Source organism: Vipera berus (assembly GCF_964194415.1).
Source record: "Vipera berus genome assembly, chromosome: 2".
Taxonomy (NCBI): domain Eukaryota; kingdom Metazoa; phylum Chordata; class Lepidosauria; order Squamata; family Viperidae; genus Vipera; species Vipera berus.
The window spans coordinates 170683363-170827541 of NC_138203.1; the positions used below are offsets into that span (position 1 = coordinate 170683363).

General features: G+C 39.6%; 2 protein-coding genes and 1 long non-coding RNA gene across 9 annotated transcripts in view; all 3 read right to left on the reverse strand.

The window, feature by feature from the left end:
- Positions 1 to 33594: 33594 nt before the first annotated feature.
- LOC308661854 lies at positions 33595 to 42883 on the reverse strand. The gene is made up of 3 exons (XR_014025028.1): positions 42820 to 42883; positions 40402 to 40544; positions 33595 to 33653 (listed from the first exon to the last, which is right to left on the reverse strand). It is a non-coding gene; the product is annotated as an uncharacterized lncRNA (long non-coding RNA).
- Positions 42884 to 52952: 10069 nt separating this feature from the next.
- On the reverse strand, positions 52953 to 97916 carry EXOC7 (exocyst complex component 7). 7 transcript variants are annotated; one of them, XM_081320953.1, is made up of 22 exons: positions 97749 to 97916; positions 95348 to 95413; positions 94773 to 94957; positions 92110 to 92215; positions 90339 to 90561; positions 86687 to 86740; positions 83300 to 83449; positions 82412 to 82579; positions 75635 to 75727; positions 72520 to 72665; positions 72283 to 72435; positions 70352 to 70450; positions 69720 to 69782; positions 63880 to 63946; positions 62483 to 62521; positions 61056 to 61121; positions 60130 to 60250; positions 57945 to 58040; positions 55608 to 55671; positions 54156 to 54197; positions 53902 to 54035; positions 52953 to 53202 (listed from the first exon to the last, which is right to left on the reverse strand). In XM_081320953.1, the coding sequence occupies exons 1-22, from the start codon at positions 97806 to 97808 to the stop codon at positions 53100 to 53102; spliced, it is 2298 nt and encodes a 765-aa protein (XP_081177079.1). In that variant the 5' UTR covers positions 97809 to 97916; the 3' UTR covers positions 52953 to 53099. The 7 variants fall into 7 exon arrangements, with proteins under 7 accessions (XP_081177079.1, XP_081177078.1, XP_081177074.1 ...); XM_081320952.1 differs by lacking the exons at positions 62483 to 62521; positions 83300 to 83449; positions 86687 to 86740 and adding an exon at positions 74923 to 74991; XM_081320948.1 differs by lacking the exons at positions 62483 to 62521; positions 75635 to 75727; positions 83300 to 83449; positions 86687 to 86740 and adding an exon at positions 74923 to 74991.
- A 40318-nt stretch (positions 97917 to 138234) lies between these two features.
- The window catches only part of FOXJ1 (forkhead box J1), a gene marked incomplete at both ends in the record, with an annotated part of 10611 nt that continues 4666 nt past the window's right edge, over positions 138235 to 144179 (reverse strand). The window contains one exon of the mRNA XM_081321628.1: positions 138235 to 139053. Within this exon, the coding sequence (XP_081177754.1) occupies positions 138235 to 139053 (819 nt within the window). The remainder of the gene's footprint in view (positions 139054 to 144179) is intronic.

Genomic DNA, 144179 nt, shown 5'->3' on the forward strand with positions numbered 1-144179 from the left:
TAACACCTCTACTCCGCGAGCTGCATTGGCTTCCGGTTGCCCTCCGGGTGAAATTCAAGGTGCTGGTTATTACCTATAAAGCCCTACATGGCCTGGGTCCGGGCTATTTGAGGGAACACCTGCTGCCGGCATCAAACGCCCTTCGCCCAGTGCGCTCCCACAGGGAGGGTCTGCTCAGGGTGCCGCCGGTGAGAGATTGCCGGCGGGTGACACCCAGGGATAGGGCCTTCTCTGTGGGAGCGCCTGCCCTCTGGAACCAGCTGCCGGTGGAGCTGAGGACTGCCCCCGACCTCCGATCATTCCGCCGGGGCCTGAAGACCTGGCTCTTTGAGCTCTCAGGCCCAGGCTGAGGAGAAATTTTTAATTCGGGTTTTAATGTATACAGGGTAATTTAATATCTTTTAATTGGTTTTTTTAACTTTTGTATGGTGGATTTTTAATTCCCTGTAAACCGCCCTGAGTCCTCAGGGAATAGGGCGGTATATAAATGCAAATAAATAAATAAATAAATAAATAAAAACATATAGGGAACGGTTGCTGGAATTGGGTATGTCTAGTTTAATGAAGAGAAGGACGAGGGGTGACATGATAGCAGTGTTCCAATATCTCAGGGGCTGCCACAAAGGAGAGGGAGTCAAGCTATTCTCCAAAGCACCCAAAGTCAGGGCAAGAAACAGGGTGGAAACTAGTGAAGGAGAGAAGCAACCTAGAACTAAGGACAAACTTCCTGACAGTTAGAACAATTAACCAGTGGAACAACCTGCCTCCAGAAGTTGTGGATGCTACAACACTGGAAGTTTTTAAGAAGAGACTGGACAGCCATTGATATAGGGTTTCCTGCCTGAGCAGGGGGTTGGACTAGATGACCTCCAAGGTCCCTTCCAACTTTTTTTATTTTTATATAATAATAATAATAATAATAATAATAATAATAATAATAATAATAATAATAATAATAATAATAATAATAATAATAATAATAATAATAATTTCTTTGCACTCTTATTTTTACATAAATAAAAGGCAACAAACCTGTCTCCTGGGGATGGGAGTGGGGGCCTGATTCTCTTAGTGCCAGGTGTAGAAGCTGTTACTATAGAATGCCATTTTTATCACATTTTTTTCTTTGTACTTGCAAATAAGGGCTTGAATTATAAGTGTTCTATCTCTCACATATATTGGGTTTAAATGAGAGAGTGCCATATCCCTGGATTGTAAGTGATGGCAGGGGAAACGTGTATAAATTCCACAGAAATCAACCACCTCACTCTTTGGGTTCATCCCTGAAGCTAGGGGATTAAAAAAAAAGTAAAGGAGCAAAGTGTTGCAAATGTATTTCTGATAATTTTTCTACTTTTCAGGCTATGTACTTCAGTCTGTCAGAAGCTTTTAACCTTGGTGTTCTCCAAATAAATTTTCTCTATTTAGAACTGTTATTTATGAGATTTATAGAAGCTTTAGCTTAAGAAATTAATGTAAACATCCTACAGCTTATTTTCTATCTTGGATATTATTTTGGCAGGAAAAAGGGTACAACAATAATATCAACATATTAAAAAGGCAAGCTGAACACCAACAATCCAAGCATTCCCTTGCCCCAAAAGTGGACAATTGGTTAACACAAAGATGTTTAAAGATTATTCCTCGCAGTAGTACAGCTATAGCATTATAGATTTTTATAATATAGCAGAAGGCCATCACCAGTGGAACATGGTAGGTTCCCTAACTATGGATTCCTAGAACTTACATACAGCTATAGAGAAATCCCCCATTTTTTTCCTATAATTTTAGTAGGAATTATAGGCTAGCTTCTATTTACAATAGGCGGTCTTTAGGTATACTACATTCAATAAGAATGTAAAGATTGTAGCCAGTACCTTGAGTTGAATTTAATTGAAAGTTAGGGAAGGCAATGCAACTTGTTCTCAGTAGCACTCCTTGACGAGATCAGAGACAAAAGCCTCAGCAACTTTTCTCCCAAGCCGTTTCATAAACCTGTCGCAAAAAATTCAGTCCAGATTGCAGCAGGTTGGCAATGAGACCAGGCTGCTCACTCTGGACCATGAACTCCCATAAGAACTGACTGGGTTTTCCTTCTTCACGCCCTTCTCATCCAAACAGGGAGGGCCAGTGTGATTAAGTCTCTCAATGCCTACTTTTTTCTTTTAGGAACTGTTCCTTCCTTCCTAGTCCTTCTTCATTCCCTTTGCTTTCCCCATGTTTGCACACATGGCTGCCCTCATGTTCCCTTCCCACATTCTCTGCTTTGACACTGGCACACATCCTTTCTTCTTCCTTCCCCCCCCCCCCGCCATTATGTTTCCTTATCTTGGCCAGCTATCAGAGAACACAGCAATCCCGCAGCCCAGAATTTAGTGGCTGCCCAGGCAGTGACTAGCTGCTGTAGGTGAGTGGGGCACGGCATTCACTGCCGCCAATCAGAGCTGGGGCTGCTCCTAGAATGGAACAAAGCATTGGAGACCATCTGCTCTGAAGGGTGTGGGATGACCCAGGTCAAAAAGAAAAAACAAAACAGTTGTTTTCAATTGAAACTAGAAAACACAGGTGCAGGATGTATTTGCAATGGGCTGGAAGATAATGCCACCTGTTATGTACTGGGCTTGTTGGTACCTCACCATCTGGACCCCTATCTTACAAAGTGGGATTGGAGGGAGGGCGACTGGTCAGAAGACACATTGACCAACTTAGGAAGAGGTTCCCAAAATGGTCACTAAGTGAGGTCTATGGCACAAGTCCCTCCCGAAGTCCTCAGGCTGGCACCCAAGCCAGCCCACACCAGAACCACCAGGGTTTTCCTCTCTCAGTGGAACTTGATTCCGAGGAGGAACATGGCAGCTCAGAAGTGCAACATGGGACTCCTGACCAGGTGAACCAGCCGAATCTCAGTGACCGCTGTGCCTATGCTGCAAAACAGTCTGACTCTGGGGTGGGCCAACCTGGAGAGGCCAGCCAGAGCATTCCCATTCCCCTGGACAACGGAGCACAAGGGGAAATGGGTCTACCCAGCCCACTGGGTAAGCTGGTGGACCACAAAGTGACTGGAACTCCACGGCATTCCTCCAGACCTCGCAAACCCCCAGCATATCTTACGGACTATATTGTAAAATAAAGTGATGTGTAATGCTATGACATTGTACCACTACCTACAGAAATTGGGGGTAAATTGTAACTGCTGTCTAGCATGTTCACTGAGACGTTGTTTTATCTCTTTGTAGAGGTTGCCTACCCCTGGCATAGGGCCAGGTTACTTTTGAAAGTGGCTACGACCCATCAGGCAGGCAGGGAAGATAGGTTGCTCACTTTGCCTTTGTCAACCATATTTTACAAGGTTAATTATTCTTTCCTCCTAAAAAAAAACATAATTTTAAACATTTTTTAATTGAACATACACCCACATATGTATGTATATGTGTGTGTGTAATCTGTATGTATGTATGTAAGGGACGCGGTGGCTCAGTGGGTTAGGACGCTGAGCTTGTCGATCAGAAGGTCGGCAGTTTGGCGGGTCGAATCCTGAGTGCCGTGTAGCAGAGTGAGCGCCTGTTACACGTCCCAGCTTCTGCCAAACTAGCAGTTCGAAAGCACGTAAAAATGCAAGTAGAAAAATAGGGACCACTACGGTGGGAAGGTAACAGCGTTCCGTGCGCCTTTGGCGTCTAGTCATGCCAGCCACATGACCACGGAGACGTCCTCGGACAAACGCTGGCTCTTCGGCTTTGAAACGGAGATGAGCACCGGCCCCTAGAGTCGGAAACGACTAGCACGCATGTGCAGGGGAACCTTTACCTTTACCTTTAGTTATTCTGCATTGACCAGCTATTTCACCCGTTGTTTAATCTCATTGTAGTCCATACTACAAGGCACGTCTGTAAAGGTTGCATAATGTCATTCTAACTGCTTTGGCTTAACAAGCATTATTATTAGTATTTAGTATTTTGGTTGTGGGGGTGATTCATAAGCCTTGACTGTTGTCAAGTTAATAAGGGTATTATAGCCTGATCTTAGGGGGGAGGGGTGTTATGTACTGGGCTTGTTGGTACCTCACCACGTGAGTTGCTGGAGAACTAATGGTTCTCCAGCAACCCAGACAGGACGTCTCCGGTCCTGCAATTGGTCAACTTTGGGCAGTAAGCATGGGTTCAATCCAATTGGCTGTTTCCAGAGGGTCTGGCTATATATTGTGGTGGGATGCACTCAAGTTCTCAGTACAGTTCCAGCTTAATAAAAGAATGAGTTCTCTGTACTCAGCTGTGTGTCTTCGTTCCTGCTCATCAAAGCCCACAACATAATACTACCCATTCCTGCACTTAGGAAGCACTGGTTGGCCCACACTTGTGATGGGCCCAACAGATAGTGCAGATCTTTATGGATTGCAAGTGGTGGCAGGATTAACTACCAAATAGCCATTGCAAGGTGAGACAGCATGGGCAAGATGTGTAAATTCCACAGAAACCAGTGTAGGAAGATCTAGACACACTGTCCCTTTCCCCTACCCCACTTCTCACTCTTTGGGTTCATCCTTGTAACTATACTGATTTATATTTTTTTAAAGTAAAGTGGCAAGGAGATACAAATGTGTTTCTGATAATTTGGATGGTTCACACTGGTGCTGGGCCCAATATACAATGCAGATTTTTGCCATCTGTCAAGGGGATCGTGGTCTCATTTAGCTTGCTCCCTTCCCCCATGTGAATCAGAGATAGATTGACTCATAAACCATGGCAGAAAGAAGGAAATTGGGGGCTAGTTGTGACTTCACAGAAAATACATCAATTTAGAATCAAGGTCCTGATGGCAAGAAAGCATGCTCAACAGGACCCAAAGCCCAAGTTGTATTAAGTGGGTGCAACACAGAAGCCAAGGCTATTGATTAAAGTCCTTTAAGGTTTAAATAAAAAGGAATCAGCAGCCAACAGAAAGTCTGAGGTAAATTGGTGACAAGTGGGCCCTGTACTGATTCTTAGTATCCAGGGAAACAACTACCTTAAAGAGAGTGCTAGCTTCAGAGCAGCGTCTATAAAGGTATTTTAAAATAGATTTCTCTTTTGCTGTTACCACCTGCTTTCCTGCTGTCTCTTTCTTGCCATCATCACCCTTGAATTGCATACAGTCCTCTCTTACTATTAACATTTTTTTTATCTCATTTCTCCCTCACAAATGGCACTTCCCAGCATGCATAGCAAAGGGACATAATCCATATTTTGGCAACAACTGCCAACCTTTGCATAAAATCTGCATATTTGTATAACAGAACTAGGCTAGAAGATCACATATCTTATATACTGAGCACACGTGCAGTTGTCCTAATTTTTCTAACTGAACATAACCCACCATAATTATGATTCAAGACAAGGCAATACAACTACATTTCATAAACACATCCTCCTCATCTGCATATGTTAGCCACACAGTACATTCATAGACATTTATCGTTAAACCATGCAGTCAATTGTTCATGCAAGAAACATTATTTATCTATTTTTTATAGTTGCTTATCTCAACAGAGGAAACTCTGAGTGGCAACAACTGTGCTGTCAATTAGTGTTGCACAAGAAGATTTCCAATGATCTTTGGAAATTGTTGGAACATTTTTCCTCCCTAGGGTATAGATGGAAATACCACAAGTTATGGCCAGGTTTCTGTGATATCCATGTGTATTCTTGTTATTTTGTTCATAGCACAGTCAGCCAGATGTTCAGACTGGATTTGACATTTTTATGCAGCTATTAAGTACTTCCCAAGGATCTGGGATAGACAGATGTTGATGTTTTGTGGTGTTACAGATATTGTCAAATGTTTTAAACTGTTCTGAGTAAAGCTGACTTTTGCAACTGACTGATGGTGAATTTGTCAGTGCTGATCATGTTCAAGTAGTGCTCCAGTTGTTTTGGTTATTATTATTATCATTTAAATTCATTGTAGCCATCCCACTCCACAAGACTCTGGGAGGCTTACAACTTTCAACATACAATTAAAAATATAACAAAAGAGCATAACAAAGGATAGACCTCTGAAGAGAAACAACCATTGTTGTGTAGCCGGTTCTTTGCAGTCAATAAGCAACACGGAAGGTTGCAAACAGGAACATGCTTTATTAAGGTGAACAGGAACAGAACTGAAACAGAGGCTGCTGCGCAGCTACTTATACAGTCGGCCACTAGGTGGCAGCCAATAGGTTTAAAGGAACCCATTCCTGCCCCAAATCATCCAATGATCTTCTTGGAGACAACAAGTCTGGCTTAGTCAGTGATCGTTACACAGATACACCATTGAGCAACCTTAAGCAGCATTCAAACAGACACGTGAATCAGTTCAAGTAAAAATCCCAATACATTACAACCATAGCGATAAAAACATGCCAGGGGCTTCACTAACACATTGAACCCAGACCTGGGAATGGATCCAGGTCTTAAACCTTCTGGAATTCCATAGACTAGGTGCCAGTCATATCTTGTGGTGAAGGGGAAATGCTGTAGTAGCTACAACAGAGGAGCCAAGATTCCTTGCTTCCACAAGATGGTTATATTTAATTGAGAGAACCTTTAGTGCACCTATGTGGGATTCAGAGACCAGTCAACGCAGGGTGTCCCAAATATGTCTGTCTGCCTATGCAGAGTTTATTGTATTTATACAGTTTTAACAAGCAGGAAATTATGCACAGCAAAAGCATTGTTTATTGGTGTACTCCCTAGTCAATCTTAGAGAACATCCGAAACATCCAAGCCAGGGCAGAGTCTCTCTTATCTAGCTAGTTCTTTGCAGTCCTTGGCAAGGCTAATTGGAATGACCTCATAGACATGTGGATAACAAGATACTAAGGCAGGCAGTTTTCTGCCCACGGTCCTTTCATATCCTTGACCTCCATCTCACTCTTTTCTTTTTAGTTTGCCAAGGACTTGCAAAAAGGGTTAATGGATGAGTCATAATCAGGAGAGAAATATCCTTGCAATTACTTATACAAGGCATATACCTGACTTTGAGGCAGTGTGGGTTTAGGGCAAAATGCTGTGATACGTACTGTATATTGCAAAAGGAAGGGAGACACTGAACAAAGCAGCATCCACCAATCAAAATAGCACAAATAATGACTAAATAGCGTAGGATATTCCCCAATAAATTTGTGGGTAGCCAGGTCCAAAGGCTCTCCCACTAAGATTTTAAAGGGTCAATTTTCAAATCAGAGGCCAAATTGTGTAAAATATTGAGCTGGTGTTGTATGGTTCATGATTCATCTGAAAGATTGAAACAACACATTCCTTCAAAACTTTCACAATCCCAAATGCTGACATAGAAGCAAATAATCAATAGCAGCATGATTTTGCAAAATACCTTTACGCAAAGCTTGCAGCTCATAGTTGATTGCTGAAATAGCTATAGAAGTAGCATTAATTGTTTTTGTCAAATTACACGCAACAGCGTTAATGTTAAGATGAGCGCGAGCAGCAAGCGCTGGCACACCCAGTATAGATATAGCCAAAGCTACATATTCTGCTTTATTAAGTAAAGCTGGTTCAGAATCACAGGTGCTATCTAGTGTGACTCCTCGTCGAAAACGATTTGAGTGAATTTGCTGTTTGGAAAGCAAAACAGGAATCAACCGGCTGAGACAACACTGTGCTTCACTAATATTAGCAGGAATGTAATTAAAAGTTTCTTGACCACATGTAAAAAACCATCCTTGCAGGAGCCAAACATGAGCAAAATTAAAGGAAGTTTCCTCAAAAGCTGTACAATTTAAAACAGGTGAACTAATATGAAAACAGTGAGGTTTTTTACTTGAAGATGTACAATTAACTATTTTAGCGCATGTTATATTCTCAGGGATTGCTACTATCGGGGTGTGCAAAGCAATTACATCAGGGGGTAAATCATAGGCAGTCAACCCCCAACTAGATATAGTCCCATAGTTAAAGTTTTTATACAATAGAAATTTGCTCAAGCCAGTAAAGTTTTGAATTACTGCAGGAGTACAGATGGATTAGACATGTAGAAAGCAAATTTTCCATGTCATACGATTCAGATAAACAAAAGACTTCATTTTGTGTGATGTTAGCTAGCTGCACCCATAGGTTTTGCTTCATTCGCTGCTCAAGTGAATGTTTGGGTGAGATGACAGCTGCTGACACTAAAGGGCAACAATTAATAATCAAGCATAAACAAATAATGGCTAAGAAATTGACAGTTAAAACTGCAAAAATGGCAGCGCATAAATTCTCGGGGGTTTGATCTCCCCGCGTTACTGGATGGCTGGTCTGGCAAGATCGTATTGACCGCTGTGCCGTCTGTAAAGTCATTTTGGCCATTTCTGGAACCAGATTGGGGGACTGGTGCCACGACATCCTTAGCTGGGCGGATGCAATGTGCTGGAATCCACAAAGGTCCTGTAGGAGCAAGCACAGCAGCGTATCCTTGTCCCCAAGTAATTAGAGGGACTGGCCCTAACCATGTTTTGTCTGGCAATGTCCGATAATATACTAGAGGGGGAGGCAAACTTGTTTTCTGTTGAAAATGTCTCTGATAAGCGGTCGAATTATGAATAGAGACATTCAACTGATTTAAGGTAAATAAAACTTTTTTAACTTGTGTTACCCATGACAAATTGGGCACCCGAGATCCCTCCTTTTTTATTTGTTTGTGAAAACAGTCCTTAAAGGACCAATTAGCATGTTCCATGATGGCTTGACCTGTGGAATTGTACGGTAAGCCATGAGTAAGAACAATATTCCAGGTTGTACAAAATTGCAAAAAGGCTGATGAAGAATAGGCCGGGCTGTTATCAGTTTTTAAAGAGGAGGGTTTGCCCAAGGCTGTAATGGCTGAAAAAAGATGAGAAATAACATGATTAGCCGTTTCCCCTCATTGAGGTGTGGCCCAAATTGCTCCTGAATAGGTATCAATAGATAAGTGAATATACTTCCAGGGAGCCAAGGATGAAACATGAGTGACATCCATTTGCCATAGTTGATTAGAGGCAAAACCACGGGGATTAACTCCCGTGTCCCCCGAGGGGGATGCCCCAGAACATTGGGGACAGTATGAAACAATTTGCTTGGCTTGGTCAAGTGGAATATGGCAAGCTTGTGCCAGCCCCCTGGCATTTTGATGAAAAAAAGAGTGACTGAAGAAAGGATCTGAAAACAAAGTAGGTAAAACATGAACAGCAGTATCGGCACAACTATTGCCTTCAGAAAGAGGTCCAGGAAGAGACGAGTGACTGCGTATGTGAGAAACAAAATATAAATGCTTTCTGTCTTGTAGTAATTGCTGTAAAGTTAAAAACAGAGCCATGAGATTGGAGTCAATCCTGGGTGTGATGTAAGCACCTGGAAGATTAAAAATAAGTTGACACACATAATGAGAATCAGAGATTAAATTAAAAGGATGTTGAGAAAAAGTATGAAAAGCTAAAATAGTCAAAATATTTTAAAAAGAATTGTCCAACAAGTACTGTCTCCTCCTTCCAGGAAAAGAAAAAAACTGCAAGCTGAAACTGCAAGAGTGGGTATTAAATTTCACATCCACCCTCCCTTTCTCAGACCAGAATTCTAAGCAGAGAGAAAAAAAACAGTTAAAACAACCAGCCCCCCCTTCTTCTGTCCCTCTCTCTCATTCTTCACACACACATTTACACATCAGCGTAAACAATTTCACATACAAAAATTTCATTTCATACTTTCTCCAGGCAAACCAATCACTATTATTATAATTTCAGGGAGCTGTTTACAAGCCAATGAGCTCCTTGTTCCAAATCTTTGTTTGTTTGTTTGTTTTTAAATAAGGCCTTTTTGTTTATTGTTATCAGAGGGGATTTAGATCCTCTTCCAAGTCTTGGAATAACACAGAACAACATAGACAGATGTATATACACAGATACTAGTAAAACAACATTCATTTAGTCCAGACTATTATAATATGTAATATGTCTGTGTGACTATCAAGAAGTTATTGTAGATTGTGTTTCATTTCATCTCCTTTTATTTATGTGGAGCTCAGGACTGCCCCTGACCTACGTTCATTCTGCCGGGACCTGAAGGCCTGGCTCTTTGAGCTCTCTGACCCAGGCTGAGAATTTTAACTAGGGTTTTATTTTCAGGAATAATTTAATCTTTTAATTGTCTTTTAACTTTGTATTTTATATTGGTGTGATTTTAAAATGCCCTGTAAACCGCCCTGAGTCCTTCGGGAAAGGGCGGTATATAAATCTAATAAATAAATAAATAAATAAATAAATAAATAAATAAATAAATAAATAAATAAATAAATAAATATGGCATGTCCTGCAAAAAGCAAGAAAAATCAGGAGGTGATTCCAACCAAACATGGTTTTATAGGGCCCTTTAACCATCTCCCATTTTTCTCACCATTCCAAGTCCAAGCTTAATGTTCCAAATGTACAGATATAAGTATATAACAAAACAAAACACACATCAATTTGGAGTTTGAGGCCAAAACAAGCTTCCCCTTTTAATTAAAAGAAGGGGAACATTTATGGTTACTTACAATTTATCCCACCAAAAGACAGTGGGAAGACTAAAAGAAATATTGAACCTGGGGTTTTTTGCAGGTGTGAAGTGGGAGGTGTCCTCACCTCTGACAAAAGAATCAAATAGTCCAAAGAGCCAGATTAAAAGAAAAAGACAGAAAAAAACTTGCTTTTGGTTTCAACCTCTGATAGAAAGGGCTGCGAGATGTTGCAGACATGCCCCCCCCGATTTTGACATTCCCTTTTAAAATGACCAGGTTTTCCACAGTTATAACACTTTCCTTGAGGCTTGCTGCCTTGTGATAAAGTGGCTGCCAATAAATTGGTTTGATAAAAGGCTGTTCCTATATCCTGTAATCTGTTAACAAAATCAGGATACGGCTCAGTAGACTTCTGCCTGATGTTAGAGAAGGTTTGATGAGGTTTGCCAGAAACAGCTACTTTTCCAAATGCTTGGTAAGAACCTTGTAAAGTAGCAGCTGGTAAAACCATCTGAACATCAACTGGAACAAAGGGACCAGACCCGTCAGCAATTTCTTCTACATTCCCCACCACTTTTGCTAATTGTTCCTCTAAATTTGCTTCATGGGGGTATACAATAACTGTGAAGAAGCAGAAGAATTAACCTCTTCATGAGGAGCTGAAGGTTCAATTAAAGATAACTTTGGAGGAAAAATTTTTATTTGATCATAATTAGGTGGAGGTGTTGTGATCAATTGCTGTCCTGCCAAAGCATCAAAGCCGAATTTTTCCACTGCTTGACGGCATTGAAGCCATAGATGTAATATCTCAACTGGAGCCTGGGGTTCAAGATGTAAAGTATACCCTATCTTTACCCAGTCCTGTAAACGGAGCGTCCCATGCTCCAGATACCAAGGACAATGTTTCCCTATCTGTCCTATGAGCTTCTTTATCTCTGCCACAGTTGCTTTAAGCCCTGACTTTTATAACAGGAAGGTAAGTTCCTCTACATGCTGCTGCTGCTGTGCTGCTGAGATAGATTGCAACCCATACTTACCTCTGAGAGGTCCCATAGGACAAAGGTGCACCTTGGGGTCTATTCCAGACGAAGGTAAATATGTTGAAAGTTGCTCCCCCGGAGGGAGGTCCCTATTGATTTGTTTTTAAAGATTTATTGTCCCTGTTCAGGGCGCCAAATGTGGGATTCAGAGACCAGTCAACGCAGGGTGTCCCAAATATGTCTGTCTGCCTATGCAGAGTTTATTGTATTTATACAGTTTTAACAAGCAGGAAATTACGCACAGCAAAAGCATTGTTTATTGGTATACTCCCTAGTCAATCTTAGAGAACATCCGAAACATCCAAGCCAGGGCACAGTCTCTCTTATCTAGCTAGTTCTTTGCAGTCCTTGGCAAGGCTAATTGGAATGACCTCATAGACATGTGGATAACAAGTTACGAAGGCAGGCAGTTTTCTGCCCACGGTCCTTTCATATCCTTGACCTCCATCTCTACACACCTACTCTACCTGGACATACTGTGTAGGTACAAACAATGGAAATGGGTGACCCCATAGATAAGTTGGCCATACACCATGAAGAATTTTATAGGTGATGACCAGCACCTTGAATTGCAGCCAAAAGCTGATTGGCAATCAATGAAATCCATATAGCAGCAATAATATAAAATGTAATAGAATATGTAATAGAAAATGAAGCAGCTAAGGTACTCTGGGACTTTAGAATTAAAACAGACAAGTAGCTGCCACATAACACATCTGCCTTAACAATTGTTGATAAGAATGACAAAAATGTCTCGATAGTGGATGTTGCAATACCTGGAGATAGCAGGATAGAAGAGAAAGAACTGGAGAAAATCACAAAATGCAAAGAGCTGCAGATAGAAGTAGAATCTGGCAAAAGAAAGCAAAGATAATACCAATAGTAATAGGCACCTTGGGTGCAATTCCAAAACATCTGGTGCACCACTTGAATACCACCGGCATTGACAAAATCACTGTCAGTCAATTGCAAAAGGCAGCTTTAGAAGTCATAGAATAGCTTTCATCCTGCAACAATATTTTTAACACCTTCAAACAACTGCCTATCCCAGATTCTTGGGAAGGACTTGATAAATGGATAAAAATGCCAAATCCAGTCTGAACATCTGGCTGAATGTCAGACCAACTATAATACAAGAAAAAACTAAATTGTGACAAGCACAATGTCAAATCACTTTTAAAAGCAAGAATAATATACTATTAGTTCACTAGTAAAAAAAGAAAACCTAGTGAACTTAGCTAAAGTAATCAAAAGCAAATTTCTTTCATATTAGACATGGCAGAAAGAAGACCAGGGTTGCTTCTGAAAAGCCTGCCATAATACAAAAGCTTTCATTTTTCTGGCAAAAGAAAGAATCTGTCAAATATCAGCAGGAGAGCATTTTGAAATGGTAGCCGCCACCACCAAAATCACCCTGAATAACAGTGAGAGAAGTCTTTCACATTGATCTTGATGGCAAAAGGCTTGAAAAAGAAGATTGCTAAGAATGATGCGGAGCTGTAACAGCCTTACCATAATTTCACTGCCAACTTTATTTTATTATACCTTTATTCAACTATTTTTTTGCAGAACTAGCTCCCATCAATTACCGGGAATGGGGGGAACTGTGCTTTTAGCCTGGCAAAAAAGAGTAGAAGTGCAAGGGGGATGGGGCTGGGGTGGGGGGGAAGCTAGACAATCAGCTTGACACAGTCAAAACAAAGTTGTAACTAACAGTTTGCATCTAGCTGAACAAGACTCAGGAGTTCTGCTTGGGAACAAATGCTGGAACTCAACTAGTAGTTCCACTAATTGAACTAGTAGAGGAACAAGTCAACTGAGCTCCTTTGGACTCAACTAACTCCTCCTGAGTTCTAGTTTGCCTCCCTTGGGGCAGGCACAATGACCAGACATACATTTAAGTGCCAGCAAAACAGAGATAGAGACTATCAGGAGAGGTTTACACCAATAAATATTTTTATGGAAATTTACTGTAATCGCCTGGCAGTGTTTAGCAATAAGACAAAGGAAACATGATCTCTTCTATCACATAGTTGATTTACTACTGTTGACTAGTCTTTCTTATCTCAGTAATGAAAAACAAAGAGACAGCTGTGGCAAAAAGATGGAGTCAGATATCAAGGTTGTCATTAATTTTTCACAATGCCAAGCCACATGTCCAAGGTAGCACTCTAGGCTATTTCAAGGAGAATTTCTTTCTGAAGTTGTATATTTCCCTTTCTCTCTGGTAGAACCTTCAACAGTTCCAGATGTTTCTGACAAGCAAATCACGATAAGCATATGCAGCTCTTAGTAGTAGCCTTCTTTCCTGGCAACTTCCAGAGAATCAGCTTAACTAAGGATTAGTATTTTTATATATTAGCCAAACCATCCACATTATATCTACTTCCATGGTGGCTATAATTCATTCCTATTGTAGAGACTAGATTCATCATTGAGGTTGTAATTCAAGGCACCCAAGTGACCTGAAGTAGTTTTTGATCTTTTTCACAGCAGTCATTAAGCAAATGCAGAAGTCATTAAGTGAACCCTATGGTCATTTGGTGGAGCCATTCATTTGAATGGCTGTTTTTTTGCCAGAAAATAGCATGTGACCACAGAACATTACAACTAGTCATAAAACTGACTGCCCAAAATGCAATTATGTGACTGGGGGTGGGGCACTGACAATTTATGACTGCTGAGGTAACTTTACAGAGCATAAAGTCCCCATTCCATGGCCATTGTAGCTTTCGAACAGTTCTAAAATGACTGGTTGTTAAGTGAGGACTACCTGTATTAACTTCTCTTTCTTTTGCCAATAAATTCTTCAGTTCATTTAAAAGATCCTGACAGGTTAATCCTGTGGAATCCACATATTCCTACTAATATTAACCGTATACTAATGAAAGAGAAACCAGTCTCATTATGGAGAGAGGTAGAGGGTTGGAGCCATCAAGTGTGTCTTTCAGTCTATGTGTCAGGACCCACCTCAATCCACATCTTAGGAAATAAGAACTCTTGGATGCAAGTTTAGTCCAAAAGGAAAATGTTTACTAGGATGGAATCGATTGTGGGAATACAAGACGGAATCTGAGAAAAGTTACATTTCAATCCTATATAAACCATTCCCATTCCAGCCCCTCCCCTCATCCATTTGGTCAGGCTGTCGTCAGTTGCTAGGTGTCAGGTCCTTCCATGGGAAAGGGAACTCTCCTTGGTTTTATGGTTATTGCTTTCCTTTTCAGTTGTAAATGAAGATACAATCCAGACCTGTCTGTCCCCCCTCCCTTCCCCAGTAAAACATCCTCTGTTGTTTGAAAATCGCTTTAGTAACCATCCTCTCCCCCCCCCTCGGAGAGATGGCAGAATCCCCAGAAATAGCACGTTGTTCTACCTATACAATTATGAAATGTGATATAAATGGATTCTGACATTCGGCTCTCCTTTCAGAAAAAAGATGAGTCCATCTGTGGGGAAAGAAAACATATAAATGTTAGCCTGGTTTGTTTGGATATTCTGTATGAAACCTCTTAAGCAACTTAGGTGCTTTAACATGGAGTTTGTTAACCCACTCATTTTCTGAGGAGGGGAGGTGTTTCCATGCCACTAAATATTGTATCGTTCCATGGTGTTTTCTGGAATCTAAGATTTCTTTCACTTCAAAATGTTGTTCTCCTTCCACCATGATGGGGGGTGGTGGTGGTGGGATTTTTTCTCGTAGTGGTGATTGTTGTTCTCTCTTTAATAGACTGCAGTGGAAGGTTGGGTGTATTCGTCTAAGATTTTTGGGTAGTTCTAATTCAACTGTTACTGGGTTTATGATTCTTTTAATTGGAAAAGGTCCAATATATTTTGGTCCTAGTTTTTTACAGGGTTGGAGTGATTTCAGGTATTTTGTGGATAAATATACCATCTCTCCTACCCTAAATGGTGTGGGATCGGTTCTTTTTTTGTCTGCCTGTGTCTTGTATGCTTTTCTGGCATCTTCCAACGCTTTCCTAACGATTGGCCATGTATTTTGTAATTGAGCAATCCATTCCTTCAGATCAGGGATAACCGGTTCTTTTGGGGTTAGTTCTGGTATTGGGTTAAAACTCTGGCCTGTAGCTACTTGAAAAGGAGTGTAACCTGTGCTTGAGTGGACTGCATTATTATATGCTACTTCTGCAAAAGGCAGTAGGTCCGTCCAGTCGGACTGCTGAAAATTAATATAGCATCTCAGATATTGTTCAAGTATATTATTAAGTCTTTCAGAAGCTCCGTCTGTCTGAGGATAGTGACTAGATGACAGTCCTTGGGTGGTTCCTAAGAGGGATAAAAATTCTTTCCAAAATGCCGACGTAAATTGCACCCCTCTGTCAGATATGATGCGTTGTGGTACCCCATGCAATCTGTAAATATGCTGTACAAAAAGTTTTGCTAATGCTTTTGCAGTCGGGATTTTTTGGCAAGGTATGAAATGTACTTGCTTAGAGAACAGATCTGTGACAGTCCAGACTACGGTGTTTCCATTACTTTCTGGCAGTTCTACGATAAAATCCATGGCTATTTCTTTCCATGGGGCTGAGGGGTTTGCCACCGGTTGTAACAGACCTGGCGGTTTCCCTTGCAGTCTTTTGGCCATCGCGCAAATTTGACAGCTACCCACATAGCTTTCTATGTCCTTTTTCATAGATGGCCACCAAAATTGCCTTTTAGTTAAGTGTAAGGTTTTTACAAAGCCAAAGTGTCCTGCTGATTTTGTATCATGGCACAGTTGCATGAAATTGATTCTCTGTGTGGCAGGTATATATAGCTTCTCCCCCACCCATGGCAGTCCATCTTTAATTGTGCACACATGTTTATTTTTCTGGAACCATTCATCACTTTCCAAAGATTTCCTGAATTCTATTCCAGTTTGGCTATCTACCTTCGGCTTCATTTTTTCTTGTGCCCTGGTGGTGACTGGTGCTGCCAGTTGTTGTTCCGGTACAAGTGGTTTAAAGTCAGTAACTCTTGTGCTGTTATATTGGGGCATGCGGGATAATGCATCTGCCAGGAAGTTCTTTCCCCCCGGTAAGTGTTTGAGAGTGAAATTGAATCGGTGAAAATGTTGGGACCAGCGGGCTTGCTTAGGAGTGAGCTTCCTGGGCGTTTTTAGTGCTTCCAAATTTTTGTGGTCTGTCCAGACCTGGAAAGGTATTTTATTTCCTTCTAAAAATTGGCGCCATGTTAGTAATGCCCACCTCAACGAGAATGCCTCTTTTTCCCATATTGGCCAGCGTTGTTCTGTTTCTGTGAGTTTTCTGGATGTGTATGCGCATGGTTGCAATGTCCCCCCATCATTTTCTTGTAATAGTACGGCTCCTACCACTACATCACTCGCATCTGCCTGTATTACAAAAGGTTTGTCGGGATCTGGGTGTTTTAGGACAGGTTCAGCAGAAAAAAGTCTCTTTAGCCTCTCAAATGCTGCTTGACATTACATTGACCATTTCAGAGGCTGGCTGGGTTTCACGGGTGACCCCCCCTTCGTTTTCAACAAATTTGTGAGGGGCATGGCTATTTGGCCAAATGCGGGGATGAATTGGCGGTAGAAGTTTGCAAACCCCAGGAAACTTTGCAATTGCTTCCGTGTGCGGGGGGGTGCCCACTCTAGTTCTGCCCTGACCTTCTCAGGGTCCATTTCGATGCCCTCTGGAGATATGCGATATCCCAGGTAGTCGATTTTTTTCCTGATGGAATTCACACTTCGATAATTTAGCATATAAGTGGGCAGCTCGCAACTTCTTCAGGACTGCTCTGACTAGTTTGATATGTTCCTCTTTGGTTTCTGTGAAGATAAGGATGTCATCGAGGTAAACCAGGACCCCCTTATATAGGTGCTCTCTCAGCACGTCATTAATTAATTGCATAAAGACTGCGGGGGCCCCTTGCAGTCCGAATGGCAATACTTTGAATTGATAGCACCCCATTGGGCAGTTGAATGCAGTCTTCCATTCGTCTCCTTCCTTAATCCTAATACGGTAGTATGCTTCCCTCAGGTCTAGTTTGGTAAAAATCTTTCCTTTCAATAGGTGGGATAACATATCCTTCATTAGGGGAAGGGGGTACAGATTACATTCACTAATTGTGTTCAAATTTCTATAGTCCACAACCAAACGAAAGGACCCATCCTTCTTCTCCCTGAACAGAACCGGGGCGGCCACTTTGGGTTTGGCAGGCTCAATAAATCCTCTTTCTAAGTTTTTCTTTATGAATCTCTCCATTTCTGCCATTTCCCTTGGGCTCATGGCATACATCCTGGGTTTTGGGAGTTTTGCCCCAGGTTTGAATTCTATGGTGCAGTCTGTGGGGCGGTGGGGGGGGAAGCTCATCTGCTCTTTCCTCACTGAAAACCTCAGTCAGGTCCCTGTATTCCACCGGTATCTCTGGTAATCCCTTCTCTTTCCCCACTGCTGCTGTCTCCTCCCTCTGGGTTGGGGGGGTGCTTTTGGAGTCTAAGTTCTTCTGCCCCCCCTTTGGGAAGTTGAGTTCTGCTGTCCTCCAGTTTATCCCGGGGTTCCATTTCTTCAGCCATTCCAGTCCTAGGATCATTGGGCATTCCATGCCTGGGGCCACTATAAACGTTATGTCCTCCTCATGGGGCCCCAGTGATAGGTGGATTGGTAAAGTGGCTAGGGTGGCTGGTCCTCCCCCTGCTATTGTCCCATCTAATTGACTAAAATAGATTGGTTGTTTTAGCCTCCTCACTGGGATGCTCAATCTCTCCACCAGCGTTGGGCTGATAAGGCAGCGGATGCACCCAGAGTCTATCAGAGCTTTTATTTTGGCTGCTTCAGGCATAGGGGAAGCTAATATAGTCACTGTCTTAAGTATGGGTGGAAGGGGTCCACTTACCAATGGTTCTCCCTCTGAGCTGTCTTCTGAGTTGTCCACCGTCCCTGCGGTGCAGGCCGGAGTCCAGTCCCAGTTCCTGGCAGGAATTGTGGACTCTACAGCCTCTGTCCCCTTCATGGAAGATTCTTTTGTGTTGCCTTGGGGCTTCCCCGGCTTCTTGGAGGATGATGCCTCTGGTTTTCGTGGGGGGGCTTTTGAACGACATTCTGCAGCACGGTGGCCCTCTCTCCCGCAGTTGAAGCAACTTGTTGATTTTTTGGCTGTGGCTGGTGGTTTTTCCCCCTCGCGTGTTTGCTCGGGTGGCAGGCGGCCCCATGGTTTTCCTCTGCGGTGTCTCTTCAGTAGGTCTATTTCCACTTCCTCCGCCAGGATGTACCAGTCGTCGAGGTGGGGTGGGTCTCCTCAAGGCAGGCAAGCATCATACAGGTCGTAGTTCAGACCGTCTTTGAAGTGGCTAAGGAGGATGTCTTCTGGCCAGTTCAGCTTGCTGGCAATGGCTCGGAATTCTTGGGTATAATCAGCCACTGCTCGCCTGCCCTGCCTCACCGTTTTGATTCTCTCCCGGGCCTTATGGTCAGCCAAAGGATCCTCAAACCGTCGCCTCAAAGATGACATGAATCGGTTGAAGTCGTTGAGTTCTGGGGCGTTGGAGTCATGCAAGTTCACCACCCAGTCTGCAGCCGTCCCGTCCAGGGCAGATTGCACAATTCGGATGCGTGTTTTGTCACTGGGGATGTCCCGTCCGTACTCTTCCATGTAGCTGAGGACTTGGGTTAGGAAAAATCCCAGTCATGATGGCTCCCCCTTGAATTTGACTTCCAGGGGTGGGAGTCTTTGGCTGGAGCGTTGTCTGCGCCGTGGCCGGTATCGCTCCTCATCCTGGTCCCCATCTGTGGTTCTGGGGGGGGTGGGTACTGCTGAGGCAGCAATTCCTGTTCCATTGGATGGCCCCGGGGTTTCAGGTGTTGGATCCCCTCCGTTACCTTTCCAGTTGCGTCCCCAGGCGCTGCCTCGGTTGTGATTTTCAGCTCTCTCCTCCCTCAGTGAACTCAGGGTTGCTTTCATCAGATCAATGGCCTTTTCCAGGATCCGCTCCTCCTCGCTGGCGTGCAGGGAACTCTCCATCTCTTGCCTCCATTCCGGTTGGTGGTTACTACGCCTCAGGGTCGTTTCTCCCGAAGCCTTTTCCCACTCACTTTTCCTTCCAACGCCCATCGACCACCGGGGTTTTCGGTCGTACTGCTCCACCGCTTCTTCCCCAGGGGAATATGCTGCTTCAGCTTCCCATTGTCTCTGGGATTCCATTTGGGGGGAAGACTCCCCCTCCATGGGGCTTCCCTCCTCTCTTGCTTCGTCGCCAGACATTTTATTTGTTGCAAAGTCCCCCGGTAAGGTTTTCCCTTCCAGGTTGACTCTTAAAGCAGATTCCGTCTACTGTCAGGACCCACCTCAATCCACATCTTAGGAAATAAGAACTCTTGGATGCAAGTTTAGTCCAAAAGGAAAATGTTTACTAGGATGGAATCGATTGTGGGAATACGAGACGGAATCTGAGAAAAGTTACATTTCAATCCTATATAAACCATTCCCATTCCAGCCCCTCCCCTCATCCATTTGGTCAGGCTGTCGTCAGTTGCTAGGTGTCAGGTCCTTCCATGGGAAAGGGAACTCTCCTTGGTTTTATGGTTATTGCTTTCCTTTTCAGTTGTAAATGAAGATACAATCCAGACCTGTCTGTCCCCCCTCCCTTCCCCAGTAAAACATCCCCTGTTGTTTGAAAATCGCTTTAGTAACCATCCTCTCCCCCCCCCCTCGGAGAGATGGCAGAATCCCCAGAAATAGCACGTTGTTCTACCTATACAATTATGAAATGTGATATAAATGGATTCTGACACTATGGCTGATGACCAACAAAAGTCAGAGTAGCAGTTTAGCTCTGCAGTTTTAAGGCCATGGGCAGGTGAAGGTCACTGCAACCAGTTTTGGTCACCACGATGTAAAAAAGATCTCAAGACTCTAGAAAGAGTACAGAGAAGAGCAACAAAGATGATTGGGGGAGTGGAGGCTGAAACATATAGGGAACGGTTGCTGGAATTGGGTATGTGTAGTTTAACAAAGAGAAGGGCGAGGGGTGACATGATAGCAGTGTTCCAATATCTCAGGGGCTGCCACAAAGAAGAGGGAGTCAAGCTATTCTCCAAGGGCACCTGAAAGCAGGACAAGAAGCAACGGATGGAAACTAATCAAGGAGAGAAGCAACCTAGAACTAAGGAGAAACTTCCTGACAGTTAGAACAACTAACCAGTGGAACAACCTGCCTCCAGAAGTGGTGAATGATCCAACACTGGAAGTTTTTAAGAAGAGACTGGCCAGCCACTTGTCTGAAATGGTATAGGGTTTCCTGCCTGAGCAGGGGGTTGGACTAGATGACCTCCAAGGTCCCAACATTATTATTATTATTATTATTATTATTATTATTATTATTATTATTATTATTATTATTAGTATTAGTATTAGTATTAGTATTGATGAGGAGGTTCAGAGAAAGAAAGCTAACTCCTTTTTTGATCAAAAAAGAATTGTTTGTACTTAGAAGGATTTGGCAAATCCCAGGGCTCTTGGCTTGACTGGGAAGTTGAAGGGCAATGGCAAGCAAACTATGAGGACAAGTCCACATAATCACCAGGAGCTGCAGTCTATTAGGATAGAAATGGGAACTGAGGGGAAAAATGCATTTTCCTTTCTCCTGCTGGCTTTTGCCTTCCTCTCATTGCAACAAGCAGCTCCTACAGATTCCTTTTTCTGTTAGGAAAGTAGCAGGAGGCTGGAAGGTTTAAGATGCATCTCATTCAAAGCCCTCCCCATCCTGGTCCTTTGCCTCCCCATCCTGGTCCTTTGCCTGCCCTCTCACAGTTTTTCCATTTTATGCGTCTCTATTCCTGTTCTATCTAGTATCAGAAAAGAGAACCAAACAAGAGCCATAGGAATGCAAATAAAAGCCACTATGCAATTATTTTAAATAAAATAAAGCAGATAATTGGCTGTATTTCTCTATAGTAACTATTCTAAAGCTGTATTTTTATATTCAGCTTTCTACATTTCTATAATTTTGAGTTCTACTTTGGCAAACTAGAAGTGAGTGTATGTGTGCGTATTTCCATCTATCTGTAGATACAACTCTGGAGATTATACATATACATAAACACACATACACACACACACACACACACACAAAATCATTTTCAGTGCTCCCAGTAGGAATGAATAACCCTTTTAGAGTTATAACCTGGTAGAAATAGCTCAAAATGAGCCACTATTATTAATACATGGAAAACAATTCTCAAATATTTTGAGAAGCTCTATTCTCTCTCTCTCTCTCTCTCTCTCTCTCTCTCTCTCTCTCTCTCTCTCTCTCTCTCTCTCTCTCTCTCTCTCTCTCTCTCTCTCTCTCTCTCTCTCTCTCTCTCTCTCTCTCTCTCTCTCTCTCTCTCTCTCTGCTAAATAGCTGTATTTATGCTTAAAAAGCTCATTTTCTAGAAGCAGGAGGAGGGGACTGACTCCTTACTCTTGAAAGGCCCTCCAAATCTTCAAGATGCTTTTGTCAACAAATGTAGATTTGTTAATCTGATTGTTTCAATAAAAAGCAAATTGTAGATTATCTTGGCTGTCTACTGCAATGGCATTCATTTGCTAATTACACAGCAAGATTAACCTACACAATAAGAATTTCATTAGATGGAAATACAAGCATTGGGTTTATATTTGTGCTTATTGTGGGAGTTGCACAACACTGATGTGCACTGTTGAAGAGATTTATCAAATTATACAGACTTTGTTTCTTAAAAAGCAGAAGATGCATTTCATTGTGAAACACCACCTTTTTAAAACCCACATTGGAATTTCCCAATCTGAAATGGCACTTATGTCTTCTTGGCATCCATTAACTATATCCCACCTTAGCTAATGTTGAAAAGTTGAGAAGAGATCAGTGTGCTTAACAGTAGAATAAGGGACTATGCTGGGTTGAAAGTTATGGTGAGAATTTTTAAAAAAAAAATTATAGAAGAAGGCAATCATTTCCATACTGTTGACATAAAAATAGCATGGACATCTCCATGAAGTTAGAATTTGTGTTTGATTTGAAAGAAGCATCATTTTATTGAAGTCAGAAGTAGCCTTTGGTGATGAAGAGGGGAGAAGCAGCTTTCTTCAGGTTGTCCATGCAAACAAACCCCTATCCATAGATGCTGGTAGAGGAGAAGTTACTGGTTCTAAGGAACAAAAAGTTTGAAACAAGAGTGAAATATGCCTCAGTGACAAATAGGGGGTAAAGATAAATGATCAAACTTGAAGGTAAGCATTCTGAAATTTCAATAAATTTATCATGTTTGTTGTAATACCAGAATGTGAATATGTTCCTAGATGCTCCTATGCAAAGAATGAAGAAATTTGGTAAGTTTGAAGATACTTTTCTGAGCAGAACATAGACCTTAGAGAGTTAAAGCAGTCTAGAACAAACCAATTCTAAAATACAGTAGTCATTCTTGTAGCCTGTCATTTTGAAATCCAGATTTAGAGCAGATTCAGTCTTGTACGGTAACACTTATTCCTCTTCCATAATACTTTTTTTAAATAAATTCTATCTATAATGGCACTTCTGCCTCTATCCTTCAGTATCTCAAATGTTAAAATATTTTTTTTGCCTTATTCTGTATTAGTAGGTCCTATTTAAGTGTTTTTCTTTTTTTAATTGTAATCTTAGTTTCTTTTGGTTCCATCTAATGTCTATCCTTCAAAGTCATTTTTTTAAAAAAGAATTGAAAACATTTTCCCATGGGAAGGATTCTTACAATTAATTTCAAAATCTTATTTCAAATCCTTCTGGATCCTTAGTCCATTTATAGCTTTCCAAAATCAACATTTTTAATCATGCTTTTGATGTTTATTCCAAAAAGAACATCTTTAAATAAATATTTAAATCTGTATTTAAAATTTTTTCACTAAGGATTGAAGAAAACACATCCAGTGCTCTAAAACCTACCATTACAAAAGTTCTTAACAACTAAAAAGTAATTAACAATTTCCAAAAGCGATTAAGAAATGAGACTCTTCAAACTTTTTGTCCATACAAGCTACATTGTGGCTGTGAGCTTAGTTGAACTGTCTCGACTTCCAGCTGCTCACCTCACAAGCCAACTGCAAAATCGTTATTCCTGCAGTTTACTCATGAAAAACAGATGCCCAGAGTACTTGTTGATGATCTTGCAATCTTTCCTTTTTTTCTGGAGAGATTTTTAATGACCAGAAGTCACCATCTGTCTATCAGTATGACTGTAATGTCATCCCCGCTCCTTCAGAGACATCTACTTCACTGTGAATCCTCACTAGAAGTCAAGTTTTGCCCTCTTTTGAAAAAGAGCCATCTGTTTCCATATACTACAGCCTGCCTGGATCAGTTGTTTGGATTTTCTCCTGGAACTGTCTTCATTCCCAAGTTGGAAAAAAGATGTTAAAGTCTTGGCTGAGGTAAAACAGTTGGCTTTCAGCCCTAAATGAGGTTGTCATCTATTATTTGTAGGGCAACCATATCTAGGCAGAGAAAATGTTGGCATTAAAAAGTTCTAATATTCTGAATCACTAACAGTCATCCAGATTTTTGCAGCCCAGATATGGTTACAGTATATATTTAATTTGTCTTCTGACATCCAATTTTGTTGGCTGTGTTGACAGCAAGTAAAAAATGTAAAGGCATGAACTGAGCATAATGTCCTTTTGCGGATACAATAAAGAAGGGGGTTTAAAAGAAGAAGGAAACACCCATAACAAGGTGTTATGAATAAATGAATATTCATTCATCTATGAAATACTTAAGATGAGGAGCAAACCAAAATATTTAATATTTCATATATAATAAGTGCATTTCTAATAAGCCTCTCTTTACTGACCTTCTGCCATCACACAGTTCTTGGACCCAAGCAGCCTCACTGTGTCTAGACCAGAAAACAGAACTATCTAAGGCTATTCATTCAAATCCAGGAATGATTAGTGTCTGAACCTAGGATACAGTTAAGTACTGAGAAACAGTAATTTGTGACACTGGAAATACATTAACCAGCATAAGCTCTTTCCATATTTTCATCCTCTAAGGAAAATGAATATGTTTCCCAGAGCTCAGCTGTTTCTTAGGATAAACAGTTTCAGCTAATCTGGGGAGAAATAGGGACAATGGATACCAAGCCATCACAAAACAACAGCATTGAAATGCAGCTCACCAACCCAGCCATCAATGCTCTCTCCATTGCTTAATATCCAATTACAGGTGGTGGAGAATCAAGCTGCACAGGCTCACTGCCAAATTACTATGCCTTCCCCCTTGGAGTTTAATAGGCATACTTTTCTCTTGAACACAGAGCAAAATACTAGGATTAAACGAGGATCACTGGCCCACCTGCTGCTTCCTGCTATACCTTTCGTCCTGAATTGTAGGAAAATCATTTTTTTTCCTGATGCATTCACAGATAGGGTCTTTGTCCACTGCTTTCTGCACTGGGGCTTTGCTCAGAACTGTCTAGAGCAAGTGTGAAAACCTGGGGGGAGGGCTCCCCTTGTTTTAGACATCAGTTTCCATCTGCTGCAGCCAAGAGGGCAAGTGAGTGTGGGAACATCAATCAATCAATCAATCAATCAATCAATCAATCAATCAATTTTAAAAACCTATAGCCATCAAATTATCTCTCACTCTGGCAATGTAAAATAATTTTTATATAGTAAAAGGTTTATTTTGGTTATTCATAAGTTTGGTTCCTGGTGATCAAAATGTTCCTGTCCAAAAGCGTGTACGTTTTATGTTCAGTTCTGTATTATAATTTGTTTAGGGTTCTGCATAACAGAAATGCAATCTCAATGTGTTTAAAAAAGGAGACATTGAACAAGTTTTGCCCCCTTTTGCCTAGAGCCCTTGGCTTTACACTACCTCATTCTAATTTTATGTTTTAGGCTGGATTTAGATTAGAAGACAATATGGTAACAGTCACTCAGTTTTAGGCTTATGATGAATATACTAGTTTATTCTTATACTATGGTCCTGTGTAAGTTTCAAAGCATGTCTCTCAAGAACAACTTTGTCTCCCAATGAGATGGTGGCAGTGTTGTCTAGTAAAAGCAATTTTAAAAGACACTTTTTATATTACAAGTTATATTTTAGATCTGCATTTTGGGCTGGAAGATTAATAAAATCACACAATCAGGTTTCTACATAAAAGTTGCCAAGTTGATATAGATCAGAGTTCCCCAAAGTGAAAATTGAATGGGACTTTCCATTATTGTTGCTTGTTGTAATTGCTGTTATTCATTGTATTCCTAGATAAAGTACTGTAGTATTTATTAATTAACTTCATATAATAAATGTTTGGGAGCCGATGAACCATCTGAAACTTCCCAAGGTAGTCAGTGAGCTGAAAAGTTTGATGTAGATTGATAATTCCCCATGCATTAAAATTTTATACTTTTACAACTGGGACTGCCGAGCTATTGGAGATATTTTTCAGAAAAAATCCCTTTCTGAATGTGTTAAGTCATCATATCCTATTTTGAATTGCTATCTTGAGTACCTGACAGAATAGAAAACTGGATTAGAAAGGAATCCTAAAGAAATAAGATTAGCTAGATGGATGATAGATGAGGTGTGTGTGTGTGTGTGTGTGTGTGTGAGAGAGAGAGAGAGAGAGAGAGAGAGAGAGAGAGAGAGAGAGAGAGAGAGAGAGAGAGAGAGAGAGAGAGAGAGAGAGAGAGAGAGAGAGAGAGAGAGAGAGAGAGAATCTGGATATCTTTAAGACTATTCTGGAAAAGGGAACCCTTTAAATAGTGGGTATCTGGCAATCCAAAATCCTTTTCCTCCCATAATTTTTTAAAAGAAGCTGAATTCTCTAAAACTGAGCCAAACTTATTGAAATAAGCCTGTCTATAATGAACGAGGTTAATGCATTGCTCTCTGCTTAACTTTGCACTGAGTGCTAATGTTCAGGTCATTCCCATCATACTGCTTCATTTGGGGACAGGAAATGCCATAGAAAACTCAAAAAAGGATCAATAAAGTAATAAGCAAAAAGGTAGGAGGTAAGACAGTAGTTGTCAAAGTGGTGGTAATTATCCCAAGGAGTACTTTGGGCATATCCTGGCAGTAATGGAGCAATTTGTAATTGCTTGTTTGTGAGGCAAGGACCCAGTTTGGATCTGTTGCTGCCAAGACATCTGTATAACACAGGAGTCTGATTTTTTTTATTTTTTGCTTTATTTGTTTGTTTGTTTTTGGTGGTGTAATAACATTATTCAAAATTGGGCTAAGAATAACTTAGGTAATAGGGAAAAAAGGAAATTAACACAATGCTAATGATTATTTTTTAAAAAGTGGTGACCTTTAATGGATCTATGTTGACTGTTTCGAGTCTTATCAAATCCTAACCTTCACTAAATTTCAAGTCACAAAGAGCTATAATTAAATGTCTATTCAGGAGAAAAATTATTTCTTCTTGGAAGAAAGAAAGATTCTCAATAATTTGGTTGTTTAGATTAAAAGCCTCCCTTCTCTATGGCAGACACATGATGATAAAATAAGGGAAGTTGCATTGCACATGGCTTCTAAGAAAATGTCCATCCCAGGTCATTTCCTCAGGATTGTTTCCAATCAATGCCAACCCCTCACTGTGGATAACAACATCAAAATGATTTATGGACGGTTCTTCAACAACTGTTTTGCCCTTAACGTGGTGAGCTGTATCTCTTTATATTTTGCCCCATCAAAACTTCTTTTCAATGAAGTTTAGATCTTGATTAATCAGAAAATGAGCTATCCAAGGAACTTTCTGCTCTTCCTGCACAGATTGTTCTCTTGTTTGTCCAGATAATCAATTCCAGCAAAAGTATTTGTAAAAGGACTGAGAAATAGACAAGGGGTGGTGGTGGTGGTGAGTTTTGACAAAAAGAAAATAAAGTGTTATAGTTTCTTTATATACCTATATCTGTAGAATGCCCATCCTTGTAATGAAACAATTATTCACCTTGTTATGTACTGGGCTCTTGTGATACACCACGTGGGTTGCTGGAGCAGCTAACAGCTGTCCAGCAACCCAGACTACCAGTCTCCTGTGCTGCAATTGGCTATCCCCAGGCAGCAATGGTTGATTCAAACCTATTGGCTGCCACCTAGGGGCTAGACTATATATTGCGGCTGGTTGCAGCCTTTGCCTCAGTGCAGTTCCAGCAAATAATAAACAATGAGTTATCCTGTACTCGTCATCATTCCTGCACCAAAGAACCTGCTATTTAACACACCACATCAATGCATTCTATTTCATATTCCATAAAGAAAGGTTGCTATCAAGCATACAAGGAGGTTGCATTCAGGAAGATCAACATAGTGTTCGGGAACATAAATATAATTGCCAGGCTTGCAAATGGATGAACTCTTGCTTCTACCTTTGATCTTAATTCCATTTGTTCATGATGGATGGAGAGAACTAAATTAGCTCTAAGTGGTAATGACTGCAGGAGAAATAGAAATCTCACAGAGAATGGCTATAATTCCAGCACTGTTATAGCAACCCAAGTAAACTATTGTAAACTTTTTTCATGTTGTTAATTAAAAAAACAGGCCACGAACAGACATATCAATTGATACGGAGAAAGCCAGAAAGGACTTCTTTGGAGAAGGCAAACTATTTAGATCAGGTGTGTCAAACTGCCGGCCCATGGGCTGGTTGCATCATATGGAGGCCATGCCCACAATGCAAAAAAAAAGTCACAATACGTTGCGACGTGTCACGTGACATGGCAAGTTTGACACCCATGATTTAGATGTTCTCCTGCTTGCAGGTGATGATTTAATACAAATACATGAACTCTGCTTTGTGTCTCTCCTAAATAATTAGAAAGGCATCTGATGAAACCTTGAACAGTGAGAAATATAATAGCATCATAGGTTATTTGGAAGCATTCTTTCTTTTAAGTGTCCAGACCTAAATAACAGTAGGCCAGCTTGCAGTGAAATTTGTTCCATTTAGACTGCAAACTATCATTGGCCTCCTGTGACAAAGAAAGCAGCAGAATATCCTGCCAATTATTTCCCAGTGACATGAGACACAGTACCACATCTTTGAGTTATATTCAGTATAATGAGTAGTACTAACTTGTTAGTGCTTGGCTTGTACTAAGCTCTTTGCAGGACACATTCCCTGTGCTCGAGTTTGGACATCATCAGTCAAGGCTGAGATGATCTGGGCTGTGTGCAAAGCCAATATATGATAGTTTTTAGAATATCAGACCAGACTAGGGAAAGATTGAGTTCAGTTCATCCATATTATTCCTTTGGTGATTTTAGGGCCATTAATCTCAGGGTTGTTGTGAAAATGGGTGGGTGAGAATTATCTTTACCGCCTTGAACTTTTTGGAAGTAAACCTGGAGATACAAATATAACTTAGCACAGTGAATGTAAACATAGTAGTCTTCTGTTTAAAAGAACAATCCTGTGATTAATCAGAATAACAGGTGTCAACAGCCTTCCTAAATGGAAATTATTTTCTTAGCAAGAATTTGCTAGTTCTGGGTCTTCATCCTGTGTTATAATGCTGCTGTTGCTTTTGTTGCTATTATTAATATTTATGAGTGTTAGATTTGTTTGATTTTGAATCACTTTGACTTTTTGAAAAACAGTTAGAAATATTGTACATTAAAAAAAAGAAAAGAAACAAACCGATTAAGTATTTTGATGGTCCAGTTACTTCTCACTAGAATCCTTTTGCTTTGACTAAACAAATTATATATATGTGTGTGTGTGTGTGTGTGTGTGTGTGTTTTCTGAGGTTTTTGTTTTCTGAGGTTTTCGCGGGTGTTTGTATGTGGATCTTTGGTCATTCGGGTTTTTTCCCACGAAGAATTGAAGGTGTAGGAGCAACGTTTCGACGGAATCCCATCCGTCATCCTCAGGTTGGTGGCTTCAGCTTCCTTCTTCTGGGAGAAGCATATATATATATATGTTTTCTGAGGTTTTCGCCTCAGACTTCATTTTTAAAACAATAACATGAGGCTTATTTGGTTAGTGTTGCTGAGAATTCAAATCATGAGGGGGGTGTTGCAGTAAACAAACATGGATTCATCCATTGTCTTTTTCATAATAAATAACCAATGTGGCAGCTGTTGGTATAAAAAAACAACAACCAGGGTATTGGATAGATTTGGAATCCACCCTTGAAAGGGCACCCCTGGCAGACTATATAGGTAATTTTCTCAATGTCTCTTCATTCAACTGTTAGCTGCCCATCTGTCCACACCGAATAGTGGCATCTTTTCCAGGTAGGTTTGGTCAGTCAATATTGATTCCAAGTTATCCTTGGTGGCTCCTAGCTGTGAAATTCCACATGTACAGAATGCGACAGCTTTTGTTGTCTATATAACAAGGCAATAAAAAGTTACAAAAATGAGCATAAAGGCTGTGCAGGGGCCTGAAATTAAGGAGAAACTTCCGAACAGCGAGAACAATCAACCAGTGGAACAGCTTGCCTTCAGAAGTTGTGAGTGCTTCACTGGAGGTTTTAAAGAAAAGACTGGACAGCCACCTACCTGAAACGGTATAGAGTCTTTTGCTTGAGCAGGGGGTTGGACTAGAAGACCTCCAAGGTCCCTTCCAGCTCTATTCTGACTGATTGATAGCCTGTCCGAATGACAGAAGTTTGTACTGGGCCTGAGGATGGTCCGTAAGAAGTTAACTAAAAAACAGATATAAATAACAAAAACCTATCTAGAGGGTGGTGTGGAGAAAGTACTTTGCAATGTGAAAATAGATTTTAAAAATTACCTGTTTATTTTTATGTAAAGTGGTTAAATTTGAAATGTTTTCCACACACTTAGGAAGTGCCCTTTGCTATGGGTAGAAAGGCTTGGAACAGATTAAGCATTTGATTACGCTATATTCTTATGAGATCGTTTATATCTCAAGTTTTATTTTATAGAGAAAGTCGAAGTGAAAATTCTACAGTTGCTTACTGTGCTTTCCAATGTATTGATACAACATCTATGTTTTATTCACCTTTTTTCCTTTTTAAAAAATTCTTTTCAGAGGTGTTTGTAGCTAATTATTAGGTGCTTTATTTGACTGCTAAATTATTTTTTGCTGTAAGCATTCTTGATGACTTACTGCATACTTTTAAAGTATTTCATTCTTCTTCAGAAACTATTTTGTATTACTAATTTAAGATTTAAAATTGGTCATGTAGTATGAAATGGAACTTTTTTAGTAGAAAGGCAATTATTAGATTATCACCGCCTTACCAAAAAGAACAGAATAAATTGTAAAACTAATCTGTGAATCTTCATATTACTGGTACATTTAGCAATATACTTATTTTCTACCATCAGTAAAAATCAGTTTGCAAGATTATCTTAGGCCAATTGCATATATGGGTATAATATGGATATTATAATCATATTATTATGTTTATTATGTATAGCATGCCTTTACATACTAGGAATGCCATAGAGAAGGATAACCCAAATTTCCTGAAAGATCTGTGAATTCATACTAATTTTACAACATCCATTCCTAACCTGGTGCTTTCAAGGTGTACTGGAATACAATTCTCATAATCCTGAATGAAATCAGTAACATTTTTACATCAAGATCTGGAATTACATTAAAGCCTGTTCTCCTGGCAAAAAGAAATGAAGGGAGCAAGAAACAACATGACTTATCTTTTCCTGTTGCTAGGTAGGGTATATCTTTCCTTATTTTGAGAATAATAGGTGTTTGATTTCTTGTCCATTTATATAACTTATAGGAATGTGCAAAATTTAACTTTGGAATTGTCAATAAAAATGATCTCATTTGGACCTAGAGAATACATGCAAGTAAAAGGAAATGTGGAGGAGATTCTAAAGAAACCTCAAAGTTGTACATACAATTACTTGTGGTTTGAAGAATTGGAATCAGCATTTATTCTTTCTCTTGATGAAGAATTAATGAGGTCACGGGGGAAAAAAGAATATCTCTGATGGGAATGAAACCCCTACTGGATCCTAAACATAGTTCATTTGATGTCACAGATGGTTCTGATAATCAAGGTAGAGAGAAAGAGCTCACATGCCTTACCCTCCTTTATAGCAGTTGACCAGAATGTATGTTTATTACTGCCTTTTTAATTTATAATTAATTCAAGGTGGCAGTCATACTTAATTCTCCTCCCTCCTCCCTATTTTCCCCACAGATACAATACTGTGTGGTAGATTGGGCTGAGAGAGAGTGACTGGCCCAAAGTTATCTAGATCAGCAGTTCCCAACCTTTTGGCACCAGGGATCAGTTTCATAGAAGACCATTTTTCCATGGACCGGGGTGGTGGTGGAATGATTTCGGTTTCACTCACTTGCCCCTTGTTCATCTCCAGCTGTGCGGCCATGGTTCCTAAAAGGCCCTGGACTGGGACCGGTCTGTAGCCTGGGGGTTGAGGACCCCTGACCTAGATGACTGTCATGCCTCAGGTAGGAATAGAATTCACAGTATCTTGGTTTCTAGCCTGATGCATTAACCACTAGACCAGGGGTAGGCAACCTCGGCTCTTTTATGACTCATGGACTTCAACTCCCAGAATTCCTGAGCCAGTCAAGCTAGCTCAGGAATTCTGGGAGTTGAAGTCCATGAGTCATAAAAGAGCCGAGGTGGCCTACCCCTGCACTAGACCAAACTGGCTCTTGAATTTTATTTAGGTATTAAGATGACCATCCTCCTCCACCATACTTGGTTTAGAGATGGGATTTAATGAGAACTAAACATGAAAGTCTTTCTCAGTTTCAACACGACTGTTGGTATTGGTTTGAATTGCAGTATACTGTATGGACCTTTGATCTAAAATGGACACTTTGTGCTTTGCTTATAGCAGCCTCAGTTCAGATAACCTGGCAAGATTCCCCTGCCTCTTTGGAAGAAAAACTATTTAAATCACTATTTGGTACAAATGCTGTATATCAGATCCACAGAAATGGAAATGGGCCCCTTCTAGTGAATATCACAGTGGTGGTGTCCAATGTGCTAAATGTGGTATGTTATCGTAAAATTTAAATGTTTGTAAATTGTCATTAACTAAGCAATCTGCTCCAAAAGAAATAGGGGCAAGATTACTATAGGTTTAAATTGCTCCTAGTTCCAATGGGGAATTAAAGAGTGTTTTGTCTGCGTCTCTCCCTCTCCCTTCCTCCCTCCCCCCCCTGTATATCTGTCTCTCTGTGTGTCTCTCTGTGTGTGTCTGTATCTCTCATTCTCAAACTTTCTCTCTCTGACAGCTAAAGCATTATGAGAGACTACCAGCTCATTGATTTCCTAAATCTCATCCATGTAATACTTTTATTGATCTCTGAGATTATTAGCCCAATTAACTTGGTGATGTCAATATTATAACTTGCAAAGAGCATAAATATATCATCAATGGAAGGCTTTACTGCCTTCAAGCTGGCTGGTAGGTATTGAGTTTGCACTTTGTTCCCAGTTCCCTGGAGTTTCTCTGCTCCCTCAACTGTGAAGTCAAATAAGCCCTTCATCCCACTCTACAAAGAGATAGGTTAATGCCATGTCCCTTCCTGCATTCCTTACATTTTGCAATATTAGTTTCATAGTGAGATATGACCTGTGAGAATTGGTGGCAAGGAATATGTTTGGAAGAAATATAAATGAACAACTTGAACACATGTATTAGCTGCAGAAGTGCAGCTGAGGTTCCCCAAAACCTAATAATGCCAGTAATTTCACAGATTTCAAAGGAAAATGGCTTTTCTTGCTTTGAGCAGTTGCTGAGGGAAGGAAGCAGCCACACAGGCAATGAACTCTGGTTCACACACATTGTGAATAAATAAGACCTTCTGCTGGCTGAATAAAAACCATGTCTGAACAACCCAATACCTTGGCCAATATTTTTTTTAAAAAAAATAGCTTTTTTTTCTTTTTGGAACCATAGTCTTTGAAAATTATTCCATTCCATTCTGTTTCATTCCATTCAATTCCATTTTGAATTTTATTATGGATTTTCCAAAAGAAAATGCAATGTGTTTGTATAAACAAATGGAAGTAAAATGACCATGGATTATTCTTCCAATAGGACATCTTGAAATACACCATCACATCTGTTCTGGTTGTGAATCAGGTAAAGCTTATTTCTTTGTAATCAAGGCATCATCATCATTGTCGTCATCATCGTCATTGTAGTAATAGTAGTAGTAATACAAGGAAGGTCTAAAGCAGAGTGTGCAGCATGAAAATCCAAAATTTGTTTAAAAACCATAAAATGTTGTTGTGAAATTGTTAATTTTAATATGACAGAAAGGAAAAATTACACCATGCATGATAAACTATATTCATGTCAATTTCATTTAGATTACACCCACTCCTCATTTAGCAACTGTTCCATCCTCACAATTAGTTCATTAAGTGAAATGGTCACTATGTGAACCCATGACTGAGAGGGGAGAGAGTCACTGTGAAGATCCCTGGTTGCTGCTGTCTCATTCAGATACAGTTTTCTAGTACAGTTATGCCGGTGTTGCTTTTACTACAGCATGCATTGTTGTCAAACACACAAAATTTGATCATAAGTGCACACATTGGTTGCCCAATCTATTTTTCATTATCGTTGTATTTGCAAATGGTTGCTAATCAAGATAGTTTCTAAATGAGGAGTGGATGCAAAGTGAAACAGTTTTTTGTCCTGACTCCACCCACTTCTTTATTTTGGAATCAGTCACTTTTGTGTCCAGTCCTTGGCACAGTGCTCACAAGCCACAGGCAACCGTGAACTTGAAAATGTTGTACAAGTGTGCTTTGAACAAAAGATAATCCTACTTCTCTTTTCTTGCATCGTGGTAAATGTGCAAATCACTAATTGCAATGGAATGTAAGATATAATCAAAAGAGTAAATGAAGATGTACAAACCGTTTGGGATAAATTTTATATGTATCTAATAATAAGTACCAAGAGCACATTTTCTTGCAGTGTACAGTTTTTAGCCCAAAATTACTTCACATTATTCAGAAAAATGCATAATTTGAAAAGTAACTACATTCTAATTTATGTAGTCTGGACAGTGTAGCCTGGAAAATGTGAATTAAATGTTTGGGTTTTTAAATTATTTATTTATTTTTGGTGCACTCCATGCATTTTTTTCCAGCATCCATTTCTAGGTGAATTCATTCCTATCTAACCATCAGATAGTCAACTTTCTTAAAAATCTCATCTTCAAACAGCTTGTGTAGATAACCCTTATTGTCATTTGTTACTGTGGGCACAATGGCACACATTAAAAATGAAATTTAGTTGCTTGCTCTCAAAGTGTACACATACATAACACACATTTAAACATACTATATACAACATATATATAGACCTACACCTTTACATATAAGTAACATATACATATTAATCACTGTCCATCTTGAATATATAATGGAATAAGGAAGCTTTAGAGTTCACAAGGTTAATACTGTACAAGGTTAATACTGTATTAAAAATGCTGGCGACTTTCCTTCAGAGTATATTGAAAACAATTTGGTTCAATAATAATTTATTTTCCCCTGGGGTATTCTAGGAGCTGTATTTTGGGCAGAGAAAATGGGCAGAAAACTCATTACAGAAAACTCTTAGGTCCACAAATCACTAGCCTTGGGAAATGGGAGAAGTAACCATGGCAACTGAGCTTGCCTAAGATTCTTAGGCAATATCTATCATGCATTTAGACTTCTGCTCAACTTTTTCTTCTCTTAACACTAACTTCATCCTAACACCCTTGAAAAGATTGTCCATGACTGTTTATCCATCATACATACTAAAATATGAATAGAGAGCGCTCATTGCCCATGCAAACTGATCCCCATTTGTACCTTCAACCTTAATCCTAATTATGGGCCTAACTTCAACATAATGGCTACAAAGTGATTTTCCTAATGTCTGCAGGGTGGCCAAGCTGGAAAAGGGTGGCTTAAATTTTAACATCATCAATGCTGGGAATGGGAAATGTGAGAATGAAGACTAACATTTTCTCTTAATCAATCTTTCAGTCATGGTATAATGAAAGGCTGGCTTGGGATGAGCAGGAATTCCCCTTCAGCACCATCACTGTCCCTTGGAATTCAGTCTGGACTCCATCCTATACAGTTCAAGAAGCGTAAGTAGCATTAAAATAACAGTGTCCATAATAAGACACTGTTATGTATTGAGATAAGTTGCTTGTAAACTGTGTGCAACGGTTAACAGCCGTTACAGTTAAACTCCAGACAGCTTGTCTCCAGAGTCGTTACTTTGCATTTTACCATTTAATCTCATTGGCTACCGACTAGCGGCAGACTGGATAAATAGAAGCTAAGCAGCAGTTGGAGCTGCTTCTGTTGTTACTGAATAAACGTGTTGCTGTTTCACCATTCTGCCTCGTCAATGTCTCACTGAACCGAGAACATAACAGACACATTGGAATAATATACCATAGTAGGATGACTTAGACAAGAGACACATCTATTTCAACACTCAACCTGTAAAAGAGCCAGCTGATGATACTGCAGCTAATAGTAAGCATTTGATCACAAGAACCATGTGTCTAATGTTTTAGTAAAGTTGACCTCATCCAATCCAATCTCACCTTTATATTTGGATAGGATATTATACATCGTCACTTTCTCTCTTAACTTTTGAATGCATATTTACAAGAATCACTGAGAGACAAAATAAATAAACTAAGTGTAGGGAAGAAAGGACTTTAGAGTGTAATGAGCACGATCATTTTTATTATACTTTATTAAAACTGAATGTTGGATTTAGTTGGGACTAAATCTAGCTCACATTTGAATCTGCCAGTAGCCTCCATTGCATGAAACTCCATATATGGCTCATAAAGGAAACCACAACTATAGGGGCACAATCTGGCACATGTTTCCTGAAGACTAAAATCAGGAATCTATTCAATATTACCACTCAGCTGTCATTTGCAATAAAGGATGGTGCTTCCTACTGTATATAGGTCTCTTTCAGGATTAAAATGTATTAAGAAGATTTTGAACAGCCCTGTGGGATGCCTCTGGATCAGAAGGGTACTCTATATCAATTCCTACTAACACAGCTTCCCCCTTTTCAAAATAACAGTGGATTATGCAAGATTTAAATAACTTGTAATTCTTTGTAACTGTTCTTGGCAGAGAAATACATAGCATGGACAGAACAGCCTATGACCAAATTACCTTAGAGCTTATTCCAGTACCAATATACACTCCTTTCAGTTACATAGAATCTTCGGACACATTCATGGGGTATAATTTTCTGGGAAGCAACACAGAGGTAGAGGTAGTCCTCAGATTATGACCAATTGTTCAGAGACTATTCAGATTTATAACAGTGCTGAATAAGGGGGACTTATGATGGCTCCTCAGAATTCTGGACATTGTAGTGTCCCTGCAGTCATCTGCTTGAGATTTCTGATGTTTCCTGCCAGGTTCCCACAAGCAATGGGGAAGCTGGTAGGAAGTCAGAAGTCATGATCATTTGAGTTCTTTGTTCAATGACCCATGTGGTCCTTGTTTAATAATCATATCTAAGTGGCACAGTCACACGATGCTGCAATTTATGACCTCTTTGCTTAACAGAGTTTCTGGTCCCAACTGCTGTTGTAACCTGAGGATTATCTGTAGATTGCCATTGGTTTATTTCATTATATTTTTTTCAACTGCCCAATTTGGCTTAACCCTAGGATTTCCCGATGATCTCAGTATTAGAATCAGCCAGAACGGGCAAAGTACAAATGAACTTCATTTTATTTATTTATATCCTGTCATAATCATTTTTATAAATCACTCAAGGCAATGAACACACAAAATAATCCTTCCTTTTCCTATTTTCCCCACAGCAACAATCCTGTGAAGTTGGTTGGACTAAGAGAGAATGATTGGCCCAAAGCCAGAGAGTTTTCACGGCTAAAGCAGGATTAATAATAATAATAATAATAATAATAATAATAATAATAATAATAATAATAATAATAATAAGTTGGAAGGGACCTTGGAGGTCATCTAGTCCAACCCCCTGCTAAGGCAGGAAACCCTATACCATTTCAGACAAATGGCTGTCCAGTCTCTTCTTAAAAACTTCCAGTGTTGGAGCATTCACCACTTCTGGAGGCAGGTTGTTCCACTGGTTAATTGTTCTAACTGTCAGGAAGTTTCTCCTTAGTTCTAGGTTGCTTCTCTCCTTGACTGGTTTCCATCCGTTGCTTCTTGTCCTGCCTTCAGGTGCTTTGGAGAATAGCTTGACTCCCTCTTCTCTGTGGTAGCCCCCGAGATATTGGAACACTGCTATCATGTCACCCCTCACCCTTCTCTTCATTCAACTACACATACCCAATTCCAGCAACCGTTCCCTATATGTTTTAGCCTCCAGTCCGGACTCCAGATTAGAACTCCTGGTCTCCAGATTTCTACTCTGGTACCCTAACCACTAGACCAAACTGGTTTCTATAAGTCACATAATCCCAACCTTTCTATAATAAACAATGGAAGTTTGAGAATTTTAATGAGAAAATAAGTGCACGTTTTCTCATTTGAAAGTGAAAAAATGTTTCTTAACATTTTAGAGGACCACAAAATTGTGAAAAGGAACATTAGCTTTTGCTCCTGTCATGTTTCTTTAAAGGTTTGATGTAACATGGAGAGTAGAATCCCCTAATGTGGTTCTTCACAGTGATGGGAAAACAGAATTTCAACTTGCTCTTCGCATTGACAGCAACTGCAACTTTGACCTCTTCTATTACCCATTAGATAGCAGCCAATGCTTTTTGAGCTTTTTCTCACTGAACAGCAAAGGTAGGCAAAAGTCCTCATACATAAATAACAGAAGGAAATTGGTTGGCATGCACTGTACAGAATTCCATTCAAACCTCAAGTCAAATGGTTTATTCTTAAATTAATTTTGGATATATTTAGCAAAGTCCTTTACAGACTGCATGTTTTATTCCTGCTGGCACTGCACATTAAAGCTTTTAGGGATGATTGTTGTTGATTTAGGTGAATGTGATATGGCTGGTTGTGAAGGCACAATGTACCCCTATGGATAACATTGATAGGATTATTCATGATATGACCTGCTTAATATTGCCAATTGCCACTGAGTATAAAAACAGGGGATGATAAACATTCCTTTGCACAGTTTCCACATTAAAGCATATAATTTTAATAAGCAATATTAAAGTAATATTTATTTATGCAAAAATCTGAATATATAAGCCAGTGAATGAAAACCATCTGACATTGTCCACTTAGCCACACTGTCAACATCATTACATGGAGATGCTGTACAAAATGTCCAGTTCACCTTATCTGTTTATGCACAATCTCCACTGACAGGATATTGAGCACAAGGTTTATACAGGTAGTCCTTGACTTACAACAGTTTGTTTAGCAATTGTTTGAAGTTACAACAGCACTGAAAAAAGTGACTTATGACCGTTTTTCACAATTATGACCATTTCAGCACCCCTAGGGTCACATGATCAAAATTCAGCTGCTTGTCAACCGATTCATATTTATGACAGCTGCAGTGTCCCAGGGTCATGCGATCCCGTTTTGTGACTTTCTGACAAACAAAGTCAATGGGGAAGCCAGATTCGCTTAACAACTGTGTAACTAATTTAACAACTGGAGCGATTCACTTAACAAATGCGGCAAGAAAATTTGCAAAATGGGCCAAAATGCATTTAACAAATTTCTCACTTAGCAACATAAATTCTGGGCTCAGTTGTGGTCGTAAGTTGAGGACTACCTGTATTCAGGCAAGAAGATAGCTAGAAAGAGTTGAATCGTTCTACCTATAATATTTGGAACTTACTCAGCTCATCTATATATCTGTTCTTAATGAAAGGAAGAAAAAACAGACAGAAAAAGGTATCAGAAAAAACTTTTAGGGAAGAAGTTGGCACCAGCATAGCTGGCTGAGGAATTCTGGGAGCTGAAGTCCACAAGTCTTAAAGTTGTCAATGTTGCAGACTGTTGACTTAGTAGATACTATATCAGCTTTTTACTTACAATGAATAAGATTGTGATTTCTTCAAATTCTTTTAAATTATTCTTTCAAGTCAGTGAGCTGGAATTCAGCACCTCCATTGCAAATGAAATTCTGAATTTAAACCGTGAATATCTCATCACAAATGTGAACATTACAAGCCGAAGAAATATGGCAAAGCCTTATTTTGTGGTCATGGTAAGAATAATCACTTGCATTGTAATTTTTTAAAAGTACCTTGGTGGCATCTCAGTTAGGATCTCTTTCTTCTAGCTGATTGGACTGATGATGCGTATAGGGGTTCTATTTGCCTTTGAAATGGATAATAACAATGGGAATATTTCTTGGGAGTCTCCCTCCCTCCCACCCTCATAAAAATAGAAACACTATAGTTGGGTGGGTACATTTCATACAAAACCATAATCCATGATTTACAACCATAGTGGCTGAATTCGCATGCTGTGTTTAACCAAAGCAAACAAAGCACATTTAGGCTTAGCACTGTGCTTTATCAATGCCCCACAAATGAACTTTTGGTGTAACTTGAATTATTTCTTCCTTTTACCCTGACGTCTGGCTTCTTTTTCAGATAAATCTAAAAAATACAGGAATACGAGTCTTCCTTTCCTCAATATTGCCAAGCCTTGCAGTTGAGATAGCGGATCTCTGTGGCTTCTTCATCCGTCTCCAAGACAGACTGTCATACATGATCACTTTGCTTCTGGCATATCTAGTCTTCTATTCTTCTTTCATTGGTTCCCTACCAGAATCATCTTCCTGTAATCCTCTGCTCAGTAAGTTGTATGAGCAGAAAAGATTGTCAAGTAACAAGCCAAAACCATCCACCCAAATATGTCAAACAGAAAGTTTTGTCCACTTTGTCTAGTTAGATTAAAATGACATCCAGACAATATATTCATCTAAAGATAAGATTAATGATAACAGCAATACCTTTTTAGGGAAGGTGATAAAAAGGTGGTTGCTTGGCAGCTTCAGGAGGGCCTGGATGAAATGGATTATCTGGATCCCTTTCAGTCAGGATTCAGGCCCGGTTATGGGATGGAAACAGCATTGGTCGCGCTTGTTGAAGATTTCTGGCAAGAGCAGAATGCAAGAAGTGCAATCATCCTTTCTCTCCTTGACCTCTCAGCAGCCTTCGATACTGTTCACCATGATATCCTTTTGGCCCACTATGGGGTCTGGGGCTGGCCTTCACAGCCTGCACTGGGGTGGCTCTTTTATCCAAGGCTGGTCCCAATCAGTGTTAATAGGGATTGGGAGACCCAGCCCAAGACCGTTTTTCTGTGGTGTGCCACAGGGCTTGGTATTCTCTCCACTCCTTTTTAACATCTACATGAAGCTGCTGGGTGACATCATCTATCCCCGTGGGTTGAGGTATCATCAGTACACAGATGATATTCAACGTTTGTCTCCATCCCTGGTGAGCCAAGTGTTGCTGTCGTTTGCCCTCTCACGGTACTTGGAGGCTGTGGGAGCCTGGATTGGGGTGAACCCTTGGAAGACTAAATGGCTGTGGGTGCATGGAGTGTCAAGATCCAGGATTTTGACATCTTCAGTTCTGGAAGGGATGTCACTACCCCAGACAAACGCGGTATGCAACTTGGGGGAAACTCTTGCTTGAAGAGCAGGTGGGAGTCTCAGCTAGAAGAGCTTTTGCACAACTTTGGGTTGTGTGACACTTATAGCCTTTCCTGTATCAGGAGTTTCAGGAGTGATTCAAGTCCTGGTCATCTCCTGCTTGGACTACTGCAATGTGCTCTCCATGGGGCTGCCCTTCAGAAGCTTCAATTGGTGCAGAATGTGGCAGCACGGGACCCCTAGAATGGCTCATGTTATATCACTGTTCTGCGAGCTGCACTGGCTGCCAGTTTGCTTCTAGGTGCAAGTCAAGTTATTGATTATTATCTATAAAGCCCTGCATGGCAAGGGTCAAGGTTATTTGAGGAACCATCTTGCCCCTATGGGACAGGCCTGCCCCACCCAGCCCCATGCTGCGGATACTGTCAGTCAAAGAATCCCAACTGGTGGGGTCCAAGAGAAGAGCTTTCTCTGCTGTGGTCCTGGCCCTTTGGAACATCTTGCCCTCTGAAGTGAAATTGTCTCCCACCCTCCTGACCTTCCGCAAGAGCCTGAAGACCTCACTCGGCCAATTGGATTGGTGCCTCAATGGGGAAGTATCACACTGGAGGTGGTTGATCGACTAATACCATTCCCACCTTCGCCCGCAGTACATTCTGCTCCTTTCCTCACCATTCTTTAATTTTACTTATAATTTGTATTTTACTATGATTTTACACATTTGTATACAGATATTCATGGTTTTATTTTGATGTTGTAAGCTGCCCAGAGTCACCTTGCAGTGAGATGAATGGCAAACAAATTTCATAAATAAATAACTCTTACTGTTCACCACACTTAACTGTAGTGTAGATCTCAAGGAACCCTTAACTGAACCCTAACATTCATCCTAATCTGAATTTATATATTGGTACTAACCTAATTTCAGCACACACTTCTCACAGTAACATAAAGCAAAGGCCGAGAGGACCCATCGGTAATGCCTTTAACTTCTTCCTTCTTCCAATAATGTCTTAGGTTATTACTACACTGGCCTTCTCATATTAGTATTCCTTAGCACAACTGAAACTATCTTGGTGCAGAAGCTGGTCACTGGTCATGCAAATCTTTGTTTGAATTATGGATTTAAAGCAAAAAAGAAGGCACCTTCTACAGCATCAAATTACCAATTAGAAGATACAAAGGATCCTAAGACAAAAGGCAAGTTACAAGGGGAAAAAACTGTAACATTTCATAAAAAAGGTGATGAGGAAGCTTCAGCATAATGACATAAATCTTGGCTGTAATGAAAACCCGTGGGAGATTAGTCTACCATCAAAAGACTTTTTAAAACCTGAAAGTTACCAAGTGTTTTTAGGCTATTTTAATTATTTAAACTAAGAATAATTATTTTAATATTTGGTGCTTTAAAATTGAGCCATGAAGCTGTAGTTGGAATAATAGGGCAGCAATAGATAGTCCATTCCTTTCCCTCAGACTTCGCTATGATGATACAAGGCAGGGTGCACCAATAAATGTAAAGATAGTAACTATCAGGGCTTTTTTCTCATAGAACACTCAGAACGGAGTTCCGGCACCATTTTTTGGATGGAACCTTGTAGGGTAGGCAAAGCGGGTTGTATGACATGTGTGGGTTCCGGCACCTTTTTCTTTTACAAAAAAAGCACTGGTAACTCTAGCAGCTTATTCCCAGCCAGAATACTGTATTCTTTAAACTTCAAAATAAGTGGGAGAGTCACCCTAAGAAACAGCAAACAAAAGAAATCTCACCAAGTGGATAACTCCTAGACCAAGAATTTTGCAAAACCAACTCTTCTTTTATTTTTGTTCATTGGACCCAAATGTCTTAGCTTTCAGATCTAAATATTAGAAATGACATACAATGCAATGAAATATATGCAACATGTGTTTTAATCCTGTTCATCAAGGAGCAGTGGAATATTCTCTCATGATAGTTCAAAATACTTCAAGTAAGTTTTGACTGGATTTCAAATTCTGCTTCTTCTATTTTGACTTGGCCAACCACAAATTCACCTGGTACCTTTTTCTCTTTTGACCAACAGGCTGTGGAACCGATGAAGAGTCACCACAACTCAAACCTGTTTCTAGCACTTTGGACAGCCTCTTCTGCTTCATCTTCTTAGGCCTGGTTCTTCTGTTTCATCTCCTGTTAGCAGGACTCTGGTACCTATCGAAATGTGCACCCAAGAGGCCTCTTGGAGAAAGTTATCTAGATGGAATCAAGTGGGACCATGGAGAATAACATGCCCTTTATGCTAAATATCCAGCTGAAATGTTATATATCTACATGTACACAATTTGCTTGTTTTACATAAAAATAGCTTTTACTTTCCAATAGCTCACATCTGGTATACTTTACAAGTTACTGCTAATTATTTAAACCAATTTAATAGATATCTAGTACGCCAGTAATACTAGTAATATCTCCAAAGCACTTTTGCTGCATCAAATCATCTTCAATCTAGTTTTCAAGTTAAAGCTAGATTGCTTTATGAACTAGTTACATTGTTCTATTTTGATGTGATGAGGCCATTCTTCTCTACCAGCGTGGAACTGGTGTCCTGGTCATGTCTGTTTAAGAGCAAATGTTTCTCATATTTTTCTCTCACCAATATGTTAAATAATTTCTCTTCCCTCTGTTCCAAACTATTTGGAGACTAGGAGGTAGCTTTTTATTCATTTCATAGTTATTATTTTTTATAGAGTGTTGATTTGATGCTTAATTGTAGCTTTAACTTGTAAATTTTTAAAGAATTTTCTATAGGAACATAAAGTGTTAATGTTGTACATAAATGCTTCCAGCCATTATATCATCATTTATTTATTATTATTATTAACTGGTCAGAATCATTGGGAGTTGGGTGGCATATGAATATAATATTATGGTTTGTTGCATAGTCAACCAGATGTTCAGATTGAATTTGGCATGTTTTTCCATCTATCAAATCTTTCCCTTACATACATGGGGAATGCTTCTGTATCTTCTGCTAGTAGATTTATTTACATCTAGGTGATATTAGAAGCTATTAAAAATTGTAAAAAAAAAGACTAGGTTGGTGTAAGGAATACAATGTTGACTTTAGGAATCAGCCATTCGTGTCCTTTTTTTTCACAGAGAAACCTTTCATGCCAAAGCAAGAAACTTTTTAAAAATTTAATGCAAAACTAGCTCTCCAGAGGCCATGATCATTTTGCTTAAAGGATCCAAACACTATTTTGTACCCAGAGTAAACTGCTTGGGCAGTTTGTATTACCATATTTGAAAATAACGAGCAAACAACACTACAAATCTATTTCAACACTACAAATCTATTTCTGGCTTCTAAATTATAGTTAGATTAAATTCCATGTACTATATTTACTTTTGTCTTCTTTCCACCTATTTTTTTAAATAAAAGGTCAGTGCTAATATATTAAAAGAAAGAGAAAAAAAGAATACCCGTGGTAACTTTTATTGACTCAGGTAATGAATCAATAAAGGGATTATGGGCATACAATTTGATCAGCATTCACCTGTCCAAAAGGATATTCAAAGCTATGATTCAGGAGTTGGCTGGAATAAATATATAAAGCAAAGCATAAAGCTAGAGGTCGTATACAGGTTGAAAGCTAGAACTACTGTATAACAAGTCTCAATTATCTGCAAGGTCTATATAGATGTTAATTTACTGCACTCGTTGACTTTAGCAAAATTGTCTGAGTCAATAAATTGGGTTTGTCATGTCACAGAGGACTTAATATGATTGTTTCTATGGAGGGTCTATACAACAGAATTTATTTTTACTTCAGCTTTCAGTCATTCTTTGTTGAGTATAGCAAAGATGAGGAGGAAATGTATCAGCAGGCCTACAGCATCACATTTACAAATAGAAATAAAGATAATGAGAGAGACAGGATATTCTCATTAAGAAATAAAGATGAAGTTTTTCCAAAAAAACTGAAAATGGGAGAGTTCATCCATGTATCTTACCAAGAAATGTAGATAAGGCAAGTTTGAAAAGTCAGCACACTCTGTTACATAGTCATGCATTCCAAATCCATTGGCGGTGTCCATTTCACTCTACGAATTCAAGGACACGCAACCCTAACAGTAAGTGGGTTTTCCCGTCAATGGGATTTTCCCATGTATTTCACCAGGAAACGTAGATAAGGAAGGCTTTAAAAAAATGCACACCCCTAACTATTCCCATGGGCTCTGAATCTTTTGGTGGTTTCCATGACACTCTACAAATTAACAGAGACCTAACCCTATGTGGGTTTTTCCCGCCAAAGGGATTTTCCATGTATTTCACCAAGAAAAGTAGATAAAGCAGGCTTAGAAAGAATGGGCCCTCCTAAAAATACTCATGCATTTCACTCCTCGAATTCACAGAGACCTAACCCTAACCCTAAGTGGGTTTTTTTCCCGCCAATGGGATTTTCCCATGTATTTCACCAGGAAACATAGATAAGTCAGGATCAGAAAGTATGTGCCCACTTAAACGTACCCATGCACTCCAAATCTATTGGTGTTGTCCATTTTGATCTTTGAATTCACGGAGAAATAACCTTAAACCCTAATTGGGTTTTCCCGCCACTGGGATTTCCCCATATATTTTGCCAGGAAATGTACATAAGGCAGGCATGGAAACTATGTACATATCTAAACATACTTATGTGCTCTGAATCCATTGGTGGTCTCCATTTCATTATACAAATTCACAGAGACCTAACCCTAAGTGGGTTTTCCTCTAAATGGGATTTTCCCATGTATTTCACCAGGAAATGTACATAAGGTAGGCTTGGAAAGTGTGTGCCCTCCTAAACATACCAATGCACTCTGAATCCATTGCTGCTGTCCATTTCACTCTATGAATTCAAGGAAACCTAACCCTAACCCTAAGTGGGTTTTCCTGTCAATGGGATTTTCTGAAGAATTTCATCAGGACATGTAGATAAGGCAGACTCAGAAAGTATGCACCCACCTAACCATACCCATGAGCTCTGAAACCATTGGTGGTGTCCCCTTCGCTCTATGAATTCACACAGACATAACCCTGACCCTAAAAGGGTTTTCCTGCCAAAGGGATTTTCCCATGTATTTCACCAGAAAATGTAGATAAGGCAGGCTCAGAAAGTGTGCTCCCTCCAAAACATATTGATGTAGTGTCCATTTCACTCTACGAACTCAAGGAGACCTAACCCTAACCTAAGTGGGTTTTCCCGCCAATGGGATTTTCCCATGTATTTTACCAGGAAACATAGATAAGGCAGCCTCGGAAAACATGCACCCTCCTAAACATACCTATGCACTTTGAATCCATTGGTGGTGTCCATTTTGCTCTATGAATTCACAGAAACCTAACCCTAACCCTAAGTGGGTTTTCCCGCCAATGTGATTTTCCCATGTATTTCACCAGGAAACATAGATAAGGCTGACATAGAAGAGATGCACTCTCCTAACCATTCCTTTGGGCTCCGAATCCCTGGGCAGTATCCATTTCCCTCTATGAACTCACTGAGAGGTAACCCTAACGCTAAGTGGGTTTTCCCACCAATGGATTTTACCCATGTATTTTACCAGGAAATGTAGTCAAGTCAGGCTAAAAAGAAATGTACACTCCTAACCATTGCCCTGCACTCCGAATCCATTGGTGATGTCCATTTTGCTCTAAAAATTCAAGGAGACCTAACCCTAACCCTAAGTGGGTTTTCCCGCCAATGCGATTTTTCCATGTACTTCACCAGGAAACATAGAAAAGTCAGGCTAACAAGAAATTCATGTTCCTAACCATTGCCCTGTGCTCCGAATCGATTGGTGGTGTCCATTTGGCTCTGTGAATTCACAGAAACCTAACCCTAAACCTAAGTGGGTTTTCCCACCAATGGGATTTTCCCATGTATTTCTCCAAGAAATATAAATCAGGCTGACATTAAAGAGATGCAGGCTCCTAACCATTGCCCTGTGCTCCGAATCCATTGGCGGTATCCATTTTACTCTACGAACTCACTGAGAGGTAACCCTAACCCTCAGTGGGTTTTTCCACCAATGGGATTTACCCATGTATTTTACCAGGAAATATAGTCAAGTCAGGCTAAAAAGAAATGCACGCTCCTAACCATTGCCCTGACTTGACTATGTTTCCTGGTAAAATACATGGGTAAATCCCATTGGTGGGAAAACCCACTTAGGGTTAGGGTTAGGTCTCCTTGAATTCATAGTGAAATGGATACCACCAATGGATTCAGAGCCCAAGGGAATGATTAGGAGAGTGCATGTCTTTTATGTCAGCCTTATCTATGTTTCCTGGTGAAATACAGGGGAAAATCGTATTGGCGGGAAAACCTACTTAGGGTTACGGTTAAGTCTCCTTGAATTCATAGAGTGAAATGGACACGACCAATGGATTCGGAGTGCAGGGCAATGGTTAGGAGTGTGCATTTCTTTTTCGTCTGAGTTGACTACGTTTCCTGGTAAAATACATGGGTAAATCCCATTGGCGGGAAAACCCACTTAGAGTTAGGGTTAGGTCTCCTTGAATTTGTAGAGCAAAATGGACACCATCAACGGATTCGGAGCACAGGGCAATGGTTAGAAGCGTGCATCTGTTTAATGTCAGCCTTATCTATCTTTCCTGGAGAAATACCTGGGAAAATCACATTGGTGGGAAAACCCACGTAGGTTTAGGGTTAGGTCATGGGTTGGCAACCTGTGGCTCCAGAGCCGCATGTGGCTCTTTGAGCCTTGTACTGCAGCTCCCAGTCCTCCTCCGCACTTATTCTTCCCTTCTCTCTCTCTCTCTCTCTCTCTCTCTCTCTCTCTCTCTCTCCCTCTCTCTCTCTGTGTGTGTGTGTGCGTGTGTATGTGTGTAAAAAAGAGAGTGGCCTTATGCTGTTCTCCGACAAGCTGACAAGCTTATTTGGCGGGGCTCCTGCCTTTGCTGCGTCTCCGCAGGAAGCAGCAGAAAGCAGCAGCTCTCTCTCTCTCTTTCTCTTTCTCTCTCTCTCTCTCTCTCTCTCTCACACACACACACACACACAGAGTGGGGGAAGAGGACTGGCAGACCAAGGGCAGGAGAGAGCCACCCCAATAAGAATGTGTGTCAGCTTATTGGAGAAAAGCGTGAAGCCAGCTTGCCAGGTGAGCAGAAGATCGGAGGGAGGGGGGGAGGGAGAGAGAGGGAGAGGGGGAGGGAGGGGAGAGAGAGAGAACTCATGCACAGCAGCCTCTATTTCTTTTAAATTAAACTCTTCAATCAAGCTCCCCCCCCCCGTGCGCGGGTTTTGCGGCTTCGTGTTTTCTTTTCAGTGGGAAACGGGTCCAAGTGGCTCTTTAAAGTTGCCAACACCTGGGTTAGGTTTCTGTGAATTCAGAGCCAAATGGACACCACCAATCGATTCCGAGCATATGGCATCGCTTAGGAACATGAATTTCTTTTTAGCCTGACTTTTCTGTTTCCTGGTGAAATACATGGAAAAATCGCATTGACGGGAAAACCCACTTAGGCTTAGGGTTACCTCTTGGTGAGTTCATTGAGTGAAATGTATACCACCAACGGATTTGGAGCCCAAAGGAATGGTTAGGAGATTGCATCTCTTTTATGTCAGCCTTATCTACTGTATGTTTCCAGGTGAAATACATGGGAAAATCCCATTGGCGAGAAAACTGACAGGGTTGTTAGGTCTTGTTGAATTTGTAGAGCAAAATGGAGATGAAAAAACAGATGCGGATCCAATGGGTATGAATAGGAGAGTGCAATCTTTTTGATGCTGCCGTTTGTTCATTTCTTGGTGAAATATATGGTTAGGAGAGTGCACTTTTTAAAACTTCCCTTATCTATGATTCCTGGTGATATATATGGGAAAATCCCATTGGTGGAAAAAGCCACTGAGGGTTAGTGTTAGGTTTCTTTGAATTTGTAGAGCAAAATGGACAACACCAATCGATTTGGAGCTCATGCATATGTTTAGGAGGGCACATACTTTCCAAGCCTACCTTATCTAGGTTTTTTGGTGAAATACATTGGATAATCCTATTTGCAGGAAAACCCACTTAGGGTTAGGGTTACATCTCCATGAGTTCATAGAGCAAAGTGAATACCACCAACAAATTCAGAGTCCATTGGAAAGGTTAGGAGCGTGCATTTCTTTTAAGCCCACCTTATCTACCTTTCCTGGTAATATAAATGGGAAAATCCCATTGAGGGGAAAGCCCACTTAAAGTTAGGGTTCTTTGAATTTGTAGAGCGAAATGGACACCACCAAGAGATTTGGAGTGCATGGGTATGCTTAGGAGGTCACTCAATCTTTGAGCCTGCCTTTTCTGCTTTTCCTGATAAAATACATGGGAAAATCTCATTGGGGGACAAAACTGCATAGGGTTAGGGGTACATCTCCATGAATTCAGAGTGCAAAATGTACCTTGTCAACAGATTCAGAGCGCATGGTTATGCTTAGGAGGGTACTGACTTTTTGAGCCTGCTTTAACTGCATTTCCTGGTAAAATACATTGGGAAAAACACTTGGAGGAAAAACTTTAGGGTTAGGGTTATGTCACCATGAGTTTGGAAAGCAAAATGGACCTCACTATTGGACTTGGAGGCATGGATATGCTCAGGAGGGCCCTGACTTTTCGAACTTCCCTTATCTACATTTCCTGGGAAAATACATGGGAACATCCCATTGGCGGTAAATCCCCTTAGGGTTAGCGTTAGATCTCCATGAATTCAAAGACCAATCTGGAGATTGTCAACAGATTTGGAGCGCATGGATATGCTTAGGGCACTCACTTTTTGATCGTGCCTTATATATATTTCCTGGTAAATACATGGGAACATCCCATTGGTGGCAAATCCCCTTAGGGTTAGATCTCCATGCATTCAAAGACCAATATGGAGATTGTCAACAGATTTGGAGCGCATGGGTATGCTTAGGGCACTCACTTTTTGACTGTGCCTTATATATATTTCCTGGTAAATACATGGGAAAATTCTATTGGTGTAAATCCATTTACACCAGATTGAGGACCCAGATTGTTGGGGGCAATAAGCTGACTCTGTAATAATGCCGCTTTTGGGGGGGGGCAAAAGCCCTAATAAGCAGGCATATACATAGAATGAAGGCTATTGCTAAGCACATTGGTTTGTGCTTAAATTGTAAGCCGCCCTGAGTCTTCGGAGAAGGGCGGGATATAAATGGGATTAAAAAAAATAATAATTTAGGGTTAGGATTAGATCTCCGTGAATTCAGAGACCAAAATGGACATCGTCAATGGATTTGGGGCTCATGGGTATGCTTAGGAGGGCACTCACTTTTCAGTTCTGCTGAGGAGTGGAGCTGCATTTCCAAGCATCAGAAAATGGGGGGAAAAGAACTGACAGAAAAGAGCTTGAAACAAGAAAGATATAGGAATAAGAAGAGTGAATTGATAGATTAGGACAATAAATAAAAATAGTTACAAAGTAGGGCTGAAACTAGTAAAAATGAAGTAACAATATTAGTGAACCAGAGATAGACAATAAAAACTAGAAGTCATGTGTTAGAACTTAAAAGACCAAAGAAATAACTATAAAAAAGAAGCTAGACTAGAAATAAATAGATCTTAGAACAGACATGTCAAGCTCGTGACGTCACATGACGTCACACAACGTATCGGGACAGTTTTGCCATTGCCGGCAATGGGGTGGGCGCGGCTTCTGGATGACCTGTCTGGCCCGCGGGCCAGCAGTTTGACACCCCTGTCTTAGAAGATTGAAATAGCCTATAGAAATGATAGACGGAGGATAATTATATTAATCGTAAATTAGAAAGTGTTAGGTTGTATTTCTTTTGTAGCAAAAGCTTTTTTAATAAAACCCTTTTCCAACTGGAATTGACACGAGTGAATGCTGCTTTGGATCTGGACCATCCCTGGACCTTAGATGTGAATTGGCTGCTTACTTGTTTCTGAGCCTGCAGCCAATCAGAACTTGTTCTTCCTTGACAACAGATTAACACAGAAACATTTCAACCAATTAGTCTTCATTCTGGACCATTAAATGCACACACCTTCAGTAATATGAGTGCTTGTGGTGATGATAAATCAAGAAAACTTCTTAAGCTGTAATTTATTTGGCCCCTTTATCATATCTAGCCACTACAATAGAACAGGTAACACAGACACCCCTGCAGTGACACTTGCTACTATGACAATGGGATTTCTCAAGAAACAAAAGAAAACTTCTTTGACCAAGAACGTTTACGATTTATCAGAATAGTATTAGATAATGGCACCATGTGCTTGGTGACTGATTTACTTTGATCTGTGAATCATCTCTACCCCTCTCTGGAAATGGCCCTACATATAACTAATATAGCACTTGAATGCAGGGATATATTTGCAAGAAGTGGAGATAACTGGGAGCAATTCCAGATGGTGTTTTTAAAGCCTATTTTGTGAGAAAATTCTGGGTATCTGAAAGAGCCCAATTACAGTTTATGGAGATTATCATCAAGGGAGATTAATGTCACAAGGTAGGATAAAAATGGTTCAATTGATTTGTACTGTTTGAACCTTCTGTGTCCTGTAGGAAATAAAAGAATGTGACATTCTTTACTTAAATTCAGGTTATAAGATGACTTTACTGTTAGAAATCCCCTTCAATCTGAGTAGTGTTCATTGATGCCATTTGGAGAAATCAATTGACTGGATTGTTCTTCTAAAAGCAGGTTTTCAGAATCCAGCATGATTCTATACATTCCCCATACTTATATGCAGTGCTTTTTTTGTAAAAGAAAAAGGTGCCGGAACTCATACATGTCATACAACCTGCCTTGCCTACCCTACAAGGTTCTATCCAAAAAAGGTGCCGGAACTCCGTTCTGAGCGTTCTATGAGAAAAAAAGCCCTGCTTATATGAGCTTGCCACTTGAAGATATATTTCCATTTTCAATGAGAACACTCCACATTATAGGAAATATCTAGGAAACATTTTATCTCTTCAATGAATGCTATTAAATAACCTAACATAATATTTATTTTTGAATCTCTTGAACATCTGGGAATGGAGAACTTTAAAAGGAGTACTGTTGACTCTGTTATCTCCTATTCCTTGGATCAAGGAGTTTCAATCAAACCAGAAACACATATAGTTTCCCTATAAAGATACTAAAATATATAATAATATAAATTACTATTTAGAGCTGTTGGTTCCAGTTTATGGCATATTTACAGCAAGCATTTTTATGAGCACTTAGTGGTCTGAGCAATCATATATCTTGAGTCCAAGCCATATAAAACTTCACATGAATAAAGAGCAGATCAGAGAAAAGCCAATTGATGATGCTACCTAGTTTGGGTATTGAAACATCTGCAAGAAAACAACCAGGCTCAGAGAGCACCAAAAACCCCTCATAAATTGTTCCATTTCAATGACATACTGTATAAGCCACACACTTTCCAGTAATGTGTTATTTTCTGATAGGAAATCTTCCAACAGGGCTACAAGAAAGTTTATAAACTTTCAAATCTTGCTTTAGTTAAAAACATGTACGTAGCTGACCAAATTAAGTTGACTTTCATTTCTTACTCTAGTGATGGGATGTTTAAATTTTTTTTGTAACTGCCCCCAAAAGCAGATGGAAAACCCATTTCCCCCTTCTTTTTTTCTTATTTGCCTTCAACAAAATCCATCTCATTTTTGCATCTTCAGCATGGCAACCAAAATGGAGTTCTGCCCTCTCCTTCCTTTCCATGTGTATTCCAAACGTCACAAAATGTAAAAAAATTGCTACTAAGTGTTTCTTGGCTTTTCCTTCTTGAACTTGAACAATTACCATTCATCTGAATCAGAAATGGAGGAAAGCTTTACAGCCTGTCTCTACATTAAAAATGGGAGAAATAAAGAAAGACACAGAGACCTGAAGGAATTAGTCTTCCTATAATCTCCAAAGAGCACATACAAACCACAAATCATGTTCTTAGAAGTTTATACATTTGATAAATATAAGTTTAATCCATGGCTTTCACAATAAAAGAAGACTAGAAAATCACCAATGTGCAAACGAGCAGATCAGGCTGATGTGTCAAAGAGCTTTTCAATCATCTCACCAACTTGCTCAACTCTGTATTTAATGTATTTTTCAGGATTCTTGGTAAAGGGTACACTACCATACCTGTCAGGCAAAAAGCAAAGATAATATGGTGTAAGCAAGGAGAATATTCTTCAATCTCCAGTTGCCCCTCCCTTCTTCATTAGCCAACAGAACACCACCCATTTTCCCTATCCTGTTTCCCTCCAGAAGAGTCTTCAGCCAGTAAGGGCCAAAGGAGATTATGGGAACTAGATTCTGAGGGCAGGGGGGAAGGCTGATTGAAATTAGTGGCCTTCTTAATTCTGGCACATCAGACTTCATGCGCTCAAAACCATCATGCTCAGATATCAGAAGACATCTGGAGAAACAAAGGACATTGTTTACAAAAATGTAAGGGATACCCCCTAAAGTTTCTTCAGTCTGAGTTAAACATGCTCGACAGGTATATAATACTGACTTAGAACAGGTCAAAAACAACCCATAAAGTGGGAGAAGGAGAAGGAATAGCTGGAATCATAAGCAGCAGCACTTTGCATGCTGCATGCTGTAAAGTTCAGTCAGTTACTCTGTCCAGCCAATCCATGCAATGCAAAGCCTATGGGCCATAAAAAAAACACACAAGCCTTGTATTTTGTGAGCACTGGGGGCAACATTATAACTTCACACCCATAGCATTCCGGTTCTCCGGTCTTCTTAAAACACCAGAAGTGGCTTCAGGGATAGGATTAGGAAGCAGCATCCTGCCAAGCCAGAACTCTCCCCAAACAGACAAAGAGTCACCTGTTAAGGAAGGTGGCATATGTCTCTTCCACAATGGATTTTTGGGCCTGCCGAATATTGTCCCTCTGTTCTGTGTCAGGAATGGCCCACGCCTTCTGGATTTTACACAGCTCTTCCAGGCCATCATTGAAACCCTTTCCCATAGAAAAGATTGTATTAAGAAGGCACAGTATCTAGAACTGAATCGCAAAGAACAAACAAAAAGGCATGCAGGTAAGAGAGAAAAAGCTGCAAAGTCTTTGCAAGTCTATTACCTTGAAACGCTCCTTGATCACTTGCCTCTCCTTGTCTTTTAGCTGCAAACAATTAACGAAAAACGAAAGTTAGCGGTGGTGTTCAAATTGCTTCTTGACTTTTTTTTTTGAGAGCGCTTACCTCGGTGCTAGGCTCCATACAATCCTGGATTTAGGGATCAGAGTACAAGGGTCTTATTATCTATCTACAAGCGTTTTAACCGGGCCGGTTTGCCCTCACAGACTAATTATGGAACAGACAAGAACAGTCGTGCAAAAAAGAACTCCCTCGCAGATACTTCAGCCTCAGTTCTTAACAGGGGCACTGAGACAGAGCGCCGCCAAGGGAAAACTCCAGTGCCCTTTCAGGCAATTATTAAGCACATCTTGATTCTAGCTGATACAGATTCATAACCACAACTGGGAACAGAATTTCCACGGCTAGACGAGGTGGTTGTTAAGTGAGTCAGTCTTGTCAATAAGCTGACTTTGTAATAATGCCGCTTGGGGGGGGGGGAGGCCGAAAGCCCTAATTTTATTTTATTTTATTTATTTTAATTCCATTTTATATCCCGCCCTTCTCCGAAGACTCAGGGCGGCTTTACAAACTTAGCAGTAAGCAGGCATATACATAGAATGAAGGCTACTGCTAAGCACATTTGATTTGTGCTTAGATTGTAAGCCGCCCTGAGTCTTCGGAGAAGGGCGGGATATAAATGGGATTAAAATAAAAATAAAATTGTCTTTTCCTTCCTTTTTTTTAACTAGGGTTGCTAATCAAATCACTGCAGTTGTCAAGCGAATCACGTGGTTGTTAAGGAAGTCCGGCTTCCCCCATTGACTTGGCTTGTCAGAAACAGGCTGGGAAGGTCACAAATGATGATCACAGAACCCTGGGAAAGCCAAGCCGGCTTCTGACAAGCAAGGATTCAATTGACGACACACGATTCACTTAACGACTGCAGCGATCCGCTTAACAAATGTGGCAGAAAGGTCGTAAAAATGGGGCAAAACTCTCTTAAAAGCTGCCTTGCTTAGCAATGGAAATTTCGAAGCCACATCCTCCATTTAAAACACTAAAATACACAAAAATAAGAGTAGAATAAAATGCAGCCAGAGAGGCAGGGGAAGAACGCGAAGCACGATGAAGAATTTTTAAAACTATTCTTAATAGTTGGGCTAAAATATGATTCCCAGCAAAGATGATGTTATCCCTAGCAATAAAAATCCCATTAGCGTTGGACTTACATAAACTGTTTTTATTGCAGGGTAGGGTGGAAATGGGGAAGGGATCGTTTTTGCCACAACTACCTCCCAAAGAGAAACTGCTCTCTCTTTTCAGGTATGGTACACCAGCAGTGCTTTCCACTGATATTTGAAGAACAAAAGAAGCACGTTTTAAGCAATTAGACACATATATACTGCACTTTCCAAATTTTCCAATTCGTAAAACTTAATTTAAACTATTCTCACCTTGACTCCAGGTTGGAAGACAGGTAGGTTTTTATCCGAGATATAATCTGTTACTTTTAACCAGCTGGAATAGATTTACAGAAGATTCAGTCAAAGTAGATGTGATTCCAAAGGCATCAAATAAATATGCAAATGAGAAATAACTTTGTGGTATGTTCCATTATTTGATTAGGAGACTCAAATGAGCTAGACCTCCCTCACTCTCCAGGCATCTCCCATGCAGGTAGACAGGAGTGAACGGAAGCTTCATCTTAGCTTTCGTTAAGCCATGGCTGACGTGGCAGTGTAGATGAACACAAAGGCTAAAAGCTAGCCTTTGCCATTTCAAATCCTTAAAACTAAAATAATTTGGGGTTCAAATTATCCTGTGTACTAATTTGTCGGTATCTCAGAAGTGGATGCGGTAAGCTAAGACATGAACAGGTGAAGGTAATCATTCATGAATATGCTTATATATATCTGGGTAGTCACACGCATTCTGGTGCGAGAGAAATTCCCCGAGGATGGGCTCCAGTATGAGTTTGAAAGTTTCAAAGACTAAATTTCTGGTCCCGGTGACTGATCCAGATCGGATCCTGCAACAGAATCCATTATTTGGGAAATCAATTCAATGAGCCTTGGTGGAGCAGTGGGCTAATGCCTCCTTAAGTAACACCAGCTGCCTGCAATTAGTGCAGGTTCGCATCCCATCAGGCTCAAGGTTGACTCAGCCTTCCATCCTTCCGAGGTAGGTAAAATGAGGACCCAGATTGTTGGGGGCAATTAAGCTGACTTTGTAATAATGCCGCTTGGGGGGTGTATGAAAGCCCTAATAAGCAGGCATATACATAGAATGAAGGCTACTGCTAAGCTTGTAAGCCGCCCTGAGTCTTCGGAGAAGGGCGGGATATAAATGGAATTAAAATAAATAAAATAAATGTTTATTGCTTCCTTTTACTATCAGTAAAGTAGATTTTTTTAGCTAAAATAGCGTTTTACGGGAGGCTTGAAAAATCCCATTTGCTACTTAACATTTAGATTAATACAGCCCCCTTTCCTGTTACTACATTAAACAGAAGATTTATACTCACTTGTCTAGATACCTTTACTAAATTTGTACATTGCCTAACTTCTCGTAACTCTGAGCAGCTCGCTAAACACACACACACACAAATAATAAAATCCTATGCCAATAAAAAAGAGAAAAATTGGCAAAAAAAGAAAAAATACACATACAAGTCCAAAGCAGCTGCAGTCACCCTAGCCAAAGCCCAGCTGAAGAACCAGGTCTTCAAGGCTCCACATACCAACAGAAGGGTGGGAGCACGTGGATATTAGGAGGAAACTTACTCCAGATGCTGGTGCTGTGCCAAAGAAGGTGTGATTCTGCAGTCCCAATAGATGACATTATTTAATCAAAGAGAGAATTAAAAGGGAGACAAGATGACGCCCTCGAACAGTTAGGTTCTAAGTCATTTAGAGTTTTATGGCTAATCACTAGCACCTTGAAGAGCATCTGGAAACAAACTGATAACCAATGCAGCTTGCAGAGTGTCCATCACTGATCATGCTGCTGCATTCTGGACCAGCTGAAGCTTCCAGTCAGTTTTCAAGGGCAGCCCCATATAGAGCATATTATGGTAGTCAGGCCACGAGGTGATCAGGGCAAAAGTAAGGACCTCCCAATCTAGGAAAGGGCACAATGGTCACATCAGATGAAGCAATCAAAAGGCTTTCCTAAGTTTAAGGTGGAACATCCTCAAATCAAGGTGGCTCAAACACCCAGAGCCACTCAGTCTTGATAGGATAGATTCAGAGATGGTTCCTCCTCATCCAAACCAGTGAAGCCTCTAGGCTCTGGGAGAGAATGTTGTCAATCTCACTTTGCCAGCCTGGGATCGAAAGATATAACTGATATCATCAGCACACTGATAATACCAAACCCCAAACTGTCAGAGGAGTCAGTGTTGAATAGGAAGGAGGAGAAAGTAACTTTCTGTTCCCTATTAAACAACAAGGATAAGAAGCCAAATGCCATTTATCTTCACATCAGTTTCTGATTTCATCAGCATATTTTACCTTCATATTTTATCAAAAGTTATCTTAGCACCAGTACTGCTGGATTCTCAAAAGGACAGTATATCCCTTCATAATGCAACCTGATGGAACTGAATTTGCTTCCTAATTTAGTATTAAAATCCAATGATACCCATCATTTTACTTGTCCTTTTCAAGAAGAACAACTTGTCTTCTCTTCCTCTATCACAATTTGCTAAAATTCTCTTTGTGGGGGCATGAGAGTTTGATTAAAACAGTCAGGTCTGAACTCAAATGGAAAATGACTCAATAAGTTCTCACCTGCACTGATATGTCAGAATTTGCTGCTCAATGAGTTCTCTATAAGACCTTTCTGCCGTCTTCTGTGTCACAGCTACCAACTGGATTAATTCAGACCTAGGAAAAAGGAAGAGGGCTCAATGAACAGGAATCAATGAAAGAGCAGCATTTTTTCTGCCTTTAAAGAAGAATCGGTTTCAAACTGGTAAAGAAAAAAAAGGTCTTTCTGTAATACTTAAAATTGCCTCCGTGTTCAACATATTTTAATTGACACTGGAAGCCAGGGGAAAAAATTATGAGGGCAACAAAGAACCAAGCCTGCCTCCGGGGAGTGGAGGTGGAATTGGAAGACATGGGTCACTTGACCATGACATTATGTTGAGTTGCAGATGTTCTCCAAATTTCTCCAGGTTATTTGAGTTTCAAAAACCTTTAGAAAACAAAAGTTGGTTTCATTTCTTTCCAGAGATCTTCACAAGGTTCATCACAAGATTAAAGAGCTCTTTTGGGTCCCTCAACCATGAAGGAGGGGCAAAGAATTTCAAATTTTGCTCTAAGCGTTCCTTTCTGGTCCTTTTTAAAATTGGTGCAAGGTCTGGAAATCTTGGTTGTCATCAGGCTAAAGAGAAAGCAAAGAACACCCAAATAAAAGTCCATTCACCAATGAGGAGGAGATTTTCAGGTCTTCATACTGAAAATCAGTTTCAGGCTAAGCAATATACGTAAGTTATTACTCATGTTCATCTTCTATTTTCAACAGTTGCTTATCATCAATCAGAAACAAACTGATTTGAGTATACTCCAAAAATATTTTCTTCTATTTCTTTCCGTGCATTGAATATTAGATGGGATATAGAAATGATTGGTGCTGAACTGCTAAGAACATTTTGGTGTTACTTGCATTTTTTAAAGACTTCTTGGAGTGTGTTTGCCCTTAAGCACACTAAAACATTTTAAGCAAATAGGGAGACAGTGAAGACAAAGCTGCAGTTTCTAGGGAGGTAAAAACTATTGCTAAGCACATTGATTTGTGCTTAGATTGTAAGCCGTCCTGAGTCTTCGGAGAAGGGCGGGATATAAATGGGATTAAAATAAAAATAAAAAATAAAAAAAATATTACTGTAGCTTGATTTTTTTTAAAAAAACATCCTCTATGCTATGCTTTTTAAGAGTCTAGGATTTTATTCCCTGTCCCAAGACATACTGGATTCCAAACAAGAGATGATGAGAGAATGAAAGTGGCAGGAAATGCACACAAAAACAATAGTTATTTGGTTTGTACAACTGGAGAAGCTTCAGTTGATGGGAATTGCAAGCTGGGAAGACAGGGCATTCCAGGAAAAGCACAGATACCTTCAACTGTACTTGAAGAACATAGAAACTAAAAAGCCAATTCTTTTAAGATTATCAGGACTCAGACTTTTTAAAACATTGGATGCTTCAATGACTGGTGCAAAGTCACCTAGCTGGCTTTCATGGCTAAGGTGAGACTAGAACTCACTGTCTCCTGTTTTCTAGTCCAGCCCCTTCAGCACGGCACCCAACAGGCTCTCATGTATCAGGTTAAAGGGCTGTGGTGATCTCACTGATAGGTAAGCAGAACTCCTGATGCCTTTTCCAGGTTCCTCTGCGCTTTCTTTAATTTTATTTAAGCTAGATAGATTTTCCTGTCCAGTGCTCAAATGATGGCATGTATCAATTTCTTATGGCTCATTACGTATCTGAATAACCTCAACTCCATTTCATTATTCTATGGCCCAGTCAAGTCCAATTATACCAAGAGAAACTACTGCACTAGACATCCCACAGAATCTGCAGAGCTGTACAATAGCGCTCATTTTTCTGAGTTGGAATGATTGGTTATGAAAAATGCAAAACTCCCAGCAGAAAATTATTCCTTAGATTTGTTGGAAAGTACTCTCCGGAACAAAAAGCCCCTCTGCTGACAAGATGAAAGACCTTTAAACACTGAAACTATTCTCTTTTTTTCCACTACCGTACACAAGATAATTGTAACAGAAGAAAGACTTCAAAGGACTTTTTTTTTGGGAAAGCACATAAAAGCAGCAGCAGCAGCAGCAAAAAAAAAAAGAACTCTGCAAAAGAAGGAACAAAAGAAGCTGATGAACAGAACAAAGGAGATAAATGGCAGACGATCCAGTATGTTTATTCTTCCAATGAGCACAAGTGATCTTCTTATACTTACTTTTCAAGGGACTTGAGAATGTAATTGTAGTTGTTAAGCAGGAAGATGGCACTTAATGCTGGGTCCTCATAAACTTTGGATTTACTGAGAAGGTTTAGCTGTAAGTTGCCCAGAACTTTGCCTTTATAAAAAAAAATGCATGAGAGGGGGGAAAAAAGACTACTTGCAAAGTTTTCAAGTTTAACAGATGTGTTAATCCTACCGTACTTTCTGACTGTACTCATTCTAAAATGTAATTTTAGCTATTGTTGTTTTGCATAAATCCTTAATGAAGATCTATTTCAAAAACTCCTGAATAATAGTCTCTCAAGTGTAAAACATCTTTTTCACTAAATGCAGTGAGAAAGTAATTATTTTTTATCTATTTCTTGATAAATGAGCTAAACCTTCATGAAGGATTGAATGGCGGATCTTTCAACTATAAAAAACAAATTAGTAATACATATCAGTGTCCTCTAGATTATTTGGACTCCAATAATCAGAATTCTCAAGCATATCTGACCAGGCAGATTGGGAAACACTAATACAATAAATTTAATGCAGGCTCTGTTATTTATTTATTTCAATAGTTAACTGCAGACGAATTCTGGATGATCTTATCTAAATGAGGTTTCAACTGGCATTTCCCTCTTTTTCTAGATCAGGGCTGTCAAACTGCCGGCCTGTGGGCCAGACGCGTCACCGGGAAACTGCGCCCACCCCATTGCCGATACGTTGCGTGACATCATGTGATGTCGTGAGTTTGACATGTCTGTTCTAGATAGAGATAACATTATCCCACTTCTCAGTCCCTCTACCAACTAAGATCAGCTTGTCAGCACAATCTTATTCTTGTCTTGTCAGAAGTCACTGCACTAAACAAGCCAGGTCAAATGTGCATGGGCCCGAGAAAGGGAAGGTGTTACACACTTGGAAAAATTACTCACAGATGTAAGTGCTTAGCAACCGTCTACTGAACTCTGAACTGTAGCTACTTGCTGAAGAACTAGTCTCTGAAAGGAACAAAAATTAAATTAGTTATCATATGCTATTTAATCATTTAGGTGTGGCCATTTTGTTTCTTCTTTAACCTTCTATTTCTATAAGATCACCCAAAATATTACTTTCTGGATTTATTACAACAAAAAATGCTTTCCCCACCAACTGACAGTTTAATCTCTGAGTCTCAAGTTATCGTTTGCCTGCAGTTTTACTCTCTTCATCACTGGCAATCTCGGCTGGAGATAGTGTGAATGGCTGACCTACCATAGCTGAGAACTTAACATTTGGAGAAAGGGCTCCAATCACCAGAATTTTGATTAGTTTGGAAAATCGTAAATAAAGTAATATAACATTTACAAATACCTCCATCACTGTGAACTGCATTGAAGACTTCTACTATTATGAAACATTTCACAGCTCTTTTAATAAATTGATGGAACTGTGCAGTTTCGCACTGAGTCATCCTCACTCCAAAATTTATTTTGCCATCAGATCCATTAAGGTTGAATTAAAATGCATTTTCATAAAAATTTAACAGCCTTTAATCTATTATCACCTGCAGGCAATACTGAATCTTCTAGGAGAGTAGGGGAATATGCAAGGTTTCTGAACAGGACAGGTTATATAACCAAATAGTAAAATATATGTCATATGCCAATACATGTAACAGAGTCACGACAGCCAATTTCAGCAAACAAAAATAACAGTGTGTATGTTGTCATATGGGTGGGTACAGGGAGAATAATTAAAACCTTTCTTTGTTTATCATTTTCCCAAAGCAAATTTCTCTTACCAAGCTGCCCTCCCATCTCCATCTTAATGAGATTTCAGTTGTGGAATCAGAAATAAGAGATGCACCCTTAGCCATATCAGGAACAAAAGTATGTGGATGGCATTAGTTCGAACAGAAGAACTGTAACCCAGCAATAATTATTCCCTCTTTCTGTTTCTTGTTCAAAAGCAGAGCTTTATCAACATTGCTTTTTTTAAAAAAAAACATGATGGAAAGAATGGCTCGTGGTATATTTGATGATATGTGTGTATAATGTGCTATTTGCTCAGAAGAGTGGTTAAATTCTTCAGATGAAGGGCAAATCACCTGGCACCATCAACAACAGCTTTGTCCTGCTTTACAGATGCTTAACCTTTATGAAAACAGGCAGCGGCATACCAGCTATACGTGCAGGAAAAATAACTAGCCCCCGTGATTTTGACGTTTTCAGACAACCAGGTAGGCTTTTTTTTCTGAGAGTGATTTAAAAAAAACACACAACTAAACAGAAATCTGTAAGTAGATACAAAGAGAGAAAGAGAGATTGAGACAGTAGTATTAGCAATGCATGCGGAGAGTACAAATAGTGCTGCTGCTTACCTCTGGGATCTAAAGGTATATTGTATGTGTCCCCAAGAACTACAGAATTTAAGGCAGAATTGAGGTGAAAGGATTGAAAGGGGGGAAAAAAGAAAGAAGGAAATAAAGAAAGGCAAAGTTCAAAAAGACAGGTTAGAAACAACCATACTTTCCAGAACAAAGCAGAAGATACCAACAGATAGTGCTATGGATTTGGCAGAGGGGAGCCCCTTCTTTTTAGAGGGTGCCATCTTATCCCCCACCTAGTCGGAAGCCAGCCGCACTGAATTCAGTGGTGCTCACCCTTCAATAGGCGGGTAAAGACTGCAGCCTGAACTGCCAGTCTCAGCTGTGACATTCTGCCTCAAGTAGGCAAAACTGAACGGCAGAAGCCAAAGAAATTCTTCCCTAGCTTTTTTTTTAAAAAATTTTTTTAGTACATTCTGTTCTGTGAATTGGTTTTCCTGGAATCCAAAAAGAGGTTTTGAGGAAGTTTGGGATTGATAAATATCTCATTCGCTTTCTATAGTTTTCACGTTTTCCCTCACTTCTGCATCAGTTTGAAAAAAACACAAAACCATGTTGTGTGGGCTGATTTTAGTTTCACTAATAACCAGCAGCCACTGTAAGGGTCAGTTAAGAAGCTGGCTCTATAACTGCCTTTATCCAAAAAACCTTTTTAGCAAGTGAAGAAGGCATAAAGGTAGCGACACGGACAGAATTTGATGTTTTAAATATTGTTTGGTAGCTGTTAACATGCAAGATGCAGGTGCACAAGTTAAACCTTCTTAGCATGGATCTGACTGGACAAAAATGATGTCCATTTTAAAGACCTCAAGGAAAGTCACAATAAAGGAAACAAAAACATTATAATTACGTAGGAAAACACTCCTGAAATAATCATCAATAGCTATGTTACACATCCTGAAAGGTTAATATGAAAGCCAGTGATGTGATTTTTGCTCTTAACAGAAATAAGGACTTCAAAACTTCTCACTGTCTTCTATCAAATAGCCCCTCAGAATCAAATGAATGTTCTGTGCTGCTATGGCCGGGTTATAAAATCCAACTAATAACTTTGCCACACATTGAGAACGACCTGGGAAATGTGATTTCACTAAAAGATGCTGGATTTTGGAGACAAAAGGCCATTTTACATGCCTCCTTTTTAAGTTTTCAAGGACCCCAAAGCTAGCAACACATTTAGAGGCTGATAAGAAAAGCCAGAGCGCTCTCTAGGCTTATTTATAATTACTTAAGACAGTAGCAGTTTTTACTGCAACCAGACCAAAAGCAGAATTCTGAGTATGCAAGAAGTGAATAAGACACATCCTTGTAAGGAGGTTTGACTTCAAAGCAAGCAAAGGAAGCAATTTAATCAGTGCCAGGAACTCATTCGTGAGTCTTGGTGTAGGTACCTTGGGATGCCAGCATGGCCCCCGCAGTCTCTTGAAAATCCAGCAGTTGCTGCAGGAAGAGAATGGCCTACAAAGAGAAAGGAAAAAGAACTTTAGAATGAAATCTCTGATCCATCCAGCCTACTACTCTCTGCTGACTGGGAGCAGCTCATCCGGTGACAGAGAGAACTCTTTTCTAGTCTTACCCGAAGACGATAGCAACTGGAGACTTCTGGATGGTAAACAGGGCAGACTACCGGTGGCACATTTCCACAAAAACAGTAGGGATGTCACAGAGGAAAAGACTGACAGTTGAGCAATATGCTCAAGCAGGAGCCATCAGATCCCCCATACAAACTCTGGTGGTGGTGGTGGTGGTGGTGGGGAGCTTCTTGTAAAAAAGCCCACAGGATGCAGAGAGACTCTGGGCAATTTGTGACTAGAGCGCCAGGAGCTGTGGAAGAAAACGCCACGCTCATAGCTTTGCGTGAGGCCTGTTTAAAAGACACTGGGTATGTCCAATCCACTTTTAAAGCACGTTTAAATAGAGCAAATTTAAAGTCATAAAGACCTTAGAGCAGTGATGGCGAACCTTTTAGAGACCGAGTGCCCAAACTGCAACCCAAAACCCAGTTATGAATCGTTGGGTGGCGGGTGGGCATGGCCCGCTTGGTGGGCGTGGCCAATTGGGTAGGCTTGGCTATGGTGGTAACGGCTGGCTGCGTGGGACTAAAAAGTTCAATCAATCAATCTCAACTTTGCAAGATCTTTTTTTTCCCGCGAGAAGTTGAAATTGATTGATTGATTGAACCTTTTTTTTTTTTGCACACGGTGGCAGAGGCCTAAAGCGAAACGATTTTATAAAACTCAGCTGAAGGCCCAGGACTGGGGCGATGGTCTGCGTGCCCACAGAGAGGGCTCTGTGTGCCTCTGTGCCACGCGTGCCATAGGTTTGCCACCACGGCCTTAGAGCAATAGGATAACTAAAGCCACTTGGATGAGTATAACTTCAATCTGGGAAAGACTAAAGTAAAAAGAACGAAGCCAATTGTAAAGATTTAAAAGGAATTAAATGCAAAAAGATTACCAGAATTTTGGAATAAGAGTTAAATTTCAAACAACTGCCTCATTTGAATTATGTTCTTGAATTAAATAAATATATAATATATATCTACCAGTGTCCCTGACTTAAAACCATTTTTTTAGTGACTGTTCAATGTTACAATGACACTGAAAAAAGTGAGTTATGACCATTTTTCACACTTATGACCACTGCAGCATCCCCATGATCATGTGCACAAAATTCAGGCACTTGGCAACTCGCATGTATTTATGACAGTTGCACTGTCCTGGGATCACGTAATCACCATTTGTAGCCTTCCCAGCTGACTTCCAACTAGCAAAGTCAATGGGAGAAGCCAGATTCACAATAACATGACTCATTTAACATCTACAATGATTCGCTTAACGTGGAAAAAAAGGTCATTAAATGGGACACAACTCATGTAACTGTCTTGCTTAGCAGCAGAAATTTTGAGCACAATTGTGGTCGTAAGTTGAGGACTACCTAAAAATGTTTACATTTGTTAAGGAAGTTGATTGGTTGACAATGTTAAAGAAATAAGTAGGGAAAGATGAAGGGGGGGAAAGGGGAAGATGAAGAGCATGGGATTACAGAAGTACGAAGTGCTGAAAGGGACCCACAGTTAGTCCTAGAGTTATGACCAGTCATTTAGCAAATGTCCGAAGTTAGGACAGACTTCCACAGAGCTAGTTACAAACCATTTCATAGATCTGGCAATTGATACCCCCCCCCAGGGATTATGTGACTGCATTTTGGGCACTTGGCTACTCGCTTGCATTTACAGCTGTTTGCAGAGTCCAACAGTCACATGAAACACAATTTTAATCTTTTTGGCTGGAAACAGGCATGTACTTCCTGGAAATAAGCCAACTGTAATGTTGGCTTAATAAAAGGTCCTTAAGTAGGGTAGGGTCATATGGTAATTTGCTTAATAATCACCATCAACCCAAACTCTAGGCTCAATTATGGTTGTGAGTCAAGGATTACTGTTATGGACACAAAAATAGAAGCCTCTGTTTAATTTTTTTACTGCCCTTTTATGGATTACAAATTTGAAATAAAGAATAATGGTTATTACTAAATGGAGTGAAAGTTATAAGATGGAGGAGAGGCATGTTGGACCACTACAGAAGAATGTACAGTATTTGTTTACGATAAATACGTTTACAGAAAAGTATACTATTTTGTCAACCAACAAGATTATTATAAGTATATAAAATGGAGATATAATGAATTACCACAGTGAAAGATAAATATGTTTTCAGAATACTAAATCTTCTCAATTAAATTTCATTTTTAAAACAAGAAAAAGAGGAGTCAGGGTTGAAATTCAAAACCTTTGTTTATATAGCCTGTACGCTCATTGATCTCAATGGATTTTTAAAAAATTTACTGGGGTATTCCTCCATTTTGTTTTTTAAAAGATCAGTTCTAAATCCATTAAGAAAGGACATATGTATTCTGGGAAACCCATGTCAAGAAGCCATTGGTATCAAAATAATATAAAAATACAAGCCTCTATTAAGCACAATCCTAAATACCATCTAATTCAGAGCTTGAAATAAAGCAGATCTCTTTCTACGGAAGGAATCTGAGGCTTAGAATATTATTTACATTTTTGTTCTGTTGCTCAAGCAATAAATCAATTGTCCATGTGAAAGGATAAACCACCTATGTGTGAAATATGCAGCACGTAACAGCCCTTCACTTTCTTTCCATTAGTGCAAAGCATAAACAAGAGATCCTGACCAACAGCACATGTAAACTGATGCTGAGAATCTCCCTCAGACGTATTTGTGGTTCTCACCATTTAAAAGGTTTTTTAAAAATAAAAATAGTGACAACAATTTTGTTATCCATGTTTAAAAGGCTGTATTGAGGGAAGACAATTTTGCAAAGTAAATAAATCCTTGTGAGGAAAATTCTGCTCCAGGCATACAGTATTATCTTATCAGCATCCCTCCCTGTGCTTATACAGTTATAAGCAAACATACAAGACCAGCTGCATCCTACATATTTAATGTATTTTGTAGTTTAACTCTCAGCTGAAATGCGTGAACAGCTGCTCAGAGATCATTTACAACTGAGCCTCAACAGGAATTCTCCTTCAATGCTGCTTGATTGATCACGTTCCCCACTCTGTCATCTCTTCCTGAATTGTCAGGACTTTGCTGCTTCCTCCTTTAAAACCACAGAGATACTCTTTACCAACCTCTTGAGATCCACCTATGCCTTCCTACTTGCCATTCCTGCTGTTTTCCTTAGCAAGCTGAACTCTTCTTTTGCTACTCCAGAGGAGAGGAGATCACAAAGCAACACAATACTCCTGTCAGAGCCTATGAATTTTTAAACAGACAGACTTCATTTCTGACGAAAGTCTTGGCAATGTTAGCAAAGACTAGCAGAGGAAGAGGAACTGAGGAACATTTCCTGCTTGCATGCAAATCCTAGGAAGATATTGTGCCTAGTCGTTGCCAGATTGGAATCCCAAAGATGTTATTTTCAAATTTATTTATTTATTTTATTTTAATTCCATTTATATCCCGCCCTTCTCCGAAGACTCAGGGCGGCTTACAAGCTTAGCAGTAGCCTTCATTCTATGTATATGCCTGCTTATTAGGGCTTTCACACACACACCCCAAGTGGCATTATTACAAAGTCAGCTTATTGCCCCCAACAATCTGGGTGGAACATTCTTGACTAATGTCAGAAATAACCAAAGATAAGCCAGGTTAGTGTTTGCATGCAACGCTAGTACTTTCTAGTGCAGAAGAGTATGGTGGATCTCATTGTCCTTCCCAATTGGAAGAGAGACCATGGAAAAAAGCAGAAAAGAACAAAAAAGGCAGAACAGCCAGTTGCCAGCTGAATGAGCTGAAGCAAAAGGACTGAGTATCTCAGCTATGTACTTCATGGAATCCAGAGTTAGAGGGGCTTTTCCAAGATTTAATCTTAGAAGCCAAAATAAAACACTTTTATGATAGTTAATTTTTCCCCCCTCATGTTTGGGATATTTGTTTATTTCATGTTCTGGGCTCAGGAAAAGACTTTTATAATAGCATCCCAGTCCCAATTAAGTCTGTCTTGTTATTTTACTGCTATGGCAGACAAAAATATTGTCAACAATATCATTGTAATTTTTATGGTCTTAGTACAGGGGTCTTCAAACTTGGCCCTTTTATGACTTGTGGACTTCAACTCCCAGAATTCCTCAGCCAGGGCTGAGGAATTCTGGGAGTTGAAGTCCACAAGTCATAAAAGGGCCAAGTTTGAAGACCCCTGTCTTAACACTTAACATAGCCAAGCAAAGTAACAACAAAATGTTTCCAAACACACCTATATCTTTTTCAGAAAGAAGTGGTCTTCTTTGACAGAATGACTGTGATACTTAAAATAGGAAATGTTAAGGATGTCTGTACCAGCTCAGCTGTCCATTTCCAGAAACCCATTTTGATTCCCAATCATAGCACGTTAATGCTGTACAGGTAGTCCTTATGACCACAATTGAACCCCAAATTTATGTTGCCAAGTGAGAAATGTTTTGCCCCATTTTACTTTTCTTGTCACATTTGTTAACTGAATCACTGCAGTTGTTAAATTAGTAACACGGTTATTAAGCGAATCTGGTTCTCCATTGACTTTGCTTGTCAGGAGGTCCCATAAGGTGCACCACATGATTCCAGGACACTGCAACCGTCATAAATATGAATCAGTTGTCAAGCATCTGAATATAAATCATGTGACCATGGGGATGCTGCAATGGGGATAAGTGTGAAAAACGGTCAAAAGTCACTTTTTTCAGTGTTGTTGTAACTTCAAACGGTCACTAAACCAACTGTACAAACATCATGACTTCTTACTGAGGAATATATAATCTATCATGGTACACCAGCCTTTCTCAGTCTACGTCTTCTAGATGTAGTCCTATCCATCTGGAACAGCGGTCCCCAACCCACGGTCCATGGACCAGTACCGAGCCGCGGCATGCCAGCAGCCGGTCCGCACAAGCAAAGCCCCATCCGTGGGATGCAGGCAACACACAAAACACCCCTCTGGTCCGCAGAAAAACCTCTCTCCACGGAACCGGTCCCTGGTACCCAAAAGGTTGGGGACCTCTGATCTAGAAGACAAACTGAGAAAAGCTGGTGTACCCCGATAGATAATATATTTCCCAAAATTCCCAATTCAAGGAAGAGATTTTTAGCAGAAGGAGTGTTAGATTGGCTAACATAGGCTTGAGAGTCATGTTTGTGACCTGGAAGGACAACGTCCTGTGAAGAAATCCTAAATAGTACTTCAGTAGATAGATCTGTGTATGTATTTCTGAATTTGCGTAACCGATGCGACAACTGGACGATACAAATGGTGGAAAGTGTGTAAAAGAAAAGCATTAAAAAGTTAATAAAGCTATAGCAGGTCCCTAATGTGTTGCAAGTATTCATAGGTTCTGGGTTTGGAGCTAGGGATAACACGGCTCCCATTTAAGTCACATTTCTTCTTTAGCATACAACGTAAGAACCAGAAAGAAGAGAGAAGTATGCAAAACCTTTATCCTTGTCTCAGCAAAAGTTCTATAAACTACATAAAATGAGAGAAGAAAAATGCCTAAGCAGAAGTTGTAGATATGATACTAATTCCAATAGACTAATCCCAGGCTCTGACAGGAAAAGTAGTTTAATCATACAAAATTAAGTTTCTCCCACTACTGCAAAACAAAAGAGAAGGGGTCATTTATAGGCTTGATGTTACCAAGACACTCTGAATTGTTTTCACATACATTGCTGGTGAGTTCATGAACTGTCCCATCTTTTGGCATATTATATTCCTTATCTGGATTGTTCTAGAAAGGAAAAAAAACATTGATGAAATAGTTAAGAACGGTTTAAAATGATTATCTTCTCTTTTTACAAAGAGTCGCCTGAACCACAAGATGGGTGGCAAATAACTTTGATAAATAAATTTGATTTGATAAATTATATGAATGAATTGAACCGCCTCACTCTTTCCATGGCCCTAAAGACCAAGGGCACCACCTACTGGTAACTGGGGGAAAAGATGCTTGGATAGATGCATATTTTAAGCTACCTCCATCAGTATGTTTGATTTACACATAATTAATGTTCTCTTTTTCAGTCAGACGAAATGCAGAGATTTTAAAAGGGCGAGAACTTTGTTATATGGTTGGAAATGCCTCTGACTGAGAGGTATTATCCAATGCACTTACTCAGAAATGTGCCTTACGTTCAAGAAAACATAGACAGATTTCCTTTCTCTTCTCCAGGACAGCTTCTGGAGTTTGTGATTATTACTGCAAAATTAACTGAAACATTAACTGAAATATTTCCACAAGCTTGTTGGATTGCTTTTGGTGGCAAAGAGATAATTCACCACCAGTGGGATGATAATTACCTTGATATTGTCTGCAAAATGTTCCAGAGCCTTGGCTCCTGTGGTCTCCATTGAGGTTATGAGGCTTGGTAACTTATTCTTAGTGCTGGCTGCAGTACCCTGAAATATGAGTCACAGCATAAAAACAATTGAAAAACAGGGATAGCAACTAATAGAAACTGACAACGAAGCAAATAACTCAAGAGTTCTGTTGTGGCATAAAGATCTCACATAAGGTTTACATCAGAATCAGGAAAGCTTAAAACTTTCTCGATTAAATGCCTTGCTAGGCACAGCATGTGCTCCCTGACAGATTGAATCTTATCTAATATTACTCCATTTCCTGCCTCAGCTGAGCATGTGCATTAAAGTATTTCTCATTATCGTACAAGGCAGCTTAACTTATCACCATTAATTTGAGAAGTTAAGACTCCCAAAACAATGTTCCATGCTTTTAGGGGCAAATCTACTTAAGCGACTAACCTTAATGGCATTGGGCCTGGTTACTTGAGAGACTGCCTGTCTCCCATAACATCTATCAGGCCAATTCAATCCTGCAGGTTCCTTCACTTAAGCAATGTCATTTCTCAGGACCCTGGAAGTGCATCTTCTCTTGAGGTAGCACCTGCCCTCAGGAACAAGGTTTCCCTCGAGATCTGGATAGCCTCCACTGTACTGTTGAAGAGCGGTAAAGACCCAGCTCTTTATCTAGACCTCTCACTTCATCTCAGTGAGAGGTCTAGATAATCCAGATAAGGAATTGTTAATTTTTTCCTTCATGTTTTATTGTATTTTCTTTATTACCATCATTGAGGTTCAGGCAGCACGCAAGTTTAAATAATAATAATTACAACAATAGCAATGTCTAACCTGGGTCCTGTAAGAATTGACATTGCATCTGTGTGAAATGAACCCTATATATATGAAAACTCTCTGGAAGTTTCAGAGACTGTACAATTCAGCTGTATACCTCTGGGCAGAAGGAAGCATATCACCACTATTCCTTATGCTGATTTCCCTGCTCTTGCAATGCAATTTAATATTTGCTATCCTTATGAAAGTCCATCTTGGTGTAGTTCCACTATATGGATAGAAATTATTTTCCTTTTGTTTCTCTTAATGATTTATATGGCCAGGCATTTCACAGCAGTGAGTCTGCTGTGTTTGTTTTCAGAGATGCCCTCTTTCCAGTTTCCACCTTTACATTTGGTCAGGCTGAAAGAGATTAGGAATAAGATCAGAGTACCACCACCTTTGCTATGAACCCCTGCTTGGAGACTTGGAGACCCTTTTCTTAGTGACAATAAAAAAACATTGAGTTGGTCATGTGGGATCTGTTTTATACTTTATGTGGGACACTCATCAATTTTATTATTACTGACATTGAATGAAAGCTAATGATACTGTATATCTCTTTCCTGAGCAAGCAAGCAAGAGATGTATGTAGTAGAGGTCCTGACCTGGTGCTCGAGAAGGCTGTGAGGGACAGGATGAAGCAGAGCAGAGTAATTTTATCAAGAGGGAGATACTATTTCTTCAGTTTCCAGAACTCTGAATGAAATGGTAGTACCATCAAGGAGCAGGCCTGCCACTTGGGGTTCCTCCTAGACTTGTGGCTCCTAATGAAACAGGAACAGCAGGTGGAAGTAGTAATCACCAACCGGTTTTTGCTTAGCTTGACTCCTGCTTTCTGTGAACCGTTTCCTTTGAGCTTCGTACTAGTTCTGCTTACTAGTCCAGAGGGCACATTTCTTTATTTGATTTCTATAGCTACCCATCTCAGCGTTTGCCTTTCGTATCTATGGCTCTTTCGTTTGACTTTGGACGCGCAGGTTGTTAATCAAACGCCTATAGTTCACAACTGTTTGCGACCATCACTACTCTGCCATGAAAAACTAGATGTTGAATTCTGAGTTTATGTGATCTAGTAGATTCTGCCATAGCTTCATTACCTGCAAAACCTGATCAAATTCTGGCTTTGTCTGCTTTAAATGCCTTAGGATAGGGAAGATAGTCAGCACAGCTGAGTAATCATGACGCATAATGGCCTTCCGGGCTGCAGACACAATATTATCTCCCTCAATCATCAAGTTGTCTAAAGACTCCTATAGAAAAGCAAATATTAGTTGAGTTACAAAAGTGATTTTGAAGTATAACCAAAGGAAGGACATGTTATGTTTTGAAGAGACCTGAATAAGGGAATCAAATGTCTTCTTCTGATGATGCTCTGGGATGATTTCAGTTAGTAGCTGGTACTCGCTTTGGGCCAGTTTTATGAAGGCACTCACACAGTGGATGTACGCATCAATCTCCATGTCCAACATGTCATCTCTTCCTATGGGGGTTATAAAAGAACGTAAGATGCTAGTTTCTTTTAGCTGACATATAAACATATGAATTAATACAGAACAGTCAAATATAGCAGAATATTTAAACTAAAGTCTACCAATTGTTTAAGTGATGCAACTTTATGCCATTTATCTAATCACAAGGTAAACCTGCCAAGCAAATACATCCACCTGATACATATAATATATATTGGATGTTCCATCTTTTTATCAGCAAGATAAAACTTTATCAAAATTATCAAAATGAGTAGTATAAAGTACATTAAGATGTACATATATAGAAGAAAGACTGAATGTGAGTTGTTCAACGTATCTTTCTCTTGTACATTCTTTAATTACTATAAATACTGATACTTGATGTCTTTACAATACATTTTTGCTAAAGCCTGCAGAGCTCCTATCTTATATATTTCTGACTAGGAATTTGGGAATTAATCTACAACTTAATTAAGAAGAATCAATTACCATTTATTTAACATTTATCATTTGTAAATTCTCTACATATCAAAGCAATGCTAATTTATCAAATTTCTAATTTCTTAAATAAACAATGCAATACTTTCAACAGACTAGGTTCAGATATCGTCTAAAATAACATACTCCATTCTTAATGAAGTCTTTAGTCCAGAAATAAAAGCATACTATAGCTAGAAACAGTGATTTTTTAAAAAATATTCACACCTCAAGAATCTGGTATGTCTCCAAAGTGCTCCTATGTTCATCAGTCAAAAGATGTAGTTTCAAAGGAAATAACTAATACGCTTGAAAGAGTTTCTAGAACTTTTTATATTATATTATTCATAACTAATGAAATTATGGAAGTATTTGGAAATATTATTACCCCTAGAATTCATTCATTAAATTATATTATGCCCTAACAGTTCCACCACCTGATTCTTCTGCTTCACTTCTTTATGGCTGATGTTTTCTCATCCAGCATCCAACAACCAATCCACCCAATCTGCAGAAATTCAATGATGCATTTTTTACCAGTTGTATGACATCAAACTGCTTAGGCAGCATTTGATGAATGTTCCACACTGGCAAAACTATGTGTGTTCTGAAAACTGTTTTGTCATATAACTCTTCTCTTCTTTCCAACTGGCTGGTTTTATTTGCAAAATGAGTTTCCTTTCCCCCCTATCCTCCCTCCCCACTCCAAGAAGTTTTCATACACAATATTTTCCCTCCTACTATCTCAAATGGCCAGTCCAGAAAAAGCAATGCATTTTTGGAATGAGAATCACATTTCTGCATTATGTTTTGAACTGAGGGGAAACTGGTTTTATCTAATATTAAAATTAAGAATGGGGCTTTCATAACTATTGTTCAATATAATGACGCTACAATGTCTGGATTCTGGGACAGAGATAAGGATAAGTTTTCATTTAATGCCAAAATAAGATTTTTTTGAGAATCTTGCTTGAGAATGGTATCTAGTGGTCCTGTGAATGCATCAGTTACTTTCTGCCAGTCACTAAGATGCATTGCACTGACTATGCGGATATAGATTTACAACATGCTATCTGCTGCACCAAATGATTGAAGTGATATCCTTCATGATGCATAGGGAAAGAACAGACATCCATTTTGCCATTACACATACCCATGTCATAAACAGCATATATTCTATTAGGTGAGGGGAAAATGTAAGAAATGCTCCCTATCAAATTAGGGTCTTTGTAAAGATGAAAGAGCTAGCAGAATGAAGGTATTTAATTCCATTTTTATATGTTCCTTCTGACTCTGTGTAAGGAAACAGTCTGCTCAATTTCATATGCCAAGAGAACCTGTACATCTATCCATTACTCAAATATATGGAACATGCCTATGATAAGTGCATAAAAATGCATTCCAGCAGAATGAAGAGGGGGAAAAGATTAATTACCAAGATTTGAAAATAGGCAGGAAGGAGTGAGCAAAGAATCCCGTATAGTGATCTGACGCAGCAACTTTAAGCTGGGATGGGGATGAGAGCAAGAGTGGCAAAGGAGACAAGCTCCTACAGTCAATGAATGTGCTTCTGTGCCTTCCATTATGGCCCTGTTAAATTTTACTTTGCATCTTACATCAATAACTTTCAGCATAGTAATCAACACAGCTCCTCTACATCTTGCCAATTTTAGCCATTCTAATTCTGGAAAACAACATTTTCTTGGAAGCATTCTAAGAGAATATTGCAAGAAATGCTAAAAAAAGAAAGAAGTCAAATTAGTCAGCCTTACTGTTTTATATGGTACTTACCAGCAACTGACCCGTGCTTGTCAACCAAGGAATCGGAAAGATGCTTAACTCGTAAATCATGCTCATGACCTAGTGAGATGTCAGTGGGCATTAACAGAAGGAGCGGTTTATCCAGGACCATCATAGCACCAGTGTTTGTCCTTTGAGTTTTATTGGTTCATCAAACATTTAGGGGAAAAAAAATCCTGATAACACAACCTACTACCCTATGGTGGGACACTACAGCAGTAGTAGCAGTTTCAAGCAGGATAAAGTCATGACGCAATGCAGCCTCGGAACAAAAAAGCAAGTGCAACCACAATTTTCAACAGTTGTTGGCTTTATTTCAACATGGACTCCATAGGAGGAGGAAGGGCTAGCGCGAAGTTGCACCTCGGTTGAACAATTTTAATCTAATCAAGGTTGAAAGGGCTACTACCTATGTAAATGAAATATATAAGGACAGAATGTGAGGGGGGAAAAGTCCCCAAGCTACCATGGAACTTCTGTTAGCCAATCAAAATTGCATCACAGAATCAGCATCCCTAAATTTAGATGACTATATAAATAATAACCCACTACTCTTTTATATGCATCACTTTTGTTCTCCTGGCTTTTTGACTCTTAAACAAGCTCTGTTATTTCTACCATCAGTGGAGGCTAAAGGCTAACGGAAGACTTGCATATAGAAATCCAAAACCCAAGAGTGAGGAAAAGAGAAAGAAGTGATTACCTTCTATAGGAATGAGGTTAGAGGCCCCCTTTTTCCCATCTAGACACTGCTGAGAATATTGTTTCAGAAGGTTCTGAGCCTTACGGATCGTGCCTGTCACCAGAACCATAAGAAAGGAGAGACAAAGAGACCTTGGAAGTGAATGAGAAACAAAAACACCAAGCAATCCTCCACCAGGACCTGGTCCTCCAAATCAAGTGTCAGAGCACTAGCCAACCGTGAGAATGCTCTACAGGACATATATATATATGTATATGTGCACCAGAACTCTCTTGCTGTGTGCCTTTTTAATATAATTGCTGATTTCCTTTGAGAGATTGTTAAAGAGTTTCTCAGTATGAACTAGGTTTGAAATGCTGTTCAACTATATACTGTATAGCTTGGGATGGATAAAAGCATGGAACACTCATTCCAGCAGTAATATCTGAATCCTGATTTACCACAGAATGGTTGTATGACATTTTCATGATAAAGCCATTAACAATCAGGACATCTAAAATTCAGTTGTAAAAATTGTTTTAATCTACTTCAGGGATGTGTGTGCTTCCATCAGTCAAACTCAGCTTTTGGAGAGTACCTGGACATGTACCTATGGTTTGGGGTTGTTGTTGTTGTTTTTTTTTAAAATCAGGAACACAGAAGTGCTTTGACACTGTCTTCTGCCAGGACATTATTTTCAATTTCTAGTTTACAGCCTTGGGATTCCTGGTAGACGTCCATCCATACATAACCCTGCTTAGCTTTCTTGCGATCAGTCAAAGCTAGTTGGATGTCTCCATATATACAAAGGTCTCAAGGGTTTTAGTAATATACATATAGAAGTGTTACCAATCATAAACAAGTAAATTCTGCTGTCTGGATCAAGGCCCTCTTGAAGGGGCATTTGGCCTTGAAAAACATCTCTCTATAGTGGACCCTCAGCAGGCTACAGTGGACAGCAGTGTCAGAGTTCTTCTAACTACAGAAACGAAGCAGGCGGTTACCATGAACTGAGCCTTTCCACTTGCTCTGCTCTCACTGTGGCATGCCTTCTCCTTCTATAAGTTGGTCTCTTTATCTTGGTCAGGTGCAGCTCTTTGGGGAAGCTTCTGGAGAAGATTGAGAAGGCAAATTTACCCCAGGGTTAACTTTGACTTGCTGCTAATTTTGTAGATGCTGGTTGCCAATTATACTGCATGTTTGATTTCTTTTTCCATTTATTTTGTGGATATAATTATTTTGATTAACTTATTAATCACTTTGAATCCCAGAAGAAAATAATGTAGAAGCCTTTTTTTGTAAAAAGCAGGCATCTGGTCCGTTGTATGTGAAGCCCCTTGTCAATGACTTATCTTAGCTGATGCTTGAGAGCACAAGCATGGATAAAAGACTCTTCATTCCAAAGAGATGCTCCGTACGAATGAAGAGGAAGTCAACTAATTGCATTAGACCTCCAATTAGATACAGTACATCTACACTGTACACTAGGATTCCCCCTCTCCATTTTAACTGCAATTATTATGAGAGAAGAACCTGGTAATGTTTGCAACGTTTACAGATAATTGACAGAGAAACACAGAGGCCAATCACCATATCTGGCTGATGTTGAATCTGTTTAGAAGAAACTACCTAATTTTTTAGGCTTTATATACCGCAAATGGAAAGACTCAGAATATTCACTTTCTAAGCAGATAGTCATTAAAAGAATTAAGATTTCATAGCATTTTGCTAGATTCCTCAGTGAAAGCTGACTTTCAAGGCCACAAAAAAAAACCTCCATTCCTTTCTCCCAGAAACAGTTGACCAAAGAAATAATACTAGTGTTATTCCTGAGCATTCTCACCATGGACAGAGCATGATTCTCACCATGGACAGAGCATGATAAAGAGAAAGTAAAGAGAAGGCTTGATCTGTACAAAACAGGGCAAGCACCAAGAAAAGGCGACAGTCGACAGAAATCAAGAGCTAATTTAACAGGCCACTTCACATCTCACCCTCTTTCTAGCAATAAAAACTAAAAAAGGGACAAGAGGTCAATCTGTTTTTCTCCCCATCCCAGGACTTTGATCTTCATTTATTCACAAGTACAATTACACCAAAAATATTTTTAAAATAATATTTTTAAAAAGAGAGCATTAAACTGGCCGAAGCAGGATGTTGCAACTTAGAAACACTGAAAAAAGCACAAAAGAGAAAGTATTAACATGTCACTCTATAAATAAATCTTGTTTTACATGAGAAGTATTAGTAAACATGCAACAAAATAAATAATGGAAGCAGAGCAGAGGCTGGAATACACAAATGCTATATACTTCTCTGGGCTGTAGTTTTTATTTCATAGAAACCTACTATAGGTAAAACTTCCTGAAATTGAACAAACTGGAAAGATTTTTTTAAAAAAAAACACTTTTATAAATATTTAATAGAGCAGAGAATATTTTTAAACACATAATGAAAAAAAATTGCACTTCTGCCAAAACACAACAAGACAATCCCAACATCCTGACAGTAGAGAGACATTAAAGTATACATATGATATAAAATAGGAGTGGCACAAGGCATCTCCTCATTGCCACACTACATCTGGTTCAAATGGAGTATGCTACACAAAAACTGAAAATATTTGGTGTCAAAGTAAATAAAAAAACATTGTGACCATACATGGAATGTATACATGAAATGCACATCATGAAAAGCAAACGCAACTTCTAAAGTGTGCAATCTTAATACAATTCACACATTTCACCTATTTGGGATAATGTACAAAAGGTGAAAGATTTATAAAGAAAAATCAGAGTATAATATGGAGTCTCGAGATAATGAAACAAAATAAACAAAAAGGGAGGAGGAAGTATCTCCAACAAAGTTACCAAAGTGGCACAAATATGATGATAGTTAACGTCCTTGAAGCCGATGCACGATAGGAAGAAAATTATGTGATATCTATGTTGAACTTGTGCCTTATTAAATGTTATTTTCTGACAAGAATCCTAAAGAATTCTTCTTAAACTTTTTAACTTAAGATCGCAATTCATAGGTATTATATTTAGACTATTTCAAACAATGCTCCAAACATTGGGCTTTCTTTACAAAGGACTTACAAAGACTGCCCAAGTCAAAAAGACTAAGATTTGCAATAAATTATGAGATCGGTTATATTAATAAAAGCATGTTTAGTATTCTTCTAGGTGACTGATGGCACATTAAGACGCACCTGTCTTTATTTCCCCCATAACTGAAAAACTTCCTTTTTTTGTCGGTAACCTCAATAAAAGTTTAGCTATTATGTATGCAGCCAGCACCAGCATGAGCTAATCCCAACGCAAGGCTGCAATGTTAGCCCTCCATGCTCTCCACAGATAAGGACCCTTCACGTCTTAGCATCTTCCTCCAATTTGCATAAGAACAATTAACCATGTTTATCTCCAGACACACTAAGTGCTGCTGGGTATTAATTCTGTGCTGCTGAAGAGCAGAGTACTTAGCATCCTAATTATGCCTTGATGGATTCTATGGGAAGTCAAATGCCTTTGTTCTAGATTTATTCCTCTTGATTAGGCACTTTTGAACCAAGCGGGATAGCATGGTGGTTACTAATGAAGGCATCACATTCAAGGTAGAAGCAGTGATCAAGCTGGAGAGGAGGAACAAGCTGTTGCTTCTCATCTTACCCAGCTGTCCTCAGAAAACTACTGCCAGGCAAGCATCCTGGAAGCATTCAATGATTTTTGTACAGAAGCTTAGTTAGCATTCCCCAGCAAGAAGGTAAAATTGGAACAAGCAGGTGACTTGTACCCAGCCTAGAAAGAAGGACTAAACTGGACTTCTTTGGGGGAAGAAACATCTTTTGAGACTCGATCCACAGAGGTTCCTGTACAGAAATCATTCCGATGCAGTAACTTTTCTCGGCTTGGGGGAAAGGTGTCAATTTTAACTCTGACAAGTTAAGAGTTTTGGTTTGTTTTTGTTTTTTTAACTAACTGATCTTAAAGTTGCAAACAATTATTGAACATAATTTGCAGTTTCTTTACATCAAACACTTCCTTTAAAGGGAGGTTCGCTACATCTTACTTTGCATTTTGATTAAAAGCACAGGCAACCACAATATTAAAATATGCAACTGTCAATATCAAAAGGCAAGCTCTCCAAAAAAATCCAGCTACCTTTTGGTGGGAATATTTCACATGCTAGAACCTCATTTTTCTGCAGCGCAGCTTTGTAGGATGTGTGTTTATCTTTTTCATTTTATGAAAAACTACTATTAAAACCATGGAACAGAACTCAGAACTTTAAAACTGACCGGGAGGATTGGATTTAACATTTACAGAAAATGGAATAGTGGTTTCCTTGCCTATCATTCAAGATGGATAAGGGACAAAATAAGGGATGATTGCATTCCAACAAAAGAAACCAATAGCAACAATTTGACAGAGACATTAGAATTTCCCCTCTAGAACTGCCCTTGAGAGCTGAATCATTTCTGGGAAATAGAAGATTTCTTACCTGCCAAAGAATTATGAAGGCACAATTATCTTCCATTATTTTGTCAGGTTGCTTTACTGTGGGGCTCTTTTAGAGACATACAGTTACCCTTTCTGACAGATCAATTCAAAATGATACTAGACCTAGCTTGCCCAGCATATGAGAAGCAATTGTTTCATTATAGGTATTATGGGCAAGTGGCTTACCACATCTGATCATTTTTTAAAAATGTGTGAATTAGTCCTATCTCGTCCATTGAACTGGCCCTCCACTTCATGCATGCAATGTTTTCCTGGCTGGAAATGTCAAAAAGCAGAATTCCGTGAATCGATTGTCTTACAAACCAGAGGAATTAGTATGCCCTTTCTGATAGCATTTGTCATTTCAGATGGATGTCACTGGGAAAAAGAAAGAAAAGGCTTTGGCTCAATAAATTTGTCTATAGGTACAGCAGGAAGTGGGGAGCATTTGATAAATTAACAAAGATGCACGTATGTGAAGTTGATTGTTGTAGATGACTTTAGCCCCAATCTTCTTGCCTTGTTTCAGCACTGGCCAACTTTCAGGGGAAAAAAATTAGGAGATGGCTTAGTTTTGAGATATCCAACTGGGGTTTGCCAAGCATTCCCTTTGGTAGTAGAACTACCATATAATGAGTCTGAAATTGTATATATCGCAAAATGCAATAATACATTCTGAGAAGCTATAGAAAGGACACACATAATACACCCCTGGGAAGTGGACTGTCAAAGATGTAATTAAACATTTTTTTAAAACTCCCCAAAATAATGTTTTCATGCCTGACAATTTAACTTGCATTTTCTACAACCCCCTACTCATCTATGTCTTCTATAATTCACAGCTTCATTCTGCAAGGTATTCCTCCTGAAACATTATGTTGTAAATTCATTTTATCAAAGATAAAAAAATATTGTTAGGGGGCCTTAATTATTGCCTTCTCTAACACTTATCATTTTTATTTAACTATCAGCTATTGTATACATTCATTATATGAAGCAATCTGCCCTGGAGTAGCTAATCTTAAAAAAATCAACACTCAGAAAAATAGACTTACAGAGATTGTGTTTTTTTTTAAAAAAAGTATAATTAAAAGAAATTGAAAGTTAACATTTAAATGTTAAATTTCAGAATCTAGTAAAAGTAAGGCCTTTGCTCCAATGATTCATTACAGAGAAAAAAAATCTTAGAAAGAGAATAGATGCTCCGGTATTATGGCTTTAGATCATCAGAATGATGGGAGAGAGGCCTGATACAGACAGGGCTGAGATAGGAAGATAAAGTAAAGGAGGGCTGGAGAGGATGATATTATTTGGGAGGAAAGGGGGAGGGGATATGGGTTTGTACACATCAGTGGGCAACATGGCAGGAGAAGAATTGAATAGAAGAGTGAAGAAGAGAAGAGCGAGCTTGGCAGAGAGGATTCTAAAAGGAAGAGTGGAATGAGTGAATGAATGAGCAGACTTTGTGTCAAATGAGAATGCGGCTTATGAGAAAGAGTAAGCTATTGGTTCCATAGGATACCTGGTTATATCACAGATCAGATTTCATTTCCATCTTGCATTCAGGCTTTGAATCCGAAAAGTAAAATCTCTTTCAAGTCAAGCTTGACTTCTGCTGACCTTATTGGCGTATTCATGCCATTTTCTGGGCCGCAATACAGAAAAGTGTTGCGATTGATTTCTTTGGAGATGTGGATTTTGGGTTTTGTCTGTCTACTAAAGCCCTGTATGCCCTAGTGGTTGGTAATGCCAATATAAATCAGCTCTTGGATATCAGCCAAGGTCACATAGATACTTCATTCCAGTTGGACACTTACTACCCAGTTATTTATTTAGCTTCCCTGCTTTGCCTTTCAGTCCTTTGTGATTAACCACATCCATTATGAATGTATGAATACTTAGTCGTGTATAGAAACCATTCTGCAGCTTAAGCCTCTGGATAGGGATACCTGGTCTAAGGAAACCTTGACAGGACAGGACACCATAGGAATAGATAAAAGGGTGCTGTTGTGGGATTGGTGTAATGCTTTAGCCTTGAACCAGCACTATTTCAAGGAATGACATTTCCACCTGAGATTGTTTATCTGATTTTTTTTTTGTAAGATCTCCAGATTTACTTGGAAATTTAACTAGTCTACCAACCCTTTACAAATATACTACATGGGATCAAATATTAACCCTAAAACAAAGCAATTTTTTCTCCTCAGACTTACTGATTAAAAAGCAAATAAAATGTCCGGGCTTTGATTTTTCCAAGACTATTACACAGAAATTATATCTGAAATTTCAGACTAACCTGGCCTTTTTATTGGTTTTTTGGTAGGGGTGTCTTTCCTCTTGTTCTGAACTGCAGGAGAGTATGGGATGCCCGAGGAAGAACTATTCTTACGAAAATGCTCCTTCAGTCCCTTGATAGAGCGGTCCAACTGGCTGGAACGGATCTGGTAGTAAACATTCATGAAGTCTAGGGAAAGAAAATGCATGTTACAAAGCAGACTTCATTTTTGTTAGTGCTCCAAAGTACTAATAGCACAATAATGTAATAGAATTTTTTTTTAATTGGATTATGTTTATTGGAAAAAGAAACCACACTGGCAAACTGTTTCATTTATATATATATATATATATATATATATATATATATATATATATATATATATATATATATATATATATATATATATATATATATATTCGTTATTTTTTTGTTTAGGAATGTCTATTTACTAAAATGCATTGCTTTATAAATAAGAAAAAGAAAAGAACAGAGCAAATGGCATTATACCCCAATATCCATTTGAAGTAAACTATATCCATGAAGCTAGAGTAGAAAATATAAAGTTAGCAAAAATCAGTTTGTAAAAGATGCTATATTTAAAATTAGATCAATAGGTTGAATCTAAACATTTCTGCTTTTTTTAAATACTGACTTTAGTACAATTACTACTGCCAAAGATTGACTTATGCAAGGATACACAATATGCAGCTCTCCCGCTGCTGAACTATAAATCCCAGTAGCCCTAAATAGTACAACAGTATCCTAATGATCTGGGAAGTTGGAAGAAGTAATTCAGCCATCCTTTCAGAAGCCAAGCCTTGTGCACTTACACAACAAACAATTTTCAAAGCATTAATTTCGCCTTCTCAAGAATTCTCTTACGCCTTCTAAATTTCAGTCTCCTACCCTTACTAGTGCTGTGTTCTAATTCTCTGAATGCTCGCTCTACAAAGATCTCCCTAGAAGCTATGCTGGTGTGAGAAATGGCTCTGTTCCTTAGGGATCCCTTCTGGACTCCTGCAGGTGGTGGCTTCTCCTCACACAGGCAGTTAAAACCTGTACCGCAAAGAAAATGAAGACAAACCCGAGTCACCCAAAACAGGCCTTTCAGAAGAGGGACTCCTTTCAGCTAGGCTGCAAGGCAGGCAGTCAACGATTAGGAACAAAAGGCATTGGGCTATCTCTGGGAATAATGTGAATTCATTCAGTTGCCATGACAGGACCACCACAACTATCAGCCATATTACAAGTTTCATGTTTGAGAACCGAAGTTGTGTCAGTTTCGTAGCAGCAGAAATACCTTTTTACTGAAATGGACAGGCTTTTCTGACCCCGTACGGGTCTCATCCAATGCTGTCACAGGATGATTAAATGGGTGGTTGAGTTAAATTTAGCCAAATCAATCACAGGTTCAAGTATTAGAAGATATGGGAATTGTATACTTAAAACTGTCATTTTTAAAAAACACATTGCAAAAAATGAAGACTATAAGCCAAGGGATGAGTGTGATGGCAAATTCCCAAATTAAAATTATTATAGGTAGTCCTCAATTTCTGACTTGTCATTTAGTTTGAAATTACAACAGACCCTGAAAAAAGGATTTACTACCTAAATTCAGAGTTCCAACAGCCAAAATTAGTGAACCAGAGGAATGCTGTGGATATAATTAACTTGGACTTCAGTAAGGCATTTGATAAAGTAGATCACAACCTACTACTTGATAAGATAGAAAAATGTGGGTTAGACAGCATCACCACCAGATGGATTCGTAACTGGCTGACTGGCCGTACTCAGTGTGTGGTCCTCAATGGAACCGCATCTACATGTAAGGAAGTGTGTAGTGGGGTGCCCCAGGGCTCTGTTCTGGGACCAGTGCTCAACATCTTCATCAACAATTTGGACGAGGGGATAGATGGGGAACTCATCAAATTTGCAGACGACACCAAGCTGGCAGGAATAGCCAACACTCCAGAAGACAGGCTTAAGATACAGGAGGATCTGGACAGACTTGAACACTGGGCACTATCTAACAAAATGAAATTCAATGGTGAAAAAAGTAAGGTTCTACATTTAGGCAAGAAAACCCAAATGTACAGGTATAGTATAGGGGGTACCTTGCTCAATAGTAGTAACTGTGAGAGGGATCTCAGAGTCCTAGTAGACAATCACTTAAATATGAGCCAGCAGTGTGCTGCAGCTGCCAAAAAAGCCAACACAGTGCTAGGCTGCATTAACAGAGGGATAGAATCAAGATCACGTGAAGTATTAATACCACTTTACAATGCCTTGGTAAGGCCACACTTGGAATATTGCATCCAGTTTTGGTCACCACGATGTAAAAAAGATGTTGAGACTCTGGAAAGAGTACAGAGAAGAGCAACAAAGATGATTGGGGGACTGGAAGCTAAAACATATAAGGAACGGCTGCTGGAATTGGGTATGTGTAGTTTAACAAAGAGAAGGATGAGGGGTGACATGATAGCAGTGTAACAATATCTCAGGGGCTGCCACAAAGAAGAGGGAGTCAAGCTATTTTCCAAAGCGCCTGAAGGCAGGACAAGAAGCAATGGATGGAAACTAATCAAAGAGAGAAGCAACCTAGAACTAAGGAGAAACTTCCTGACAGTTAGAGCAATTAACCAGTGGAACAACCTGCCACCAGAAGCTGTAAATGCTCCAACACTGGAAGTTTTTAAGAAGAGACTGGACAGCCATTTGTCTGAAATGGTATAGGGTTTCCTGTCTGAGCAGGGGGTTGGACTAGATGACCTCCAAGGTCCCTTCCAACTTTAGTATTATGATTATGACTTTCCCCCATGTGACCAGATTTTGGGCATTTGGCAATTTGTCTACTTTTATAGCCACTTGTGGCATTCTGAGGTCACATAATTGTGATCTGTGACATTTTTGCAGGAAAGCAACATTCTGCTTTCCACTCCCCCCCAAAAAAAGCCCCATAACGAACAATGGGCTTGCTTAATGACCGTAGTGTTCACTTTATGACTATGATGTTCACTTTATGATCATCACATCTGGTTAATGACCACCACAAAAAAGATCATAAAATTTTGCGGGGTTTACAATTGTCTTGACTTATAACCAAAATGGTGGGTTCAATTATAAGCCAATCTTTGAAATGATTTTCAATTTTTGAATGATTCTACAATATTTTAAAGAAAATATAAATTATCCCCTAGCTTTTCTCTCTGTAGCCAAAAACAAATTTAGAAGGCAACTACTTGGGAATACTGTAATGTCATGGCTCCAACAATTAATTTCATTTACCTACAGTTTTTTCTTTTGTCCATTTCAATTCTTGACACCACCATCCCCGATATGTGCCAAACTAAGCATTTTAGGATATGATATAATTTTTCTAAATAAAAGGAGGCAACTCTACAGTTCCCCCCCCCCACAAATTGATGTTAAAATGGAATTACAAACAAAAAGATGAGAAACCTGAAATGGGAACAGACAGTTCTACCCACGTCTGAAATCAATTGGACATCTTAGTTACAATTTAAATTCAATTAATTTCCTTGGAAAGTAAATCCAATTAACTTAATCTAGATTCAAACTTATGTAATTTATAATGGATATACTAACTAGAGCATCATATTGAGTCCAGTCCCACTTGTGGTCAGAGGCACTGTTTAAGGAGTTTCCGGGTCGAAAGAATTAACCAATGACATCACCGTTGCCTGGAGGACACCCAATTATATTGAGTGAAGTGGCCTTATGTTATCAACAAGAAACAATCTTAAGAAAAGGATTGTTAATATGGAAGTAAACTGGGAAGTTTTACTATTTTTCTTATTCTATAGCTTTTCACACGAACGGGGCTCAAACAGCCCCAATTTGGTCAAATAATTTGGATACTTAACCCCATGCAATCAGTCCCCTTAAGAAATAACACAGAGTTTTCAAGTAAATACAGTTCATTTCACCCACAAAACACATGAAGATTCACCAGTGAAAAATAATCTTAGCCTTTTGTTTTGTATTTTTCCTTGTTATAACCAGAAACATTTAACTGTGTTTCTTCCTGTCCCTCACTTCCCAGCTTCATCCATATTTAAAACAACCTTCCCTAGTTTGGAAGCCCAGATGCGTTGTGGCTGCAACTCCCCAAAAGACCTTGCAGGCTGGGAATTTTGAAAACCACAGTCGCAAAAGAGCTGGAGTTCGCATATGCAGAAAACTGGTCTGGAGATCTGAATCCTCTTCCAGCTACTACCTCCTATTTTCTCCAAGGAATTCCCAACTTCCCAGGCTTCCCCCTCTCCTACTCACTCCAGACTGGACTTGAAGATATCAACTGTTCCTGTGGTTCCTGTTGCTGGACTGCTGAGGACAGAGAAAGGTAAGTGGCTGATGTCAAGAAAGCATGCAAAGCTCATAGATGTGCCCAGAAGAAGCAAATAAATTCTTTCTGCTAGCAAAAATATGTATTATTTCAACTATTATTTTAGAGGGGGAAAAGGAAACAAAGATTGCTTTGATTTTTATAGGAACTTCTGAACTATACTCATTTCCCCCCGGAATTAGCATAAATTAATGGGGGGAAAAAGGCTGAAGCTAAAATGAGCCTATTTTCTCATGTCACATTTTAAATCATCTTCATTTTTGTATTAGTTTTAATTTCTGTTCAATAGATAAATAAATGTCTGGAGCATTTTTTAACGTTTACATTAGAATTTAAAGCAAACTAAAAATTACATGCGTGGGAATGTTGCACAGTTCTGGCAGTTACTGGAGTTCATGCATTTCCAAGCCATAAAGTAGTCTTTGGTTTTAATCTAATTTGTTTTGTGGATCCAATCACTGTGACTAAGATTATTAATCCAGTACAGGATTACTCAAACATCTTTGGACCAGTAGAGTTTTGACAGTTATAGAAACCCTTTCAAAATGGCTGCTCTGTTGAGCATGGGTAATTAAAATACATCCATTTTCCAGAAGCACAACAAGGAGCATGTCTAAACAAATTAATATCTTTACAATGTTTGTGGGGGCTTGGAAATTAACATTGTGCTTGAAGCTGATACTTATTTCACCATGCTCATTTCCCATTTGCTATTTTAATTAAATGATTAAAAATACATGCAAGCAAGACAGGAAATTTGATAGATATTGCCAGGCATTTCTGCACACACAGATATCATACCAGGGACCAAAAGCTTCAAATTATGTTTGCACTCAGCCCTTGTGTTTACAAAAGAAAATGTAGCCTTAAGAAAGGAAATTTAGAATGGAAAAAAAAGGAAGAGTTAAGTAATTTTTTACTTATTTGTTAGATCCTCTTCATTCAATAACTCAAGGTAACAAACACAGTGCTCCCTTTCTCTCTCTTTTTTTAATTACCTCAACCAATTTGTAAAATAAATTGGGCTCAGAGAGAGTGACTGGCTCAAAATCATTCAATAAGAATAGGCTAAGGTGGTTTCTTCAAACTAGAGTTCCTCTTTCAAAATATATTTTCTTTTGAAAAAAAATATGTTTAAATTCTGAAACACTTCCTTTCGCTCACCAACCACACAGTCTGCCTTTTGAAAATCAGATTCTTTTGCAGTTCTCATCTCATTTATCCTAGCAATCTTCCAGATAAGTCACTTATATTTTTACACTGAAAGGAAAAACAGGCTGACAATATATAGCCAGTTCAAACAGTAAACTTTGGTGCCATGCTTAGAACCACAGCATACTATGTAGACAGCTTTCCCTGTCCAGGAAATGTTAAAAGTCAAAGTAGCTTCAGTTCAACAACAAAAAAAAATCATCTCACATGTGAATCTGAACCAGGTTCAATTCAATTTCTAGATTTCAATAAATGTGAGCATTCTGATTGGTGCATCAAAATTAAATACTTATGGATAAAAGCTTTCATTTGCTTTGACCAGAATAAGAAAATCGGCTGTGCCAGATGCTAAAAAGTAGTAATAGTCTCCTGGCTTCAGCCAGACTTAGATGAAGAAAAAAAAAAAATCTTTTTCTCAGAATTCTACTTGAATTTCTACTTAAAATTAGAAGCTACAGGGTGGCTGAATTCATGAAGCCGCTTTTTTTTTTAACAAATGGGTGTTGTACATATTCAAAGGGCTAGGGCACGGGTAGGCAACCTGCGGCTCCGGAGCCGCATGCAGCTCTTTGAGCCGTCTCCTGCGGCTCCCAGCCGCCCGGTGCGCGCACACCTCTTCGAACGGGCAGTGGTGCGCGTGCACCTCTCCAAATGGAGAGTGGCACCGCCCGTTTGGAGAGGTGCGCGCGCACCTCCCCGAATGGGCAGAGGTGCACGTGCACCTCCCCAAACCTTTGGAGAGGTGCGTGCGTACCTCCACGCGAAGGGGCAGCGGCGCCGCTCTTTGAGGAAGCTGCTGCGGCCCGTCTGCAAAGCTGCCGCTTTCGGCAGCTTTGCAGACGGGCCGCGGCAGCTTTCTCGAACAGCGGCGCCGCTGCCCATTCCGAGAGGTGCGCGCGCACCTCCCCAAACCTTTGGAGAGGTGCGCGCGTACCTTCGCGCGAACGGGCAGCGGCGCCGCTCTTTGAGGAAGCTGCCGTGGCCCGTCTGCAAAACTGCCGAAAGCGGCAGCTTTGCAGACAGGCCGTCGCCGTCGGGCAACCGGGAACCGGTTCCATCTCACTTAAAAAAAATGGCAACCGCGTGCGTCTGCGCATGCGCGTGCATGGACACACGCACGCGGCTCCCACTTTTTTTAATTTGTGATGGAACCGGTTCCCAGTGGCTCTTTTCCTTTTTTAGGTTGCCGACCCCTGGGCTAGGGGCATAATTCAGAGACATGCTTGTGGGCCTTTCAAGCATGTGTAAGAATCATCTGATAAGATCCTTCTGACTCATTCTAAACTGTATTAATTCTATAATATTTAAAATATTAGGAAAAATTGGGAATTTATAGACATCAACTCAGAGAGCCAAGGGTTACAGCACCAGGCTAGGAACTAGGAGACTGAAGTATTCTCTCGCCTTAGGCATGAAAGGCATCTGGGTGACTTTGGGCCAGTTACTCTCAGTGCACAATGTCAGGCTCGGGTAAGAAACACTTTAAACTATTTTAACCATGTTAATTATTTTAAAGAAATCTCGGCAAAAATTACAGGAATCTTATGCATATACTGTTCCATCTTACGCCATTAGGAACCACTCTAACACTTACTGGGACTTCAAACTAATTGAGCCAAATAAAAACTGACTGCTCCCTTATGGCACTGATCAGCAAACAGAAACTGACATACTTTGCACATATGGTGTGAGAGGATGATGAGAGTAGAAAAAATGACTAAGCTTTGCAAAGTTGAACAAAGGGAAGGCAATAGTCAAATAGAAAGATAATAGCACAGAAATTACAGAGCTGACCGTGGAAGAACTATGAGATACTATTAGAGTCTAGTTAAGATGGAGAGCAATTTTAGTCCCCAGATCTGATATCTAACTAACATCCATCAATTTTTGACATGAAACCTTTTGGAAAAATGAGGAAATAATATATTCCGTATACTATATATATATTCTCTATGCAGAATACATGCCGCATTCTATCAATTTTTCAGAGTTAATAATCCAGGCTTTTAATTTGCTTCCTATGACTTAATTTGTTTGTTACCATAGTTTGAAATATATTTTTGTGGCATAAACATGCATGAGAACTAAATTATTCAGGAATCTAACAGATGCGGAGGCAAAAAGGCCTTTGTTTTATGTCTCACTGAAGTACTTAGGGCCATTGCTGGCTCAGTGGAAATGTGAATTTCAGTTATTTGTGTAGTACTCTGACAGAAGTTCATAAACAGCCATTTTAAAATAAGGAACAAGATAAAATCACTCAACACAGAAATAGGAAGGCAAAACTTAAGTCCACGATGAAAGCCTTGCAAACTGAAATGGCCCAGCCAGAAGCTTAGAATATAGGCAATCCCTGAATCAACTTACCATGGTTCCTTCCATACTCCACTAGCCAACCAGAAATACGGACAATGTCCTGCAGGACACTCTCGGAAAGATGCTCTAAGGTCACATCATCTTGAGTCTTTAAGTCATCGTCCAAAGTGATAAGATCCAGGATAAGGATTGGTGAAACTGGTTTAGAATTTCGGGTCATAAGGCTACGAAATTCAGATTCCAACGATTCCTTCCCCCTCTCAAAAAGCAATTTCTGGATGAAGTAACACGGATTAAAAAAAAAAGATTAGGGTTGTATACTATAGCCTGAAGACGATAAAATAACAGGTTATTTATACGGTTTCCCAAATCACACAAGCAAGGCGAGGTTATCTCAATTTAAAACAAACAAACAACCCCCCCACACACAAATTAAGTAAAATTAAACAACAAAAAGGTCCTCTGTTTCCTCCAGGACCCTTTGGGCTGCGCACCAATTCCTAAAAGGGGAAGGTTGGAGAAAGGATTCTTGCAGACAGGGCTCACTTTTGTTTCTTTCAGAACTAGTGGAACCACCCCGATTCAAGGTTGCACTCATCATCACAATGGGTCACACTTAACAGCCCCAAGAACCCGGTCCACTTTCTGAGGGATAACTCCTCCCAGATCAAGTAATTAACCAAGACCATAGGACCTGCACAGGTAGAGTCCAAACCAGAACAAATTAGAGCAATTAACTAGCAAATGGCAAGAATAATTTTCACAATAACCCTGGATATGCTCCCCAATCACTCTGCTCCGGTTGTAATCCAGAAAGCATGATTATTTTATACATACAAATATGTATATGTCCACTTTGAAGATGATTGCTCAGGGCTCCTAAACCTCTGTCTCATGCATCAAATTCCAAAAAGCAGTTTGGGATTAATCAATAGATCTTTTAAAAGTAGTTTTTAAAATAGATACTGCTGTGCTGCTGTTCAAAATAAACAGTACTATGAATACTTGGCATAAACAGCTTTCATAAAGGGAATGGAAACGCGGCATGTATAGTTCCTATTCAAAAAGCTTTCGTGGCTCAATTTTAAAACAGTATCTTAAGGTTTCAGTGAAAATTTGGAAGTTGGGGAGGGACCCCTTTTGCAAAGGACACAAACACTGGATTTGCAGTTATCACGGTCTTCTGGCCCATGACATTCAGAGACATTGACTCACAAATATTGCCTTTCCATTGAAGAAAACCATGGCAAGAAATAAAAATGTAACTCATCTTTATCCTTCAATAATTTTACTGTGTCTCCACTACAACATAAACCATCAAAGATCTGAAGGTATCAAGGCTAACCACTAGTGATCTGTTTTGAAATGCAAACACTGTAGTTCCTTGCAACCTTTGGAAAACCAGTTTTTCCCTCTTCCCTCACTTCAAATACAAAGGAAACTTGTTTTCTAACCAAATCACACCACAGTCATGGATGTTTTCTTTCTCATCCAGCTGCCTGCCAGTTGCAGACCTAATTCCATTTCACTCAGTTCCAAAGCAGCAGAGGCTCACTGAGGAAAATTAAATTCAGCAATTGGCCAATTCTCACTGTTCAGTGACCGGCTGTGTTGGGCTAAGCAATGATTGGCTGAAATGACTGGCATATTTCAGAGTCAGAAGCATGGACACCAGCACACCAAACCTGCTTTGATCTGAAGTTAGTGAAGGCTTGTGCGCAAACGTGAGCTGCTTTTAAAGTAGACATGGAACTGTCTGCAATTAAACCAGATGGTAGTATGGCATAGTTCATTTATGTTGATATTCAAACACATTACATACCACTCTATTGAGTTCTGGACTATCAGGATTGTTATCTTGAAAATATTCCACAGCCTTCTGGATTTTAGCCATGCAGCCTAAATATTCTTCCAGTCTTCCCGTAGGACTATAATGGGGAAAAAATAGTTCAGGAAGGAAGATCATCAGACAACTGATTGCTACAAAACTATATGAACTTCTTTTCCATTTTCCCTTGGAGCTAGAAAATAATTCTGTTTATTCCCCCTATGAAAAGCCTGCTGTCATTAACCAGGACTGGACCTTTGGTTCACCATTAATTGCTAGTTCAAAAGTTTCAGTTGGCAAGTTCCATTTGAAACACTGGTATAGGTAATTGGTAGAGATATGGGTATAGGACCTGTCAACAAAAGTGCGTATAGTCAAGGCTATGGTCTTCCCAGTTGCAATGTATGGCAGTGAAAGCTGGACCATAAGAAAGGCTGAGCGCCAAAGAATTGAAGCCTTTGAACTATGGTGCTGGAGAAGACTCCTGCGAGTTCCTTGGACTGCAAGGCGATCAAACCGGTCAGTCCTAGAGGAGATCAACCCTGACTGCTCTTTAGAAGGCCAGATCCTGAAGCTAAAACTCAAATACTTTGGCCACCTAATGAGAAGGAAGGACTCACTGGAGAAGAGCCTAATGCTGGGAAAGATTGAGGGCAAGAGAAGAAGGGGACGACAGAGAATGAGGTGGCTGGATGGAGTCATTGAAGCAGTAGGCGTGAGCTTAGATGGACTCCAGAAGATGGTAGAAGACAGGAAGGCCTGGAGGAACATTGTCCATAGGGTCGCGATGGGTCGGACACAACTTCGCAACTAACAACAACAACAACAATGGGTATAGGAAGAAGAATGGACATTTTTTGATAGGGAGCATTTTTTAAAAAAAAATACTTTGTTCATTTATATACTACATGTACCCAGCTACCTATGGGAGTTTATCTGAGAGTACAGTATGGGAGTATCATAAAATGATTGCCACAATAAATATGGCCAGACACATAGCTTTCCTGTATTGGAAGGCAAACAGGTAAGAATGCTTATTGCTTACATCCTGAAGATCCCAAAGGTGTTTTGTTCTAAGCAAGTACATTCAATACCAAATACAGCAATTGCTCATAACCTCCTATTGTGATTTTATAAGTACCTATGGAACCTACATAAAGGCATCCTTGGGGAATAAAAATGATGCTGCGTATCAGCATTTATTTATTCCATTTATTTGGCCTCCCTCTTCACCATGGTGACTCTGGGCAGCTAGCAACAATTAAAAACACAACCAAGCAACAATTTTGCTTCGCTGCATGCTTTCGTCCATTTTAAAAACTTACTTTTAATATTTAAGGTCAGAAGAAAAAGAAGACCAGGCACACAGCAACGGATTTCCACATTGTTACCTCTACATTAAAGGTTCACAACTTTTTCAGGGGTGAAACCTATAAATTGCTTTTAGTGGCATGTCAAGAGTTCTACTCTCCCCAAAAAACTGGTGCAGCCAGAAAAACACTAAATGTCAGTCTCCATTCAATGAAAATATGTATGATTATTTTTCAGTCATGTATTTGTATAATTTTCTTCATCTTTTTATACTAAAAAATACAATTTGGAACAACTTTTGAAAGTGTTTAGGATCAATACTTAGACTTTCAAAGGCCACTGGTAAATCTGGGACTTCAGATTATGCAAATATTCCCTTATCTAAAAATATAAAATTCACAATTGTATTAATTTGGAATCAAGAAATAGTCTGCTATTTCATTGGTCTCTAAAAGAATTTCTTGATTCCCTTATTAATATATTTATTTATCGTTTTCCTCTCGTCAGATACTGCCCAGTCAGAGTCCAGACCAGCCCGAATCTGAGCAATTTTGTCCACCAGATATTTACTAAATTCCTCGGCCCGTCCTCGTAAGGGGTCCTCTCCTGTCCCTTGATTTAAAAGGGAGCGGACCACTCTAAACAGGGCGGCCGGGCAGTTGTCTGCGGACACAATGAGGGTGGTGAAGTAAGCGCGCTTTGCCCCTCCATTGCCACAAGATAAGATCTAGAAAAGGATCTTAACTGTGTTCGGTCAGACTCGGACTGACTGGTTCTCCAAATGCTCTCTAGGCTCCTTCTCCGGCGTTTCATCTCCCGCAGGTCCTTGGAGAACCAAGGAGCGAGTCGGGACCTGCGCCAGGTCTTCTTCATATAAATAATAATGGCAGATATAAATAATAATGGCAGATACAAATAAATAAAATATCTAACAGTACACAATAAAACAATGAAAAGTATAACAATAAACATTTACGTTAGGTTAAAAGGGTACTTTTATTAAATATATTTGCACTTCTCCAAAAAAAACATAAAAACATTAAGCCAGCTGCTGAAAGAGATATTCTAAGGCTGTAAGACTTTGCTCCTAATTATGCTCCTAACAAACTTTGTATCACCTTGCACATTCCACTGCAACTTTTTCTCACATTCACAAATTCTAAATATGTGAACTTCTAGAATTCTTAAAAACAGATGTGCTGGCTAAAAATCTACACATCGGGGTGCTTGTATATTGGAAATATTGTTTTGATTCAGCCACTTTTTAAAACAATGAAATTATTCTATTTGGAAGAAAAAGGAACATTGAAAGAAGAGCAATGTTATTATACAGTATATCAACTTACCCTTCTTTTATTATCTTCTCTGTGTCGTTTGCTACATGGAAGTAACTTATAATGTGATCCAAACAAAAGAGAGTCTTCTCCACATTTTCCTGAAGTCGCTGAAGATTTTCAGTTTGTTTATGTACAGGGATAATTGAGTTCTCCAGCTTCATCAAACGGCTTTCAAAGGATGAAAGTATTGAAACCTAAGCAAAAAAGCTAGAAAAATAAGCTATAGGCAACTGAGACCATTTTCTTCAACCATTTTCACTACTACTACTACTACTTTGCAGTTCTATCTACTACTACTTTGCAGTTCTATCAAATATAATTCAAAATGTATAAGGTAGCCATGCTAGAAAATGTTCAACATCCTTTATGAGATCAAATTATCTTGATGGGTCAACTCAACATTCTGGAATTATTATCAAGGTTCTGAGACTTTCATCAGACAAGATAATATTCACAGCAAAAACAGGGAAAGATCAAAACCTGCATTACACTGAAACAATGAAACTCTGTCAAAATGAAATGTGAGAGAAGCTTGCTTGGATGATTTCAGGCTGCACCAAAAGGCATTAGTTATATAATCTTACCATATTTCTTGTGAGGTGATCACTTTTTTCTAAACTCTCTCTAATGAAAGACAACGTTTCTTCTTCCTAATGTTACAAAAGGAAAACATACAATCAATGAAATAAATAATTTCAGAATATAAAATGAACGTAAGTTCCCAACAATATGTAATACAGAGGGAAAGTAGAAATCCTTACCACTTGGCCACCAATCTGGCTGTTGATTATCATGGTCTTATTTTAAATATCACATCAGAGTTTACTTGTTAAATTATACCCTGAATCTGCTGTATATGAATATAATTTTAAAATAATCATTTATTAACCAACATTCCCTTTTTAACTTTGGGAGGAGGGTGCAGGTGAATAGAAGAACCAAGCACACTCCTCTATTAAAAGAAACTGTTTCTGATACCTGAAGGAAGTTCCCAATGTTCCAGAGAAGTTGGCAAGCTTCTTTTTTTGAGAAGTAAAGAGAGGTAGTACAGATTACTGCTTGGAAGGAAAAGTATTCTGTATTTAGGAATTGATACAGAAGAACCCTTTTCTATGCATCTCTCCAACAAATAGACCTCTGTAAATGAGTATACTCTCCAGAGCGGCTCTTCCACAAATCAGGCAGGTTTGTAATGAAACAGGTTAATCTTCTGGATAACCCAAATCCAAATCATTTTAGAGGTTTAAAAATTAAAACCAACACATGAATTCAACCTGAAAAACACCTGGAAACCTGTTATACCAGTTAGCAATCTCGTATTTTAGATCAACTGAAATGATTCTCTTCAAAGATAGCCCTGCCAACAATGTGGTACAATAGTCTTAATGTGGTGTCTTCACATTGTTTACTGTAGTTCTCATTCTTAATATACTGTATATTTGGCAGTAATATCACCGTCAAAATCACCATCCAAAGATCTAGGGACAGTTTATCAAGAAGTATTGTGCTAACCTGATCTTTCAAGTAGAATGCAATTCCTTCCAAGACATATTGATTCACAGTCCTAAGTCACAGATTCTGTTAACAAACAGTACTTCTATCTTATTCAGATTAAATTTCATTCACTGTCAAACTAGTAAATTCAGATTCAAAAATATCAATTACTTCTTTGAGGTTATGTGAAAAAATACAATTGAACTGTATTTCAACTGTACTTTACTCTAAATGCCTTCTGCCATGGTCTCATAAAAATATTCAATCACTCAGAAAGCAACAAAGAATTTTGTGGGACAGTCAAGACCAAAGATGCTGTTGTTGTCGAAACATTGTCCCAGAGCAACATTTTCTTACATTGTGTAGCAATATAATACAGCAATATAATGCTGCTAACATAGTGCCCCACTAGTAGATTTGCCATCTTTATGTGATCTAGTGATATTGAAATGTCTTGAAAACCATGCCATGACCCTGATTCCTTTAACATTATCCTCTTTTAATTTTTTTATTTGTATTCCACCTTTATTATTTTACAAATTCTGCCTCCTATTTTCTCCATAACAATAACCTTGTGAGGTGGGTTGTGCCTCCGGGTTTTTGACTCCTGGTGACTGCCTGAATAAGTACCTGCAGTTTTCTTGACAAGATTTCAGAAATGGTTTGCCCTTGCCTCCTTCTTGGGGCTGAGAGAGAGACTGGCCCAAAATCACTCAACTGGCTTTAATGGCTAAGGCAGGACTTGAACTCAGCTTCCTGTTTTCTAGCCTGGTGCCTTAACCACTGGACCAAACTAGTCTCTCCCCCCCTCAACTCTCTCCTATATTTTACCTGCAGATTGCAAAAACAAAAACAAAAACCACCCACCTTTAAATCATCCAGTAATAAGAGTCACTTTATTTCAGTGCACGCTTAAGTTATTCTGCAGGGATGCCTTATATTTAAATAGAGGCTCACCACGACTTGGAAGCCCAGTTCTTTGTTTAACTCAGGGGTCTTCAAACCTGGCCCTTTTATGACTTGTGGACTTCAACTCCCAGAATTCCTCAGCCAGCAAAGCTGGCTGAGGAATTCTGGGAGTTGAAGTCCACAAGTCATAAAAGGGCCAAGTTTGAAGACCCCTGGTTTAACTGGTAGACACACACAGACACCATCTTTCTTGAGCCAATGTTTAATTCACCATTAATTGGACCAGGATGTGTTAAGTCAGTTTTCTGAGTTTACATAATACACTGGCACAAACCAACCCCACAGCCTCCTCCTTCCCCACGTCCCGAGCCAAGACGTGATCGGCGAGTTGACGGGAACAGGGTCGTGCCAATCCCGCCACGAGAGGCAGAGGGTTTCCCAGACCTTCTTCAAAGTGCCTCAGAGGGCCCAGACCGGGGGGAGGAGGGGAAGGCCAAGCCCGGGGAGGGAAGCGAAGGGGTTGGGTCTGATACCGGGGAAGGTCTCCGAAGAGCCGGGAGAGAAGACGTACCACCCGCCCACCTGCTTGAGCTTCTCTTCTATTTCTCTCCTCCGGGCGGACGCCTCCTCGGTGGGAATCATCCTGAAACCTGACCGAACCCGGGAAGCTGACAGACAAAGCCGGCACCTCCTCTGCACTCCTGTCAACTCGTCCACGTCCGCCTCATTCCCCGCCCCTCCGGCATTGAACGGCCGCCATGCTGGGAGTGGCTCTCTTGGAGCGAACCGAGCATGCGCAAGTGGGCCATTTTGGAAAAGCGTCTAAGGCCGTTCGGTTTTAGAACGCCACACGGGTAGTCCAGAAGTGGGCGGGGCTCTCACCGCATGTCACGCCTAGCTCGGTGCTACTGTACTTAAGTTATAGCCTGTGATTGCTTGAAAACCGTTCTTGGTGGGGTTTTAAGGAGTGTCTTATCAACGAACCAATTCTAGCAAACACATAAGTAGGTCTATTCAGATGTAATTCCTACTGAATTTTAGTGGAAGTCGCTCTCAGATGAATATGTGCTTGCAATTAGTACAAATAGTTTGAAAAATGTGACTTAAGACGACTTATTATAGTTGCAGCCTAGTTTGCAACATCCCCATGATCATCTGGAAAAAATTAAAATGCTTGGTAGCTAGTTCATATTTATGAATGTTTTGTCCCAGGGTCATGTGCCACCTGAAAAGCAACCAGGTTACTTAACTTATGAACTGCAGTGATTCACTTAACAACTGTGGCAAGAAAAGTTGTAAAATGAGTAAAACTTAGCAAATGTCTCACTTAACAACAAATTTAGGCTCAGATAAGTCAAGGACTACCTGTATGCCAATGTATTATGATAGACTATTTTAGCTCCTCTGGTAGCTATAAATGATTTATTGAAACAAATGTCTTTACCTCCTCAATATTAGACTACAATAGCTGTTACTCTACAATAGCTGTTACATACAGTGGGAAAGGTCAACAAAATGACAACAATCTGTCACAAATATATAAGGTGCCGTATCTGGATGATTACTTGGTCATGTATTTGTTGTTATTATTTGCTCTTTGGACAGCTATACAGTTTGCTTGCTGGAGCTCTGTTTTCTTTCCCTGAGATGTTATGACTCCAATTCTGGTTTACCCGTCTTTTGTCATGCCTTATGTATCTAAATAAATGTACTGGGTGTAAAGTGATTTATGTTCAGATAAACTTGCAGAGAAGTAGAATGTTTGAATACAACAGACTTCCTTGCTTTGCACTTATATTTTAAACAGAAATTTCTCCTGACTACATGGACTTATTCCCAAATTCTAAAATGTGAAAATGTTTTCTGATCAAATAGAAGCAATTGATTAGCTTCCTACAACTTAAGGCAGCAGTCCCCAACCTTTGCAGCTTGGTGGCCTGGCTGATGGGTGGGGGTGGGGAGAGGGGAACCAGGCCATGTGAGTATCAGGCCAGTGCACATAGCTCAACTCATGTGAGTGTCAGGATGACGTGCATATGCATACATGTGCAGCTTAACTGGTGTGAGTTGTGCTGTGCACACATGCGTGTGTGCTGGCCTGCCACTCACGCAGCCTGATTGCAGATAGGCCAGGGCCCTGTAGTGGGCTGCAGCTCTGAGGTTGGGAACCCCTGACATAAGGGACAATATTTTACAGTGCACACATTACAACCAATTTTCTTTATGCAGGTACTGTAGCACAGGGCTTTTCAACCAGTGGTACGGGTACCACCTGTGGTACATTGGCACCTGGCAGGTGGTACGCGACCATCCTAGAAAAGTGGTAGTGGGGGAGGGGAATGAGCTGAACCAGTGGCAGCACTGCACAAGCCTGAGTGAGAGACGGCCGGAGTTGCAGGGCTGTCAGGGCTCAGGGGAAGTGCCAGGATCAGCGCCAGGGTCCAGCTGGAGCTCAGCGCTGATCCTGGTGCTTCTGCTGAGCCAGAAGAAGCGATGATCAGCTGGAATGTTGCAGCACTGATTCATATTTATGACGGTCACAGTGTCCCAGGGTCATGTGAAGTGACCAAAACCTGCTGCAACCACCCAGCAGACGGGGGGGGGGGGAATAAAAACCAAATACCCCCCACCCCACCCCTGCTGCCAATCCTCAACAGAAATGCTCACAACAATGAAAACCTCGGACTGGAGGAAGAACGCCGCCAGGCGGGCAGGCAACTGTCTTGCTCAGCTGTGGCTTGGGGGGCACTTTTTCAGTGCCATTGTAACTTTGAACAGTCACTAAGCGAACTGTTGTAAGTTGAGGACTACCTGTACTTCATCATTTTTTTCCTTTTTTTTTTTTGGTCATCAAGTTTTTGACACCTTGCTAGGCAACTGGTGGTACTCGGATGTTGCCATATCCTAAAAGTGGTACAATGGGTGAAAAGGTTGAAAAGCCCTGCTATTGCATTCCTTGAAAGGAAGAATATCAGAAAAGTGTATCATACCTTAATGTCTAGGTACAAACTGAATGCTTAAAGGCCATTTAGGTTTGAGATTTACTGTATGCTGACTCATATGAAGCTAACTACAGTATTACTGAAAGGATCTGAATGCTTTAATCCAGGGGTGTCGTACTGCCGACCCACAGGCCGGATGGTGAAACCGCCCCCACCCCATTGCCAGCAATGGAAAAAAAGTCATGATATGTCGCAACACGTCACATGGCGTTGCGAGTTTGACACCCCTGCATTTAGTCCCTGTATGTGGAGATGGGAATATGTCCCTAGACATTGTTTCTCATTTCTGTAGTTCACATCAGTGTATCTTCCTCAGAAGATTCCTAGTGAATTTTTTCTTCTATGGTTGTTTTCTTAAGGTCCGGCTACAAAAAATATGTGAATGCCTAGTGGGGAAAGAGAGTTTTAGAGCTATTAAGTAAACATTGAATAAAGCACCATGCAAATTTACTGTTCTTTTCCCAAACAGATGACATAATTTGGCTGAGTTATTCCTATTTTTAGTGAAGCAATAAAACTTGGTCTTTTGGTCATAGAAAGGCACATCCCATTTTATCTTAAAGATTTTACACAAAATTGATGACAGTTTTTAAAAAGTTTTCTGTAAAATTGTCCACTAGGTGTCCTCATATACCAGTTTGGAAAAAAAAATAAGGGTTGAATGCTTTGTTTCAAGCAATACAGTAGTATTCAGTCTTACATTTAGGACATGTCATTTGTAATTTAATTGGGACATTCCTTTCAGGTAGGGGGCCAGCTATTCTTGATGCAGCTCAGATAAAAGTAAATACTATGTTCTGAGTCCTAATCCACTTAGCAAACAGCAGTGCACACACCACAAAAATGTGTTGGAGAATGGGGAAATGAAATACTTGGAGAAATTCACTGACTCTTTCAGCTAGAGTTATTGCAACATAGAAAGATTTTTCAGTTTAGGTCTCTGGAATAAACTGATAATTCTTACCGTTTTTACATGAATCACACTATTTAATAGTGGACATATATAGAACACGATGTAAAAAAGATGTTGAGACTCCAGAAAGGGTACAGAGAAGAGCAACAAAGATGATTGGGGGACTGGAGGCTAAAACATATAGGGAACGGTTGCTGGAATTGGGTATGTCTAGTTTAATGAAGAGAAGGGTGGGTGAGGGGGTGACATGATAACAGTGTTCCAATATCTCAGGGGCTGCCACAAAGAAGAGGGAGTCAAGCTATTCTCCAAAGCACCTAAAGGCAGGACAAGAAGCAACGGATGGAAACTAGTCAAGGAGAGAAGCAACCTAGAACTAAGGAGAAACTTCCTGACAGTTAGAACAATTAACCAGTGGAACAACCTGCCTCCAGAAGTTGTGAATGCTCCAACATTGGAAGTTTTTAAGAAGAGACTGGACAACCATTTATCTGAAATGGTATAGAGTTTCCTGCCTGAGCAGGGGGTTGGACTAGATGACCTCCAAAGTCCCTTCCACCTTTACTACTACTACTACTACTACTACTACTACTACTACTACTACTGTTGTTGTTGTTGTTGTTGTTGTTGTTGTTGTTGTTGTTATTATTATTATTATTATTATTATTATTATTATTATTATTATTATTATACGCAGCCTACAGCATCTCCTGAAGATGGGTGCACTTTCTTCCGCTCCAGTCACTGAGGACCTTCCTCTTGCTACACCCCACACACCTCCTCCACGACTATGACTCAGTCTACTTTTGCACACATGCTTAATGCTCTTTGAAAAGTTGTTAAACATGTTCAGAAACCACCTGACTCTATGTGTCACTTGTCACTCTGGCAACTGGAAAGGTGTCTAAACCCTCCATCCCAGGCACCTGTCCAAGCCTGCTCGTTATATGTTAAGGAAAACAATTGATTGATGTTTTTCCTGCCAGTAAATTACATTTAGTAGGAGCGAAATCAAAGCCTGGGGAATCCACCAGTGCCCCACATTAAAACTATAACGACAACACTTACTACTAAGGCAGAATAGAGTCCAAAAAGCAGGGCAGGGCAATTTATATGGCTGCCGTACTTTTTTCCCTACTCAACCACTGGAGGATATTGAATAGTGAAGAACAGTAGGAAGAAAGAGGGAAATCTGCAAAAGAAAAGAGACTGGTTTTTCTCTCTGTCTCTTTCTCATGAAGTCACAATTCTATATTTTCACAGTTACACCCAGTGTTAATATGTGCCCCTCTTATAGTTATCCCTCCAAGAGAGAGTGACAGTTTACCAATGAGACATATTCCCAGTGAGTAATAAAAAGTTTGTGGCATCATTTTGAATTTTATGGCTTTTACTTCTTCTAATGGCTTCTAAATCCCAGTGGGCTAGTAGATCTGCAGAGTGATCGTAGAGTTGATTCTTATATCTCTTTTTTCTTTATAAGCATGACCAATGCCATGCTTATATGATATGCTTCTATTTTATCTTACGTAATTCTTGCAGCAGAGAAAATGCCTATTGTGAGGCTCCCTTATAAGAATGCTTTGTTTAGTCTTATTAGCTATAATATTTTCAGTTTATTATTTCAAATCAGAAGAGCATGTATTTATGAAAATAGTGGGAATTCCTTGTAAATAATACCTTTTCAGAAACTCCAAAATCAAAGAAAATGTTCCATCTTTGTTATATTTGTCTTCTCCATTTTCCTTCTTTCTGTGTATCATGTAATTCTGAATTTATCTGAAAGTATATTTCATTTTAACTGCAATCATACTGTATTGTATTATGACAAAAAATGTCCCATGCATTCAGAAGGAACAGAGAACTTTTTAAAATATTACCTGAAATTATTTTGCTAACCTTCAAATAGATTTGGCTTCCTTTTTTGTTAATTTAAGCCGATATGTGAGACATGAATCACCTTAAAAAATCCCTGTGCCAAGCTTCCTTCAGGTACTAAGGCTAATGCCTCCTTAAGTAACACCAGCTGCCTGCAATTAGTGCAGGTTCAAGTCCCACCAGGCTCAAGGTTGACTCAGCCTTCCATCCTTCCGAGGTAAGTAAAATGAGGACCCAGATTGTTGGGGGCAATAAGCTGACTTTGTAATAATGCCGCTTGGGGGGGGGGGCAAAAGCCCTAATAAGCAGGCATATACATAGAATGAAGGCTATTGCTAAGCACATTGATTTGTGCTTTAGATTGTAAGCCGCCCTGAGTCTTCAGAGAAGGGCGGGATATAAATGGGATTTTTAAAAAAAAAATATAGAAAAATGTTACTTCATGCCTTTTAGAATCAGTTATCAAGTACCGCAAATTTTTAAAAGGGCAGCAAGAACAAGTTATTGATTAACTGACAGGCCCTTGTCCTTGCTGAAAAAGGGGATAATATAACAGCTTAGTCTTCTCTAATCTGGAGGAGATCTCCAGTACACTATTATACTACAGTCCCATAATTCCCAACCAACAGAGCCATCAGATCTAGAGGAAAGCTGTTGAAACAGCCCCCCTTAGGGCTCTTCCCTGCATCCTGGGAGATGTAATTTCCTTGAGTTTCTAGAGCCTTCCTAGGCAAAATAACAGTAAAGTGGATGGGCTTTATATCACTAACAAGAGCTTGTGTTTATCTGGTCAGATAACAATAGCTGTGAAAACTCCCTTTGCCTTGTGGCTCTGATAAATAAAAGCTATTCATTTGTTGGGATTATTCATTGCTTTTGTGGTGCTGTATTCCTCACTAGGGATTGTTTGCTTGGGCACGTAAATCTGAGGAATGGTTCTGCTGTCAATTCATCTGGCATTGCCTGTGGAGATTCTCAATTATCCACGTCATGGTTGTTGCATGCAGTTGAAAAGGCAACTGGACTTTCTTGGGGGTTTTTCCTTGCAAACATTTCGCTTCACATCCAAGAAGCTTCTTCAGTTCACTTCTTGGATGAGAAGCAAAACATTTTCAAGGAAAAAAACCCAAGAAAGTCCAATTGCCTTTTGAGTAGCACCTTTGGGACATCTGGCATTGCATTTCTTGCTTTCCTCTGCCTGTTTTTCAAAGCTTTCAGAAGCAGCAACAACTTCCTGGTTACTATCTGACCATAAGCATTTGAGTGTTTGGAAAGGGTGTGAACTGGACTGGAATAGAGTGGAGAAATAAGAGCTGCAGTTATTGCTACTGTTGAAACATTTTCCCGGTTGGCCAAGAGTGGTAAAGAGAAAAAAGACCTTTTTCCCCCCAGAGAAATCTGAGGATGGAGGTGGAGGGAAGAAAAGCTCCTATACATTTCCTCCTTCTTGAAGAGATACTCTGCAAGATAAAGGTGAAGAGCCAAATTCTTGTCAGACAGAATCCCAGCAACAAAGTCACAGCTGGAAGGAAGAGAAGGAGGGGTACCGGAGAGACAAAATTAGTTGTCCCACTGATGGCCTCTAAAAGCCATACCAAGAAGCTGTTAAATTATTAGGGCAGAAGCCCCTCCTGCCCAGTCCTTAATATCACTGGTAAAAAATTGAATTAGAATTTTAGTAGGGAGAGTTGGCATCCAGATTTGAAATTTTCCTCCTATTTATCATCTATCACTTGCAATCTGTTATATAATATTGCAGTTGCTCAGTTCTGAAGAAAATGAATTGGTTGTGATGGAGCATTATTATAATAGTTGGTAGTATACAAAACCTAAAAAAATAATATACAGTAATACACAACTTGAATCATATCATTATACCAACATGACCTATCCTGCTGGCAATTTTCTCTGTCAGCAAGTAAAAGAAACCATAATAGGATCAGCTGTTGTTAACTTAATATTAATAGGAAGTCTTCATCGAGGAAATAGAAATAGCAGGAACATTGAGGGAAAATGATAATGCATGTTGGAATTGTTGGGTTTAATTGTCTACATGTGAGTATAGTTGACTGTGTGGCTTGGCCCTTCAAAAAAGCAAATTTTAGTAAACATTAGTAAAAGTAAGTCACATAGCAAACCCCTAGTTCAGAAGGTAGCAAGAGCTGCTAAGAATCAAGAAGAACCAGGATGGAGGCAACACCCTATGGATTCAGATTAGATTTTTTTTAAAAGTTTGATGGCTTTCCAGCATCCAAAAAAAGGACACAATTATTGCTAACAATCCAACCTGATGAGTGGCCCTAGTTCTAGCAAGAGTAATTTTGTAAAGCACATGGAAGAGAACAAAATGCCATAGGGGATTATTTTAAATAGTTGGGTTGAAAAAATATTTGGTCAGCACAGGGTTTTTTTTATTTCCCACAGTATTGTGACTTCAAGAAATGCTATTCTCAACTGCTTCTCCTCTATAAGTAAATCAAAAGAATATATAATTAATATTTACAAAAGATGCCCTACAGGATAATGGAAACTGAATTGATTTATTCAACTGGATTGGTTTAACTGTTTAGTCTGCTTTACCAAATTTGGGTTTTTAAACGTGTTTTGAAAGTGTTCTTATTCAGAGGGGAAAAAACAAATCATTTCAATGCAATTCATCAGTTCTTATGGTGAAGTAGCATCTTGTTACATAGACAGTTTAAAGGATGATATGAAGTTCTGCTGCTTTTTTTATCTCAGGAAGCTGAAATTGCATACAGCAGGATCAGAAATGTGTGTTAGTGAATATGTGTGGGCATGTATGCATATGTGCATTCATGCATATATCAGTATACATACATGTTTCAGGACAATGTATGTGTAAGGTAAAGTAAAGGTTCCCCCGCACATGCGTGCTAGTCGTTTCCAACTCTAGGGGCCGGTGCTCATCTCCGTTTCAAAGCCGAAGAGCCAGCGCTTGTCCAAGGACGTCTCCGTGGTCATGTGGCTGGCATGATCATTTGATCTTCACAACTAAGCGCTTTCTTTCTTTCTGCAAAATGAAATTAGGGCTGCAAGATTTAATCAAGATAATTAGAAGATTCATCAACTAAAACATATAATTACAGATTAATTTTTTCCCCCTAGATAATTAACTCGGGTGGGATCGATGAACACAGAGTGGTACAGATTGCGCAGATTGAGTTCAAACAAGGCTTTCAAATGTGTGCTTTTTCAAGTTATTGATGGGATTTGGGATGTGAATCAGCAAGATCCTTTACTCCAGCTTAAAATGCTCACCACAGCCCTCTTGATCTGCTAGTACCCACAGAAGATCATCGGTCTCCGTTATTTCATTGTTAGGGTGCTCCCCTAATTACTGCTACCACAACCACAGTTTTGTAATTCCACATCAAGTGAAATTAGCCTTACTGGAATCCATCAAGTTCTGCAGTAGGTCTAGAAAGCTGTTTTAATATTTAAGCCATGTTTAGATCCAGGAAAGCCTTTTTGATTTGCATCATAATGATGCAAGCAGTTGGAAAATCTGGCCAAGGATTTTGTTTTTCAAGCAGCCTTTTAGAGAGTCCCAAAGAACATAGTAATAATCACAGAACTTCCTTGACAATGATGCAGATAAAATGTTTGGCCTGCCTTTTTTTTTAAATTGGAGTTTTAAAAAAGTAATTACCTGCATATAGCCTAACAGAGGCTTAATGCATGACTTTTGCTTCCTATTTTTCTTAAAACATAGGTTTTTGCATCACTTTCCGTTCCCTGACACCACTGGATGACATCGCCAGGGCTCATTGCCTTGGAAGAGTGAGGAAGATTCTCAGGGATGACTCACACCCTGGACGGTATCTCTTTACTCTCCTACCATCCGGTAGGAGATATAGGAATATAGCCAGCCGTACCAACAGGCTAAAAAATAGCTTTTATCCGTGGGCTGTTAGGCTTTTAAATGGGATATAATCTTATGCAGAATTGACTTGGGAGGCCGGTGTGTGGTGTAGTTGGTTCATATAGTGTGGTGGGATGGAGGGTTTGTTGTCACTGTGTGTTGGGGGGAGAGAGCACGGGGGGAGGCTCAGCTAATCTCAATGTACACATGTTGTACTTTGACAATAAAGGTTTATTATTATTATTATTATTATTATTATTATTATTATTATTATTATTATTATTATTATTGCCGAAGGAAGCCAGCTCTAATGTATCTCTGTACAAAGGGGGTTCACAGGAGTAGGAATGCTGGGAAAAATGGTGTGTGATGAATAAATCATCCTCATACGACCTTCCACTGCATGGGGTTCAGGGAAGTGAAAGAAACACATGAAGTCATTTCTGTCCTTTGGACTTCAGGTTACCTGATAATGCTTCACAGATTCTTGGCACTTCTATACAGCCTAGTTGACCTATGTTCCCTTCCTCACCTTTAGGGAGTCAATGATAAGGCACAAAAATCAGCACTCCAGCCAACAATTTACCCCCCTCTCCCCCCAAATTACCTTGCTGTGTTTTGTGGTTAAGGATAGTGGCAAGAGAGACAACAATTTATCATGGCACCTTGACTTCCAAATGAAGGAGGTGAAATTCCCAGAGCCAGAAATTAGAATTTTCCACTAGTGAACAACTATTGATCCCACAGCTTCAGAGGAAAGACTGCAAAAGTATCTTCTCAGGGTTTCTTCGAGAGTAGAAGATGAGCTAATTTAATTTTTGAAGCAGATCGGCTTGCAAGGGCTGACAGGAACTCCATAGTTTCATGTAGACATTGAGATGAAAGGTCAATTTCAAAGTGATGCAACCCTTGCAAAGGGAAGCAACTATGACTGGTCTAGAGTAGCTGGAAGTCTCCAAACCCACTAAGGGTGGTGGATTCTGAGATTCTGCAGAATTATCCAGAATTGACTCTTGAACTTTATTTTAATGTTTGATGAACTTTCTTGTATGATGTTCCTGTCCTTTTGTTTATTTAGACTCTTAGTTCCACATCAAATGATACTATTGAAGGAAATATTTTTATCCAAAAGTATCTGAAGAAAAGGAAAGTGTTTTCTGTGTTGGATGGATGGATGGATGGATGGATGGATGGATGGATGGATGGATAGATAGATAGATAGATGATAGATAGATAGATAGATAGATAGATAGATAGATAGACAGACAGACAGACAGACAGACAGACAGACAGATAGACATAGATAGATAATCATACATACACACAAACACTTACATATCAGTATAATTTAGGGCCATTTCATACACATGGCTTAAAACAGGAGTTGCAATTGGTGAAATCTCTATGGAGCAGGGTGCTCATTTGCATTATAAATGCAAATGACTGAGAGTCTCCAGGGCAATTTAAACCTCACGTATAAACATGCAGTTTGGGTTAACATAAAATTACAAGATTTTCATTATTTGGTTGAAACCAAGGACACTTTAGTCTGGGAACTCCCTTTATAATCCCCCCACCCTTCGTATGACGTTATGATGTTTTCACAATGAAACAATGTGTGAGAACAAGCTTCCGAGTGCCAATTGCACCACTTTCCCATCTCCCAACATGTACTCTAATCTTTTTTATCTTACATCGGCCATCACCTTTGAGGGTGATTACACTCTACCCAGAAAATCATAAGTTCAAGGCTTTCAAAACATTGGAAAATTTCAATTCTTCTCTCCGAAGTGGTGTAAAAGAGAGACAGGGCTCAGAATCCTATCCACATGATGCAGTTTTCTCCCATTGCTGGTTTATTTGTTTACTGAATTTGAAACATTTACACCCTGCCTATTCTCTGTAGAGTTTTAGGTGGCTCACAATATTCACAAAAAACCCTCAGAAATTATTAAAGGGCAGATAGGGAAAAGTACTCCAGCATTTAAACATTTTTAAAACAACAGCAGGTCTCCAATGCAGATAGTCAACATGCTCTTTTAATCATACCATCTAGAGTAGACAGATCTTGAGGGTTGTTGTTAAAGCAACCAAATACATTCCTCAGGTTGCTCTCAAAAGAAAGAGTTTTTATGGACAAAGATAGTTGTTCAGACATTCTGGTCCTAAAGCCCCTCAGGTTTTAAACCTCAATACTGGCACTTTAAGTTTTACCAAAACAAACGTGAAGCCAGTGCAGCTGTTTCAATAAGGAATCACATGCTGCTTTGTGCAATTCCTTTTAGCAAGTCAGCTTCAAAGGCAATCTTGAGTAATTCACATTGGGATCATCCAGACATGAAGATAATTAATCATGTGTCATCATGGCAAAAATTTGCATTTTGGAAGACTGAACATAGTTGATGCACCTGTCCTATCTACTACTGATTACCTGAGGTAATCTCTGGGATCAGGTCTAGATAACTCTGAAGCTACATAACTATGTTTTCAAAGAGAGTGTTACTATACTCATTACAGAGTGAACTTGTTCTGTTATTGAAGTTTGAATTACTAGCCCATATTTACTCTGAGGGGTCCTTGGTGCTTGTGAGCTTGCTTGTTTTCTTGCAGACGTTTCATTACCTAAACTAGGTAACATCAGCGCTGCTGCTGATGTTACCTAGTTTGGGTAATGAAACGTCTGCGAGAAAACAAGCAAGATCACAGAGCACCAAGGACCCGTCATTTCAACCCTTAGCTACAAATATTCTCTTTTATTGGCATATCTACTCTATTATGTTAACTAACAACAGTGTCCCTTCAGTCAGAAAAAAAAAGAATATTATCTGCATATTTATTTCAAAGAGTCGCATAGCCATCCATCACCATATTGGTGACACTAAATTTCAAAAGTCTAGATAGCCTTATCCAGTGGTTTCCTGTATATATTAAATATAATGGGCAAAAATAGAATCTGGTGGAACTCCATAGACCTATAGGTGTGAATTGAGCAGATATTTCCAGAACTATTCTGTGAAATCAACCTTTCAGGAAGATAACCATCATCCAACTATATATGCAACTCCCTTCCCTGAATATCTGTCAAGAAAGATACCATGGTCAATTTAACAAGGCCACTAAAAGATATAGCAGGACAGATTTTTTTTCCCCTTTGAGAACTAATAGCAAGCTCGCACATGTGTGCCTTTGAGTTTTTGACTGCTGGTGACTGCCTGAACAAGTTCCTGCAGTTTTCTTGGCAAGATTTCAGAAATAGTTTGTCCTTGCCTCCTTCTTGGGGCTGAGAGAATGTGACTGGCTCAAGGTTATCCAGCTGGCTACATGCCTAAGGCAGAATTAAATGCTTACCTCGTTTTAACCCATAATAAAATCCTCGTGAAGTCATTTGGGCTGAGAAATTGGTTGGCGTATAGCTAGTGAGCTATATGTTAAAGTATGGAATTCATTATTCACTTCCTTATGTGCAGCATTCTAAATATTAGAAGTCTGTATTTCTTAATGGTTTGAGACAGCCTGTTTTAGCTGATGCCACATAGATATAGGATATTTGTAATTCTTAAACTTTCATGCTGAGTAAGAATTCAGTCAGTTATTTTCACAAGGTATAGGATTTATGTAAAATATTATGTAAAAATTGTTAGCTAAAAAGCACATTTTATTTCTCTCCAGATGGACTCTCTCTGAATGTTCAGATTGGGCCAGTCAGCATGGGAAATGGAACATTTCATGTTAAAATGGAACATTCTGAAAATAGATCACTTTATTTTGTATATCTCAAACTCAAAGTCACTAATACTAATGGCTAGCAGGATGGGAAATACAGTAATACTGTTCTGTAGGTCACTATAGTAGGCATTATATTATTTCTAATGCCAGTCTTTTATATTATCTTAGGTAAAGGTAAAGGTTCCCCCGCACATGCGTGCTAGTCGTTTCCGACTCTAGGGGCCGGTGCTCATCTCCGTTTCAAAGCCGAAGAGCCAGCGCTTGTCCGAGGACGTCTCCGTGGTCATGTGGCCGGCATGACTAGACGCCAAAGGCACATGGAACGCTGTTACCTTCCCACCGTAGTGGTCCCTATTTTTCTACTTGCATTTTTACGTGCTTTCGAACTGCTAGGTTGGCAGAAGCTGGGATGAGTAACAGGCGCTCACTCTGTTACGCGGCACTCGGGATTCGACCCACCAAACTGCCGACCTTCTGATCGACAAGCTCAGCGTCCTAACCCACTGAGCCACCGCGTCCCTTATATTATCTTATGGAAGAATAAAAAGTAAAGGTAAAGGTTCCCCCGCACATGCGTGCTAGTCGTTTCCGACTCTAGGGGCCGGTGCTCATCTCCGTTTCAAAGCCGAAGAGCCAGCGCTTGTCCGAGGATGTCTCCGTGGTCATGTGGCTGGCATGACTAGACGCCAAAGGCGCACGGAACGCTGTTACCTTCCCACCGCAGTGGTCCCTATTTTTCTACTTGCATTTTTACGTGCTTTTGAACTGCTAGGTTGGCAGAAGCTGGGACGAGTAACAGGCGCTCACTCTGTTATGCGGCACTCAGGATTCGACCCGCCAAACTGCCGACCTTCTGATCGACAAGCTCAGCGTCCTAACCCACTGAGCCACTGCGTCCCTTTATGGAAGAATACAAAACACTTAAAATGTTCAGCATATATAGGGCCAGCATAATAGGAAGTCAATCTAACTAAATGACTAAAGAATAGCAGAAGACCTCTCTAAGTCAGAGGTCCCCAAGCTTTTGGGCACCAGGGACTGATGAAGTGGAGAGAGGTTTTTCCACAGACCGGAGGAGGCGTGGTTTGTGTGCTGCCTGCATCCTGCAGATGGGGCTTTGCTTGTCTGTGTGGACTGGTTGCTGGCATGCCGTGGCCTGGTCCTGCTCCACGGACCAGGGGTTGGGGACCCCTGCTCTAAATGACAGAGAAACGTTATGTTGATAATACTTTAAAATAAGTGATGATGTCATTGATAAATTATAATTTACTATTAAGTGTAAATCCCTGCATGGGATTTCTGTAGGATTTTCTGTAATAGCTCCACACTCCAGATTTTATATGGTCAGAAGTTTTCAATATTTCTGATGATTGAAGCTGCTGCTAATTGTATTCTTATATAGTGGAGCCAAATGACCTTTGGATATTTATACATTCTTCCTTGTTAATATGTCTCATAGTGAAAGCTGCCACAGCAAAGCGCTACCTCCTGCAAACCAAGCAAATGAGCCATGCACGACTCCCAGATTCCTTTGGCTAATTCCCCTCTGATCTTCTACTGCACTCTTACCCTTTACTGACTTTGCTAATGAATAGAGGAACTGATACACCTACTCATCCATACAATCCCTCTGCAGTCCCTCGTTCTGGAAAAGTCAAATAGGATGACAACTTTCTTTTTAAGACCTCCCTTTTTAACACAATCAGTTGAAAAGGAACTTGAAAGTCTCTGGTGTAATCTTGGTTTTGATGCAAACCTTAGAAAGTTGCCCAACAGATGGCTGTCTAATTGGACAGCCTATTAGCTTCTGAGTCAATCTGTCCCATTGTCGAACAGCCTTTATCATTAGATGTCTCTCCTAATGGTTTACCAAATCTCTTACAAGTTTTTATCCTGTTTGGGCTCTGGATCTACTTGTGAATGCTGGAATTTTTAAAGGCCAGGTATGGATTAGATTTAACACATCTATTTTAGTCTTTAGAAATTCAAAAAAAGGAACATTTCAGCCCACTCCCCTGTCACCTCAATGAATTTTAAAAAGTACATTTCTGTTTGAAAAGTTGTACAGACCAAGGATGAATAAAATTAAAGAACCATGAGGAAAGAGATTAGGAACTAGAAAATTACCTGTCTTCAGTTAGTACTTGGTAGGAAGACAGAGCAAGTGAACAGATGTGATCAACTTATTGCACTCTTTTTGTCTAAGTCACAAAGCATTTCCTTTCTGTTTAAATAAATTTAGAATTATTCCTAAAGTTACAGCTCTCTATATGGCATATAAATCACTTTGCAGACCTAGATTCTATTTTTGTTGATTTTCTACCTTAACTTGTTTGAAATTCATAAATGAGTCAAGCTGAAATCTTCTTTTGGAGGTGATTTCTACAGTCTAGGCACCGACAGTAGAAGACCACCAACTATGCATGAGATAGTGATGCCAGGACACTGAAAGTGACTCTGAATGAGATCCATGCAGTAGACTCGTTTTATTAGTGTGAGTTATGAGACATCCCATTTTTCTTTCTTGGGCCTTTAGAAGTTAGTGTTTTGAATACAAGCTATGCTATTTTTCTTTAATCAAAGATTCCCAACCTACTCTTCCCTTATTAACAGTGATTTAAAGGGATCAAAATGTCACAATCTATAATTAAAACCCTAAACTTTTTAAAAAAGCACAGCAAGGGGAAAAAGTCCTAAAAATGTTCAAATATCAAAAGGCTGCAAATTGACCACAGGAAAGTCAGCACAGCCTTATTTCCCCCAAGATTCTTTGCTTCTGCCAACAATCCTAGTATATGAAATCTGCTTTTATGCATATGAGATGTGTACCTGTGAATGTGTGTGGCTTGTTATACTTTTAAAATTTATTTAAAATCTTGGAATCATCATTGGCCATAAGTTTGTGTTAAAAATAAGAAGTTAAATAATGATGTAAAAGTAGTAATGTTGGTATTTAATTTAATTATTTTTAACATCTTTTTTTACCCTTTTCAACTGCATACCTCACTCAGGTCAGTCAAAACCTTTTTTAAAATGCTGGTGTATATAACTGTACATGAACAGAAAATGTTATTACACCATTTTTACTTCCTTCTTCTCTGTTACCATTTGTCCAAACCGAAAAGATTTAGAATGCTTTTAAATTCTACTGTGCTTTAATAAGTACAACCCAATCCATTGCAAGGTTAAGCATCTGAAGTATGTCTATATTAAGAGAGGGGGAGAAGCTGATTTTCAAAGCCAGTGCTTGACAGGGCATTGTAGATTAAATAAATGCAGCACCATGGGCTGCAACAATGTGTAACTGGGGGAGAGCTCAGGCAGTAATCCTTGAACGGAGAATATATGTGTTGTCAACACACATACGGTGTGTCTTTTTTCTTCAGTGGAAAAGGTCAGGGGGAAAAATAGGCATTGTTCTGGTAAGTGTACAATAAAATAGTGCAATAAAAAAGTGTTTCAGAAACATTTCTCTAGAGGAGGACAATTAATTATGCAACCCAGTTTAGCACTTTGAGATTTCTTTGCATCCATCCCCCCAAAAGATCCTGAGAAATGTAACTGGTACATATTTTATGAGGAATCTTATGTCTGTTTGCTACTGACCTAGCTGCAATGTAGTGATGGAGACTGAGATGGAATGTCTGGGATGTCAGCTAATTACTGCATGGGAAGGGGGTGCTCTGAAAATCCTCCTTTACCATTCCCTGAACAGAGTCAATACTCGGCATATATTGGATGAGTAGGAATTTATGCATTAGACATGAAGAGGCACAAAGTTACTCATTCTGTAGCCCATGCAGTGCCTTTGTTGAAGGCGAAGATTTATGCAGCAATCAGGGTAAACTGGAAGATGGAGGTCTTGGTCAAGATCTTTCAGGCGGAATTGCTTTCCCCAGTCTGGTGTTTGCCAATTCATTGCAGGCCTCCATTTCTGGAAATGATAGTGATTACAGTCACAAACACCTGGAAGGTGCCTGTTTATGAAAGCCTGCTCTGGAGCAGAGATGGCAGCTTGTATCCCTCCCCATTGTAAGCTCTTGTTTTCTTTAAACCCAGTGAAACTCCATTTGACTTTTATTCTGATTTATTGTATGGTGGTATCAATAACATGCCTGTAGCCATGGGAAAATGCTTACAGACCACAAGCCCTGTTCTAATAGCTAGAGATAACTCCAAGGATCTTCTTCAGAGGCCACATCCCCATTTTGAGAAATCAGAGGTCTTTGGTTACTCTTTGCCCTTACCAGGATGTGGGCTGAGAGAACTGGATTTGACAGGCTATTTTGCTAGCAAACTTGATGTGAAAAGGACAGGCTGCACCTGTGATTTGAGGTCATTGGTCAACTATTCTCCCAAGCCCCTTCTTCTTTTCATGGGCATGCCTTGGCTTGCCTGCTGTATTGTGCCACCTCTTCGTCTCAGCTGAGAAGCATGTCATCCAGTAACGGCTGGGTGCCATGGTGGTTGTTTATATTTGTTTACCTCCCTGGCCTCCCTTGGGTGCACGGAAGGAAGGAGGCACTGTAATTACAGAGCAAGACGAGTAAAGAGCTCCCCGGGGCAGGTTGCTCTGCAGGACACAGAGCACAGCTCTACAGTAGTGCTAAACAGGACAGCCAGGGGCTAGGACCTCTCTTAGCTTGACTATTCTTGGGCCACTTTGATTTGAGAGTGGATTCGTAACATTTCTCTACCATTAGAGAGCCTTTCGTTCATTCCGTTCAAAGTATTCGTAAATGGACTCAAATGAAGGACTGAAAGGAAGGCCTGGGGGAAAAGTTCAAAGGAGTGCAACAGGCACCTAGGAAGGAAAAGGGTATCAAGGAAAGGCTAACATTGCTTAGATAAATCCTTGTGGTGGAATTTCTTGGAACTACAGGAAAAGGAGATGGGCTTCCTAAAGTGGGACTCTTTCCATGAACATGTGTTTTTTTCAGCACAAGCATGCATATTGTGAGGCAGCTTTCCACAAAATGATGCTGTCTGAATCTTAGCTAACCAATTGGCTAGGTGTCATTGAATTAGGCCTTGATTCCTGGTGACTGCATGCATGGGTAAACACCAACTTGAACTACAGTTTGTAATTCTTCCACAGATATTCCTATACTCCCAGACTCGGTCCACCATATCCATTGTCTTCACCTTCTCTAAATATGTTGAGTGACAATACCCATACAGTAACTATAGTAGCTGAAAATGATAGGAACTGTAGACCTAGTGTACCAGGTTCAAAAAAGCTGATATTAGCTCACAGTCCTGTGGTCTTGCAACCCAATAAGCAAGTAGGAACATAAATTTCAAACAAACTTTGGCAATTCAGAGCAAATGAGCTCATCTGGAAAGCAATACTGACTGCCCCATGGTGTTGCCACCTTTTCTTCTGTTTCAACCGGCTTTTCCTTTTGTGCCTTGCTCTATAATGGCAGGTTCATCATGCTTATCTCCAAGCCAAGGAAACACTTTACTTGCTCTGTTGTTTTGACTTATTTTGATGTTTGTCATTCAGGAGCAAGACTGCCAGTTCCTTCCACCCCCTTCCATCTGACAGAAACCTCCCCTCCAGGCCTCTCCTGCATTCTAGGGAAGGGGGTTGGATATGTTTTTCAATGAATTGTATTTCTCAAGGAATTACTGCCTACAAAAATTGGCCTTGGGCTGACAACAAGAGTAGTTGGTTGTGAATTAGGAGTGCTGTAATTCAACACATCCAGGAGGCACTACTGTTATCAGTAAGAGAACATTTCATTTTAGCTTTTTCTGGACATTTGTTGAGGAATAATTGGGTTTTTTTGTCTGATGAATTGTCAGCATTCAAAAAAGATGCAGGATTCTTGCATCACGATGATCACCTAAAATTTGAGTTTGTCAAATTTGGGGAATTTGATTTTAAATGACAGCAAACTATTAGTCTAGTCAAAATCCAGTTCCACTTACTCCTATACCTTCTTGCTTGCTTCGTTCAAATACAAAGTCAAACCCATGTTCCCTAACAGGTCTCTTATCTGTTTCAGAGTTATACATACCTGTTACATATAATCCTTTTAAGTTTGGGATGTGCAGTTGTCTTGTGCACAAGGAGTACTGCCATTTTTTAAAAACATAGCTTATTCATGTCTGAATCTTTGCAGTTCATTCTCTGAGTAACCTGCACTGGTACAATTTCAACCACATTAACTTTTTGAATTAAAGGCAGTTTAGGTTCAAGTGTACCTCAGCCTGGCAATTTAGGGAACCTTATATACCTGAGCACAAAAGATGACACTCTCTTCTTCCATTGCTGAGTTATCATAGAGACTTCTTCTGCAATCATCTAAACATCATTAGTTCTGAGCACAGTCTCTTGATAGGGAATTTCCATCCCAAGGGATTTTGCTGAAGACATACTGTGCCAGTGCCTCTGGGTGTTTAGCTTGCCTTTGCAAAGAACAATTATTTGTGTCTTAAGTATTGTCTGCAGTGTGGGGTGCCTGGACTATAACACTGGATCAGCAATACTTGCTGTGTTTTGACCTGTAGAAGTTTTGTTTTAAGTGTATACTAGGTTTGCATGGCATATTGAACCTAGCCAGTAATTTTTAACTTAACTGAATTAATTAAGCCCAATCAATAAGGTTAGATTTTGGCTCACAGTGTTGTGAACAGAAAAAATGCTAATTAAATTATCCATGGCTGTTTCATGGCATAAAGAACAACATAAAAGTTATTTCTTAATATCATTAATATGAAGTTGGCTTACAGAAGAGTTGCCAGATCAATGATGCAAAAATTCCAGATGACCAAACAACCTCTCTTTGTTATCACCTCGTAACCTAGTGAATATGTGAAATGGCTATTCGCCATTTGATTAGGAAAGCAAAACCTGTCTACTGAATCCTAACATTATTTAGGGTGCAGAATTAAAATTCAATGATACCAGCACTGGAGAAAGAAAATTGGATAATGAGACTATTACACTTTGAACATCTTGTTTGATCCTGGATTAGACTCGTGGCTCAAGAAACTCACTGTCTTGAGATTTTCTGGCTGAAAAGAACAAATATAACCATTTCCTACATACACACACACACAGACACAGACTTTAAAAAGTCCATACTCGTGATGTCTCATTATGCACAATAAGGAAGCAGATGCACATAGAATATTTGAACTTCTGGAACCTTCTTCACACGCCAGAAGCTGGGAATTCCTAAACTTTGGAGTCTAGTTTCTTCATTACTATGCGACATGTGTCCACCCCTTCTGCTCCTCTGCACCATTCCTTACTTTTTTTTTTCCCACCCTAGCAAGAAATGTAAAAAGGCGCTGGATTTTCAGAATGAGAGGGAAAAAAATGTAAACAGAAGTGGGAGGAGGGAAGGTCTGGAGATCCATCAGCTGTGACTTGCTCAGAAGGCAAGGCTTCAAATCCACAGAAGGAAACAAAGACTACTAGATTAGCATTTCCAAACTGAGCAAAGACTGGCCCCATTGCAGAGCTGTTTATTCTAGGCGTTGATTTTCAATATTTAGAATGATTAGCAAGTGAAAGCAGATTGTTGCCAAGATGGATCGATGCCAGCCTCTATGCTCAGTGAAGAAAAGAAAAAAACAACCTATAAAAGGACAGCAAGAACCAGAGAGAAAAGAAAGGCTTATGTTATATTTTCTCCAAGTCAGTTAAGTGTTTTGAGGTGTTCGTGTTTGCCCAATTGAAAAAGAAGATAGATTGTCGGAGAGCTGGGCAGGGGAGGGGAGGAAAAATACCAACCAAATCATAAATGTACTGATCCAAACTTCTATTATGCAGAACTTTTGCTCTTCGATTCCATGCTGTATAGTCACTGCTCAGGATTTTAGGGACAAACTTCAGAGACTTCTGTCAATATCTGAATGTAGGAAATGATCTGATCTTCCAAGAAAAGCCATCATTTTGGAACAAAATTTCATTACTTATTTCTACTACCTGCTCACAGTTATCTCTGGACCATTCACAATATAAAATTGTCTGATGTTAAATTTAACATGGATGGATTCTTGATGTTCATAGCATTTCACAAATACAACAATTGGGACTAGATGACCTAAAAGGTCCCTCCAACTCTGTTATTCTATGTTCTAACTTTATATGCAATGTATTTTAGTTGGTATCTCACATGGCTAAATCTGGGAGTAAATCAAGTAATCCCAGGGCAGTGGTGGGATTCAAATATGTGAACAACCGGTTCTCTGTGTGGATGCCACTTTCGGAAGTCCATCTGGGCCTGGGCAACAAAAAATTAGCTACTGGTTCTGCCGAAGTGGTGCGAACTGGCTGAATCCCACAACTGTCCCAGGGGATCTGAGGGAGGTACAATAGATGGTGTCATTTTTCATGCATGAGAAAAGCCTGGGGATCCTGGTTCATACTTTTTGGGGGTGCCTTGCCATTGAGATTTATTCAGTAAACCATGGTTGAGAAAGCTGAACATATGAGCCAGTCAAAGAAGGTGTGATCAGAGTTTATCAAATGAAACCTTGCAGATCCCCATTTTAAACCCTGATCCAGGGAAGAAATGAAAGTGCATCGTCCTCATTATAAAACTGACTTTACCAGCTCAGGTCCTCCATGCATTTTGGGTAATAAAATTCATAGCATGACAAATGATTCTATTACCCTGGCTGGTAATGCTGAGAATTACAAATTCAGCATATCTGGAGAGATACAAGCAGGAAATAATTTTGTCATTTATTTGGGAGAAATTCCATTTCTCCTCAGCTTAAGCATTGGCCTAGAATAAGATGTTTGTACTCCATGCCACAGAAGTCCTTCCAAACAGGCATTTATTAGGAACAGGCCTGCCAATGTAACAGTATGTGACAATGACCTTGGGAGACAGAAGGAAGAGTTGCAGACAGTCAGATAAGAGGCAGCTGAGCCTGCAGAAGGAGTAGGGGTGTGGCAAACATCTCAGAAGGTACCCACCCTAGTTTCTTGGACACTAAAATTATAGGGGGAGATAAATACTTCTGGACTTGCAAGATTAAGTTAATATAACCTTATACTAAAGTGGGAGTTGCTATTTCGGGGCGTTCTCCTTGCCTGAACTTCCTCATAGGGCTGACAGCCTCCTTCATAAATATCTTGTCATCTTGCATTCACAACCCTCTCTGCTTCCCCATCGTTTCTTCTCTTTCTTACTGTAGCCTGAAATATCAGTTAAACAGAAACACACGGGATAACGTGATTGCCAGCATTGGGGTTTTCCCCCCCCCAGAATGAGGCCATCTGCAAGAAACCTATTGTCTAGAAAGACTCTTAACTTTCCTTCTGTGAGATCATATTGCCCTAACCCAAACGGTGGATTTCACTCCTCGTGTGGATTTATGAGAAAAGACCAGCAGCATGATTGCTATTGAATAATACCGTTGCACAATTCTGTTTGAGCAGCCCCCGCCAATGGTAAAACATTTGCGCGGTTGGCCAAACTCCCTTTTTTAACAATTCCTCCCTTGCTCCCTCCCACAGCTCAGGAGAATAGTGCTGGGCTCTTTGTGAAACTGACTGGCTTAAACAAACAAATAGATTCCACAACGTCTTTCTCTCCCTCCTTTGCACCCCCCCTCCCCATACACTTTTGCTCATGGTTTGGGAGGAGGGAAGCGCGCTATTTCCCCCAGAATGGAGGGAAGCAAAGAAGGCCAGGGGTGGGGAGCGGTCTTGCTCACAAGTATTGGTGTTTGAAATCATGCTTTACCCAGGCAAGCCTGGGCAGGCTCAGTAACCAAGAGGCCATGACCTGCCTTTCTCATTGATTTCTCTCTCTCTCTCTCTTTCTCTTTTTCTCTTTTTTCTTCTTCTCCTGAGTACACATCATGCTTTGTGAGAGGCAGGATAGTCTCCCCAGCTCACATTGGAGGGCAAAGTTTACAACCCAGGGAGAAAGTTTATTGTCTCGCGTTCTTTTGCTCAATCCCTTCCTTGGATGTTGGAAAGCCTTAAAAGTTATGATGGAAGTGAAAGAGCTTCTTGTCCCCTTTCCATGATCACATATCTCCTGTTCCCCAACAGATATGCAATTTGGAGGTTCCTGTTTTATAAATATAGAAAGCGGGAGAGCCAAACCCAACCTTGTGTGCTGGGGGAACACCATTGGGAAGATTGGTTTGCTAGTTTTAATTTGGACAAAAGGGGTTCTTCTTTCTTCCAAGCCTCATATGACACTGCTTTTATTCTCTCTCCCTCCCAGGGTTTGGCTGACTCTTTCTGCTGCCTGAACGTCAGAGGATATTTTTCATCAGTTTCCATGTTTCCTGGACACGTAGGAGTTCAAGGGAGTGTGTGGTTTCTGTTTTATGGAAGGAGGAGGAGAAGAAAGTAATGGAGTGGCTGAACAGAAGCCACATTTTTGAACTATCCCCAAAGAATATTGAATAGCTTATCATTTATTTTTATATAAAGGTAGTAGGAAGAAGGCTGATTTGGGGCACTGTAGTAGTGATGGAGCAGTCTGTGTCTCTTTCTTTCAATTGGCAGTAGCTCCAGCATCCCCCAGCTATTCCAGGCCTTTCCTCGATCACATGACACTGCCCTTATTTTCCTTCCAAGAATTTAAACATGTTTGTCCTTCTTTTAACAGCAATGGTGTTTTTTTTCTTGCTGAAGCCAACAGGGTCCTTCCATCATAACAATAATATAACAAGCATGAAAAGGGTTTCACCACCCAGATTGAAGGAGATAGATCAGGTGATATGGATATGAACAGAAATCTATCTTGGGCATCTGGGAAGATGTGGTCAACCCTAATCCTTTGGACACTGGCTGATTGGATACAGTATATTAGCCATGTCATTCATCAGACAATGACCAATCATTAGCCTGAAAATACTGGCATTCAAACTGTAAAAATGAGAAATTAGCAAGCTGAGAGAACAGCTTTTGGATGGAGATTAAAATCGGGGGGGGGGGAATCCCTTAAAGGAGGCTGTTCTTTTTACCAGTGAAAGCACATTAATTCATTATCAAGGAAAGGCCTTTATCTCATTCCTGGATTGTTTCTCAAACCTGTTCCTACTTGCAGCAGTATGAAAAATGTTAGAATACCTTAAACTGCCTCTTGCAGGGCAAACTGCAACTTCTAGGTTGGGTGGTGGTGGTAGAGAAGGTTGCTTTTGGTTGAGAAACCACCCAAGAGAAAGAATGAAGCATTTGTCCCTGTGTTACTCTTGGTCTGTTCAATTTTTCCCCCATTCTGCTGCATCACTTGATTGTAAGTATCGGGACTGTTTTGCCATTGCCGGCAATGGGGTGGGCGCGGCTTCTGGATGATGCGTCTGGCCTGCGGGCCAGCAGTTTGACACCTCTGTTCTAGAAGTTGCACATTTGCACAATTTTACACATTTGCTCCAACACTGCAGGTATTTAAGAAGAGATTGGACAACCATTTGTCTGAAATGACACAGGGTTTCCTGCCTGGGTAGAAGACCTCCAACATCCCTTCCAACTCTGTTATTAAGTTAACTTCAAAGAAAAAAGACTGGTGTGCAGTACTGTACTTCAAAAACAGTTTGGAAGAAATACTTTGGAGCATAAGGAAGCATAAACACAACTTCTGTTTGCAGCTTAGTCGTGGCTACTTTAGAGGTTTGTGGAGGGAGACCATCACATTGAAGTTTTTTTTTTGGTTTCGAAAGTAAATCATTTCTTGTTCTTCCATTCAGCCTGTTATGCAAATATTAATCATTAATACGCAAATTTGAGATCCCCTAAAGTCAATTCTTACACATCATTATCTTTAAAGTACACTTTCATCTCCAGATAAAGGATTGTCCACTGAAAAATTGCATACATGACCTACACCTAGATAACCAGTGGAACAGCTTGCCTTCAGAAATCGTGAGCACTCCATCACTGGAGGTTTTTAAAAAGAGACTAGACAGTTACTTGTCTGAAATGGCACAGACTCTCCTGCTTGAACAGGGGGCTGGACTAGAAGACCTCCAAGGTCCCTTCCAGATTCTATTCTATTCTATTCTGTTCTATTCTATTCTATTCTATTCTATTCTATTCTATTCTATTCTATTCTATTCTATTCTATTCTATTCTATTCTATTCTATTCTATTCTATTCTATTCACTGGTGAATATTTACCTGCTATATGACATTTCCACTTTCCTTGTCTATTATTTTATCTACAGCTGATCATAAGAAGGAGATGGACAAGGTCATTTCCACCCATTACATTCTGTGGTTCTGTGATAATGCAGAAACAATTGATTTTCTTTTAACTGAGAGATGTTCAAACACCAATTAGGTTAAATTGTTTCATCAACATTTTGACTCTAGTTTTTTCTTCAAAAGGAAAATCAAAGTAGCAGTAAGATACCAATAAATACAGTAATTTCACAGCCACCCAACAACATAAAAATTATCTAGCAATTAAAATATAATGCTTGGTAATAATTTATCCCTTAAATATTGATATAATTAGTAAAAATAAAAGTACATAAATATGAAATCAATAAATGCAGTGTAGAAATGGTTTAAAAAACAGTAATACAGTGATCTACAACAATGTTCTTCAAGAAGGTGATGAATGCATTCTTACTATTTAAGAAAAGGTTTCAAAGTACTGTATTTTACCAGCCTGAAAATATGTGAGATAGCTAATTAATGCATTGTAATATATAATAGTTGGAATTTTATTCATTGTATTTTGGCATGGTGCTTGTACACATATGTGTGTGTGTGTGCCTTTGCACCCCTTTGAACTGATTTGGAATCATCTATTTATATGTGAGTATACAGGTACAGGACGCGGTGGCTCAGTGGGTTAGGACGCTGAACTTGTCGATCGGAAGGTCGGCAGTTTGGCAGGTCGAATCCCGAGTGCCGCGTAGCAGAGTGAGCGCCTGTTACTCGTCCCAGCTTCTGCCAACCTAGCAGTTCAAAAGCATGTAAAAATGCAAGTAGAAAAATAGGGACCACTATGGTGGGAAGGTAACAGCGTTCCGTGCGCCTTTGGCGTCTAGTCATGCCGGCCACATGACCACGGAGACGTCCTCGGACAAGCGCTGGCTCTTCGGCTTTGAAACGGAGATGAGCACCGCCCCCTAGAGTCGGAACCTAGAGTTGGAATCGACTAGCACGCATGTGCGTGCGGGGGAACCTTTACCTTTACCTTTACCTTATACAGGTACCCATAGTCATATAGGTACAAACACAGAACTTAACAGCCAACTGGCCAGCCGAAGAAAGAACATTAGGCTCCCAGAATTCTATGGGCATCTAGAGAAGAGGAAGTTGTGCTATTTTGACATTGCTAAGTGCATCACCAACCATTTCTAGTAGGTTTACATATCGAATTTATGGAACTATCCATCATGCCACAGTCTTGAGAGCAAAGGATATCCAGATATCCAGATAATGCACAATTGTTCTCTTCAGCTTCAACCAAAAGAACACAAAATAAATGCATGTTTATTTTTTTTAAAAAAGCAATAAATCTTGAGTGTTCAGAAAAAGTGGTAGTCTTTTATATTTTTGGTTAAAATCCATTCTTTCCCAGACCCAAGTGTTTCCCAAGTTTCCCTAAATCTCTAGAGGTCATGAAGCTTACATTAACTGGCAGCGGCCTTCCAAAGTTTCAGAAAATTAACTTTCTGCCTATGAAATACATAACATATGCTGGAAATGGAGAGCCTAAGTCCTTTTTTGCGCCAGACCTGAGACCCTTCCCTTCAAATAAAGAGGTGTTGAACAGCACATCTTACAATGCAGATATAACTATGTTGTACCTTTTGTTTTATATTAAGAGTTTTCAGACAAAAGACATATATTTCTAATATCAATACAGCTTTTGGAAAACTGAGTCACTGGGTTTGTTTGCTTGTTTTGCAATTTGTTTTCTTTTTATTTAAATTCCAAGCACGAAATGGCATATTTGATATGCATGTGGTTAAAGCATTGACGTATGTGGAACAGGATGACTAATTGATTATGTGCCATCAAGATATTTTTAATTGCTGGGGGCCACTTAGATAGATTTTCCTCCACGAAAATCTATCCCTAAGATGGATATTCAGTTCTTCCTATGCTGCACTTGGATTGGATGAAATTAAACTGTAAAAGTACAGGTGAAACTCGAAAAATTAGAATATTGTGCAAAAGTTCATTTATTTCAGTAATGCAACTTAAAAGGGGAAACTAATATATGAGATAGACTCATTACATGCAAAGCAAGATAGTTCAAGCCGTGATTTGTCATAATTGTGATGATTATGGCGTACAGCTCATGAAAACCCCAAATCCACAATCTCAGAAAATTAGAATATTGTGAAAAGGTGCAATATTCTAGTCTCAAAGTGTCCCACTCTAATCAGCTAATTAAGCCATAACGCCTGCAAAGGGTTCTTCAGCCTTTAAATGCTCTCTCAGTCTGGTTCAGTAGGAATCACAATCATGGGGAAAACTGCTGACCTGACAGTTGTGCAGAAAACCATCATTGACACCCTCCATAAGGAGGGAAAGCCTCAAAAGGTAATTGCAAAAGAAGTTGGATGTTCCCAAAGTGCTGTATCAAAGCACATTAATAGAAAGTTATGTGAAAGGGAAAAGTATGGAAGAAAAAGGTGCACAAGCAGCAGGGATGACCGCAGCCTGGAGAGGATTGTCAGGAAAGGGCCATTCAAAAGTGTTGGGGACTTTCACAAGGAGTGGATGGAGGCTGGAGTCAGTGCATCAAGAGCCACCACACAGTGACGGATCCTGGACATGGGCTTCAAATGTCGTATTCCTCTTGTCAAGCCGCTCCTGAAAAAACAAACAATGTCAGAAGCGTCTTACCTGGGCTAAAGAAAAACAGACCTGGTCTGTTGCTCAGTGGTCCAAAGTCCTCTTTTCTGATAAGAGCAACTTTTGCATCTCATTTGGAAACCAAGGACCCAGAGTCTGGAGGAAGAATGGAGAGGCACACACTGCAAGATGCTTGAAGTCCAGTGTGAAGTTTCCACAGTCTGTGTTGATTTGGGGAGCCATGTCATCTGCTGGTGTTGGTCCACTGTGCTTCATTAAGTCCAGGGTCAACGCGGCCGTCTACCAGGAGATTTTGGAGCACTTCATGCTTCCTTCCACAGATGAGCTTTATGGGGATGCTGACTTCATTTTCCAGCAGGACTTGGCACCTGCCCACACTGCCAAAAGCACCAAAACCTGGTTCAATGACTGTGGGATTACTGTGCTTGATTGGCCAGAAAACTCGCCTGACCTGAACCCCATAGAGAATCTATGGGGCATTGCCAAGAGAAAGATGAGAGACATGAGACTGAACAATGCAGAAGAGCTGAAGGCCGCTATTGAAGCATCCTGACCTTCCATAACACCTCAGCAGTGCCACAGGCTGATAGCTTCCATGCCACACCGCAATGAGGCAGTAATTGCTGCAAAAGGGGCCCAAACCAAGTACTGAGTACATATGCATGCTTATACTGTTCAGAGGTCCGATATTGTTCTATGTACACTCCTTGTTTTATTGATTGCATGTAATATTCTAAATTTCTGAGATTGTGGATTTGGGGTTTTCATGAGCTGTACGCCATAATCATCACAATTATGACAAATCACGGCTTGAACTATCTTGCTTTGCATGTAATGAGTCTATCTCATATATTAGTTTCCCCTTTTAATTTGCATTACTGAAATAAATGAACTTTTGCACAATATTCTAATTTTTCGAGTTTCACTTGTATTTGCTTATTTTAATCCCCAATACAAGGAAACAAAATGTGTTGAAAATTGGTGGCTTTGTTTTTATGTTTTTATCCAAATATTCTAAGGATGCACTGGGAGCACAGAATGGGGCCTGGGGAAGCATATGCAGCTCTCATATGCTCCATGTCCCCTGTGTCAGGCTCTGTTTTAGAAGATGTTTCCTGGCTTAGGTCAAAACAAAAGGAAGATTGAAAAGAATTATGGCATATGAATGTCACCCATTTAGACCTGCCTTTTATGGGAATGGAGCACCATCTCCCCATGTGTCCTGGCTCTCTCTCTCTCTGTCTCTGTCTCTGTCTCTGTCTCTGTCTCTGTCTCTGTCTGTCTGTCTGTCTGTCTCTCTCTCTCTCTCTCCTCATCCAATGTCTTCAGGCATCATTAGCAGGCCATCCTCACTAATGTTTCATGTCCTATTCCCCCCTCCCAAGTTCCCAGAACCAATTGCTTCTGACCATAATTAACTTCAGGTGGTTTTCTTTATTAGCATCTTTTGTGTAATCTTGCTCTAGTGCAGGGGTGTCAAACTCAATTTCATTGAGGGCCGCATCAGCATTCCAGTTGCCCTCAAGGGGCCGGGTGGGTATGGCCTGGGTGGGCGTGGCCTACTGGGTGGGCGTGGCTAGAGTGCGTATGGCCTACTGGGTGGGCATGGCCAGCTCTCCTATGGGGGCCTGGGCAGGAGTGGGACAGATCTGAAGGTCTCTGGCAGAAGGAGGGTCTCTAGGTAAGGCAGTGGGGGCCGTTCCCTCACTGTTTCCAGGATGGCTTCGCAGGCCACATGAAACCACTTTGCGGGCCGGATGCAGCCCCCGGGCCTTGTGTTTGACATGTCTGCTCTAGTGCTTCATTCATACGGGTACCCAGTTTGTTGTCCTTTTACACCCATCTCTGTATAATGCAGAAGAAGCAGGTGTTTTCCTCTGCAGAGAAAAATGGACTGGATGTTACTGATAGGTTTTTGGAAAAACTAACCTTTTTTCATCCAATCCTGCTTCTGTCCAGTTCCTCTTTTTAGAAAATGTACCAGTGGGAAGAAGCTGCAGAGATCTTTTGTTCCAGTTATGCCAAATGCCGTGAGCTGAAATCTCCCTAGCTTTATTTAATTACAGCAGACATGTCAAACACAAGGCCCGGGGGCCGGATCCAGCCCACGAAGTGGTTTCATGTGACCCGCGAAGCCATCCTGGAAACAGTGAGGGAACGGCCGCCACTGCCTTGGCCCTGGCCCAGAGACCCTCCTTCTGCCAGAGACCCTCAGATCTGTCCCACTCCTGCCCGGGCCCCCATAGGCACCCTTGATGCGGACGATGTAGAGCTGGCCACGCCCACCCAGTAGGCCATACGCACTCTAGCCACGCCCACCCAGTAGGCACCGCCCACCCTGGCCATACCCACCTGGCCGCCTGAGGGTAACCGCAATGCTGATGCGGCCCTCAATGAAATTGAGTTTGACACCCCTGAATTACAGTAACAGAAGGATTTCCAGCACAATTTCTGTGGAATAATTACTGGATAATTGACATGGTTGTAATCAGGAAGGAGAAGCACTGAGGAGGGAAAAGGAAACAAGCAAGCAAGTGTAGGTATCTATACTTAAAGCTAACTCCAGCGGATATCACTGAGAAAGAAGATCTGGGAGCAAGATCCTTGCACAGGTGGGCCTATTCTGCCTCTCTTGTGGCTTGGTTGAATGATAGTGCAAAGGTGAGACCTGAGAGCAAACAATCCCCCAACAGAAGTGGCCTCATTCCAGCAGAAGGAGTAGAGTGTTCATATTCCTCAAGATGCAAGCATATTTGAGTGTGGCAGTCACTTTTTAAATTGACAACCCACCCACTCACCCACAGCTGGCAAGCCATTTTCACAGGGCACTTTGACGCTGGTTCCTTTCCTTTGTACCATTCAGCCAAACTGTGGGCACCTGAGCCTCGTTTCTTATATCCTTGTCCCAAAGGCAAAGGATGCTGAGATGCTTTATTTGGCTCAGAGGCAGATGGTGAGCAAATATCTGACAACACACAGAAAGTAGGGAGAGTTAAACTACAAATGACAGGCCAAGAGAATGGTTTGAATAAGGATGCTTTACTGGATATGCAAAATGAAACTGGCTGAAGTTTTAAAAACTAAAAGAGAAATACAAATGATATTTGTAGAAAATGACCTGGAAAAATTTTTCCCATTGAATTTAAAAAAGAGGCTTGTTAAAGCCTTGAAGAAATCTATGTGATTGGATAAAGATGAATTGAAAAGAAAGCACATCATATTGATATTTGATGAATTTGGGATGGGTTAAGATAAGGGATGGGATATGTGATTGAAGAGATCCCTATTTGTAACCACATAGGGGGTGAAGAGTCACCAAGTTTGTTTATGTTTGTTCTGATGAAAGTTGAAAGCCACTTCTTTATATATTTGTTTTCTTTTTATTATTTTCTTCACTTTTTATTCTTTGTTTTCCTTTTTCTCTGCACTTTTTATTATTTTCTGTTCTCTTTCTGTAAGTTTAGTTTGTTTTTGTTTTTACTCTTGTAATAAAGATTCTTAATAAAATTATATGTAAAATACAAAACAAATGAAGTAAGGGAGATAAGAAAAAAGGGGGTGGAAGACATAAGAGATTTTTCAGTCTACTTGGAAAACCTCAAACTTATCAGACATGAAAAAAAGCTGAAGTTTTGTTTTTAAAATATATGGTAAAATTTATAAATATAAATTTTCTAAGGATATGCTTATATTGCTAAACATGTGTCCTAGATATATTTCATGAGTTTTAGTTTTGCCGTACTTATAAAGCTTTTATTAATCTTCTGCTCCATGTTGTGGTTCTATATATCTCACAAAGGGTTTCACAGTACCTTAATGTATGCAATTGAACTGATCTTAGACAAATATTAGTGCATATTGCTTTGCTAGTTATGTCCTACAAAGGAAACAAACAGCTCAAAGCATACCTTTGGAAGGATAGTAAGAACTATTCCAATTGAAAGGCATTGGATGTATGTATAGAGGATGGTGTATCCTTGCTGTAGAATAGACTTGATAAATAGATGAGCTAGTAGGGATATGAAGTAAAGGTTGGTTCAAATCCATTCCTTGTTGACACATCATAAGTCATATTCTGAAAATGGTTCAATTGCTATAGTTACCAGGGAGGGTTTTGATTGGCATATCACTCTATTCTTGTTCTAAATGTATTGGCACAATACAAAGCTTTGCTCAAGATGCTAGTTATGACCTTTAAAGAATTAAATGGCTTGGAACCACTTGCTTCCATATGAATTTGACTGACTTGTAGAAAAATCTGTAAAGCTTTTGTATGAAGTGAGTTTCTTGCTCCTTCTTAAGCCAGCGAAAAACTTAACCTTTTTAATGACTCCGTACATTCATTACAAAATGAAATTCAATGGTGAAAAAAGTAAGGTTCTACATTTAGGCAGGAAAAATCAAATGCACAGGTATAGTAGAGGGATCTCAGAGTCCTAGTAGACAATCACTTCAATATGAGCCAGCAGTGTGCTGCAGCTGCCAAAAAAGCCAACACAGTGCTAGGCTGCATTAACAGAGGGATAGAATCAAGATCAAGTGAAGTACTAATACCACTTTACAATGCTTTGGTAAGGCCACACCTGGAATACTGCATCCAGTTTTGGTCACCACGATGTAAAAAAGATGTCGAGACTCTAGAAAGGGTACAGAGAAGGGCAACAAAGATGATTGGGGGACTGGAGGCTAAAACATTATCGGGAACGGTTGCTGGAATTGGGTATATGTAGTTTAATGAAGAGAAGGGTGAGGGGTGACATGATAGCTGTGTTCCAATATCTCAGGGGCTGCCACAAAGAAGAGGGAGTCAAGCTATTCTCCAAAGCACCTGAAAGCAGGACAAGAAGCAACGGATGGAAACTAGTCAAGGAGAGAAGCAACCTAGAACTAAGGAGAAACCTCCTGACAGAACAATTAACCAGTGGAACAACCTGCCTCCAGAGGTGGTGAATGCTCCAACACTGGAGGTTTTTAAGAAGAGACTGGACAGCCATTTGCCTGAAATGGTATAGGGTTTCCTGCCTGAGCAGGGGGTTGGACTAGATGACCTCCAAGGTCCCTTCCAACTTATTATTATTAGTATTATTATTATTATTATTATTATTATTATTATTATTATTATTATTATTATTATTATTATTATTATTATTATTATTATTATTATCCTGAAGTTGTTTAATCCAATTTTTCACATGTGATAAATGCCTTATTTCAGTGATTTTTTACCAATTTTAATTTTTTAAAATTTTCTCTCTTGTCATGCTTCTACATTGAGATTTTAATGTGCATTGTTGTATTTTTCAATCGTAATTTTAAAACAATATTGTAATTTGAAATCTGGTTCTCTCTTCCTCAGCCCCTTTAAATACACTCACCTTAGGGAAGGATGATTTAGTGCCCTGATAATGAACCCGTCATGTGTATCAAAGGTGACATGCCATGGCATTTTGGGGTGACATCCCAGTGTTCACCAATACCCACCAATAACTATTCTTGAAAGCATGCCTTGTTCTCATGTGATTTTTGAAGGCTGTAGAGGTAATGAGAGAATGGGGTGTACTCCTGACTGGTCTCTGGAGCCTTTGAAACTCACACAAGAACAAGGCATGCTGCTGTGTGGTTTTTGGAAGCTGCAGAGGCTGTAGAAGAGTATTCTCCAAAGCCAACTCAAGATTGAAGGCCTTGTGAGCCCCAGAGCAGCCTCATGTAATCCACAGGGTTCTGTCTACAGAAAGAAAGTATTGCCTGAAGGTAAATGGCATGGCAGATTCTGGGTAGCACTGAGTCGCAGGGGCAATTGCCTTGGGGAATGGCACAAGGTGGCGTTTTTGAGTAATAACAGTTGTGCTTGGGCTGAGGCCTCTACTCTATATTAGGCCCAACCTCAGCACTGCCAAGAGCAGCTGTTCAGGGTGTCCTAGATAGGGGAGAGGTAGATAATTGTTTCTCTTTTATTTGTGTGTGTGTGTGTGTGTGTGTGTGTGAGAGAGAGAGAGAGAGAGAGAGAGAGACAGACAGACAGACAGACAGACAGACAGACAGACAGACATGCCAGCAGACTCAAGTTTGGCATTTTCTGAATTTTTCACATGCTGAGACTATCCTCAAATCCAAAAATCCCTGGGCTGACTGTAATGTATATTACAAAGAAATGCAGTTTGTACATATTTATTTGGTTATTAGTGACTGAATAGCGGAAGTGAATAAGCTTGGGATAAAGCTCCGTGCAATTCCCAATCACCTGTTTCTCCATCACCCCATCCCTCCAAAAGCTATTTCAAAGTGACTCCCTGTCACTTATACTTTTGCCAACCTTGAAATGATGAAAAGATTATAACTCGGTTGGTGCTAAACCCTCTTTTTCTCCATTTGACCAATGGGATCTTATCATCAGTGCCCCACTCCGTGAGCTATAATCAGCTATGGTATAACAAATATCTCCTTCATTCCACACAAACCAACTGAGCATCTCCTATTCAGTATCTCTTTTAGTATAGGAGGCATTTGTCTTTATCTAATCATTTCCTAAAAACTTTTGAGAGGTTGCTATGAAGAGAAGCTATCTGAGGTAAAATTGATTATAAAAAATACGTAAACCACAGCACTGAAGGGCTCTGAAAGCTTCCCAAATGCCTTATGCCCATTTCTCTCTTTCATTTAAAAGCAGCTATGAATTGTGAAGGTGAAATGATAGCATCTCATCAGTTTTGCAACTTGGCACATTTTCCGGTAGCTGCAACTACAATTGCATATTGATATAGCCGCTGGATTGAGTGAAGGGGAAGATAAGCTCTAACAATGAAAGCAGGAAGAGACAAACTATAGGGCAAGATGCTGAACCTCTACCAGAGGGAAATCAAGCAATGGTTAATTTAAGCCCAAGAGGTAGGAAGCACATTGAAGTGAAAATCCTCACCAATGACAAAATGGAACGCCTTCAAGATCTGCAGAGGTGTAGTGAGGGAGGGAACCAACGTGGATGTAATTTCCACAGAAGAAGATTTAGGAATGACTCTGCTCACCCAAACCACCGATATGAGATTAGAAACTTCCAGAGTTGACCTTGAAGTGGTGCAAAACCAAGAAGACACTCCCTTGGTACTTTTCTGTGTGCATTGTAGGGAAATGAGGTCCGCTGCAGCATATTTCATATCATTTTAATTTTTTGCCAGAGTGGGAGAGAGAGAAAATAAATTTGAGCACCACATAGAAGACTGGAGGTCACAGCAGTGCATAGAATCACAAGTAAGTTGTACTGGTGACAGTAGTGGCTATTAGGAGTAGTTAGTAGTAGTGGTCCCCAGGAATACAGAACAATCTCTTGATAGATCAGATTGCTTTGGCTATATATCATTAGCTGAATAGCCTCAGTGGGCTATTCAAAGAATCTTGCAACTGCTCCAGAACTAAGAACAACTTTAAGTTGCAGGCTGAAACAAATTTCAAGAACAAACAAGTATATGCGATTCCATATAGAGTGGACACCATTGCTTCAGATGTACTTCAGCTGATGAGATTGCTTCTGTGTAATGATGCATAATTACTATATGAGGCCTAGCCAGTGGTGGGATTCAAATATGTGAACAACCGGTTCTCTATGTGGATGCCCCTTCCAGAAGTCCATTCTGGGCCTGGGCAATAAAAAATTAGCTACCAGTTCTACCGAACTGGTGCAAACAGGCTAAATCCCACCACTAGGCCTAGTATAATCTGATGGCCTCTATGCCCGTGGTGGCGAACCTATGGCACGCGTGCCACAGGTGGCACACAGAGCCCTCTCTGTGGGCACGTGCGCTGTTGCCGCAGTCCTAGGCCTTCAGCTGGGTTTTATAAAACCTTTTTGCTTTAGGCCTCCGCCGCCGTGTGCAAAAAAAAAAAAAGGTTCAATCAATCAATCAATTTAAACTCGCAGGAAAAACAAGATCTCGCAAAGTTGGAATTGATTGAACTTTTTAGTCCCACCCAGTCTGCCGTTACCACCACAGCCACGCCTACCCAATGGGCCACACCCATCCAATGGGCCATGCCTACCCGGCACCTGATGATACATAAGTGGGTTCTGGGTTGGAGTTTGGGCACTCGGTCTCCAAAAGGTTCACCACCCCTGCTCTGTGCTATTAATGGAAATGCTGTATTTTGCTGTGCATACTTGCTTTTGTCCATCCTTGTTGAGCACTGATAACAACAAATAACTTTTAATATATTATTGAGCAGGAAACAAAGTGTACCAGTTTTTTTTTATTTTTTTAAATAGCAAACAGCTTTCCATAGTTAAATTGCACACGTATTGTTGCCGTTTTTCAACATGAGTAGGAACAAACCCCAATCCAAGCCATTAAAATGGAACAGAAAGGAAATAATTATGTTAAGAAAAAGCAAAACCAACCAACGCCCCCCTTCCCCATGTCTGGTTTGATATACAGTAATGGTAAGATTTAATTGCCAGTAAGTTTCCAAGTTCTTGAGAGATGTGCAGTGCACTTTTCCAGATTTGATAGTTCAACCCACTCCTGGAGCAATTTCACAAGTGAACGATGACTGAAGAAATAACTACAAAGTGGGACAGATTTGAAACCAGACTCAAGTTCTGTCAACACTATATTAGTTTTGACAGAACTTAGTAGTAAATTTATGAACCCAAAGCCTAAAACGAAAGCATGCTACCCATTGCAGTGTGAAATCCTGGATGCAATACAATGTGTAACTTGCTATAGAAAACAGTATGTTTACAGCATAAAAGCCCTCTGCATAGAAATTACTCTTTTTCACTCTTCGGTATCCTGTTAGAATTCTCATGGAATTGTAGTTCTGTCAGGTGCAGAGATGTAATTGACAGATTCACTGCCATTCAGAGTTACAACTTTTAGAGTTCCTTGGTTGGGAATTAAAGAGGCTGAATTATTACAGAGGCTTTACATTTATACTATAGCCATTCAGAGAAAGCTCTCAACTTGTTCCAATAGCAAACTGGCTTTGCTCCATAGTACTTCACTTAATCTTGACAGCAGCCGGTGGTCCAAAATGCTGACATGTTTATTATTACTATTACTTTCCAAAAAGAAGAATGGAAGCAGACTTTTCAGCAACAGTCATTCCAGAAACACTGACCAGTTTCACTGGCCTCTGCTTCTGCTGAAAAGAGCTGAAACAAATTCAGGATTCTAAATTTACAAAATAAACACTAGTTCGATTACCTAATTAGAGCATTTAAATTAGAATATACAACTGTCACAGGCTTCTAAATTAGGTTGGAGTCATTGTATATAACCTACAGAAATCAATAGCAAAGCTCCAATTAATTTGAATATAAAGACAGCAAATGTACATAAAGTTGCAGCTTTAAACATCCTGCTAAACTACATTGCTATGCAATTATTGGTAAGGGAAAGGTAAGCTATTAATCAGATGAATTAAATTAGTTGCTTTATGTGGTCATGGCTGGGCCTGCATTTTGAAGTGCCATATCCTATGGTAAAAAGCATTGGGCTGGACCAAGCCAGATCCAATGTGTATTAACTGACATCAGTAGAAAAGTTAGTTAAACCAACAGGATTTTAAAAGACTAAAATCTGTATAGATCACAATTATTATTGAATCAATTTCAAATCTGAATTCATGGAATTACAATATTCCTAATTTTAAATATGACATGCTATTCCTCAATTGTTTGAAAACTGATGCTGTACAGATGGTCCCTTTTGCACATAAATTCCATTTTCACATTAGTTTAAAATTCTGTTATTCCATCACTTACTAAAAATAGAGGTTTTCCAGCAATTCCATTTTTTAATTTTTAAAAAATTATCTTCTGATATGGTTAAGACTGCTCATATTGTTCACAACAGCAAAGCTTCTTTCTCATTCATATATTCCCCCTTCCCTAATTTTTTTTAAAAAATTCCAATATTTTAATTATCAGTAAGTTGAGTAAATTTGATTAAGGATGGGGGTTAGAATCTGAAAATAATAGCTTGAATTCCAGATCAGTCCCCCCCCGCCCCAATAATGGGGATACCTCTGATGCTAAAATATCCTCCAATTTTTCCACAACAAAAAAATTGTGGGCTGGATCTTATTCAATGCCAGGAAGCATAATTGTTTTTACCAACACTATTATTATCAGCGATCCCACATCTGTTATGAAATAATAGGAATGCACTTCACTCTACAGTGACCATACTTTTTCAGTTCCTTAGACCTGTGGAAGCAATATATTTTAGAATTGGCACAGCCAGTTTCTTAAAATTGCCATAATCCTTGATGACCAAACGATCTCGAAAAGTCAGCTACTGGAAGCTACAAAGAATAAATGTAATGCTGAATAGGGTGAAGGAAAATATATATATATTTTTGTACTACCGATTCCATATACAAACCAGGGAAAGTTTATTTCAGGAAATATTTCCAAGCTTTTTCCATATGCTTCAAAGTTGTTCTAGAAGAATCATGAGCATGTACTTTATTTCCTTTAAATAGAGACCTAATTTGGTCTTGCCCAGAAGCGCAGGCCACAAAAACCTGCAGACTCTTGGAGGCTACATCAAATAATCTCTGAGGATGAATGCAGTCTAGAAGTTACCAGTTGGTCATCCATTTTCTTCTAGATTGCTCAGTACACATTGAGGAAAATGCTGCATCTCCTCCAAATACAATCTACTGACTTTCATGCTGCATGATCAGAAACCTCAGGAGAAATTGTGTAAAACAAACGAGAATCACATGCACATTTATTATGCATGCCTCACTCACACTTACTCTCCAGCTGATTTGAAAAGGCCTTGAAATGTCTAGAGAGAGAGACATTGAGAGAGGGATCACTGTGAAAATAATTGTTTTGTAGTGCTGAAGGTATTACAAAATAATAATACATTTTTCTGTGCAGATTTAAATGTGAGTTCAGATTAAATGTGAGTTGTGGCACAACACAAAGCTCTAAATGTAGATTCTCTGTTTCTGCAGAAGATAATACATGTATCCATGATGTGGGCAATTTCTAAAATTAAGAGCATGTGAAATATTCAAATGTAGCTCTTTCATTCACATAATCTAACGGGCATGTGTTTTTGCTTTCTCTGTACAGATTTGGTCAGAAGAGTGTTTTTATCACACATAAATCATTGTATTTGCTGTAATGTAGCACCATAACCTTTGCCCTGAGGATGTGACACTTTCTACACCAGAGGTTTGTTAGGACAGACTAAGTGTATGAAAATATAAATATTTCAAAATGCATTTTGTAGCACTTAGGTTAACAGCTTTAAAGTAATGTAGGCAAGAAAAAAATGGTGCAGAATTTTTCAGTGCTGTAAATTCTATTTGGACACTGAGCCTTAACCTGAATGGACCCATTGAACAGCTCCTTTAAAAAAAATTAACCTCTGTGAAATACTATTGTGGTGTCTCTAATAAGGCTATGACTTTTCAAGACATATTTTCCAAAACTACCCTAAATATCCTCATTTTACTTTATTTGAATACATTCAAAGGCTGTTATGACAGCTGATTTTAGGTGCAAAGTGCCTAGTTGGATGACAAGAAAGTTCAGTTCTAGATCAAAAGCAAAAGTAATTTCATCAGAGTGAAGTTTTAAGTTGTTCTTTCTTTTGTATTTTCTGCTATACGTATAGTGGTCTATAGTGTTCCGCTTTAGTCTAGAAACCCCAAAGAACATGACAGTTATGAATTGTTTTGGTTTGCTTAATCAGTTCTACATTGCCACTGGTTGGTGAGTCACATAAGACAAGGCATAACTTAAAGCAGAGAAATTAGTTTTAGCAATTCTGAGGGTTGACCAAAAGACAAGAAAATAGAGTCCTACATAATCAGTCAGCTGAGCTGACGATTGAGTTGTTGAAGCATGCCATAAATCCTTGCATAAGCTTCTACTTATAAAAGGGCATAATATTTTTAAAATAAACGTTAACATCCGAGGGTTTACCTACTTTGACTTTTATGTCTAGGTATTACAGCGTACAGAGTCAGTCAAGAAGTATTTTAGATACAAAAATAAGTAAAAAAGGAACATCTAGAATAAATCAAGTCCCGTGTATAGATTTTTTTAAAAATCTAGTGGCAGATGTTCCCACTGACGTATTATATTTCCTTCTGAATAACAAGCATTTGATACACTTCAATCTGAATTTCCATTATTACAAATACTCCTCCCTCCCTCCCACCCCACCCCAATACTCTACTGATTGTGCCTTCTGTAGCTAAAAATATAACTTCCATTACAGGTCTATAGATAGATAATAGCTTCTGTTTTAAAAGCTTGAAACAATTTGACTTACTGATTTATTTTAGAGCATATAAGTTTTAAAATCTAAATTGATCTAGTGTGGTAGACAGGTGGTTGCAACTCCTTGAACAGAGATGGAAATTGTACTTTCCTGTTAAATTGTCCCATGTTTTTACTAGAAATCTTCCCTGGGAAAAACACTTACCCAAGAAAGGAAAGAAAGAAAGAAAGAAGAGGAAACGGTAGATGATCTAATATACCCTAATCACCAGAAAAGGCCTGCTCTTCCAACCTCTTCAAATAGCCTCCCTTCTCCCGCAAAGAAATTATCCCCTTTTCATTTCCCTCTAGCCCCAAATAGAAAAACCTCTATTTCTTTAAAAGAACACAAATAGACACTGTATTATTATTATTTGTTATCTGTTGGGGTGTAGTGTTCCCCATATCAAATGAGTTACTTTTAGATACATCCAGCCCAATTATCCAGATCTTCTTTTTCCCCCATCCTAACTTTTCAGTGAGACAGTGGGTCCCAATACTAAAGCTGTCTCATTTGTTCATGGATTCTTCCTTTTGTCAAGTCCTGCAGCTCTGGGACCATCTTGTTCTTAGAGTTGGTTAATCTTGAACCTTCCAATCAGGGAACTGTCTTTCATTAAAGACAGCCAGCATTGCTCCAGTCATTCATTTCTGTTTGCAAAGAAGGATCATTGAGTTCAAACAGTGGATCCATGTTGACAGAATTTGAGAGGTAATCATTTCTCCCTTCATCCCAGGGATGCTGAAGAAAAGAAGTGGCAATAAAAGTTTCATCAAAGTCCAAGCTACTCTGGTTAGATTCTGTGAGCACATAATCTTGCCCAGCTGGGCACCACTCCTGTGGGCAATCAATATGTCTTCCATGCACTGTCAAATCTACATCCCTGGTTATTGGGCTGATTGGAGGAGTAATTTCCAGATCCTCAAAGGTAGAGAAATCACCATTTAAGGTGGTATCAAAGATAGCCTCCCAGTCAAAATCACCTTTGAGAGAGCCAAGCTCTGTCTGTTCTTCCTGAGTAAGCATAGGGGAGCTGGAGAAGCGGGCTGCCTTATACATTCGTTTTGGCAGGGGCTGCTTGCGTTTATGGCTCATTTTTCCATCGGCTGGGTTCCAGTTCTGGTCGCTGGTCACTTCTTCAAATTCTTTGAGCAGCTGCTGGGATTCTACATTGATCTTCAGAATGCTGCTGGTTTTCCAAGAAGTTGCTGATTGGTGAGCTGAAGAACTGGAACTTGCCTCCTGCTGGATTCTTCCAGTGAAGGCTGGATGTATCTGCACAGGAGGCATCCTGCGTTTTTTGAAAGCTCCATTCATCAGTCTGTCTGCATACTGAGGATCAATCTTCCAGAAACCACCTTTTCCTGGTTCATCTTTCTCTCGTGGTACCTTGATGAAGCACTTATTCAAGGACAGGTTGTGCCTAATGGAATTCTGAAATTTAAAAGGCAAAGCTTAATATGAGTTGCTCTGGAAAGGGTGTTAATTTGTAGTGCAAGTCTCTCTACTGACATGAATGCAGCTGAATAGACCCGTTAGAATTACTATGTTCTGTTCCAAAAGAAAGATGGAACACTGAAATTGTCTACAAACAAAGGCAGATCTTGTGCATCAATTAACAGGTATAATATTCGTACAGTACCAAACTATAAGGATCTGAAGATCATTGTCTTTAAGATTACACAGGATATATTTTAATGAATGCATTAAATTCATACCAACTGTGTTTTTAGTGGGTGCCCTGCAAGTGAACAAGGGTAAAGTCAGAAAAGGCCATTTAGCTGTTGAGTAAAGTCTCTTGAATATTGCAGGAGCTGAAATTAAAACATCTCAGGTAGATCCAGAGCTATTTATCCTCTGATTCAACACTAGTGTGACAGGGAGTCCATTATGTCTCTGAGGAAATGGCTCCCCTGTTGAATTGCTCTTCTGCTTAAGACTTTTTTTTTCAGATGGACTTGACTTTTCTGTAATTTAAATTTCTACAAGCCTTATAATAATTTGGTATATGATATACCACTAGCAACTGGTGAAAAGTTTAATGTTAAACAAAAAAGAAGTTAAACAGAATATTGAGATCTAGTCTTTGTCTGCTTTCTATTGTACATGTAGGATGGCTTTTCCAGATTTATCCTCTTAAAATGCAAGTTAGTAATGAACTATGGGGAAAAGACATTTTCCACCTGAATTATAAGTTAACTCTTTCAGTTACCTTCAAACCTTCACTAAGGTCTCTAATTCTCCAGAGTTTTGAAAACCATTCTTACTAAATTATAAGTTGTTTAAAAAGATTAAGCAACTAAACAAGCATTGAAATTCAAATTAGTGACTTGAGACAAATACTGAATTATAAAACATAACAAGGATCTCACTCTTCTCAATCTCATCTTTCTAATATTAGACTGGCACTAGTTCTCTTATCATTCATACTGGCAGATATATAACTTTCAGCTAAATAACCCACTCCTACATTCATATTTTCTAAATATAATTATACAGTTGTATGTTTCTGGACTTTATTGAAAAGAGTGTGTGTGTGTTTTTTAAAAAAAAAACTCCCTATATTTCATTCCTTGCTAAAAAGTAAGAAATGATTTAGTGCACAGACATAGGAATTGCAGCCAGTATTATTTTTTTTTAAAAAAAAATCAAGGTTGTGTTTACATCTTGTAACTTATGGAAAATAAAGCATCAATGAGTGTTTTTTTTCCTTTAATGGACCCTAAAATTGCATGCAAAAATAAAACTAAACCACGATTTGTTGAATAAGCCAGTGCCAATCTGGCAGAGAAGTAAAATAATTCTGGTTCGCCTGGCCAATTCTTGTTTTGTTCCCTTTTCTTCTCTTCTGCCAGAACACAGATGCTTCTCTACTTCCCAGCAGCGGTAAAGAACTAGTCTGCCAGTCTGTGTGTGAGAGGTGTTTTCTGTTTTTTGTATAGTGAGCTCTTTGCTTTTGTGTCCCTGGAGGTTTTGTGTGTGGTTCTTCATTTAACCTCTCAATATGTGTGAGAATGTGGCTGCCAGACAGAATGAGAAATTTGGGAGAAAAACAAGAGGGCTTCCTTTATTTTCAGGAGCGGGTTTCTCTGGTGGCTAATACGTACTGCCACGTCCTTCTCTATTTTGATGAGAAACATGGGCAGAAAATTAAAATAATTAAGACAGGATCCGGGGTTTCAGATATTACTTGCTACGGTTAAATTCGGTCAATTTCAAGACCAGCTTTGCTGAAAAAACAAACTATGGTTTTTGTTTTATCTTCTAAGGTGGAGTCATAAAAATCACATAACGATTATTTCCTCACTAGTGCCATAAAGCATCTTCATAGCATCACCCAACTGTGATTGAAGTTATATAATGCGTGTCCTTGCCTTATTTTGTCCCAATGGGAGACCCTAGAAGATGCTGTAAATTGCCAGGGAGAAAATTACTTTAGTCAAAACAAATCTTAGATTAGTGCCCTGTATGAGTAAGGGCTGTCTGTTTTCTGGAGTCACTAATGAATTCACGGTTCCTGTTTCATTGATTTTAGGTATGTATAACCATAGCAATTTACAATGGAATGGAAAACATAACCTTCATTCCATACCTTCAGCTCTGGCAAAAAGCGACTTCCTTGCTCTTATCACAGTGCTAGAGAGTAGAAAGACTAGCCAAATATCCATTACAATTCCACGATAGCCAGAAAGCTGGCTTTAGCTGATTCTGCCCCCACCCCAAAATACATCTGGGCTGTGTCTGTGGCACTACATATAAGAACTAAGTACTGTTGAATTCACTTTAATCCCAGACAGATACAGATGGGCCCTGTATGAGTAAGGGCTGTCTGTTTTCTGGAGTCACTAATGAATTCACGGTTCCTGTTTCATTGATTTTAGGTATGTATAATCATAGCAATTTACAATGGAATGGAAAACATAACCTTCATTCCATACCTTCAGCTCTGGCAAAAAGCGACTTCCTTGCTCTTATCACAGTGCTAGAGAGTAGAAAGACTAGCCAAATATCCATTACAATTCCACGATAGCCAGAAAGCTGGCTTTAGCTGATTCTGCCCCCACCCCAAAATACATCTGGGCTGTGGCTGTGGCACTACATATAAGAACTAAGTACTGTTGAATTCACTTTAATCCCAGACAGATACAGATGGGCCCACGTAAAAAACACTTACTTTACCCCTTGCTTGCCTATTGAATTATATCTGCACCCCTCTGTGCTTCATCTCAGACATCCAGATATCATCTGATCATTTTGTTGAGCTTTGCACAAAATGGTGTTCTCGTTCACAATCAAAATGAAAAATCATAATGATCAAGAACATCGATGGAGAGACCGATCCTCAAACGAGACATTTCTAATTTTACAAAAGAAAGAATGTGTCCAGAGTGGTGGAGCCCAATCCCCAAAGAAATTCAGTTATTCAGTAAATAACTTGGTCTTTCAGTACACAAAGCCAGGAGGGTGTTAAGAGATTGGATATGGTGAAGGATTGTGTGTGGATTTTTTTTAAATGTTGCCTAGATATCTTTATGCTTATTCATCCATAATCCTTATTGCCAAAGAGCAAAAGCAGGACTTGAATCCCTGGAGGGCTAAATAAAAACCTATTCCTCCAGGCTGAATTCCCTGGGTATCTTGGCTCTTTTCCAAAACATACAACTGACTCCCACAGGAATCTCCTTCCATCTTCCCCCCTGCCCTGCTTATGGGAGGCCTGACATTTTACTTGGAGTCTGTATTTACAGGAATGGGAGCTAGTGAGACGGGTGAGAATGTGGACACCAGTGGAGGAAGGGAGGGAGGGAGGGAGGGAGGGAGAGAGAGAGAGAGAGATATTCTTGCATACAAACTTATTTTGGATGAGTTAGAATTTATTGTATAATGAAATCTTATAAGGGTCAATGAATACTCCCTTCCCCTGCCTTAGAGTCATTTCAAATCTGCTGGGCCGTTGGCAGCTGCTTGTGCCACAGCTAATTAATATTTTTATAATTTTCCATGCAACTATCAGCCAAACCACCTGCATCTTTGCAAAGAGATACCGAATGTTATCTGAAAGGAAGGAAAGAGAGAGAAACAGGTGTCTAATCTAACAGGTTGCACATACCCATAAAATCAAGCTTTTCTTTCCCTTCTCTCTTAGCGCTCTTAGAGCTCACTTACTTTGTTTATTCTAAAAAAAACATAGCATCTCTTTGTTCTATGACAATCTCATGGGGAGCTAGGAAATTTAAACATCTGGCAATATGCTCAAAAACTTGGTACTGTAACTTCATATTCATTAATTTTTAGCTTTGCACCCTTTACTGATATTCTGGCTGTAGTTGCTGTGTAAACAGAATATAAATCCATTATTCTCAATTTTGATTCTGAAAACTTGGGTCAGCCATTAACAAAAATCTGAGTCCCTCATTTAGTCACACACGTAATAACTATGGGTGCTTTAGAGGAGGTTTGCATTATTATGATTTCATTCTGCTGAGTTCATAGCTACTTTATAGGTTGACTTCCAGTTCTCTACATATATTTATTTTTAAATTAAACTGTTGGCATCAATTAAATAATTTTGGAATACTGCAACTGCATATTCCCTTGCTGCAAGCATATTAATGGTGCTTCTTGAATTGAAGTATCTATGCATATTCTCAATCATTCAGGTCATTTGTCCCAAAGGTGCTTTTCCAAAAGGCAACTGGACTTTCTTGGGGTTTTTTTGTTTTTGTTTTTGAAAATGTCTCACTTCTCATCCAAGAAGCTTTTAGAACTGAAGAAACTTCTTGGATGAGAAGCAAAACGTTTTCAAGGGAAAAAACGCAAGAAAGTTCATTTGTCTTTTGGAAAAGCACTTTTGGGTCTTGAATTGAGGCTTACTGTGTTACCTAGGAGCAATACCAATGAAATGTCCAAAAGATGTTGTCTTATACTTCAGAAAAGTATAAGAAAAAAATTATTTTCAAAGATATTTTAGAATTAATTCATATGTGGCATTGCTGGTTGTGAGAGAAAACAGGTTAAATTCTGTATAACTCTGTTGCTTCAACAGAGTGGGATGAAAAATATTTTGGAGTAATAAGGTCCTTGAACATCCTAATCTTTTAAAATTCCTTTTTTTTGCATTCCTAACCATGATGGGCAATGAAATTAACACATTATCAAAATGATATTAGAATATTGTTAATTTTAAAACAAAGAATGTGAGTGTAAGACAGAATAAAATAACTGTTTATACTGCAGTTATACTGCACTGTATGTATGTATGTATGTATGTGTCTATTATCTATCTATCTGTCTGTCTGTCTGTCTGTCTGTCTGTCTGTCTGTCTGTCTATCTGTCTATCTATCATCATCTAATTTACACAGCCAACTAACACGCCAAAAGTGACTATGGGCAACATATAACAAAGCTAAAACAGCAATTAATAATACTTATTATGTGTTACATGGAAGTGTTACTTTAAATATTCAAAACTGTAATATTATGAAAAGGCTTTTTCAAGAATACACCAGATTTCCTCTAACCCTAAAAATGCATTTATTGTAGTTTTATTTATTTATCC

Coding starts and splice junctions, on each gene's coding strand:
- EXOC7 (XM_081320953.1), bottom strand. CDS start 97,808: ATGATTCCCACCGAGGAGGCGTCCGCCCGGAGGAGAGAAATAGAAGAG. Junction 95,414..97,748: donor TAGAAGAGAAGCTCAAGCAG/GTGGGCGGGTGG, acceptor TTGTAACATTAG/GAAGAAGAAACGTTGTCTTT. Junction 92,216..94,772: donor GAGAAGATAATAAAAGAAGG/GTAAGTTGATAT, acceptor TCCCCATTATAG/TCCTACGGGAAGACTGGAAG.